The 144,179-nt window shown below is 42.1% G+C and overlaps 1 protein-coding gene across 1 annotated transcript; it reads right to left on the reverse strand.

Annotated features, from left to right (window-relative positions):
* Positions 1–4,597: 4,597 nt before the first annotated feature.
* Positions 4,598–118,347, reverse strand: LOC112264961 (zinc finger protein ZFPM2-like). The gene is made up of 8 exons (XM_024441897.1): positions 118,083–118,347; positions 96,900–97,037; positions 93,491–93,589; positions 78,709–78,833; positions 43,296–43,416; positions 16,724–16,930; positions 15,840–16,082; positions 4,598–7,771 (listed from the first exon to the last, which is right to left on the reverse strand). Exons 1-8 carry the CDS (start codon positions 118,120–118,122, stop codon positions 5,352–5,354), a joined length of 3,393 nt encoding a protein of 1,130 aa, XP_024297665.1. The 5' UTR covers positions 118,123–118,347; the 3' UTR covers positions 4,598–5,351.
* Between the last annotated feature and the right edge of the window lie 25,832 nt (positions 118,348–144,179).

Genomic DNA, 144,179 nt, shown 5'->3' on the forward strand with positions numbered 1-144,179 from the left:
CCTGTAGAGTTGTCCATGGTGTTAACTCACCTTGGCCTCTCTAACCCCGTAGAACTGTCCATGGTGTTGACTCCCCTTGGCCTCTCTATCCCTGTAGAGTTGTCCATGGTGTTGACTCACCTTGGCCTCTCTATCCCTGTAGAGCTGACCATGGTCCTGCTTCTTCCTTTGTAGCTCCGTGCTGGCCCCCGGGTTGCCACAACATGCATACGCACACGCACTCTACACACACATACATTGTAATATTGTTTTATGTTGGTATTAAACATTTTGTATTGTAGATATGTAGAGGTGTAATAATGTTATATGATGTACTGTTTTATATTTTGTTTATATATAATGTAAGTGCCTTATTGTGTTTGGACCCCAGGAAGAGTCAGCAGCTAACGTTAATGGGGATCCCTAACAAATACAAATCATGTGGTTATTCTGTAAGGGTAGAATAAAACCATTTTTTATTACCATTATTGTTCTTTATTTATTTATTCAGGGAAAACCCATTGAGACCATGTTGTCACTCCCAAGGATGCCCTGATCACAACAATACAACAACCAATAAATACAATGTAAAACAAAAATGTATTATGTTAAATGATGGAGAACGAACAGCCTGGTGTCTCCAGGAGCGCTATGACAAGATGGACATGTGTTTCCTTAGCAGCCTGTGCTGCCACAGCTTTTCTTAGTCGGCTAGTCTGTGTGATGAGAAATATATTACAGAGAACAGTTTTGTATAAAGTCTCTTTGTGATGAGAAAGTCTAGTCAAACAGAGATCTGTGTGGCAGACCAGAGCCATGTTAATCTGATACAAGACAACATTAAGAAAAATCTATCAGGGAGAGTAAATATGTTCAGCATTACAAAAAGTCTATGTACATCAAATTCACCACTCTGAAAGACCAAGCGCTATATATATGATAAACTGGATATGGTCAAAAACAAAGTCTCTCGTAACACACAGAGCAGAACCAAGACCACCTATAGACCACCAAAAACAAAATTATAGCTTGGCAAAATAGCTTGTAGTTTCAGGGCAGTGAAATACTGGAACTCCTTGCCAGAAAGTTCCAAAAAGTTTTTTAAAGAGATTAAATCACAAAATGTCTTCAATGAATATAGTGGGTCTAAGAGGTTGTTGTAATATGTTGTATTATTTATTAATATGTGCACATGAGGTATGTGGGTGGGAGTAGGCTGGGGGGGGTGTACCTCATATGTATAGGTAATAGGAATGTGGATCTTGTTTTGTGTTTTTGTGATGTTTTTTTAAAATTACATTTCTTAAGGACTATTGAAAGACTAGCCCTTGGGCTAGAAACAATCCTAATAAAATCTAAATCAAAGTACTGTTGATAATTAACTCCATCTGTGATATTAGTGCTTCAGGGACACTTAGTGGTCAAAGTGGGCACTGCCCCTGTGATCATCAGCAACAGGAGCCTACATTTGACATTTTAGTCATTTGGCAGATGCTCTAATCCAGAGCTATTTACAGTTAGTGTATTCACCCATGCGTCAAACTGAGTAACATAATAAAAAAAGTCCCCATCAATCTAATGCATTCACCTATGTTGGCCTTTTGCATCTGGAAGATGTCAGACCTTTAGACATCCCCAAAATCGGTCTTGTCACAAAAACGACTGTAGCGCCTGAACTATTATGACCACTCTATGGAAAGGGGAGACTCTCACAAACACGACGGTGTTCACCGTTTTGCTCTAGGTCCCCCACAAGTGTCACGGGACTCGTCTGAAGATAACCTATACAAGCAAATGAAAGTACGGAGGTAATTTTGTGCCCCCAAAAATGTGGGGTTAAATATGTGTAAAAATATATATATTTTTCTGAGCTTTCTTATATTTTATATTTCCTAGTACTGTAGGACAGACACTTCTAAACCTTATTCCTTATGATATATTTTTCGACTGTCTTTTTTTCAATATATTCAATGCGTTTCTATGGGCTATAGTTGTAAAGGCCAAAATTCTATATTTTATCGGACTCGGGGACAGAGAAGAGCTTGGACTGGGCTGAGCGGGAGCTCCCCTTCCGTAGGGGTGGGTGGGCCAAGAGACCAGAGGTGGCAGAACAGAATGCTTGGGTTGGGGTGAAGGGTTTGAATATAGCCTGAAGATGGGGAGGGAAGTTCCTCTTGCTGCTCCGTAGGCAAGAACCATGGTCTTGGAGTAGATGCGAGCTTCGACTGGAAGCCAGTGAATTGTGTGGAGGAACAGGGTGACATGGGAGAACTTGGGAAGGTTGAAAACCAGAGGGGCTGTCGTCCTGATGGGAGATGACAAGTGCCTGGATTAGTACCTGCACCGATTCCTGTGTGAGGTATGGTCGAACTCTATGGATGTTGTAGAGCATGAACCTGCAGGAGCGAGTCACTGCTTTGATATTTGTAGAGAACGACAAGGTGTTGTCCAGGGTCATGCCAAGGTTCTTTGCACTCTGGGAAGGTGACAATGTGGAGTTGTCAACCATGATGGAGAAGTCTTTGAGCGGGCAGGCCTTCCCAGGGAGGAAGTGCAGCTCCATCGAATTTGAGCGTGGTGGGCCAACATGCAAGATGAGATATCTGCCAGGAACGCAGAGATGCGTGTCGCCACCTGGGTGTCAGAAGGGGGGAAGGAGAAAAGTAGTTGACTGTCATTCGCATAGCAATGATATGAGGATATGTGAGGACATGATGGAGCAGAGTGTCTTGGTTTATAGAGAGAAGAGGAGAGGGCCAAGAAACGAGCCCTGGAAGACACCAGTAGTGAGAGTACGTGGTGCAGACACAGATCCTCTCCACGTCACCTGGTAGGAGCGGCCTGCCAGGTAGGATGCAATCCAAGAGTGTGCAGAGCCTGAGACGCCCGGGGCTGAGAGGGTGGAGTGGAGGATCTGATGGTTCAAGCTGTTGAAGGCAGCAGAGAGATCTAGGAGGATGAAAACAGAGGAGAGAGAGTCAGCTTTGGCAGAGAGGAGAGTCAAACCCCCTGCCCTGAGACAGTGGAGAGGAGAATCTGATGGTTCACAGTGTTGAAGGCAGCAGATAGATCTAGGAGGATGAGGACAGAGGAGAGAGAGTCAGCGTTGACAGTGCAGAGAGCCTCCGTGACACAGAGGAGAGCAGTCTGGGTTGAGTGACCCGTCTTGAAGCCTGATTGGTTAGGGTCAAGAAGATTGTTCTGAGAGAGATAAGTCCTCAGGTGATCAGAGAAAGTACTCTGAATTGTTTTGGAAAGAAAAGAAATAAGGGATAAAGGTCTATAGTTGTTGACGTCCAGATACAGTAAGTTGTGTTGGTTTCTTGAGGGGGGAGCAACTCGAGCCATTTTAAAGTCAGAGAGGATGCAGCCAGTGGTCAGGGATGAGTTGATGAGGGAAGTGAGGAATGGGAGAAGGCCTCCAGAGATGGTCTGGAGTAGGGAGGAGGAGATGGTGTTGAGTGGACAGGTTGTCGGGTCGCCAGACCTCACTAGTTGCAGGATTTCATCTGGAGAGAGGGGAGAAAGAGGTCCAGGCAAAGGTTAGTTCTGTGAGAGTGGGACCAGTGGACCTAATAGGCTGAGTGAATGAGGAGCGGATGTCGTCAACCGGGGACCAGTCATCGAGAGAGAGAAGATTGTGACAGCGCATGACCGTCTGGGAAGAGGCTGAGTGGCTAGGGTTGGAGGAAAGGTAGACAGAAAAGGAAACAAAGTAGTGATCAGAGGGGGGTTGAAGTAAAATTAGTAGGCAAACAACCTCAAGTAAAGATCAAGCATATTGCCTGCCTTGTGAATTGGAGGGGATTGGGAAAGGGTGAGGCCAAAAAAGGCAAGGAGAGGAAAGAAATTAGTTGAAGGCAAACGTTGGGCGGTTAAAGTTGCCTAGTATAAGAAGAGCAGTGAGCCATCGTCAGGAAATTAGCTTATCAAGATGTCCCGTTCATTGAGGGATTCTCCAAGGGCACCCGGTGGGTGATAGATGACAATGTAAAGCTTGAGTGGACAAGTGACAGTGACAGCATGGACTTCAAATGAGGAGATGTACAGGTGAAAGAAAGACTTTGTAATACATTTTGTATGACACTTTATAATGCTTCTGTAAATTACATGTTTGTAAAACTCCCATATCTTGTAATACATGACATGTTGCAAAAACAAACTTTTTGTTGCAAAAACTAAATTAGTGTTCTTGCTAGATATTTCAGGTCATATATATTGAATTCTGCACTGTAATGTAGTCTGAGGCTGTGAAGTATCAAATACCATGAGGACACTCAACCCTTACTAAGCCAAATGGAATGGTCAGACTGCAGAACATTGTTGAATTTATTTTTCCATTTCCTTCAACATAAAATTACTCAGCATTTTGAAATAGCCAAAAGCCCCCTGTAGATATTAGCAAGCATAGAAGTGATGTCCAAGTCAGTCATGAGTATCCTTGGTATGCAGATAGAACAAGCATTATAATTTTTAAAATATCTATTCCATATACACCCACTAGGTGGTGATGCAATATCATGTGTGTAGGATTGTGAGGATGCATATTTGAGGTAGGAGGTACTATAGACAGACATCACAAAGCAAATTGCGCCTGAGATTTTTATTAATATTTCCACAACACATAAAGTAAAAATATCAAACATTGAGGAATTTCATTCCGAACACAGGCATGCATAGCAACACATTTGAACAATGTACTGTATTTTTTGACATTGGAATGATCACATCACCCAGCCTTCATGGTCAATACTCAAACATGTTATCAACAATTCATCAAAGCAGACAAATTAAAAATGTGAATTCACTTTTTAATATATATAAAAGGAGAACAAAATCAGAGGTACATTTAAAAACAAGTTTTGCATCAGAGTAAAATCAGACATTTAAAATGAATATACAAGCACAATTGACAGATTAAGTACATTACAAAGTTCTACACTGAAATATAAGATTAACAAACATGTCCTATAATTTCAAAAACAGTATTTTTGTATCACTTAATGACGGTAAACATACTAAAATAATCTGTACAGATAGACCAGAGTTTGAGGCTTTTCAGCCCCAAATAGTTTTTGTTGTACCTCTCTTCATAATCAATATATAAATAGGCATTCAAAAGTCAAATTCTCTGTGCGTATGACACAAGGCTTTAAATATAACTTTTTTCAATTAAAATCTTAACAGTGGAAGTATTTTTCAAATTAAATAAATAAATCACATAGGAGGGAAAGGATGACATTTATTTTGTCCCACAAACATGTTTGCATTATTAAACTGAAGGAGCTGCTACTCTTGATTGTCCACCAGCAGTGCTGCATTTACCCTGTGTGAGGCAGGTTTAGGAGGAGAGACTGGGCACCGGACCAAACTCATTTGACATGCTCGGCGGTGTGTGACGAGCAGTAGAACTTCTTGTGCGTTATGAAGTTGGACAGGTTGTTGAACTGGATGTCACAGGGGTGGCAGTATTTGACGTTACCCTGTGTTGCCTGGATGGAGCCATTTAGGCTTCTCACACAGGAGGGTAGGACCTCCTCTGTCTTAGATACTGCTGGGGATGACGAGGATGAGGAAGGACTGTTCTTGGGGTTGACACTGACAGGACTGTCTGAATCTGACAAGGATGATACTTGGCTGTCTGGGAGATAGGAATTAACAAGCTTGTTGTCCTGGAGTGTGTTCTCTGTGCTCTCAGGCTCCTGGCAGCCATTTTGGGGCAAAACACCTGGTGTTTCCTGGTAGCCATCAGGCATAGGCTGTTCTTTTTCCACCTCACTCCCTTCATTGGGGCTCTGTCTCTGCTCGCTGAGCTCTCTCTGCATCACCACTGTACCTGTGGTGTAGTCGGCAGGCTTGATTCCATAAAAGGGTGAAATCTGTTCATCACGTCGAATTTTCTTAAATAATGGAGGGCAAAATTCTTGGGACAGACACTGGTCCCTGTTTTCCTCTTTGATGACAGCGAGCTGATCCCCCTTAGTGCTACCTGTTTGAAAAGACACCTTATTGGCTCCATTGGTGACACATTTCTCCAGGTTTGTATCGTTGTCATCTACTGGGTTGTTAAACCCTTCTCTTTTTACAACCGCAGATATTTTGTGATCTAGAGCAGTGATGGGGCAAGAGCTCAGTTTGTGCGCAAGGTAGTCTTCCACTTTGTTGAAGCTGATCTTGCACTCTGTGCACTCGTGATAGTCCGTGAGTCTTTTAGGAGCGGTAGATAATTTGCCAGGGCTTGATGATGAACACTTTTTACTAAGATCAATAGGGCTGTCCTGATCATCTTGAGCTATGGTGTTGCACTTAGATATCAGAGCTGATTTAGTGACAGGGAGATTAGCCTCTGGATGCTTAGGAACCATGCCAAGAAACAAGTTGTAACTGGGGTGAAACTGGTTACCATATATCTTCCCTGGGTCTTGGTACATGCCTCGTCCTTCAATGGATGCTATCCCAAAGTAATGTGGATGATGACTCATGGGAGGCCTCTGTTGTTCATGGTTGGGAACACTAATTTCTAAGTTCTTCCTCCGTTTCCGCGTACGAACCATTCTCTGGGTCGCGGGCAGTTTGTTTCCATGCACTCGTTTCATGGGTGGGTCATGACGCGTGGCGCAGTAATACTGCTTGTGAACCATGTAGGTCTCGGTACGACTAAAGGTAATCTTACAGGGCTCGCACGTTGTCTTGTTAGGGTCTGTCTCAGGCGTTTGGGATGTTTTGGGACTTGTCACATCTCCCTGTATAGAAGGGTTCTCATCTGAACTGGTGGGGGTGGAGGGGTTCTTCATGCTACCAGTGAGCTCAGCATGTACTTGTGCCTTCCCTTCCCCAACATCCAGTCCTGACAAGTTCAGGCGGGGGGACATGAGATGACTGTTGTGGTCAGATTGATGACCCTGACCCATGTTCATGCTGCCCAACCCACCCAAATCCCCACTTTTAGGGCTCCCTGTATCAGCCACTTTGTCCAGGACACCGGCGTAATCATGTGGCTTGGTCACATGCTGCCAACGGCTATTACAGTAGTCCTTTTTATGAACTAAGTAGTTGTCCAAGTTACCGAAAGTGATATTGCATTTGAAACACGTGGCCCCTTTGGGGACAAGGGTGCTGTACATGACATGAGGGAGGTAGTTGTTAGTACCTCCATGCCTCAGTCTACGGTGGACCAGCTCGGACATCTTAGCCAGGATCTCCGAGGCCTGGGGGGCAGCTGTTATGTCCTGTGAGAAGGGGAAATGGGGTAAGAATGGCCCCATTGGGAAAGCAGCGGGGCCCATGTAGTTCTGGATGGGTGAGGATGCCTGGCGAGGGCTGGAGGGTTCCGATTTGACACTGGTGTAGGAGAAACTAGACCTGCTTCCTGAGTTAGGGTCAGATTTCACTGGGAAAGTCTCCATCTTCTCCAGCTCCGCATTGGGACTAGTCCTGGTGTCAAGGATGCTACCCAGTACTGGGCTCTGAAGGATCTCCTTCCCCTGTTTCACCATGGCCCGCTGGGGGCTCCTCTCCACGCTGCTGCCCTCCCTGGGAGAGTACTCTGTCTCAACCTGCCTGGGACCGTGCTGTCTGAGTGGGCTGTGGCTGTGTCCGTGATTCTCCCGGTGCTTGTCCAGTTCCCTGAGGGAGGTGAAGCTGAAGTGGCAGTGGGAGCACCGGTAGCTTGTCTGAGACAGGTGGGAGAGAATGTGCTGTTCGAGGCTGGTGAGGGAGTCCGCTGTGTGGTCACAGACTGTGCATGTCATACTACTGCTGCCAGTGGATACCACCTCCTCCATCTTAACACCTGAGGAGAAGAAGACATTTTAGATTGTTAGTGCCTTCAGAAAGTTCCACTCATGTACTTTTTTCACATTTTGTTGTGCTACAAGGTGGGATTAAAATGTATTTCATTTTTTGTCAATAATCTACACAGAATTCTTGCACATTATTCTTTTAAAAAATCTTTGAGCTCTGTCATGTTCATTGTTCATCATTGCTAGACAGCGATTTTCAAATCTTGCCATAGATATTCAAGTCGGTTTGAGTCAAAACTGTATCTAGGCCACTCAGGAACATTCAATGTTGTCTTGGTAAGCAACTCCAGGGTATATTTGGCCTTGAGTTTTAGGTTACTGTACTGCTGAAAGGTGAATTTGTCTCCCAGTGTCTGTTGGAAAGTAGACTGCTCTATTCTGTTTCTTTTTATCCTAAAACAAAATCCCTAGTCCTTGCCGATGGCAAGCATACCCATAGCATGATGCAGCCACAACCATGCTTGAAAATATGAAGAGTGGTAATTGTGATGTATTGTCTTGGATTTACCCCTCACATAACACTTTGTATTCGGGCTCCCGAGTGGCGCACCGGTCTAAGGCACTGCATCTCAGTCCCCCAGGCTGTATCACATCCGGCCGTGATTGGGAGTCCCATAGGGCGGCGCACAATTTGCCCAGTGTCGTCCGGGTTTGGCTGCTGTAGGCCGTCATTGTAAATAATAATTTGTTCTCAACTGACTTGGCTAGATAAAAAAAAGGTTAAATATTTTAAACTAGAAGCGTGTCTATTACCAAGTAAATGCAATACGGACACAGGAGTATACCCAACAGCACATATTTGTTTGAGAGGGAATTGTTTATTGAAGAAAGTTACGGTTAAACAGGCTAGAGGCTATTTTGTTGAATTACATTTTTGATTTTTGGGTGTATTTACCGACGGCTGGTATACAGTTGAAGTCAAAAGTTTACATACACTTAGGTTGGAGTCATTAAAACTTGTTTTTCAACCACTCCACAAATTTTTTGTTAACAAACTATAGTTTTTGCAAGTCGGTTAGGACATCTAATTTGTGCATGACACAAGTAATTTTTCCAACAATTGTTTACAGACAGATTATTTCACTGCATCACAATTCCAGTGGGTCAGAAGTTTACATACACTAAGTTGACTGGGCCTTTAAACAGCTTGTAAAATTCCAGAAAATGATGTCATGGCTTTAGAAGCTTCTGATAGGCTAATTGACATAATTTGAGTCAATTGGAGGTGTACCTGTGGATGTATTTCAAGACCTACCTTTCAAACTCAGTGCCTCTTTGCTTCACATCATGGGAAAATCTAAAGAAATCAGCCAACACCTCAGAAAAAAAATTGAAGACCTCCACAAGTCTGGTTCATCCTTGGGAGCAATTTCCAAACACCTGAAGGTACCACGTTCATCTGTACAAACAAAAGTACTCAAGTATAAACACCATGAGACCACGCAGCCATCATACCGCTCAGGAAGGAGACGCATTCTGTCTCCTAGAGATTAACGTGCTTTGGTGCGAAAAGCAAATCAATCCCAGAACAACAGCAAAGGACCTTGTGAAGATGCTGGAGGAAACAGGTACAAAAGTATCTATATCCACAGAAAAACAAGTCCTATATCGACATACCCTGAAAGGCCACTCAGCAAGGAAGGAGCCACTGCTCCATAAAAAAGCCAGACTACGGTTTGCAAGTGCACATGGGGACAAAGACTGTACTTTTTGGAGAAATGTCCTCTGGTCTGATGAAACAAAAATAGAACTGGTTGGCCATAATGACCATTGTTATATTTGGAGGAAAAAGAGGGAGGCTTGCAAGCAGAAGAATAACATTCCAACTGTGAAGCATGGGGGTAACAGCATCATGCTGTGGGGATTCTTTGCTGCAGGAGGGACTGGTGCACTTCACAAAATAGATGGCAGCATGAGGAAGGAAAATTATGTGGATATATTGAAGCATCATCTCAAGACATCAGTCAGCAAGTTAAAGCTTGGTCGCAAATGGGTCTTCCAAATGGACAATGACCCCAAGCATAATTCCAAAGTTGTGGCAAACTGGCTTAAGGAAAACAAAGTCAAGGTATTGGAGTGGCCATCACAAAGCCCTGACCTCAATCCTATAGAAAATATGTGGGCGGAACTGAAAAAGCGTTTGCGAGCAAGGAGGCCTACAAACATGACTCAGTTACACCAGCTCTGTCTGGAGGAATGGGCCACAATTCACCCAGCTTATTGTGGGAAGTTTGTGGAAGGCTACCCAAAACGTTTGACCCAAGTTAAACCATTTAAAGGCAATGTTACCAAATACTATTTGTGTGTATGTAAACTTCTGACCCACTGGGAATGTGATGAAAGAAATAAAAGCTGAAATTCTGACATTTCACATTCTTAAAATTAAGTGGTGATCCTAACTGACCTAAGACAGGGCATTTTTATTAGGAATAAATGTCAGGAATTGTGAAAAACTGAGTTTAAATGGATTTGGCTAAGGTTTATGTAAACTTCCAACTTCAACTGTATGTCTATTTTACAAATGAGCCCTGCACAATACAAAAACAAACATATTTCACCTTTATTTAACCAGGTAGGCTAGTTGAGAACAAGTTCTCATTTGCAACTCCGACCTGGCCAAGATAAAGCATAGCAATTCGACACATACAACAACACAGAGTTACACATTGAATAAACAAAACAGTCAATAATACAATAGAACAAAAGAAAACAAAAAGTATATATATAGTGAGTGCAAATAAGGTAAGTTAAGGCAATAAATAGGCCATGATGGCGAAGTAATTACAATATAGCAATTAAACACTGGAATGGTAGATGTGCAGAAGATGAATGTGCAAGTAGAGATACTGGGGTGCAAAGGAGCAAGATAAATAAATAGATACTGTATGGGGATGAGGTAGGTAGATAGATGGGCTGTTTACAGATGGGCTATGTACAGGTGCAGTGATCTGTGAGCTGCTCTGACAGCTGGTGCTAAAAGCTAGTGAGGGAGATATGACTCTCCAGCTTCAGAGATTTTTACAGTTCGTTGCAGTCATTGGCAGCAGAGAACTGGACGGAAAGACGACCAAAGGAGGAATTGACTTTGGGGATGACCAGTGAAATATACCTGCTAGAGAACGTGCTATGGGCGCTGCTATGGTGACCAGTGAGCTGAGATAAGGCGGGGCTTTACCTAGCAGAGACTTATAGATGACCTGGAGCCAGTGGGTTTGGCGACGAGTATGAAGCGAGGGCCAACCAACGAGAGCGTACAGGTCACAATGGTGGGTAGTGTGGGGCTTTGGTGACAAAACGGATGGCACTGTGATAGACTGCATCCAGTTTGTTATAGGAAGCCAATTCTAGATTTAATGTTGAATTGGAGATGTGAGTCTGGAAGGAGAGTTTACAGTCTAACCAGACACATAGGTATTTGTAGTTGTCCACGTATTCTAAGTCAGAGCCGTCCAGAGTAGTGATGCTGGACGGGCGAGCAGGTGCGGGCAGTGATCGGTTGAATAGCATGCATTTAGTTTTACTTGTGTTTACGAGCAGTTGGAGGCCACGAAAGGAGAGTTGTATGGCATTGAACCTCGTCTGGAGGTTAGCTAACACAGTGTCCAAAGAGGGGCCAGAAGTATACAGAATGGTGTCATCTGCGTAGAGGTGGATCAGAGAATCACCAGCAGCAAGAGCAACATCATTGATGTATACAGAGAAGAGAGTCGGTCCGAGGATTGAACCCTGTGGCACCCCTATTGAGACTGCCAGAGGTCCGGACAACAGGCCCTCCAATTTGACACACTGAACTCAGAGAAGTAGTTGGTAAACCAGGCGAGGCAATAATTTGAGAAACCCAGGCTATCGAGTCTGCCAATAAGAATGTGGTGATTGGCAGAGTCGAAAGCCTTGGCCAGGTCGATGAATACGGCTGCACAGTAATGTCTCATATCAATGTCGTTTAGGACCTTGAGCGTGGCTGAGATGCACCCATGACCAGCTCTGAAACCAGATTGCATAGCGGAGAAGGAACGGTGGGATTCGAAATGGTCGGTAATCTGTCTGTTAACTTGGCTTTCGAAGACCTTTAGAAAGACAGGGTAGGATAGATATAGGTCTGTAGCAGTTTGGGTCTAGAGTGTCACCCCCTTTGAAGAGGGGGATGACCGCGGCAGCTTTCCAATCTTTGGCAATCTCAGACTATACGAAAGAAGAGGTTGAACAGGCTAGTAATAGGGGTTGCAACAATTTCGATCATTTTAGAAATAGAGGGTCTAGCCCAGCTGATTTGTAGGGGTCCAGATTTTGCAGCTCTTTCAGAACATCAGCTATCTGGATTTGGGTAAAGGAGAAATGGTGGGGACTTTGGCGAGTTGTTGTGGAGGGTGCCGGGAAGTTGAACGGGGAAGGGGCAGAAAGGTGGAAAGCATGGCCAGCCATAGAGAAATGCTTATTAAAATTCTCAATTATAGTGGATTTATCGGTGGTGACAGTGTTTCCTAGCCTCAGAGCAGTGGGCAGCTGGGAGGAGGTGCTCTTATTCTCCATGGACTTTACAGTGTCCCAGAACTTTTTTGAGTTTTTGAGTACTACAGGATGCAAATGTCTGTTTGAAAAAGCTAGCCTTAGCTTTCCTAACTGCCTGTGTATATTTGTTCCTAACTTCCCTGAAAAGTTGTATATCACGGGGCTATTCGATGCTAATGCAGAACGCCACAGGATGTTTTTGTGCTGGTCAAGGGCAGACAGGTCTGGAGTGAACCACGGACTTCATCTATTCCTAGTTCTACATTTTTTGAATGGGGCATGCTTATTTAATATGGTGAGGAAGGCACTTTTAAAGAATAGCCAGGCATCATCTACTGACGGGATGAGGTCAATGTCATTCCAGGATACCCCGGCCAGGTCAATTAGAAAGGCCTGCTCCCAGAAGTGTTTTAGGGAGCATTTGACAGTGATGAGGGGTGGTCGTTTGGTCGCAGACCCATTACGGATGCAGGCAATGAGTCAGTAATCGCTGAGATCTTGATTGAAAACAGCAGAGGTGTATTTGGAGGGCGAGTTAGTTAGGATGACATCTATGAGGGTGCCCGTGTTTACGGATTTGGAGTTGTACCTGGTAGGTTCATTGATAATTTGTGTGAGATTGAGGGCATCAAGCTTGGATTGTAGGATGGCCGGGGTGTTAAGCATGTCCCAGTTTAGTTCACCTAGTAGCACAAGCTCAGAAGATAGATGGGGGGCAATCAATTCACATATGGTATCGAGGGCACAGCTGGGGGCAGAGGGAGGTCTATAGCAAGTGGCAACAGCGAGAGACTTGTTTCTGGAAAGGTGCATTTTTAGAAGTAGAAGCTCGAATTGTTTGGGTACAGACTTGGATAATATGACAGAACTCTGCAGGCTATCTTTGCAGTAGATTACAACACCGCCCCCTTTGGCAGTTCTATTTTGGCGAAAATGTTGTAGTTAGCGATGGAGATGAAGGTTTTTGGTGGTTTTCCTAAACCAAGATTCAGACACGACTAAGACATCCGGGTTGGCAGAGTGTGCTAAAGCAGTGAGTAAAACAAACTTAGGGAGGCTTCTAATGTTAACAAGCATGAAACCAAGGCTTTTACGGTTACAAAAGTCAACAAATGAGAGCACCTGGGGAGTGAAGCTAGGCACTACAGGACCTGGATTAACCTCTACGTCACCAGAGGAACAGAGGAGAAGTAGGATAAGGGTACGGCTAAATGCTATACGAACTGGCCATCTAGCACGTTCGGAACAAAGTAGAAGGAGCAGGTTTCTGGGCACAATAGCATAGATTCAAGGCATAGTGTGCAGACAAAGGTAAGGTAGGATGTGAGTATATTGGAGGTAAACCTAGGCATTGAGTAATGAAGAGAGAGATATAGTCTCTAGAGACATTTAAACCAGGTGATGTCATCGCATATGTAGGAGGTGGAACAACATGGTTGTTAAGACATATTGAGCAGGGCTAGAGGCTCTACAGTGAAATAAGACAGTAATCACTAACCAGGACAGTAATGGACAAGGCATATTGATATTAGAGAGAGGCATGCGTAGCCAAGTGAACATATGGGTCCAGTGAGTGGTTGGGCTGACTGGGAACACGGCGATTCAGACAGTTAGCAGGCCGATGCTAACACACTAACAGTTAGTAGGCCGGGGCTAAACAAGCTAGCAGTTAGCAGATTGGGGGTAAACAAGCTAGCAGTTCGCAGACCGGGTTAGCAAGCAAGCAGTTAGCAGACCGGGGTTAGCAAGCAAGCAGTTAGCAGACCGGGGCTAGCAGTTAGCAGACCGGGGCAGGCAAGCTAGCAGTTAGTAGACCAGGGCTAACAAGTTAGCTTTTGGGGGACATCGCGATGGGGGTAAGTGTTTTTGCCTCTTCGTGCGGTGACGTCAATAGACCAGTCGTGGAGTTAGTAGGGTTCCAAGAAGCTCTATGTAGCTAGCAGGTTAGCAGAATGGGCATTCAGCGGGCGTTGCGCCTGAAGGGCCTTTTGGAATCCTCGAGCAGATTATGTCGGTATTCCAGTCGTAGAGGAACGGTGGGGTTTCGTGCCCCGTACCGGCAGTAGAAGGGGTCCAGATATTGTAGCCCAGGAGTGGACTTCGGTAGTAGCACAGGAGCCCTGGCCGGGCTAGCTTACAGGCTAATTGGTGCTTGCTCCGGGATGGAAATGCTAGTGGTCACCCGGGATTGCGGTTAGTTGCGAAGAGCCATATGAAAATGTTCAGAGTTTGTGGTAGGAATTTGGGGATATTGAGAGAAAAACAGTTCCGGTATGCTCTGATTTGAAACGCGTACGAGCTGGCGAGAGCTTTCTGAGCTAAAGGTTAGCTGATGACTGCTAGCAATGGTTTGCTAACTGATAGCTGGTAGGTAGTTAGCTGGCTAGCTTCAGTTGAGGTATTCCAGTTCGGAGTTAAATAGAAATACTTTAGAAAAAAGCAGATCCACGCCACATTGGGTGAGGCGGGTTGCAGGAGAGTATTTAGAAGTTGAGGTTTAGGAAAATATTTAAAAAGTATATGCGAAGAAAAAAAGGTAGAAAATATGTACAAGGGACACGATAGGACAAAAGACAAAGACGTCTGACTGCAACACCATCTTGGAAGAACAACATATGCAACAGGCAAGTATAGATTAACATAAATAGTTGGACTAGTAACCGAAAGGTTGCAAGTTCAAATCCCTGAGCTGACAAGGTACAAATCTGTCGTTTTGCCACTGAACAGGCAGTTAACCCACTGTTCCTAGGCCGTCATTGAAAATAAGAACTTGTTCTTAACTGACTTGCCTAGTTAAATAAAAGGTTAAAACATTTTTTTAAATAAAAATCCTCCGTCTGCTGTCTGAATTGCCCTAGGGACTTCCAATCAAAAAGTATTTGAGATTATTCCAAACATTGGGTGCAAAAGAAATTAAAAGCCGATTTACCTAGCTCTGTAGACACAAAAGGAGTCTCCAAACCAACTTGTAGTTTTAATCTTAACAGTGATGTTAGGTAAGTCGGAAGCTTTTGGAGCAAGACTTTGTTTAAAGGCCCAGTCAACTTAGTGTATGTAAACTTCTGACCCACTGGAATTGTGATACAGTGAATTCTAATTGAAATAATCTGTCTGTCAACAATTGTTGGAAAAATTACTTGTCATGCACAAAGTAGATGTCCTAACCGACTTTCCAAAATCTATAGTTTGTTAACAAGACATTTGTGGAGTGGTTGAAAAGCAAGTTTCATGACTCCAACCTAAGTGTATGTAAACTTCCCACTTCACCTGTATGTGATCTCTGTTGAAATAAAGGTCAATAATAATAAATAGGAGGAACAGACACAGTTCTTGCACTGCAACAGAGATTGATTGTTGATCCTAGAAATACAAGGATGTGACTCCACCTAATCGAAAGGTATAAATATATGATTCTGTGAATTGTATGAGTGCTTTTGCAGCTGCAATGCCCAATGTGTTGAATAAATCTAGTTTGACTTTTGGTATCCGACTAGATTTGTAGCAGAACTTAGAATCTAACAATGTCAACATATTCTCCTCTCAGCTTACCATTGTGGGTGTTCAAGTTTATCTCCAAGGCCTGCTGTACTGATCCAGTTAAATTGCAGTGTGGGTAGGGGCCGGGGCCTACGTTGGGCATGTGATGGGGACCAGTCTTCCTGTCTAACTGCTCTGCCATCATGTCTGAGACTGAGTCCCTCTGTCTCCCATTGCAATAGTACATCAGATGAGCCTGCAGGTTCCTCTCACTGCGGTACCATATCCCACACGCCTTACAAGGGAAGATGTCCTCTGCAGAAAGACAGAGATGAATACAGAGATGAGGTGAGGTTCACCCCATTAGGCCTACCATGTACAGTGCATTGAGCACTGGAAAAGCATTATAAATCTAACCAATCATGATGAATACACACACATAGACATTAGAATCACATCTCACTGTACTTAATCGACTCTCTAAAAAGCCTCAGTGCGGCCTCATGGGTGAGGAAAACGTTTTAGCTTAAGTTAACTTACATTTTTAACCAGGGCTGGAATAGACTGTCAAACAGTGATGACCCAATAGACCTCAATCAGCGTAAATGGGCTGTTATTTGATGGGGGTGCTGTCTATGTGGATGAAGAGTAAATACTTAATTTTAACACAAACTGAAGGTCAAGGAGAACCCGTAGGCTCTTATACCTGCCAAACAGACTAATCTAAGCTGAGATAGCTAATTGACAAACACACACATTCGCACGCACACACACAAAAATACTCAAACTTACGTACAGACAAACACACACAACTATGCATGGATGGACACATACCCACACGCACACACACACACATCAACACAGTCATGAAGAGGGCACAACAATGCCTTTTCCCCCTCAGGAGGCTGAAAAGATTTGGCATGGGCCCTAGTCTCCTAGGCTTAAGATGTACTTACTGTTGACAATAGCGTTGGGAAGTATGGATGCCATGTTGGCCTGTTGGGGCAATAGTTGGATGGAGTCCAGCAATCTGGCCGGGTACATTCCCTCAGAGAGAGCTGCCTGGTTGACCGCCTGAAGACGGGAGTAGAAGTCCACAGCAAACGCAGCTAGCTCCTCTCCTTCGATGATGGGTTTGGTTGTAGTGCACCAAAGTTGTCCACCTGAGAAAAAAAACGTGTTCTTCTTTGTAGTAATCAGGTAGAAACTGTGTACTTATAATGTTAAAAGATGTATTGTAGAAAAAAAGACTATGCCTGCAATAATACTCCAATGTTGTATCGTAAAGTATATGGTATGCTCTCTGCTTCAGTTCGCACACTGTACAATTTCTTAAGGCTACATGATTAATAGGTCATATTCAGATACACCAGCTTGAACATGATATAAAGGAATTCTCTCTGTGCAAGTCAAACATGAGTGAAACCCATGTAGTCCACCGCATTCAATATAAACTCAGCAAATAATGAACATGCACCTGTGGAACGGTCGTTAAGACACTAACAGCTTACAGACGGTAGGCAATTAAGGTCACAGTTATGAAAACTTAGGACACTAAAGAGGCCTTTCTACTGACCCTGGAAAACACCAAAAGAAAGATGCCCAGGGTCCCTGCTCATCTGCGTGAATGTGGGTTAGGCATGCTGCAAGGAGTCATGAGGACTGCAGATGTGGCCAGGGCAATAAATTGCAATGTCCGTACTGTGAGATGCCTAAGACAGTGCTATAGGGAGACAGGGTGGACAGCTGATCATCCTCACAGTGGCAGACCACGTGTAACAACACCTGCACAGGATCGGTACATCCGAACATCACACCTGCGGGACAGGTACAGGATGGCAACAACAACTACCCAAGTTACACCAGGAACGAACAATCCCTCCATCAGTGCTCAGACTGTCCGCAATAGGCTGAGAGAGGCTGGACTGAGGGCTTGTAGGCCTGGTGTAAGGCAGGTCCTCACCAGACATCACCGGCAACAGCATTGCTTATGGGGACAAACCCACTGTCGCTGGACCAAACAGGACTGGCCAAAAGTGCTCTTCACTGACGAGTCTCGGTTTTGTCTCACCAGGGGTGACGGTCAGATTTGTGTTTATCATCGAAGGAATGAGCGTTACACCGAGACCTGTACTCTGGAGCGGGATCGATTTGGAGGTAGAGGGTCCGTCATGGTCTGGGGCGGCATGTCACAGCATCATTGGACTGAGCTTGTTGTCAGTGTAGGCAATCTCAACGCTGTGCGTTACAGGGAAGACATCATCCCTCATGTGGTAGCCTTCCTGCAGGCTCATCCTGACATGACCCTCCAGCATGACAATGCCACCAGCCATACTGCTCATTCTGTGGTGATTTCCTACAAGACAGGAATGTCAGTGTACTGCCATGGCCAGCGAAGAGCCTGGATCTCAATCCCATTGAGCAAGTCTGGGACCTGTTGGATCGGAGGGTGAGGGCTAGGGCCATTCCCCTCAGAAATGTCTGGGAACTTGCAGGTGCCTTGGTGGAAGAGTGGGGTAATATCTCACAGCAAGAACTGGCAAATATGGTGCAGTCCATGAGGAGGAGATGCACTGCGGTACTTAATGCAGCTGGTGGCCACACCAGATACTGACTGTTACTTTTGATTTGGACCCCCCCCCCCTTTGTTCATGGACACATTATTCCATTTCTGTTAGTCACATGTCTATGGAACTTGTTCAGTTTATGGCTCAGTTGGTGAATCTTGTCATGTTCATACAAATATTTACACATGTTAAGTTTGCTGAAAATAAACACAGTTGACAATGAGAGGACGTTTCTTTTAATTCTGAGTTCACATCCTAGAACAAACACTTTTAACATGAAAGTCATGGAAAATCTAATTCTAGAAGCCTTGGCATGGAACATTCCACAGGAGGCCAGAGAACAAACTAATTAGGCAGAAGAACAAGAAAGGAGGGCTTTGGAGCCATGATAACATTTATCTCTCTCCCAATGACAGCCTCTCCATCTTTTAATATGACTATTTACAAAAGTCTGGCTGCCGAGATAACGAGCTAACCATGATATGTTGGAGCTAAACACTAGAAGAAAGACACAGGGTACTGACAGACCATCTGGACAATGCTCCTGCTCTCCATTTAAAGATGTGCACGGCAAACACACAAAACAATCATACGCATGTCAATGGAACTAGTATGATTGATTTCAGCTAAAGCCAGAGCGTTATGTTGAGAATATAAGGCTCTGACAATTGCTATTTCAACATTACATGTAATGTGATGGATTCACATAACCTTCAAATTATAATTGCAGGTGATTTCTTAGCAAGGTACTACATTTTAAAAATATACTGTTTATAGTAACAAGTAAGAATTCAAAGAAAATTCTGCCAATCACTTCTCAAAGTCAAGCAGCAACAGCAGCAACAAAGGTTTGTAAAGGATGAAATTGGCCTGTATCACAACCAGCCGTGATTGGGAGTCCCATATGGCGGTGCACAATTGGCCCCGAGTTGCCTGGGTTTAGCCGGTGTAGGCCGTCTTTGTTAATGAGAATTTGTTCTTAACTGACTTGCCTAGTTAAATAAATAACAAATTGCCATTCCTTTTTTTCCCTTGTAGCAGTTGATCAAGATGTGACACCTCTTCTCCACAAGGTGGCGATCTCTCCATGGATTACTGTTACCACACTGCACTTCGTCATAAACAAGTCATAAACAAGCAATGAGATGGGAATTAAGAGTATTTCTACATTTTATTATAATTTGATTTGTCTCTAATTAACATTTTTCTTGCTCATATACCAGAATCAATTGCATTCTCAGTCAGGGAATCCAGATTACACAGAGATTCACATGACATTAGACATACCATAGCATACAGAGGGGAGTAGCCTAACATACCATACCTTTGACAGTTACGCTTTAACAGTCACTTTTTACAAATCACATTTTATTGCTCACATACACATATTTAGCAGATGTTATTTTTTTATATTTTAACTAGGCAAGTCAGTGAAGAAAAAATATGTATTTACAATGACGGCCTACCCTGGCCAAACCCAGACGACGCTGGGCCAATTGTGCACCCACCCCTATGGCACTCCCAATCACAGCAGGAAGTGATACAGCCTGGATTCGAACCAGGGACTGTAGTGACACCTCTTGTACTGAGAATGCAGTACCTTAGACCGCTGCGCCACTCGGGAGTTATTGCAGGTGTAATGAAATGCTTGTTTTGGACTATTAAACAAGTGTTAAATGGACACTACAGTGGTAATAGGCTGCCCTTGCTACTTTGTTATGATTAGCTCCCCAGGAGGCCTAAACCTTTTATGTCCAAAGATCTATTCAATTGGAACTCAGAACACTAAAACTATGTTACGGAGTGCAGTTTCCCTTAGCTTGAACCACAAATCAAAAGCTTGCACTGAGAACAAAACAACAACAACCTCCATTAGTGAAGATGGGACTGCATGTTTCACAGGAGGGGGAGGGAAGGGGAGGGCCCCCGTCCCTGGTACCATTCTGTCATCCTGGCACGGTCTCTGAACCCCCCTCCACTCCCCCTCCATCCAACCCGCACCCCTCCTGGTATCAGCACGCTGCCATCTGCGCCCTGCACCTGTGTCCTCATTGATCGCAATGCCAGAGCACTAGATCAAACAGACAGCGGAGAGGACAGCAGCACGAAGCAACTGAACATCCGCTACAATCCCAGGGCCAGGATGCTTGTTTAGGGGTAATGCATATTTCATATTCATATTTATTTTCCTTCCTACATGTGGGTGGGGCCGGGGGGTGGGGGTGCAGTGAGTTTTGAGGGTCTTTACGCATATGTAAAAAAATTCTACCTGTGTCCAATTTTCTCATTTTGGAAGTGCGAGTTGAGTGAGTTTCTTGACGGACTGTTATTGGTGTAGGTAACCAGCTGCTGTCAGTCTACTTCTGCTTTACTGGCTGGATGAGCTAAGCTCCTGCAAAGTGCCAGTCAGATAGACAGTCCTCTCCTAGTCTCCATCTATCTCTTGTCTTCCTCGATTGCCTCACAGTACATGAGCCAACAAACTTCCCCTCCCTTTGGTCTTTGTTTCCTCTCTTCCAACAGACTCAAAGATCCAGAGCCAACAAATGTCCACCTCCATCTAAATGATGGTCTTTGTTTATCCAAGTCTTAAAGTTACGGCATTGTAATGGGTTTGTGGGATTAATGTAACAGGGAGGCTCCTCCAGGGAGGAAGAGGAGGACAGTTCTCCTCATGATTTTAAAGGAACGTTCTGGACATTTTGTACCCTAAAATAATTTCCCAGATCACATTACAAACATGTAGGACTGTGAAAACAGCTTCCAAAGGAGTTCTGTAGAGCAGAAGTTATGTATGGTTATGTTCCAGATTTGACCCTCAGTGACCCTGAGCTTCTCTCGTTACTACTGTCAGCGAACCATGAGTAGAAGTCATGAGTAGAATGGCTGCTGCAAGCAATGACCCCCTTGCAGAGTTGGACGAGTACAACTTTTATCAAGTTTTGTTGAATAATCAGAATCACCTTTATTTGCCAAGTACATTTACACATAACCGGAATTTGACTGAGTGAGAAGGTGCTGCCAGCAGTAGACAATATACATACAGAATACACAGAATACAATATCGGAACAGTAAACATAAAATATAAAACTCTGGAGTCTAGGCTGATTAGTTCATCAGTTTTGATGGTGAGTGAATGCACGTTGGAGAGGAACAAGCCAGGAAGCGAAGCACAGAGGCCACGTCTCTGGCTAGTAGACCGACTCATAGTCGTGGATGGTGTCCTTTCTCAATATGTCGTGCATGAGGATAGAATATCGGGGCACAAACCAGTTGGCAATGTGTCCCTAGTAGCTCATCCAGAGGTAAAGTAGTCCCTAAATCAACGAGTTAACAAACAAAAACAACAAAGATGCGAGCAGCTGCAAAGCTGTGGAAGCTCGTGAAACACTGACTATGTGGAATCCGGCCCGACTGTAATCGCTACAGAGACAGAGGGCAGAACACTTTTGTCAAGTCGGTGACCAATTGTCCGACTTGTGCCTACATGTTGACTGCATGAACTTTACAAAAATCATGTGATCAAAGGTCATAAAGTTTCTACTGCAGTCGACTGCAAGTTTCTTCAGTTGCTCTTCACCAACTTCATCCTGCATTGTGGGAGACTCTATTATCAACCACATTCCCCACACGTGAATGTGACCAAAGACTTGCCACAATTCATGTTTACGATGTACATACACATTTCCAGTTTGTGAGTGTGTGATATGGGGGTTGGAGACATGTTTATTTCCACATTATCAAGAACAACTTTTATAAACAATGGCAACACTACCATGTTGCAGTGAGCCCTGCTGTTGGAAAACCACATCAGTGTCTGACTTTCGGCTGTCGCAGATTAACCTCCGACGTCACTCCTCGACTTTTGTCTACAGTTGGTTGCTTTCGCCTCATCACACAAATGATCCCAGAGTAAGTGTTTTGCGACTGCTAGCTTATGCTTTTATATCGTCATCTTTTCATATAGTGTTGTGTGCATTGTGGTTGTGTATCGTTACTAGATCCACTTCGAGTTCTGCCTGTTTTAAAAAAAATGTATTATTCAGAGCTAGTGCCAATCTAACACCCATCTAGCTTAGACACTCCTCCATGTACCTACCTTCCAGACGCAAAGCATCATCGAAGCTGTAGTAATCTCATGATTCTAACAAATGACTTCCTGGTTGGATAAATACAATTTTATTGTTTATTTGCGCGATTGTTTGTTTTTTGGCCAATTTGGATAACTAGGGCCATTAACAACTAGCGGTGAAGTCTTGGAGACATGCTGTGGAATGTTCCTTTAAAACCAGATGTAACTAAATATAATCGAAAATGTCATCTACGTAATCACCAAAAGTAACAATTTATCATGAGAGGGCCATAAACAATAACTATACTGAACAAAAATATAAATGCAATATGTAAACTGTTGGTCCCATTTTTCATTAAATAAAATAAAAGATCCCAGAAATGTTCCATACACACAAAAAGCTTATTTCTCTAAAATGTCTGTTAACATCCCTGTTAGTGAGCATTTCTCATTTGCCAAGATAACCCATCCGCCTGACAGGTGTGGCATATCAAGAAGCTGATTAAACATGATTAAACATGATCATTACACAGGTGCACCTTTTGCTATGGACAAGAAAAGCCCAATCTAAAATGTGCAGTTTTGTCACACAACACAATGCCATAGATGTTTCAAGTTTTGAAGGAGCGTGCAATTGGCATGCTGACTGCAGGAATGTCCAACAGAGCTGTTGCCAAATAATTCAATGCTAATCTCTTTACCATAAGCATCCTCCATCTTCGTTTTAGAGAATTTGGCAGTACAACCAACTCGCCTCACAACCGCAGACCATGTGTAACTGCGTCCAGGACCTCCACATCCGGCTTCTTCACCTATGGGATCGTCTGAGGAGGGGTGCTGAGGAGTATTTATGTCTGTAATAAAGCCCTTTTGTGGGGAAAAACTGATTCTAATTGGCTGGGCCTGGCTCCCCAATGGGTGGACCTGGCTCCCAAATGGGGGGGCCTGTGCCCTCTCAGGCCCACCCGTGGCTGTGTCCCTGCCGAGTCATATGAAATCCATAGATTAGGGCCTAATGAATTCATTTCAATTGAATGATTTCCTTCTATACTATGAACTGTAGCTTTGAAATTGTTGCATGTTCTGTTTATATTAACTTTTCAGTATAGTAATGCCGCATACTCAAAGAAAGGTTCAAATCTCACCTTTCTGGTAAAATAGTTATAAATTACTCTGAGGTTTAGTCACTTTTGAAGACATAATCTCAAGTGCACAGTATAAATATGGTAGAAACATTCAAATATGATATTTTATATGATTTTATTTCCTATTCAACAAAACTATGAATTAGGCTTGAAATGACTTACAGTATATGCTTTCCGAATCACATTATAAAACTACTAACTAAAAGAATTCACTTTCCTTATAACTGTAAAATACATATTTGTATGTTTAGAGAAAATGTGTCTTTCTTGATCAAAAGGTCAGCCACCATCACTGTAAACGTTTTACAAAGCTCTAGCTTGGCTTCCTGAGCTTCCTGAGCTCGTTCATCTTATATTAAACTTCTCCGTCTATGAGAAAGTTTTTTGTTTAAAATCTATAGAAATTATTTTAGATTAATGGCTATAAATTGATCTCTGAATGTGCTACCATGCTGCGCTACAATGTAACAATTGCAGGCATGTGCTTTGTCTGTGGTCGGAACCGGTACCAGAACCACGAAGGTCCCTTACATCTAAGAGGATAAATTATTTAGGAAAACCTACAAATGTACAGAACAGAGAAACATATTCACCAGATCCACATATCAGTTCAATAGGGGTATAATTGATAATGGTAGAGAGTAACAAATAATGACAGAACATTTATTCTTGTAGACCTTTGGATGGTCTTTTAAAAGTTGGTCAGAACACTCCACTGAGAAGTTCTTCATTCCTGCTTTTATTTTCCAAACTAGCTAAATAAATGACAATACATAGCTTTCTTGTGTTCTTCTGCTTAATTTACTACTGACGTATGGAATCAGTATAAAACCCTCACGAACAGCTAAATAAATATGAGCAGATTATACACCCCATTATGCTCCTCCAGTCCTCCCACCCTGAATCCCACAAGCATTCTGTAATGGAAAGCAATGTCTTCCACTTAACACACAGATCCAGACGCTCCCTATGATAGAGACTGCTCTGTTTATTAATGATGGATTTTGGAATGTTGACGCAATGCAGAACGTTATCAGCCCGCAAACAATCCCCACTGCCAATGGTTCCAACCCTGACAGGCTAGCCCTGTGCCTCATTAGCCCAGGCATATTTCATCCAGAAGTTTATTATCAAATGTGACACCTGCATCTCTGAATGACACTTCCGCCTTCATTGGCATGTATTTGGGTGAGCGGCCTCCAAGGTGCTTTGTGGAGATTAAGAGGGAGAAAGACAGGGAGCGAGAGAATGAGCGCTTATTTTATCATTTAGCAGGTCTGGACTGAATCCAAAGGAGTTTTTGTCTTGTTGTTGTAATTGGAAAGGCTTTTAAGTGATAACACAGCTGTTGAGGAATATGAATATGGAGAGGGTGCGGCAGAGCTGCCTGAACCCTTCCAACCTCACTATGCACTCTCTCCATTTTTGGCAAATGCTTATTTTTCTGAACAACAGAGGCTGTTTCATGTTTCGGGACAAACCGGATCACTCAGAGTTCCAATGCGCCAATTGTTTGCTTGATTATAGGCTTGATCACGCAGGTCGCCAGCCTACGAAAGAAACTGTAGAAAACGAAGAGTGGAATGTTTACATTTTCAACGCCGGTGGCTGGGCGAAATTTGCGCTTGTTAGATGCATCTCCACCTTGTCGTTTGTCGTTATCCAACTGGCCGGTGTTGCCCAGAGCTCCCCATTAAATAGCGGAGTCGAAGGATCAATCAACGATGGTCACATGTCACGAGCCGTGGAAGACGAAGAAAGCGGCCTCCCGCAAAGCAGTCTACACTCCCAACGAGAAGCCCGGAGCTGATCCAAACAACGAATAGTTTGGACATCCTGGAGTCTGATCTTCCTGCACCTTCGTCGCTAGGGGTCTGCGGCCGCGTGCCTAATCCTACAATTTCGAAGTCGACGTCGGCAACCTTCCGTCACCCTGCTGCTCTAACATAAATAACATGATAATATCTACTTCTGCTAAGCTTCCCAGTAAAGCAAGTAAGCATCCCAGACGAAAAGGGCTCAAAATAGCCCACGTTAACATATGTAGCTTAAGAAACAAGGTTAATGAAATCAATAATTTGCCTGTAACAGATGACATTCATATTCTGACTATGTCTGAAACTGACTTAGATAATAACTTTGATGATACAGTGGTAGCAATAAAAATGGTGTGGGTGTTTCTGTTTATATTCAGAACCTCATTCCTGTAAAGCTTAGAGAGGATCTCATGTTAAATACTGTTAAAGTAATATGGCTGCAGGTTCATCTGCCTCACCTAAAGCCCATTCTTGTAGGAGGGTGCTATAGACCACCGGTTGCTAACAATCAGCATCTGGAATAAATAAGAGAAATGCTTGATAATGTATTAGATATAAACAGAGAGGTACATTCTCTGGGTGATTTGAATATTGACTGGCTTTCATCAAGCTGCCCACTTAAAAAGAAGCTTCAAACTGTAACCAGTGCCTGAAACCTGGTTCAGGTTATCAGTCAACCTACTGTACAGGGGTAGTTACAAACAGCACAGGAATGAAATCATCAACATGTATTGATCACATACAAGTTGAAGTCGTAAGTTTACATACACTTAGGTTGGAGTGATTAAAATTAGTTTTTCAACCATTCCACAAATTTCTTGTTAACAAACTACAGTTTTGGCAAGTCGGTTAGGACATCTACTTTGTGCATGACACAAGTACTTTTTCCAACAATTGTTTACAGACAAATTATTTAACTAATAATTCACTGTATCACAATTCCAAGGGGTCAGAAGTTAACATACACTAAGTTGACTGTGCCTTTAAACAGCTTGGAAAATTCCAGAAAATTATATCATGGCTGTAGAAGCTTCTGATAGGCTAATTGACACCATTTGAGTCAATTGGAGGTGTACCTGTGGATGTATTTCAAGGCCGACCTTCAAACTCAGTGCCTCTTTGCTTGACATAATTGAAAATCAAAAGAAATCAGCCAAGACCTCAGAAAATATTTGTAGACCTCCACAAGTCTGGTTCATCCTTGGGAGCAATTTCCAAACACCTGAAGGTACCACGTTCATCTGTACAAACAATAGTACGCAAGTATAAACACCAAGGGACCACACAGCCATCATACCGCTCAGAAAGGAGGCGCGTTCTGTCTCTAGAGATGAACGTACTTTGGTGTGAAAAGTGAAAATCAATCCCAGAACAACAGCAAAGGACCTTGTGAAGATGCTGGAGGAAACAGTTACATAAGTATCTATATCCACAGTAAAACAAATCCTATATCAACATAACCTGAAAGGGCGCTCAGCAAGGAAGAAGCCACTACTCCAAAACTGACATAAAAAAGCCAGCCTACAATTTCCATCTGCACATGGGGACAAAGATCATACTTGTTGGAGAAATGTCCTCTGGTCTGATGAAACAAAAATAGAACTGTTTGGCCATAATGACCATTTGGAGGAAAAAGGGGGAGGCTTGCAAGCCGAAGAACACCATCCCAACCATGAAGCACGGGGGTGGCAGCATCATGTTGTGGTGGTGATTTGCTGCAGGAGGGACTGGTGCACTTCACAAAATGGATGGCATCATGAGGCAGGAAAATTATGTGGATATATGGAAGCAACATCTCAAGACATCAGTCAGGAAGTTAAAGCTTAGTCGAAAATGGGTCTTCCAAATGGACAATGACCCCAAGCATACTTCCAAAGTTGTGGCAAAATGGCTTAACTTTCTTGAGTGTAGGGGGCAGGATTTTCGTACCCATTTGAAACGGCCTATTTCTCAGGCCCAGAAACTAGAATATGCATATAATTAATAGAAAGAAATTAATATAATTTCTGTCAGATTAGGACAGAAAACACTCTAAAGTTTCCAAAACTGTCAAAATATTGCATGTGAGTTTAACAGAACTGGTATTGCAGGAAAATCAAACCAGGAAGTGCTGTTTTTCCTGAAAGCTCTCTGTTCCATTGGATGCCTTTCCTGCATTTAAAGGGATATCAACCAGATTCCTTTTCATATGGCTTCCTCAAGGTGTCAACAGTTTTTAGACATAGTTTCAGGCTTTTATTTTGAAAAATTAGCGAGAAAGATAACATCGCGTCAGTGGATAGCTGGATGTTCGCAGAGTTTTGCTTGCGCAACAGAGTGGGGCAGCCATTGTCTCTCCCTCTCCTATTGAAAAAGCGACAGTCCCAGTTGATATATTATAGATTATATATTATAAAAACAACCTGAGGGTTGATTATAAAAAAATGCTTGACATGTTTCTGTGGACATTACGGATAATATTTGGAATTTTCATCTGCGATGTCGTGACCGCTCTGAACATAACGCGCCAAACAAATTGAGGTATTTTGGATATAAAAATTATCTTTATGGAACAAAAGGCACATTTATTGTGTAACTGGGAGTCTCGTGAGTGAAAACATCCGAAGATCATCAAAGGTAAGCGATTTAATCTATTGCTTTTCTGACTTTCGTGACCTATCTACTTGGCTGCTAGGTGTTTGTAATATTTTTTTCTACTGAGAGAGATGTTCTTACATAAACGCTTGTTATGCTTTCGCCAAATAGATGTATTGAAATCTGACATGCCAGGTGGATTAACAACAGGCTAAGCTGTGTTTTGATATATTGCACTTGTGATTTCATGAAAATTTAATATTTTTAGTAATTTAATTTGAATTTGGCGCGCTGCAATTCAGCGGGTGTTGATGAAACTGATCCCGCTAACGGGATGGGTGCGTTAAGAAGTTGAGGACAACAAAGTCAAGGTATTGGAGTGGCCATCACAAAGCCCTGACCTCAATCCTATAGAAAATGTGTGGGCAGAACTGAAAAAGTGTGTGCGAGCAAGGAGGCCTACAAACCTGACTCAGTTACCATTGCTCTGTCAGGAGGAATGGGCCAAAATTCACCCAACATATTGTGGGTAGCTTGTGGAAGGCTACCCGAAACATTTGACCCAAGTTAAACAATTTAAAGGCAATGCTACCAAATACTAATTGAGTGTATGTAAACTTCTTACCAACTAGGAATGTGATAAAATAATTACAAGCTGAAATAAATCACTCTACTATTATTCTGACATTTCACGTTCTTAATATAAAGTGGTAATCCTAACTGACCTAAAACAGGGAATTTCTACTAGGATTAAATGTCAGGATTTGTGAAAAACTGAGTTTAAATGTACAGTGCCTTGCGAAAGTATTCGGCCCCCTTGAACTTTGCGACCTTTTGCCACATTTCAGGCTTCAAACATAAAGATATAAAACTGTCTTTTTTTGTGAAGAATCAACAACAAGTGGGACACAATCATGAAGTGGAACGACATTTATTGGATATTTCAAACTTTTTTAACAAATCAAAAACTGAAAAATTGGGCGTGCAAAATTATTCAGCCCCCTTAAGTTAATACTTTGTAGCGACACCTTTTGCTGCGATTACAGCTGTCAGTCGCTTGGGGTATGTCTCTATCAGTTTTGCACATCGAGAGACTGAAATTTTTTCCCATTAGTCCTTGCAAAACAGCTCGAGCTCAGTGAGGTTGGATGGAGAGCATTTGTGAACAGCAGTTTTCAGTTCTTTCCACAGATTCTCGATTGGATTCAGGTCTGGACTTTGACTTGGCCATTCTAACATCTGGATATGTTTATTTTTGAACCATTCCATTGTAGATTTTGCTTTATGTTTTGGATCATTGTCTTGTTGGAAGACAAATCTCCGTCCCAGTCTCAGGTCTTTTGCAGACTCCATCAGGTTTTCTTCCAGAATGGTCCTGTATTTGGCTCCATCCATCTTCCCATCAATTTTAACCATCTTCCCTGTCCCTGCTGAAGAAAAGCAGGCCCAAACCATGATGCTGCCACCACCATGTTTGACAGTGGGGATGGTGTGTTCAGGGTGATGAGCTGTGTTGCTTTTACGCCAAACATAACATTTTGCATTGTTGCCAAAAAGTTCAATTTTGGTTTCATCTGACCAGAGCACCTTCTTCCACATGTTTGGTGTGTCTCCCAGGTGGCTTGTGGCAAACTTTAAACAACACTTTTTATGGATATCTTTAAGAAATGGCTTTCTTCTTGCCACTCTTCCATAAAGGCCAGATTTGTGCAATATATGACTGATTGTTGTCCTATGGACAGAGTCTCCCACCTCAGCTGTAGATCTCTGCAGTTCATCCAGAGTGATCATGGGCCTCTTGGCTGCATCTCTGATCAGTCTTCTCCTTCTATGAGCTGAAAGTTGAGGGATGGCCAGGTCTTGGTAGATTTGCAGTGGTCTGATACTCCTTCCATTTCAATATTATCGCTTGCACAGTGCTCCTTGGGATGTTTAAAGCTTGGGAAATCTTTTTGTATCCAAATCCGGCTTTAAACTTCCTCACAACAGTATCTCGGACCTGCCTGGTGTGTTCCTTGTTCTTCATGATGCTCTATGCGCTTTTAACGGACCTCTGAGACTATCACAGTGCAGGTGCATTTATACGGAGACTTGATTACACACAGGTGGATTGTATTTATCATCATTAGTCATTTAGGTCAACATTGGATCATTCAGAGATCCTCACTGAACTTCTGGAGAGAGTTTGCTGCACTGAAAGTAAAGGGGCTGAATAATTTTGCACGCCCAATTTTTCAGTTTTTGATTTGTTAAAAAGTTTGAAATATCCAATAAATGTTGCTCCACTTCATGATTGTGTCCCACTTGTTGTTGATTCTTCACAAAAAATACAGTTTTATATCTTTATGTTTGAAGCCTGAAATGTGGCAAAAGGTCGCAAAGTTCAAGGGGGCCGAATACTTTCGCAAGGCACTGTATGTGTTATGGCTAGGGCTGTTGCTGTTGATGGTCATTAGTAGCCTGCCAAACTTACTAACTGCCTGGTACTCAGCACTCTATTGCCCCTCTAATCAGTCTGACATCAATGAAAATGTATTCGAAAATCTAATAAAACACTTCACGAGTGCCCATGAGCTCATGTTGCGCAACATTTCTATAGGCTATGCAATTGAGGGAGAAAACAGAGTGATGGCCTCTAACAAAAAGATGTGGTGCCCATCGGCATTCTACAGGTTAGGCCTACTATATTTATTTCTCATCTCATTTATTTCTCCTAATATTAAGTACATTTCTTCTATTTACAACAGGAGTATAGCCTACCTGGCTGGCATGAAAATAAACCATGGGTGTCACACCCTGGCCATAGAGAGGCTTTTTATTCTCTATTTTGGTTAGGCCAGGGTGTGACTAGGGTGGGCATTCTATGTCCTTTTTTCTATGTTTTGTATTTCTATGTCTTGGCCTGGTATGGTTCTCAATCAGGGACAGCTGTCTATCGTTGTCCCTGATTGAGAACCATACTTAGGTACCCTTTTCCCCCACCTGTTTTGTGGGAAGTTAATTTTGACTTTGTTCAGGGCACATAGCCCAAAGCTTCACGGTTTTGTTCTTTGTTTTGTCGGCGTCATTTTTAAATAAAGAAAATGTACGCTTATCATGCTGCACCTTGGTCCAGGCCTTCAGCCAGCCGTGACAACAGGGAAAAGCGTCCTCCATTCACTATTTAAGTCCATAGATTACATCTATTTTTTCCTGCTGCCCCTGTTTCGATACAGGTGCATGATAATGGTCCATTCTAAATAAAATAACATTATTTAGTATATGTAAAGACGAGATTAAATCAAGAACAGTCTGATGGGTGATAATATTAGCCTTGTGACTGATGCCACTTGTGACTGATGCCCAGCATAAGAAACAATGCCTTTTTTTTGTGACTTGTTCGAATCAGTCGCACACCTCATGTAGCCTAGCCCATATGATTTAATATGATTTAATAATAATGATTTAATAATAATTTGATAATAATTTGATTTAATAATAATGATTTAATAATAATTTGTATCACAACTAAAGTAGCCAAATGAAGCACATTCATCTGCTTTACAAGGGGTGTAGAGCCTAACTATAAGCAGTGTTTGCGTTTCAAGTTTGGGGAGATAATTTTCACTATAAATATGCACCTTTATAATGAAACCATTACATGCATATAAAAATATAAACATATAGAGCAACGTTTGTAGAACAACTAAAGTTATATGAATAACTCTAAATTAAGCATAGAGAAGTACCTATTTATATATTAACCGCTCAACACAGAATAGCCGCATGTGCGCACTCCTTCAAATTGTTTATATTTATATTTTATTCAGCTTTGTTCAATTGTATTCTTCATACTATAAAATAATGCCACAGAATTATAAGCAAATATTGTCTGCTAAATTAAATTGTGTAGCCCACAGCCATTTGGCATAGCCACACCAGGACCTAACATAAGGACAACTCAGAGTATGCTATTTTTTTTATTCTAAAATAGACTACATTTTCTTTATATCAAGCTTCTTTAGACCTGTCTGAAATAAATAATGGATTTATTGTGAAGGTGTAGGCTTTATTACATGGATTTATTAGACTTTTTAAAATGGCTTGTGGAATCAAGGAGATGCTAAATGTGTTTATGTTAATTAACATTCAATTACCGTGAGACCGACAGTTATTTGCTTGACAATCACCAGCTTACAAAATTTTGGGACCACCACAGTCCTAGTTATGGCTTTACACCCCATACTATACTGTGGATAAATAGTTACCTGTCTAACAGAACACAGAGGGTGTTCTTTAATGGAAGCCTCTCCAACATAATAAAGGGAGATTCAGGAATTCCCCAGGGCAGCTGTCTAGGCCCCTTACTTTTATAAATCTTTACTAATGACATGCCACTGGCTTTGAGTTAATCTAATGTGTCTATGTATGCTGATGAATCAACACAATACACATCAGCTACTACAGCGACTGAAATGACTGCAACACTTAACAAAGAGCTCCAGTTAGTTTCAGAGTGAGTGGCAAGGAATAAGTTTGTCCTAAATATTTCTAAAACTAAAATCATTGTATTTGTGACAAATCTTTCACTAAACCCTAAACCTCAATTAAATCTTGTAATAAATCTATAAATCTCTCCTGGATCAAAGTGGAGGAGAGATTGACTTCATCACTACTTGTATTTATGAGATGTATTGACATGTTGAATGCACCGAGCTGTCTTTTTGAACTACTGGCGCACAGCTCGGACACCCATGCTTACCCCACAAGAAATGCCACAAGAGGTCTCTTCACAGTCACCAAGTCCAGAACAGACTATGGGAGCCGCACAGTACTACATAGAGGCATGACTACATGGAACTCTATTCCACATCAAGTCACTGATGCAAGCAGTAAAATTTGATTTAAAAAACAGATAAAAATAGACTTTACGGAACAGCGGGGACTGTGAAGCAACACAAACATAGGCACAGACACATGCATACACACACGATAACATACGCACTATACACACACGTACACATGGATTGTGTATTGTAGATAAGTGGTAGTGGTGGAGTAGGGGCCTGAGGGCACACAGTGTTGTGAAAACTGTGAATGTATTATAATGTTTTTAAAATTGTAACTGCCTTAATTTTGCTGGACCCCAGGAAGAGTAGCTGCTGCCTTGGCAACAGGTAATGGGGATCCATAATAAATACAAACACAAATTGAAATAACTTAATTAGGCCCTAATGTATGGATTTCATGACCGGTAATACAGATATGCATCTGTTGGTCACAGATACCTTTAAAAAAGGAAGTAGGGGCGTATCTGTATCTGTATCTGGTGAGATTTACCTCATGCAGCGCGACACATTTCCTTCGCATAGAGTTGATCAGGTTGTTGATTGTGGCCTGTAGAGTGTTGTCCCACTCTTCAATGGTTGTGCGACGTTGCTGGGTGTTGGCAGGAACTGGAACACGCTGTTGTACACACCGATCCAGAGCAACCCAAACATGCTCAATTTGTGACATGTCTGGTGAGTATGCAGGCCATGAAAGAACTGGGACATTTTCAGCTTCCAGGAATTATGTACAGATCATTGTGACATGGGGCTGGGCATTATCATGTTGAAATATGAGGTGATGGCGGTGGATGGCTGGCACGACAATGGTCCACGGGATCTTTGTCCGTAGCTTATGCCTGCCCTTACCATAACCCACCGCCACATTGGGGCACTCTGTACACAACCCACACGACACAATCAGCCCAGTACAGTTAAAACCGCAATTAATACATGAAGAGCACATTTTGTCAGTGTGCCAGAGGCCATCGAAGGTGAGCATTTTAAGTCGATTAATCAAATTTATGCAAATAAATTGAGAGAAATAAGCATTGGAAAATTCCTGGGATATTTTATTCATGAAACATGGGACCAACACTTTACATGTTGTGTTTATATTTTTGTTCAGTATAATTAAAACACATGACATGATGCTCAGCCAGCACTCCGCATGGTGCCTGACAGGTTTATGATGCTAGCTTAGACTTCGTAAATGGAGTCCTAGCATACATGGTTCCTTGTCACTGAAAAGCTATTATAAAAATGTACTGAGGATGTAAGGGAAATTCTTTAAAGCGGGCTGCTGATAGTTACTACCACAGCTCACATACTCAGTGGTGATAATCAGAGACTTTTCCTGGTTCATCCCCATGCCAGCCAAAGCTCAAATAATAAGGAGATGCAGAGCAGAGCAGACTGCAGGGATGATGATGCCACAGGATTGACATTTAATGCAAATGCTGTTATTATCTGACAGGCAGGCAGGAAGCTACACTATATATACACTGCTCAAAAAAAATAAAGGGAACACTTAAACAACACAATGTAACTCCAAGTCAATCACACTTCTGTGAAATCAAACTGTCCACTGAGGAAGCAACACTGATTGACAATACATTTCACATGCTGTTGTGCAAATGGAATAGACAACAGGTGGAAATTATAGGCAATTAGCAAGACACCCCCAATAAAGGAGTGGTTCTGCAGGTGGTGACCACAGACCACTTCTCAGTTCCTATGCTTCCTGGCTGATGTTTTGGTCACTTTTGAATGCTGGTGGTGCTTTTACTCTAGTGATAGCATGAGACGGAGTCTACAACCCACACAAGTGGCTCAGGTAGTGCAGCTCATCCAGGATGGCACATCAATGCGAGCTGTGGCAAGAAGGTTTGCTGTGTCTGTCAGCGTAGTGTCCAGAGCATGGGGACGCTACCAGGAGACAAGCCAGTACATCAGGAGACGTGGAGGAGGCCGTAGGAGGGCAACAACCCAGCAGCAGGACCGCTACCTCCGCCTTTGGGCAAGGAGGAGCAGGCGGAGCACTGCCAGAGCCCTGAATCCAATTGAGCACATCTGGGACATCATGGCTCGCTCCATCCACCAACGCCACGTTGCACCACACTGTCCAGGAGTTGGCGGATGCTTTAGTCCAGGTCTGGGAGGAGATCCTTCAGGAGACCATCCGCCACCTCATCAGGAGCATGCCCAGGCGTTGTAGGGAGGTCATACAGGCACGTGGAGGCCACACACACTACTGAGCCTCATTTTGACTTGTTTTAAGGACATTACATCAAAGTTGGATCAGCCTGTAGTGTGGTTTTCCTCTTTAATTTTGAGTGTGACTCTGAATCGCCGCGTCCCCAGCCAGCCCAACCACTCACTGGACCCATATTTACTTTCAATCTCTTTTCGATTTGTAATTCGATTATACCTTCCGGTAACCTGCCTCACCCAATGTGATACGGAATCGCTATTATTTTTTATTTTTTGAACACATTCAAGAACCTCCAGAAGCTAACCAGCTAACTAGCTACAAGCTATTTAGTCATTGTTAGCCACTGCTAGCGGCTTTTACCTTCTGCACAGCCAGCCAGTTTTTTTTACCTGGATAATACTCGCCAGTCTAGCTTCCCTGTCCCATCCACCGCTGCCCCCTGGACACTAATCTCTTGGCTACATAGCTGATGCATGCTGGACTGTCCATTAATCACGGTACTCCATTCTGCTTGTTTTTGTTTTATCTGTCGGCCCCAGCCGCACTCAGGCTCTGTGTGTAGTTAATGTGTGTGTAGTTAGTCCGACCCTCTCTGCCTAGTCAACACCATTTTACCTGCTGTTGTTGTGCTAGCTGATTAGCTGTTGTTGTCTCACCTACTCTTTTAGCTAGCTCTCCCAATCAACACCTGTGATTACTGTATGCCTCGCTGTATGTCTCTCTCAAATGTCAATATGCCTTGTATACTGTTGTTCAGGTTAGATATCACTGTTTTAGTTTACAATGGAGCCCCTAGTTCCACTCTTCATACCCCTGATACCTCCTTTGTCCCACCTCCCACACATGCAGTGACCTCACCCATTACAACCAGCATGTCCAGAGATACAACCTCTCTTATCATCACCCAGTGTCTGGGCTTACCTCCGCTGTACCCGCACCCCACCATACCCCTGTCTGCGCATTATGCCCTGAATATATTCTACCATGCCCAGAAATCTGCTCCTTTTATTCTTTGTCCCCAACGCTCTAGGCGACCAGTTTTGATAGCCTTTAGCCGCACCCTCATACTACTCCTCCTCTGTTCCGCATGGGTGATGTGGAGGTAAACCCAGGCCCTGCATGTCCCCAGGCACCCTCATTTGTTGACTTCTGTGATCAAAAAAGCCTTGGTTTCATGCATGTCAACATCAGAAGCCTCCTCCCTAAATTTGTTTTACTCACTGCTTTAGCACACTCTGCTAACCCTGATGTCCTTGCCGTGTCTGAATCCTGGCTCAGGAAGGCCACCAAAAATTCTGAGATTTCCATACCCAACTATAACATTTTCCGTCAAGATAGAACTGCCAAAGGGGGAGGAGTTAGCCTGCAAAGTAATGTCATACTTTCCAGGTCCATACCCAAACAGTTCGAACTACTCATTTAAAAAATTACTCTCTCCAGAAATAAGTCTCTCACTGTTGCTGCCTGCTACCGACCCCCCTCAGCTCCCAGCTGTGCCCTGGACACCATTTGTGAATTGATCACCCCCCATCTAGCTTCAGAGTTTGTTCTGTTAGGTGACCTAAACTGGGATATGCTTAACACCCCGGCAGTCCTACAATCTAAGCTAGATGCCCTCAATCTCACACAAATCATCAAGGAACCCACCAGGTACAACCCTAAATCTGTAAACGAGGGCACCCTCATAGACGTCATCCTGACCAACTGGCCCTCCAAATACACCTCTGCTGTCTTCAACCAGGATCTCAGCGATCACTGCCTCATTGCCTGTATCCTCTACGGATCCGCAGTCGAACAACCACCCCTCATCACTGTCAAACGCTCCCTAAAACACTTCTGTGAGCAGGCCTTTCTAATCGACATGGCCCGGGTATCCTGGAAGGACATTGACCTCATCCCATCAATTGAGGATGCCTGGTCATTCTTTAAAAGTAACTTCCTCACCATTTTAGATAAGCATGCTCCGTTCAAAAAATGCAGAACTAAGAACAGATATAGCCCTTGGTTCACTCCAGACCTGACTGCCCTCGACCAGCACAAAAACATCCTGTGGCGGACTGCAATAGCATCGAATAGTCCCCGCGATATGCAACTGTTCAGGGAAGTCAGGAACCAATACACGCAGTCAGTCAGGAAAGCTAAGGCCAGCTTCTTCAGGCAGAAATTTGCATTCTGTAGCTCCAACTCCAAAAAGTTCTGGGACACTGTGAAGTCCATGGAGAACAAGAGCACCTCCTCCCAGCTGTCCAGTCACCACCGATAAATCCATGATTATCGAAAACTTCAACAAGCATTTCTCAAAGGCTGGCCATGCCTTCCGCCTGGCTACTCCAACCTCGGCCAACAGCTCCGCCCCCCCCGCAGCTACTCGCCCAAGCCTCTCCAGGTTCTCCTTTACCCAAATCCAGATAGCAGATGTTCTGAAAGAGCTGCAAAACCTGGACCCGTACAAATCAGCTGGGCTTGACAATCTGGACCCTCTATTTCTGAAACTATCCGCCGCCATTGTCGCAACCCCTATTACCAGCCTGTTCAACCTCTCTTTCATATCGTCTGAGATCCCCAAGGATTGAAAGCTGCCGCAGTCAGCCCCCTCTTCAAAGGGGGAGACACCCTGGACCCAAACTGTTACAGACCTATATCCATCCTGCCCTGCCTATCTAAGGTCTTCGAAAGCCAAGTCAACAAGCAGGTCACTGACCATCTCGAATCCCACCGTACCTTCTCCGCTGTGCAATCTGGTTTCCGAGCCGATCACGGGTGCACCTCAGCCACGCTCAAGGTACTAAACGATATCATAACCGCCATCGATAAAAGACAGTACTGTGCAGCCGTCTTCATCGACCTTGCCAAGGCTTTCGACTCTGTCAATCACCATATTCTTATCGGCAGACTCAGTAGCCTCGGTTTTTCTGATGACTGCCTTGCCTGGTTCACCAACTACTTTGCAGGCAGAGATCAGTGTGTCAAATCGGAGGGCATGCTGTCCGGTCCTCTGGCAGTCTCTATGGGGGTGCCACAGGGTTCAATTCTCGGGCCGACTCTTTTCTCTGTATATATCAATGATGTTGCTCTTGCTGCGGGCGATTCCCTGATCCACCTCTACGCAGACGACACCATTCTGTATACTTCCGGCCCGTCCTTGGACACTGTGCTATCTAACCTCCAAACGAGCTTCAATGCCATACAACACTCCTTCCGTGGCCTCCAACTGCTCTTAAACGCTAGTAAAACCAAATGCATGCTTTTCAACCGTTCGCTGCCTGCACCCGCACGCCCGACTAGCATCACCACCCTGGATGGTTCCGACCTTGAATATATGGACATCTATAAGTACCTAGGTGTCTGGCTAGACTGTAAACTCTCCTTCCAGACTCATATCAAACATCTCCAATCGAAAATCAAATCTAGAGTCGGCTTTCTATTCCGCAACAAAGCCTCCTTCACTCACGCTGCCAAACTTACCCTAGTAAAACTGACTATCCTACCGATCCTCGACTTCGGCGATGTCATCTACAAAATAGCTTCCAACACTCTACTCAGCAAACTGGATGCAGTTTATCACAGTGCCATCCGTTTTGTCACTAAAGCACCTTATACCACCCACCACTGCGACCTGTATGCTCTAGTTGGCTGGCCCTCGCTACATATTCGTCGCCAGACCCACTGGCTCCAGGTAATCTACAAGTCCAAGCTAGGTAAAGCTCCGCCTTATCTCAGTTCACTGGTCATGATGGCAACACCCACCCGTAGCACGCTCTCCAGCAGGTGTATCTCACTGATCACTGTATCTCACTGATCATCCCTAAAGCCAACACCCACCTTTCCTTCCAGTTCTCTGCTGCCTGTGACTGGAACGAATTGCAAAAATCTCTGAAGTTGGAGACTTATCTCCCTCACCAACTTCAAACATCTGCTATCTGAGCAGCTAACCGATCGCTGCAGCTGTACATAGTCTATCGGTAAATAGCCCACCCAATTTTACCTACCTCATCCCCATACTGTTTTTATTTATTTACTTTTCTGCTCTTTTGCACACCAATATCTCTACCTGTACATGACCATCTGATCATTTATGACTCCAGTGTTAATCTGCAAAATTGTAATTATTCACCTACCTCCTCATGCCTTTTGCACACAATGTATATAGACTCTCTTTTTTTTCTACTGTGTTATTGACTTGTTAATTGTTTACTCCATGTGTAACTCTGTGTTGTCTGTTCACACCGCTATGCTTTATCTTGGCCAGGTCGCAGTTGCAAATGAGAACTTGTTCTCAACTAGCCTACCTGGTTAAATAAAGGTGAAATAAATAAAACATATTTAAAAAATCCAGACCTCCATGGGTTGATACATTTGATTTCCTTTGATAATTTTTGTGTGATTTTGTTGTCAGCACATTCCACTATGTAAAGAAAAAAATATTTAATAAGAATATTTCATTCATTCAGATCTAGGATGTGTTATTTTAGTGTTCCCTTTATTTTTTTTACCCCTTCAACTTAGTGGATTTGGCTATTTCAGCCACACCTGCTGCTAACAGGTGTACAGAATCGAGAACACCGCCATGCAATCTCCATAGACAAACATTGCCAGTAGAATTAATGGCCTTACTGAAGAGCTCAGTGACTTTTAACGTGGCACCATCATAGGATGCCACCTTTCCAACAAGTCATTGCCCCGGTCAAATGTAAGTGCTATTATTGTGAAGTGGAAACGTCTAGGAGCGACAACGGCTCAGCCGCGAAGTGGTAGGCCACCCGAGCTCACAGAACGGGACCGCCTGTCCTCGGTTGCAACACTCACTACCAAGTTTCAAAATGCCTCTGGAAGCAAAGGCAGCACAATAACTGTTCGTCGGGAGCTTCATGAAATGGAGCTCCCGACGAACAGCTGCAACCCCAACGAACACCTTTGGGATGAATTGGAACGCCGACTGCGAGCCAGGCCTAATCACCCAACATCAGTGCCCAACCTCACTAATGCTCTTGTGGCTGAATGGAAGCAAGTCCCTGCACCAATGTTCCAACATCTAGTAAAAAGCCTTCCCAGAAGAATGGAGGCTGTTATAGCAGCAAAGGGGGGGACCAACTCCACTTTTGGTCATGTTGTGTATCTCTGCTCTGATCAGTCAAACAGAGACTGGCCAGGTTTACTCTCAGGGTGTCGGTATACTACACTATACTTTTCTGTGGCCACGGTTGGTGCAGGAGGTTGTAAAGTTGGTTGTGGGTAGAGGATACATCATTTGATCTATGGCATCTAGTTACTGTGTAAGCCCTGGCTCTTGCTTGATTACAGCAAGGACGTAGCCCTAGTTAGTTGGTCCTTGGTTAGTGTAACCAGTAACACTATGATCAAATTTAGGCACATTTAACACATCATTATGTTCCTGGAAATGTAATCCTAATGTTTTTCATTTTCATAATTTAAACTGAAGAGGTGGTACTGTAGCATATTCATGCATACAGATATTTTAATTGCATTTAAAAATGAGCTATTTTGAGGTAAGTAGGAATGCTCTGGAACACTTAAGAGGGATATGCATGATGTATAATAAAAGACAAAGCACATCATAATCTTTGTGTGGTTAAAAAAAGGAAAGAGGGAAATACAAAGAGAGGCATCCTCTGTTCCTGAAAAGCTTAAGGGATCACTCCTCCTGTCCTGTCAGATACTTTCCTCCTTCTCTCTCTCTCTCCCTCCCTCTATCCAGGATGGTTGCCCATCTCTGTGCCAGGATTATTCCTGTTGGGCCTGTTACTTTTCACTCCCTCTGCCAGGATCTCTGGGGCTGTTACGTTTTACTCCCTGTGCCAGGATCTCTGGTGCTGTTACTTCTCACTTCCTCATCAAAGTGTGGGAGTGTGAAAGCAAAACATTGATATCAAACTTCTACAACATCCAAGATCCAATAAGACATTTGACTGCAAACCACAGCTGCGCCATAATGTATTACCTATATCTGTACGTAATATAGACCCACTACTGTAACTACTATTTCGACCCAGTTTTACAACATCTGAAAAATACATAGCTGCAGCATATTACTGTATACCTGCACCACTGTAAAGCACAGCCTCCATACGTAATACAGCTAGATGCTACAACAGCCTGCCATCGCCCAAAACAGGAACTGTACTGATAAGCCACTACCAATTTCTATCTCCCTGTTGCAACGCCAGACATTTTTCTGACATTGGCCTCAGTTTCACCCTGCTGCGTCCCGACCCCGCACTTCCATTATGTTTCCTCAGAGCAAGCAACTTCCATAAGGCTGTCACATATCAGTCAGGGAGAAGGGGGATGAAGGGAGGAGGAGCGAGACGGGGGAGCGATGATACATCTAAGTGCAGCGACTAGAGCCTAGCTCCCATCTAATGAACAGTCTAAACCCCCTGCCTAGTCCTAACAACCGTCTACGAGCATCAGGGACTAGGGCACGATAAGGACTTAAGTCTTGTCACCTCGTCCAGCATTGATCAAACCAGGCTTTGTGACGTGTCATCAGACCTTCCCGACAACATCCAGCAAGCTTAATAATCTCATATATTTCCTTCCTTTCCTCTGACATCCCATGCAGGCCCTGACAGTCATTCAAGATAAGCCAAAAGCCTTCTGACAGTATAGAGAGCATATATAAAACACATAAATAATATGTGCTGCCATTTTGGCACCGGGAGTCAATGGAGCAAGAGATTCTGTTTCTCCATTTCTGTTTAAGTGAATTCTCACAATCAAATCTGGTAACAAATCCTGACACGATTAAAAGAAAAACTATTTTAAAGCAATGCACCTCATCGTAAAAGGCATTGAAAACCTCTATAGAATGTCACATTGAAGTCACCAGCAAAGATGAAATTATGTGAGGCACCCTGCTTTATAAATGTGTTTTGAAACAAACACCAAGAACAGTTGGCATATACAGTATTAATCTCAGAAACCCAAAACTAAAATCTTGAGTAAATGCATCAGAGCCAAACCATGGGCCAAATGTCCCCTCCAATTCCAAGATTTGAAAATATGCAAACACCTGCTAAATTGTAATTTGTCCAAATGATCAGTGAGAAATTCCTCATTAATCGTTACATACCACAGTCTGTTGACATACCATCCTATGTCACGTGTATCTGTCCACTAAATATGAATACAGTATTAGCATGTTACAGTAGCTACAATAAATCAGATGAGTAAACTATCAATATTTAAAAACATCTTCTAAAATCACCCATCCACAGCCAATCTACTGTACAGTGGCATTATCTCAGTGACAGAATTACCCACTGCCCAGCTATAGATTATAGACCTCTGTTTTCTGTCTGATCCTCTGCCACCCTATCCAGTCTCTATCCAGCCTGACTATAACGACAGAACCTGTGGCTAAACCCAATCAATTACCGCTGTGTACAATTCATGACTAACTTCCCTCTGAGAACCATGATTCAGTTCATCTCTGTTGTGTTTTAATTAAACACAATCGCAGCACACTGACTGGCTGCTGCTGTCGATGCTGTGTCTGTGGAGTCTCCCTCAGGATGCAATTCTCTTTCAACAGACTGATAATAGAATATGACATTGGTGGAGATGTTCTGTTATTCTTCACTCTCAGTATTGCTCTGTGTCCTAAGATAACTGATAGTGACCTGAAAAGCTTCTCATTGCCTGAAGTCTTCATATTTTAAAAAGCATTTAGAGATTTGATTTCGTCAAACAATGATAACTGAAGTGAATTATTAACATTATGCCTACACATTTTAGGGGTGTTAATTTCATGGAAATGTCATGTTTATGTTTGTTGTTAATATGGAATGATTGTATAGATTCAATGATGTTGCTTAATATACAGACAGCTTACAGTTGAAAATCAAGGACAACACTCTTCTTTATGACAACGAATTGCAACTGTAAGCGGTATATTAAGCAACAACATTAAATATACAGAATCATTGAAAACTGTAAAGGAAGTAATATGTTGAATAAATGCACCACTTCTTACAATAAACGATAGTTGGTGTCTTGAAAACTTGCTGCTCTTGAATTTAAAAAATGGTCAACTGAGAACAAATAGACTCAAATGCAAAACTGAGTTTAAATGTATTTGGCTAAGGTGTATGTAAACTTCCAACTTCAACTATATATAAAGACCCCCAAAGACACATCCCTGCTCTCACAGTCTCCAGGGAAGTTGATTACTACAGTTTGTGTTAAAGACAAGATTTTCTACTCTAGCTTTTACTAAACCTGGAAGTCCCGTCAGGTCGATAGACACCATTACGAAGGAGACCTGTTCCCAATAGTACAGTGTTAGTGAAAGAACAAATAGGGTACGTACCTATGCTGTACACTACACAGTTGTTCTTGCCATCTTCTGCTGCCAGCCAGGTGATGTCCTGAAGCCACCTGGGACCACCAGTCAGAACCATTGGGACAGGCCGCTTTGGGGACAGGGCACTCTGAAGGACAGGAAAGACGTTGGCGGTAAGTTAGCATTTTGCTGTCTAAAAACCTGTGATCACTCATTCATCAATCAGGCCTGTGGCTCTTATGGAAAGTTTTCATAGTCTTTTTCACAGTTGACCTAACAGTGAGATTGAAGGATGGCATGTGTGGTGTGTGTGGTGGGGAGTGTCTTATGGGGTACAGCCCAGGCCTAGACCGTCACTCGAATTTGTCCTCAGTGACAATGGGGTTACGGGGCTCTTTTGAATTTTCTTGTCCTTCAGGGTGCTTTAGAATCCTGAAGAGAGTTCGGATGGAGAAGAAGGAGAAGGGAGGAGAGCTGCTTTAGAAGTGATCTTTAGACACATTGTACCTCCCTATCTGTACCATCGACGCTGCCTCCTGAAGACTGGCAGGGAAGGGAAGGGAAAGAATCTAAAGAATTGGTGTGCGTTTCAAAAGAGTGACCCAGGTCTACAGATCACAATGCAGGGATAAATGATTGTGTCAATATCTTGGACTATATTTCACTTACTGCCTAGTTCAGATATGGTATGTAATTTCTCATAAAGAGTGGTTTAATGTGCTTTCAAAGAGACATAGACATAATACCACTGCTTGACACATTACTCTCTGTCTAAATGTAAGTGTTCCTAATCTGTAACAAGTTGACCCTCTCCTCTGAGCTAAACAGCAATGCTGGGCATCCTTGAAGTGAAGTGAACTTATCTATATCCAACTGTGTGTACTGTAGAGACTCTGAGTGCATCCGAAATGGCACTCTATTCCCTATATAGTGCACTTCTTTTGACAATGGCATATTGAATGTGCATAAGTGCATGTAGTGCATGTAATTAAAAATAACACATTTAATGTATTTCTATGGAAGAGGGTGCCATTTCAGACACAGCCTCTGCCATGGTTTTAGGAACCTTGTCGTTAAATGAAAATCAATATAACAACAAGTTGACTCCCATTACAAGATAACCATCATTGATTTTTAGTTTTTCTAGACTTTGGCCGACTGTTCAATCTAACGTGAACTTTCAACCGCTAGATTAGGATCACAGTGAGTGGATCAGGTCAGGACATAAGTTCCAATGTATCTCTGTGAGCTGATCTCTACCTCATGTTCAGCAACAGGCTGGTATACCATCAATGACTGCTTCTAGAAGAAGGAAGAAGGGGTCTGTTCCCATACAACCCAGATCACACTGGTTTTAAAGCTACATTCTGGGATTCAAAAAAGAACAAAATGGTAGTGACAGAGTATACTATATCAAGAATTGAAATGATCATTAAACGCATTCCCAGATTCCAGGCTGTAGCTTTAAGTATCTAAGTATTCTGCATACATACAAGGTAAAGGGGGATACCTAGTCAGTTGTACAATTGAATGCATTTAACTCATCCTGAGCCATTGTGACTGAATGTATCACACCCAGCTGATGCATAGATTTGTATGTCATTAGATGATGACATGGATCTGCAGGCAGCTGTCCACTTTAGACAATAAGATGAGCAAGATATATCATATCGATAACAGCTATACGTAAAATCATGTGAATTATAGTGTCCCTAAGGAACATTTTTAGCCAGTATTTTAACAAAAGATTTGGCTATATTCAACCATGGAAGAAAGAGCTCTCTAAATTTGTTCTCAGACATTTTATTTAATTATAGCATTAATCTTTCATTAGCCTAATAGGCCAGAAATCTGCATTTCTGCTGAATGCTGCCATTTTTCTTCTCCCTCATCTCTTCAGTCACCTGGTTGGCTAATTTGACAGGGTTTTGTCGTAGGGCCCTGGCACTGCACCGTGCGTGGGAGATGAGAGGCAGGGGTGAGGGACACTTATCAGGCCTCAGCAGCAGTAGGGGCTTGCCATCTCATGGTCAGACTGGGCTGTTTTTTTGCAGGGAGGTTGTCCTCAACATAGCTAGAATGTTGACTTCAATATGTCATTCTAGCTTCTCACTACTTATCCAGGGAAAGGTCATGGTTCCGTTTTTTTAACAGCAACTGGATATAGGTCTTCCATGTTTCTTCTTCTATTCACTGAGAGGCAACGCGGAACGAGGGAGAGCACAGTTTGTTGTTTTGAAAGTCACTGAAAAAGTGTTCTATTGAAAAAGTTTGATCAATCTGCCGTCCTTAACACAATGGAAAAATCGAATCATTTTTTATTGATATAGCATGGGAGACCAAGAAAAACAAATTGATACAATTTAAGGCCATGTGGCAAACAATAATGCAGGCACTAGGGATGAGGTTGTGAGCATGCAGGTCTGGGCAGAGGAGATTGTTGTTGTTTGTGTACGTCTGTAAGTTGTTGTTCGTATATATGTATGTTTGTATTTGGTGTAAAGAATAAAAAATAAAAAATAAAATATATATATATATATATATATACACACACACACACAGTGGGGCAAAAAAGTATTTAGTCAGCCACCAATTGTGCAAGTACTCCCACTTAAAAAGATGAGAGGCCTGTAATTTTCATCATAGGTACACTTCAACTATGACAGACAAAGATGAGAAAAAAATCCAGAAAATCACATTGTAGGATATTTAATGAATTTATTTGCCAATTATGGTGGAAAATAAGCATTTGGTCAATAACAAAAGTTTATCTCAATACTTTATATACCCTTTGTTGGCAATGGCAGAGGTCAAATGTTTTCTGTAAGTCTTCACAAGGTTTTCACACACTGTTGCTGGTATTTTGGCCCATTCCTCCATGCAGATCTCCTATAGAGCAGTGATGTTTTGGGGCTGTTGCGGGGCAACACGGACTTTCAACTCCCGCCAAAGATTTTCTATGGGGTTGAGATCTGGAGACTGGCTAGGCCACTCCAGTACCTTGAAATGCTTCTTACGAAGCCACTCCTTCGTTGCCCGGGCTGTGTGTTTGGAATCATTGTCATGCTGAAAGACCCAGCCATGTTTCATCATCAATGCCCTTGCTGATGGAAGGAGGTTTTCACTCAAAATCTCACGATACATGGCCCCATTCATTCTTTCCTTTACACGGATCAGTCGTCCTGGTCCCTTTGCAGAAAAACAGCCCCAAAGCATGATGCTTCCACCCCCATGCTTCACAGTAGGTATGGTGTTCTTTGGATGCAATTCAGCATTCTTTGTCCTCCAAACACGACGAGTTGAGTTTTTACCAAAAAGTTCTATTTTGGTTTCATCTGACCATATGACATTCTCCTAATCTTCTTCTGGATCATCCAAATGCTCCCTAGCAAACTTCAGACGGGCCTGGACATGTACTGGCTTAAGCAGGGGGACAAGTCTGGCACTGCAGGATTTGAGTCCCTAGCGGCGTAGTGTGTTACTGATGGTAGGCTTTGTTAATTTGGTCCCAGCTCTCTGCAGGTCATTCACTAGGTCCCCCCGTGTGGTTCTGGGATTTTTGCTCACCGTTCTTGTGATCATTTTGACCCCACGGGGTGAGATCTTGCGTGGAGCCCCAGACCGAGGGAGATTATCAGTGGTCTTGTATGTCTTCCATTTCCTAATAATTGCTCCCACAGTTGATTTCTCCAAACCAAGCTGCTTACCTATTGCAGATTCAGTCTTCCCAGCCTGGTTTAGGTCTACAATTTTGTTTCTGGTGTCCTTTGACAGCTCTTTGGTCTTGGCCATAGTGGAGTTTGGAGTGTGACTGTTTGAGGTTGTGGACAGGTGTCTTTTATACTGATAACAAGTTCAATCAAACAGGTGCCATTAATACAGGTAACGAGTGGAGGACAGAGGAGCCTCTTAAAGAAGAAGTTACAGGTCTGTGAGAGCCAGAAATCTTGCTTATTTGTAGGTGACCAAATAGTTATTTTCCACCATAATTTGCAAATAAATTCATAAAAAATCCTACAATGTGATTTTCTGGATTATTTTCCCTCATTTGGTCTGTCAGAGTTGAAGTGTGCCTATGATGAAAATTACAGGCCTCTCATCTTTTTAAATGGGAGAACTTGCACAATTGGTGGCTGACTAAATACTTTTTTGCCCCACTGTATATATATATACAGTGGGGCAAAAAAGTATTTAGTCAGCCACCAATTTAATCAGCCACCCACTGGGGAGCCAGGCCCATCCAATCAGAATGAGTTTTTCCCCACAAAAAGGTTTTATTACAGACATAAATACTCCTCAGCATCACACAGCCTGCGACACGGTTATCCCTTGTGGCTGGGGCCACAGATTGTCCCAGGCTTGTGGCTGTCAAATCCCTTCTGTGTCTTGCTGTTTCCATCTGCCCTGCAACCTGCCCTGTCTGGAACTGCATGGAGTACCAGTGTTGACCTACGTTGCTACCATGACATCCAAAACCAAAGCCTGTTGGAGTAACGGAAAAGACAGTGTTTCTCTATCACAGGTGATGGATCTTTTAAACAAGCAGTTCTTACAACAACAGGAAAATAACTTGAAGAGCTTTGTCCAAATACTGATGAACTCAACTAATAAAATAATGGATGATCTGACCAGAGAGGTCCAGGACATTAAGAACAATTTGCAGTTCTCCCAAGGAGAGGTGGATGTCCTGAAAGAGACTTGCAGCAATATGACACCTAACTGTAAGTCCATGCGAGATGACATCAGCACTGTCTGTGAATCATTATTAACAATACCTGGGAAAACAGACTATCTACAGGGACAATCCAGGAGTCATAACATCATTGTGGATGGCATACCAGAGTCTTCACATGAGAACTAAGCCGAGTCTGAGGAGAAAGTATGAAAATTGATCACTGAAAAGCTCCAGATGGACCATAGGAAGATTGAGGTGGAAACCCTGTAACCAGCCCAGGTGAAAGACCCAGGCCGATACTGATCAAGTTCCTAGGGTTTAAGGACAAAATGTCTGTCCTGTAAAAAGCCAAGAACTTGAGAGGAACCAACATCATCCTCAACGAGGACTACTCAGAAACTGTGCACCAGAGGCGGAAATAACTTATCCCAGCCATGAAAGCTGCCAGAGAGCAGTGGGACATTGCTAACATCCACTACGACAGACTAATTATCCACCCGACCTCCCAAAAGACTGGGAGAAGAGAGAGAGCCTAGCTTCCGGGTCAGTAGCTTTAGCCCCACATCACAAACATACACCAACTGACACTCACATATGCCTGTTTGACTGATTCTATTAGTCAAACAATGTTCTTTCTAGGGAGTTTTTCCCAGCCACCATGCTTCTAGATCAGCATTGCTTGCTGTTTGGGGTTTTAGGCTGGGGCTCATTCATTATCTGGATAATTTGTGTGCAATGCTTGATAATGTGTGTGACGAACATCTTCAGGCTAAGGTCTATTTTTCTCCACTTCCTGTCTGACTGACTTGCCCAAAGTACTCAAGTACCTGTTACTCAGGCCCAGAAGCCAGGATATGCATAGAATTGGTGCCATTGGATAGAAAACACTTTGAAGTTTGTAGAAATGTTAAAATAATGTATGAGACTATAACACAGTTGATACAGTAGGAGAAAAGCAAAGAAAAACCAACCTGAAAACCTTTTTTTTGAGATCCCATGCTCTTACACTGAAAAGCTGTGGGGCATATGCAATTCCAGCTCCCAGATTTCAATTCCTCTTGCTTCCACTAGATGTCAACAATCTTTGTTCAAGGTTCCAGACATGTTTCTTCCCAAACGAGGAAGAATTTTGAGTTTTAGTACTGGGAGTCAGAGTTGGAAATCAGTCTGTGGGTGAGCGCGACGAAGCGCACCTGCTAAATTTGCTTTCCTATTGAACATACTTCTTTCCGTATTAAATATTATTGTTTAATTACATTTTAGGGTACCCGATGATTAACTAGAAATGCATTTTGACTTGTCTTAACAAAGTTGAGGGGTAGCTTTTAAGATTCCTTTCTCTGCATGTTGAACGAGTGGATTACTCAAATCGATGGCGATAAACTGACTGTTTGGGATATAAAGAAGGATTTTATCTAACAAGACAACCATGCATGTTGTAGCTGGGTCCCTTTGGATTGTAAATCAGAGGAAGAATTTCAAAAAACAACTGAATATTTAATCGCTATTTCTAATTTAATGAAGCCTGTGCTGGTTGAAAAATATTTTGATATGGGGCTCCATCTGTTGAGTGTAGGGGGCAGTATTTTGATGTTTGGATGAAAAACATACCCAAATGAAATAGCCTATTTCTCAGGGCCAGAAGCTAGAATATGCATATAATTGTCAGATTAGGATAGAAAACACTCTAAAGTTTCCAAAACTGTAAAAATATTGTCTGTGAGTATAACAGAACTGATATTGCAGGCGAAAACCTGAGGAAAATCCAACAAGGAAGTGCCTAAGAGAAACAAATCTCCCTGTTCCATTGCATGCCGTCCCTCCATTTAAAGGGATATCAACCAGATTCCTTTCCCTATGGCTTCCACGTGGTGTGAACAGTCTTTAGACATAGTTTCAGGCTTTTATTCTGAAAAATGAGTGAGAAGGATCACATCGTGTCAGTGGATGGCTGGGTGCCAGCAGAGTTTTGCATGTGCAACAGCTTGGAGCAGACATTTTCTCTCTCTCTCCTATTGAAAAAGCTACTGTCCGGTTGAAACATTTATTGTGAAAACAACCTGAGTATTGATTATAAAAAACATTTGACATGTTTCTACGAACTTTACGGATACTATTTTCTACTACTATTTTCGTCTGCCCCGTCGTGACCGCTCGAGCCTGTGGATTTCTGAACAAAACGCGCCAACCAAATGGAGGTATTTTGAATATAAAAAGATATAAAAATAATCTTTATTGAACAAAAGGAACAGTTATTTATTGTGTAACTGGGTCTCATGAGTGCAAACATCCGAAGATCATCAAATGTAAGCGATTCATTTTATTGCTTTCTGACTTTCGTGACCAATCTACTTTGCTGCTAGCTGTTTGTAATGTTTTGTCTGCTGAGAGAGATGTTCTAACATAAACGCTTGGATAGCTTTTGCTGTAAAGCTTTTTTGAAATCTGACACACAAGGTGGATTAACAACAAGCTAAGCTGTGTTTTGTTATATTGCACTTGTGATTTCTACTCAGAACCCTGATGGTCATAGGGTTCGTGTGACAAAGGACGGAACCCCAGCAAGTCACATGGGGCCTGAGGCACTGGGCAAAGAACCAGCGGATCACAGGTGAGCCACTCCCTCGCCCATCAATACTCCCCTTAGACAGTCAGGTGACACGCCTGTGCGGGAACCCGCAGTCCTCGCAGACAAGCCCCTTGTCTTTTCACGCTGCAGGCGTCTGTCCAAGCCACCAAAAATACTTAATCTGTAGGTTTCCAATTCGGGATTGTTGACAGACAGAGATATTTTTTTTTAAATAGGAAAAGTGAAGAGACTATCAAAATGTGTTGATACCTGAAAAAAGCTAAACTGTTCATGTTGGAAATTATTACTAAGTTTGTTTTGTTCGTGAATTGGCAGCTCCTGTTCTATTTTATAAAAGGGAAGACGTAATGGGTGTAAGATGATAGTGATGCCATCTGGTGGTAAATGTTAATTACTGCAACTCCAGTGTTTTACCGGTGTGCTTGAGATACCCGGATTTATTGCAATGTACTGAACTTCTTTCAGGTGTTTTCTGATCAGCTTCTCACTTCTTTTGTTTCTCCAGTTGTCAGCTCTACCACACACTGTTTACATACTCATTTGTGGCCCCCAAATAAAAAATGACAGTTGGAACTCCACAGCAGAAAATACATGATTCTAGTTGCTAGGCTGCCAGTTACAGTGCCTTTAGCTTGAGGTTTGCCTGCGCCTTTATCCACAGGGAATACAACAATTATAGCTAATATCTGAAAGAATTATATGGATTTAATATTTGTCAAATTATTGAGCATGTCCTTAAAACTAAAATAAGTATCAGAAAATGCATATCATTAGAAAATGCTATATTCTGATATGGACCTCATTCAAGAGCATTGTACGTGGTGAGAAAATGTACAATACCGTCAGTATTTGTCATCAAATAAAGTACATGAGATGTCCAAAAAGGCCTATCTCAGAATATCTAATGAGTCAGTATCCGGTCTGATATCTGGAGGAAATCCCAAAATTATGTGCATGAAAGAAAAATATGAATCTCATATTTGTGAAATGATTGAGCATGTGATGAAAACACAGAAATGCATTAGGAATTGTCCTTATCTTCAGCATATCGAAAATATTTGGATATGGACCGCAGCCAAAAGAAGCTTATCTGGAATCAATATACACTATATATACAAAAGTATGTGGACACCCCTTCATATTAGTGGATTTGGCTATTTCAGCCACACATGTTGCTGACAGGTGTATAAAATCGAGCACACAGCCATGCAATCTCCATAGTCAAATATTGGCAGTAGAATGGCCTTATTGAAGAGCTCAGTGGCTTTCAAAGTGGCATCGTCATAGCATGCCACCTTTCCAACAAGTCAGTTCCTTAAATTTCTGCCCTGCTAGAGCTGCCCAGGTCAACTGTAAGTGCTGTTTTTGTGAAGTGGAAACGTCTAGGAGCAACAACGGCTCAGCCGCAAAGTGGTAGGCCACGCAAGCTCACAGAATGGGACAGCTCACAGAAGTGCGTAGCATGTAAAAATAGTCTGTCTTCGGTTGCAACATTCACTACTGAGTTCCAAACTGCCTCTGGAAGCAACGGCAGCACAAGAACTGTTCGTCAGGAGTTTCATGAAAATTTCATGAAGCTCCCGACGAATGGGTTTGCATGGCCGAATGGGTTTCCATGGCCGAGTAGCCGCAAACAAGCCTAAAATCACTATGTGCAATGCCAGCCGTCGGCTGAATGGGTGTGTCATGACGTTGGCCTGGGGGTTGGTTTATGACAGTCATAAATACCTCTTACCCCCCTTTTCCGCTCTCTACCCCTACTATGGTTACATTTGCAAAACCCCTTGGTTAACATAGAGATTCTGGGAATGTCAGAATGTGGGGGGAAATGAAATATATTCTGGTAATCCGAACAATTGAACATATGCAGTGGTACTTAATGAATATGATGTCAGTTCGGTTGTCATCTGAGCCACTCTCATCAATGATAAGATGACAAACTCCACAGTGGAAAGTCTATACATCAGTTATCAGATTCACATGGAATTGTCTTTCAATTTAAATGTTTGAATATGAAATTATTTGTGATGGGATGAAATGGGATTTTAGCTTCTAAAATGTGAGATGTGGGTTTTCATAAATTAGAGCTGCTCACTCAGTGGCCCGCCCACGTGAAGAGACAGAGGTTGTAAACTATGACACACACCCCTTTTCTCCCTTCCTATATAAGCTCTTGACGACAACATAACTTCCTGTTCCGCTGATGTGAGATGACGATCCCATGTCAGAATGGTTCAGATAATAACTACAGAACGAAGCCAACATCAGCGTGAGCTTTGGTTGCGAATGGTATGAACCTTGAACTCTTATTCACGACAGAAGTGATACCTCCTAGCCGTTGAGTTAGCGACCGCAGCTGCAAACACAGGTTAGGAAGGAACCGACAGAGTATCCCATCTACCACACAATGACTTTACTACAACTTATCCAAGTGACCACCAGAAACATTCTTCAAAGGACAGAGGACTCGGTTTGGCAACACGGTCTCCCATCTACCACCAACCTACTGAAGCGCAGCTCAGAGTAAATATTTATTGCATTTTCCTTTTCCAAATAAGATACTGTATTTACGATAGCACAGCTTCGCCTCCGTTCCAGTGTCCCGCTCTTTCACTCAAACCCAGCCCCTTTTCCTTTGTGTAACAACCTGTCATATCTGTTCCGCCCGCTAGGGACGTTTCCCATGATGTAAAGAATTATCCAGGTATAATAAATTCTTTGTATATGTTATTCTGTGTGATTAGTTAGGTATTTAGTAAATAAATAATTAAACCCAATTTTGTATTGCTGATTCAACTTGTTGGCCAGGATTCTTGCAGATAACCAAGAATTTACAACTTTCAGATGAGACTGAAGTAAGATGACGATTAATGTTGACTGCTATTGATGTAAAATATTGCTAAATCTTTAAGAGTTTATTCGGAAGATAACAGCTCTATAAATATTATTTTGTGGTGCCCGACTCTCTAGTTAATTACATTTACCTGATTAGCTCAATCAGGTGATATTAATTACGGAGAAAGTATTTTATAGAATAGCATGTCATAGCAATTAATCTGGCATAGCCAAAGACACGACAGGTGTATAGCTCGCTGTCATTGGACTCTGGAGAAGTGAAGAATCACGCTTCACCATATGGCAGTCCGACGGACGAATCTAAGTTTGGCGGATGCAAGAGGAACGCTACCAGCACCAATGCATAGTACCACTGTAGAGTTTGATGGAGGAGGAATATGATGGTCTGGGGCTGTTTTTCATGGTTTCGCTATGCCCCTTAGTTCCAGTGAAGGGAAATCTTAATGCGACAGCATACAATGACATTATAGACGATTCTGTGCTTCCAACTTTGTGGCAACAGTTTGGGGAAGGCCCTTTCCTGTTTCAGCATGACAATGCCCCCGTGCACAAAGCGAGGTCCATACAGAAATGGTTTGTCGAGATCGGTGTCGAAGAACATGACTGGCCTGCACAGAGCCTTGACATCAACCCAATCGAAGACCTTTGGGATGAATTGGAATGCCGACATTGAGCCAGGCCTAATCGCCCAACATCAGTGCCCGACCTCACTAATGCTTGTGGCTGAATGGAAGTCCCCACAGCAATGTTCCCACAAATAGTGGAAACCCTTCCCAGAAGAGTCTAGACTGTTATAGCACCCATGATTTTGGAATTAGATGTTCAACGAGCAGGTGTCCACATACTTTTGGTCATGTAGTGTAGCTTCATATCTTCACAAAACACAGATGTTTGATGTATACAGTCAGTATGTGTCAACGTTAAGAGAGAAAATAGGATGTCACATCTCTTATGATATTGAATGTCCATGTGTGATATTCAGACGAATCCTAATATCATCCTAATATATATCCTATATCCTAATATCATATTTGTCTAAAAGGCACATCTGGATTCAGAATTTGTCAGAATATGGTGCATATCCACAAAACTGAAAACATGCATTGGAAATGGTCTGTATTCTCTAGAACATTAAAACACTTGTCATGTAAAGATATCCCCTGATATGGACCCTTTTCGCCCTGAGCAGTACCTGTAATCTGGTTCAGGTTATTAATAAACCTACCAGGGTGTTTATAAACAGTACAGGAACTATATCATATACATGTATTGATTACATTTTTACCAGTGCTACAGAACTCTGCTCAAAGCTATATCCATACCCATTGGATGTACTGACCATAGTGTAATGGCCCAGTGGTGATTTTAGCATGTGAGTCTTGGTGGAGCAAAAAAATATATATGTAAAAAGTGGGATGCAATACAAGCAAAGCCACAACCTAACACAACACTAAACAATACAATAATTGGAGTATAATATTGACAAACGGGGCCTACATAAAGCTGTCCCAACAGCAGTCCCACCATCTTACCACTGCTACACCTGGCTATCAGCAGAGTTTTGTCTGGCAGCCAAACAGTTCATTTGGCTCATTTACTGCGTTTTAGAAAAACATAACCGATTTGGCTGACTTGCTAAAACAAATGTGGTTTTGTAATGACATTTGATATGTACAAACTATGGCATAATGGGACAACAAGCGGATGAGAGGCAATCCATAATTTCGATTAAGACATTAATGAGTGAACTAGGACGGACGTAGTCAATATAACTATTTGTTTAGCACTTTTGAAATGTACAGCGACAGAATTCAGAACATGGTCCGTTCTTACAGTGTTCTCCCTGTACACCAAGTCAGAACTGTAGGATAAATAAAGGGGGGCCTATAAGTAGACAATGAAAGCTCTTACAAAATTTGATGATTACAATTCTATAAAACAGGTTATAGGCTACATGTGCACCATCAAGTCAGAACAGTTGGCAAAATTAAGAGGGGTAAATAGACCAAATTATTAGGGTGTGGCACATGGGCTACTAGCAGCTTACTACACAACATACACTTAGTATTACTTTCTTAGCTACAGTATATATATATCTCCCTGTCATACTACGTCATTTATGCAGCAGCATAGAAGACATTTTTGGACTCACCTTGTTGTGCTGTGCTCACTTGAACAGGAAGGTGGCATGGCGGTCCATCATGGGCAAATTTTGTCATCAAAGTCTTGAATTCTCTGGATTTATGGTACTTTCAAGACAACTGGGAACTCAGAAAAAAACAAAGTCGAATCATAATGACGTCATTGGTCTTCAGGTTGTAGCTCTAGAAAGAGGCCCGAGTTCCCGATTTACAATTCAGAGTTGGATGACTGTTCAAAACCTGTTTCCTAGTCGGAGCTCGTTTTTCCCAGAATTCCCAGTCTCTTGAACTCACTGAAGTCAAGTTTTCACAGTTCTGAGTTAACAGTTGTTTTGAGCACGGCACAAATCATTTTATATTTGGAAAAGGGACACTTAATCCCAGATTTGGGACCACACAGCCACTCCACTGAATAGCATGCTAGTGATTGCTTTGCAATGCTTGCAGTTAGCCACTGTCACTGATTCCTTCCAATTGTCAACCACTCATTGTTGAATTCATAATCGAACCCACAAATGCTGATGCTCCAGATACTCAACTAGTCTAAAGAAGCACAGTTTTATTGCTTCTTTAATCAGGACAACAGTTTTCAGCTGTGCTAACATAATTGCAAAAGGGTTTTCTAATGATCAATTAGCCTTTTAAAATTATAAACTTGGATTAGCTAACACAACGTGCCATTGGAACACAGGAGTGATGGTTGCTGATAATGGGCCTCTGTATGCCTATGGAGATATTCCATTAAAAATCTGCCGTGTCCAGCTACAATAGTCATTAACAACATTAACAATGTCTACACTGTATTTGATCAATTTGATGTTATTTCAATGAACAAAAAAAAGTGTTTTTCTTTCAAAAACAAGGACATTTCTAAGTGACCCCAAACTTTAGAAAGGTAGTGTGTGTGTTCTGGCTTTTCAACCTCTCCCATATCATGGATTCAGAGCTATCTAATAGAACACAGAGGGTTTTCTTCTCTAATGTTCAACATGTAAAGTGTGGTGTACCACAGGACTACTCTCTTGTGCCTCTACTCTTTTCTATTTTCACTAATGACCTGCCACTAGCATTAAACAAAGCCTGTGTGTCTATGTACGTTGATGATTCAACCATATACATGTCAGCAACCACAGCTAGTGAAATCATCGCAACCCCAAACAAAGAGTTGCAATCCGTTTTAGAATGGTTGGCCACTATTAAACTATTCCTGAATATCTCTAAAACTAGGTGTCACGATCGTCGTAAGGAGCAGACCAAAATGCAGCGTGGTATGTGTTCATGATGATTTTTTAATTAAAGAAAGCACTGAACACTGAATACAAACTATACAAAACAATAAACGACCGTGAAGCTATAACGAGAACTGTGCTGACACAAGCAACTAACATAGACAATCACCCACGACCCAAAATGACAAAACAGGCTACCTAAATATGGCTCCCAATCAGAGACAACGACTAACACCTGCCTCTGATTGAGGCCAAACACAGAAACAGACAAACTAGACATCCAACATAGAATGCCCACTCAGATCACACCCTGACCAAACAAAACATAGAAACATACGAAGCAAACTATGGTCAGGGTGTGACACTAGGAGCATTGTATTTGGTGCAAATCTTTCCCCAAGTTCTAGACCTCAGCTGAATCGGTTAATGAATAATGTGGCAGTTCAGCAAGTTAAGATGACTAAATTACTTGGTGTTTGTTGTAAATTGTAAACTGTCATGGTCAAAGCATATTGATTCAATGGTTGTAAAGATGGTCTGTCCGTGATAAAGAGATGCTTTGCTTTTTATACACCACACTCCACAAAATAAGTATTACAGGTTTTAGTTTGATTATATCTTGATTAGAAGGACCTAGAAAAACGTATTCACTGTAATCAGAGGGACAATACCAATATTATGCATGCCAGACTCTCTTGGCTAAAAGTAAAGGAGACTGACTGCATCAATTTTTTTTTTTTATACAAAACAATATGTTGAAAACTCCAAATTGTTTGCATAGTCAACGTACACACAGATCTGATACACACACTTATCCCACTAGACATGCCACGAAGGGGTCTTTTCACAGTCCCCAAATCCAGAACAAATTCAAGAAAATGTACAGTATTAAAGAGCCATGATAGATGCCATGTTTGCATAGAACTCCCTTCCATCTCAGCTCAAGTGGAAAGCAAACCTGGTTTGAAAAAAACAGATAAAGCCTGACGGCACACCTCTCCCCTATTTGATATAGATATTGTATGTGAATGCACAGTATGTACTGATATGTAGGTTATGTGTAAAATATGTGTTAAATGTATGAATGTATGAACACTGAACAAAACTATGAACACATGGAAACTGTTGAGCTGAAATAAAAGATCACAAAAATGTTCCATACACACAATAACTGTATTTCTCTCAAATGTGATGCACAAATTTCTTTACTTCCTCGTTAGTGAGCATTTCTCCTTTGTCAAGATCAAATCAAATCAAATTTTATTTGTCACATACACATGGTTAGCAGATGTTAATGCGAGTGTAGCGAAATGCTTGTGCTTCTGGTTCCGACAATGCAGTAATAACCAACGAGTAATCTAACCTAACAATTCCACAACTACTACCTTATACACACAAGTGTAAAGGGATAAAGAATATGTACATAAAGATGTATGATATATATGAATGAGTGATGGTACAGAACGGCATAGGCAAGATGCAGTAGATGGTATCGAGTACAGTATATACATATGAGATGGGTAATGTAGGGTATGTAAACAAAATGGCATAGTTTAAAGTGGCTAGTGATACATGTATTACATAAAGATGCAGTAGATGATATAGAGTACAGTATATACATATGAGATGAGTAATGTAGGGTATGTAAACATTATATTAAGTGGCATTGTTTAAAGTGACTAGTGATACATTCTTTTCCATCAATTTCCATTATTAAAGTGGCTGGAGTTGAGTCAGTATCTTGGCAGCAGCCACTCAATGTTAGTGGTGGCTGTTTAACAGTCTGATAGCCTTGAGATAGAAGCTGTTTTTCAGTCTCTCGGTCCCTGCTTTGATGCACCTGTACTGACCTTGCCTTCTGGATGATAGCGGGGTGAACAGGCAGTGGCTCGGGTGGTTGTTGTCCTTGATGATCTTTATGGCCTTCCTGTGACATCGGGTGGTGTAGGTGTCCTGGAGGGCAGGTAGTTTGCCCCCGGTGATGTGTTGTGCAGACCTCACTACCCTCTGGAGAGCCTTACGGTTGTGTGGGGAGCAGTTGCCGTACCAGGCGGTGATACAGCCCGACAGGATGCTCTCGATTGTGCATCTGTAGAAGTTTGTGAGTGCTTTAAGTGACAAGCCAAATTTCTTCAGCCTCCTGAGGTTGAAGAGGCTGCTGCGCCTTCTTCACAATGCTGTATGTGTGGGTGGACCAATTCAGTTTGTTTGTGATGTGTACGCCGAGGAACTTAAAACTTACTACCCTCTCTACTACTGTCACATCGATGTGGATAGGGGGGGTGCTCCCTCTGCTGTTTCCTGAAGTCCACAATCATCTCCTTTGTTTTGTTGACACCACACTCCGAAGGCCCTCACCTCCTCCCTGTCTGCCGTCTCGCCGTTGTTGGTAATCAAGCCTACCACTGTAGTGTTGTCCGCAAACTTGATGATTGAGTTGGAGGCGTGCATGGCCACGCAGTCGTGGGTGAACAGGGAGTACAGGAGAGGGCTCAGAACGCACCCTTGTGGGGCCCCAGTGTTGAGGATCAGCGGGGTGGACCCTCACCACCTGGGGGGCGGCCCGTCAGGATGTCCAGTACCCAGTTGCACAGGGCCGGGTCGAGACCCAGGGTCTCGAGCTTGATGACAAGTTTGGAGGGTACTATGGTGTTAAATGCTGAGCTGTAGTCGATGAACAAGCATTCTCACATACAGTAGGGAGAACAAGTATTTGATGCACTGCCAATTTTGCAGGTTTTCCTACTTACAGGGCATGTAGAGGTCTGTAATTTTGATCATAGGTACACTTCAACTGTGAGAGACGGAATCTAAAACAAAAATCCAGAAAATCACATTGTATGATTTTTAAGTAATTCATTTGCATTTTATTGCATAACATAAGTATTTGACCACCTACCAACCAGTAAGAATTCCAGATCTCACAGACCTGTTAGTTTTTCTTTAAGAAGTCCTCCTGTTTTCCACTCATTACCTGTATTAACTGCACCTGTTTGAACTTGTTACCTGTATAAAAGACACCTGTCCACACACTCAATCAAACAGACTCCAACCTCTCCACAATGGCCAAGACCAGAGAGCTGTGTAAGGACATCAGGGATAAAATTGTAGACCTGCACAAGGCTGGGATGGGCTACAGGACAATAGGCAAGCAGCTTGGTGAGAAGGCAACAACTGTTGGCGCAATTATTAGAAAATGGAAGAAGTTCAAGATGACGGTCAATCACACTCGGTCTGGGGCTCCATGCAAGATCTCACCTCGTGGGGCATCAATGATCATGAGGAAGGTGAGGGATCAGTCCATAACTACACGTCAGGACCTGGTCAATGACCTGAAGAGAGATGGGACCACAGTCTCAAAGAAAACCATTAGTAACACACTATGCCGTCATGGATTAAAATCCTGCAGCGCACGCAAGGTCCCCCTGCTCAAGCCAGCGCATGTCCAGGCCCATCTGAAGTTTGCCAATGACCACCTGGATGATCCAGAGGAGGAATGGGAGAAGGTCATGTGGTCTGATGAGACAAAAATAGAGCTTTTTGGTCTAAACTCCACTCGCTGTGTTTGGAGGAAGAAGAAGGATGAGTACAACCCCAAGAACACCATCCCAACCGTGAAGCATGGAGGTGGAAACACTCTTTGGGGATGCTTTTCTGCAAAGGGGACAGGACGACTGCACCGTATTGAGGGGAGGATGGATGGGGCCATGTATCGCGAGATCTTGGCCAACAACCTCCTTCCCTCAGTAAGAGCATTGAAGATGTGTCGAGGCTGGGTCTTCCAGCATGACAACGACCCGAAACACACAGCCAGGGTAACTAAGGAGTGGCTCCGTAAGAAGCATCTCAAGGTCCTGGAGTGGCCTAGCCAGTCTCCAGACCTGAACCCAATAGAAAATCTTTGGAGGGAGCTGAAAGTCCGTATTGCCCAGCGACAGCCCCAAAACCTGAAGGATCTGGAGAAAGTCTCTATGGAGGAGTGGGCCAAAATCCCTGCTGCAGTGTGTGCAAACCTGGTCAAGAACTACAGCAAACGTATGATCTCTGTATTTGCAAACAAAGGTTTCTGTACCAAATATTAAGTTCTGCTTTTCTGATGTATCAAATACTTACAGTGCCATGCGAAAGTATTCGGCCCCCTTGAACTTTGCGACCTTCAGGCTTCAAACATAAAGATATAAAACTGTATTCTTTTGTGAAGAATCAACAACAAGTGGGACACAATCATGAAGTGGAACGACATTTATTGGATATTTCAAACTTTTTTAACAAATCAAAAACTGAAAAATTGGGCGATTCATGATTGTGTCCCACTTGTTGTTGATTCTTCACAAAAAAATACAGTTTTATATCTTTATGTTTGAAGCCTGAAATGTGGCAAAAGGTCGCAAAGTTCAAGGGGGCCGAATACTTTCGCAAGGCACTGTATGTCATGCAATAAAATGCAAATGAATTACTTAAAAATCATACAATGTGATTTTCTGGATTTTTGTTTTAGATTCCGTCTCTCACAGTTGAAGTGTACCTATGATAAAAATGACATGCTTTGTAAGTAGGAAAACCTGCAAAATCGGCAGTGTATCAAATACTTGTTCTCCCCACTGTAGGTATTCCTCTTGTCCAGATGGGATAGGGCAGTGTGCAGTGTGGTTGCATTTGCGTCGTCTGTGGACCTATTGGGGCGGTAAGCAAATTGGAGTGGGTCTAGGGTGTCTGGTAGGGTGGAAGTGATATGGTCCTTGACTAGTCACTCAAAGCACTTCATGATGACGGAAGTGAGTGCTATGGGAGGTAGTCGTTTAGCTCAGTTACCTTAGCTTTCTTGGGAACAGGAACAATGGTGGCCCTCTTGAAGCATTTGGGAACAGCAGACTGGGATAAGGATTGATTGAATTGTCAGTAAACACACCAGCCAACTGGTCTGCGCATGCTCTGAGGACGCGGCCGGGGATGCCGTCTGGGTCTGCAGCCTTGCGAGGGTTAACACGTTTAAATGTTTTACTCACGTTGGCTGCAGTGAAGGAGAGTCCACAGGTTTTGGTAGCAGGCCGTGTCAGTGGCACTGTATTGTCCTCAAAGCGAGGAAAAAAGTTATTTAGTCTGTCTGGGAGCAAGACATTCTGGTCCGTGACGTGGCTGGTTTTCTTTTTGTAATCCGTGATTGATTGTAGACCCTGCCTATTACCTCTTGTGTCTGAGCCGTTGAATTGCGACTCTACTTTGTCTCTATACTGACGCTTAGCTTTTTTGATTGCCTTGCGGAGGGAATAGCTACACTGTTTGTATTCGGTCATGTTTCCGGTCACCTTGCCCTGGTTAAAAGCAGTGGTTCGCGCTTTCAGTTTTGCGCGAATGCTGCCATCAATCCACGGGTTCTGGTTTGGGAATGTTTTAATCGTTGCTGTGGGTATAACATGCACTTTTTGGACGCAATGCGGAACATATCCCAATCCATGTGATCGAAGTAGTCTTGAAGTGTGGAATCAGATTGGTCGGACCAGTGTTGAACAGACCTGAGCGCGGGAGCTTCTTGTTTTAGTCTCTGTCTGTAGGCTGGAGGCAACAAAATGGAGTCGTGGTCAGCTTTTCTGAAAGGAGGGCGGGGGAGGGCCTTATATGCGTCACAGAAGTTAGAATAACAATGATCCAGGGTTTTACCAGCCCTGCTTGCGCAATCGATAGAGATAATACATCCACCTGACAAGTGTGGCATATCAAGAAGCTGATTAAACAGCATGATCATTACACAGGTGCACCTTGTGCTGGGGACAGTACAAGTAAAAGACCACTCTAAAATGTGCCGTTTTGTCACACAACACAATGCCACAGATGTTTCGCATTTTAAGGGAGTGTGCAATTGGCATGATGACTGCCAGAGTATTCAATGTTCATATCTCTACCGTAAGCCGCCTTCAACATCGTTTTAGAGAATTTTTGCTGTCAAAGTTGTGAACAGAATGCCCAATGGTGGCAGTGGGTTTATGGTATGGGCAGGCATAAGCTACGGACAATGAAAACAATTGCATTTTATCGATGGCAATTTGAAGGCATAGAGATACCGGGACGAGATCCTGAGGCCCATTGTCATGCCATTCATTCGCCGCCATCACTTCATGTTTCAGCATGATAATGCACAGCCCCATGTCTTAAGGATCTGTACACAATCCTGGAAGCTGAAAATGTCCCAGTTCTTCCATGATCTGCAGACTCACCAGACATGTCACCGATTGAGCGTGTTCCAGCCAATATCCAGCCACTTCACACAGCCATTGAAGAGGTGTGGGACAACATTCCACAAGCCACAATCAACAGCCTGATCAACTCTATGCAAAGGAGATGTGTCATGCTGCATGAAGAAAATGGTGGTCAAATGAGATACTGATCCACGCCCCTACCTTTTTTAAGGTATCTGTGACCAGCAGATGCATATCTGTTTTCCCAGTGAAATCCATAGATTAGGCCCTAATGCATTTATTTTAATTGACTGTTTGCCTTATATGAACTGTAAATCAGTCAAATCTTTGAAATTGTTGCATGTTGCGTTTATATTTTTGTTCAGTAATAGTTCTGTCCTTGAGCTGTTATTTTCTATTAATGTTCTGTGTTATGTCATGTTTTATGTCTTGTGTGGACACCAGGAAGCGTAGCTGGTGCTTTCACAACCGCTAATGGGGATTAATAAAATACCAAATACCTCACCGGGCATATCGTCAGCCTGTACCATGCTGCCTGCCTTTCTGGTGGAGGTGAGAGAAGCAAGGGAGTTGAGAGAGGAGAAGAAAAGCATCTATGACCAATGGAGACTGTTCAGGCGTTCATGATCTCTATCACAGAGGAGTCTAAAGAACTTTGCTTTAAGCTATGGGATACCGCAGCATCATCGTTACAGGATAGACCTTCAAAGCTGCTGGACTGCTGCTGTTCACATTTGTATTGATTATCCCTCAGTATCTATGGAACTTGATGCCTAATGCAGTATTGCACGATGTCACTGGTCAAATGATGTTGAATTAGGATAGTATAAACTTGAGAGTTGTATGATGTGTATTCAAAATGCAAACATTCCAATGGATTTCGAAGAATAAGATGGACTTTAAACAGGAGGTGCATTCCAATGTTGTCATCAAAGGAATCTTTCAAAGACATCTTGGACAGGACATGTAAGTCCAACGTTCCAGATTTGTGTCTACGTGAATATGACTGAGTGGGAATATGAGAGAGAGAGAGAGAGAGAGAGAGAGAGGGAGAGTGAGTGAGAACTCCAGTGTAGTCCACTCTCCTCAAGTCCCACTGATTCTGCTCTTCCCAGCCTGGCTGAATCCTCTTTTCCTTATCAGGCCAGCACAGGCTGCATCGGCCTCTCCCTGCTCTGACAGCAGCGACAACAATGGGCCAGCGATACCACCGTGCTTCAGAGAGGGGAACCTGCCACAGGCGCAGATTACACACACACATGCTCACGTGGGTACACATACATGCACGCACGCACACACACACACAAACACACAAACACACACACATTCCAAACAAATACAAGCGAACATATTGTAACTTTGCAGAAACCCAAAAAATGTAAGTAAGTTGGTGGAATGATAGAGGTCACAACGATTGTCTCCTACACTGAACAAAAATATAAACGCAACATACAACAATTTCACAGATTTGACTGAGTTACAGTTCATATAAAGACATCAGTCAATTGAAATAGATTCATGAGGCCCTCATCTATGGATTTCACATGACTGAGAATACAGATATGCATCTATTGGTCACAGATACCTTAAAATAAAAAGTAGGGGCGTGGATCAGAAAAGCAGTCAGTATCTGGTGAGACCACGGCCCACTGTTGATCTCGTCACAGTGTCTCTGTGCATTCAAATTGCCATTGATAAAATGCAATTGTGTTCATTGTCCGTAGTTTATGTTTGCCCATACCATAACCCCACCGCCACCATGGGGCACTGTTCACAACGTTGACATCAGCAAACCGCTCGCCCACACAACGCCATACACACCATATGTCTGACATCTGTTTGGTACAGTTGAAACGGTACAATTGAAATCTGGATTAATCCGTGAAGAGCACACTTCTCCAGCGTGCCGGTGGCCATCGAAGGTGAGCATTTGCCCATTGAAATCAGTTACAACGCAAAACTGCAGTCAGGTCAAGAACCTAGTGAGGACGATGAGCAGGCAGATGAGCTTCCCTGAAACAGTTCTGACGTTTGTGCAGAAATTATTTAGTTGTGCAAACCCACAGTTTCATCAGCTGTCCGGGTGGCTGGTCTCAGACGATCCCGCAGGTGAAAAAGCTGGATGTGGAGGTCCTTGGCTGGCGTGGTTACACATGGTCTGCGGTTGTGAAGCCGGTTGGATGTACTGCCAAGCTATCTAATACGACGTTGGAGGCAGCTTATGATAGAGAAATTAACATTACATTCTCTGGCAACAGCTTTGGTGGACATTCTTGCAGTCAGCGTGCCAATTGCAGTTATACATGTTATATACATTTTACAGACAGAGAATATTTTACTATAGTTATCTTTTGTTTGTTTTTAGTCCCATCCTTAAGCTACCCTCAAGCCCTCCCATCTCCTGAGACCATCCAGTTTTGATTTCTGTTTGCCATATATTTTTCAACTGTACTGTTACACAAAAGTTCCAAACCTTCTGTATATACATTTTACAGACACAGTATATTTTACATTAGTTATCTTGTTATTTTTAGTCCCACCCTTCATCTCCACTCAACCCCTCCCATCTATTTCTGAACAGCATCCAGTTTTGATTTCTATTTGCCATATTTTTAAACTGTGCTGTGCTGTTTTAGAAAAACTCTGAACATTTCTGTTCTTATAGTTTCTACAGATTTTAAATTAAAGATAACATTTTTTGCTAAGAGTGTTATTATATTATTGATCGATTGACTATGAATTTTTAAATCACCCAGCAGAGTTATTTGCAGAGTTAGCTCCAAGTAAATGGTGCAACTCTTCAGCCATTCGCAGCAAAATCTGCAGAGCTGGGATGGTTGTATCCCTCATATATATATATATATATATATATATATATATATATATATATATATATATATATATATATATATATATATATATTATTATATTATATATATATATATATATATATATATATATTATATTATATTATTATTATTATATTATTATATTATAACATTATATTGGTTGCAAAAATGTTGAATAATCATTTAAATTGAAAAAGTCAAAGTTTTGAATCCAGCGTTGTTTTGTTTATCTGTTCATTAACTATGTGCCATGGAATCAGTAAATCAAAAATCTCTTCCCAACTATTTAGCATTCTATATGGCACAGCTATCCATTTTTTGGTCTTGAAATTAAACTGGTATACTTTCTTGTTTATCACAATTTTCTTTAACCAATGTTGGTCTTTAATGCAGGGCCGACAGACATGTTCCTTAGTTTCTCCCGCTTACTCTTGCCTCTTCCCATTTTATGCTGCAATTAGTTGGTTGAAATGTTGAGTATAGAGCAGACATTTCCATATCTTTTTGTTAGCTGCATGTGTGACATAAGTCCACCAGTCCTATTTATAAAATAATTTACAAAGATGATAGTTTTAAAAAACTAAAACATTATAATGTTTTTTAAAATCAATTAGTATATTTGAGTTTAACCGTAATATTTGTTCTGTCTTTTCTGGTGGATTAAACTGAAATTGCAACCAATTGTTTATGGCTTGTTTAAAAATAGCAACATTTTGGAGAGGATTTAATTTTAAAATAATTGAAAGTTAGAGGTTGTAATGTGAATAAAGAGAAAAAGGCCATTCTTTAACATGGGGTGTGACATTCTTAATAATCTGCTGGAGAAGCAGTTTGGATTGAAGTACAGTATATGTTTTGTATGACTGAAGCCTTTAGTGTGAGGTCTAAGGGTTTAATATGTATAATTTCTGCCCTCTGAAATAATATTCATTATATACAGTTGTCGGAAGTTTACATACACTTAGGTTGGAGTCATTAAAACTAATTTTTTTGTTTTGTATGACTGAAGCCTTCAGTGTGATGTCTAAGGGTTTAATATGTATAATTTCTGCCCTCTGAAATAATATTCATTATATACAGTTGTCGGAAGTTTACATACACTTAGGTTGGAGTCATTAAAACTCATTTTTCATCCACTCCACAAATTTCTTGTTAATAACATACTATAGTTTTGGCAAGTCAGTTAGGACATCTACTTTGTGCATGACACAAGTAATTTTTCCAACAATTGTTTACAGACATTATTTCACTGTATCACAATTCCAGTGGGTCAGAAGTTTACATACACTAAATTGACTGTGCCTTTAAACATCTTGGAAAATTCCAGCAAATTATGTCATGGCTTTAGAAGCTTCTGATAGGCTAATTAACATAATTTGAGTCAATTGGAGGTGTACATGTGGATGTATTTCAAGGCCTACCTTCAAACTCGGTGCCTCTTTGCTTGACATCATGGGAAAATCTAAAGATTTCAGCCAAGATCTCAGGAAAAAATTGTTTTTTGATAACTTTGTAATAAAATGTGAGAATTTCTTTCTTTCAGGATATGAATACTTTACCATCAGACCATTTTATTGGTAAACTGCACCGCCCCCAAAAGATTGTGATCCAATACGTAATATAGTAGATTTTTCATAATTTGGTTATAATCCAGATTGGAAAAGGTACCTAGATCTAAATTATGGAGGGATCTAAATTGTGGATTTAAAAGAAGACATGAATCATCATCGTACAATGACACCTTTTTTTAAGCCCTAGATTTCTAGCCCTTTGATATTATTGTTGGATCTGATTTTAATAGCTAACATTTTGATGGCCATAGTAAATAGATATGCCGATAGTGGATAACCTTGGTTTGTTCCTTCTGACAGTTTAATACTTAATGATAAGTAACCATTATTTACTATTTTACACCTAGGGTTATTATACATAACTATAAGAGATTCTCCAAAATTGAAATATTCCAGTCGTACTTCCCAGATTTTTCATAGTGTTCTATTGTTTCCAGTACTTATCCTATATTATCTCCAATGTATCATCCATGTAAAAAAAAACTCTCTGATTAGTATGGATAATATCTGACAATCCCTTTTTAATTCTATGCACTATGCATTTTGCTCATTTTTTTGCATCACAACACTGAATTATAAGGGGCCTCCAACTGTTAAAATGGACTGGATCTTTATAATTACCACTTGGGTCCTGTTTCAGTAATAATGAAATCAGACCTTATTATTGAGTATCTGATTATCTACCATTTTTATAGGAGTGGTTAAAACATGCTAATTAAGGGTAGTCTGAGTACATAACAAATGTTTGGTATATCAAAACTGGTATGTCATACAGCCCTTTCCCAGACTTAAAGGCTTTAATTGTATCTAGAAGTTCCTCCTCTGTATGTTGGCTTTCACATGAGTCTTTCTGTACAGCTGTTCATTTTACATTATTAATAGAAAAACATTCCATACAATTAACTTCGATTAATGGAGATGGAGGAGACTTAAATGAAAACATATGCTTAAAGTACTTTGCTTCCTCTTCCAAAATCTATTTTGGTGAATCATGGGTGACTCCATCATTTGTAACAAGTTTCAGTAAATTATTTTTGGTAGCATTTTAAAGATGAAAAAAGATTTTGGTGCATTTCTCCCCATATTTCATCCAGTTTGCTTTATTTTTTATAATATATTACACTCAATCTTTCTTAAGTAAGTTACTCCATTTCTTTTTGTTTTTCCTCTAACGCATTCTGTGCCTCTAAAACTGCATTGTTCGGTTAACGGCTTGTAATTAAGCATTTCACGGTGACAAATACAATTTGTTTTGATATTGGTACAGCTTTTATTGGTATCTATCTGTACTGCTTTTCCATCTATTTTTTGTTAATATGCCAAGAAGGCCAGTATCCAGGAGTCACCTCTTCACTGTTGATGTTGAGACTGGTGTTTGCTGGTACTATTTAATCAAGCTGCCAGTTGAGGACTTGTGAGGCATCTGTGTCTCAAACTAGACCCTCTAATGTACTTGTCCTCTTGCACAGTTGTGCACCGGGGCCTCCCACTCCTCTTTCTATTCTGGTTAGAGATAGTTTGTGCTGTTCTGTGAAGGGAGTAGTACACAGCAATGTACCAGATCTTCAGTTTCTTGGAAATTTCTCAAATGGGATAGCCTTCATTTCTCAGAACAAGATTAGACTGACGCATTTCAGAAGAAAGTTATTTATTTCTGGCCATTTTGAGCCTGTAATCGAACACACAAATGCTGACGCTCCAGATATTCAACTAGTGTAAAGAAGGCCAGTTGTATTACTTTTTTAGTCAGGACAACAGTTTTCAGCTGTGCTAACATAATTGTAAAAGGGTTTTCTAATGATCAATTAGCCTTTTAAAATTATAAACTTGGATTAGCTAACACAACATGCCATTGGAACACAGGAGTGATGGTTGCTGATAATGGGCCTCTGTATGACTATGTAGATATTCTGTAAAAAATCTGCCGCTTCCAGCTACAATAGTCATTTACAACATTAACAATGTCTACACTATATTTCTTAGCAATTTGATGTTATTTAATGAACAAAAAAATGTGCTTTTCTTTCAAAAACAAGGAAATTTCTAAGTCACCCCAAACTTTTGCGTATATTTTGTCATAAAACGTCTGTTATAAATGATTCTGTCCTGGTTAAAAAATATGTTGTCATCCAATGGGCTTTGATTCAATTTGCAATATCCTCACCCACATGGAAATTCTGTAAGAGTAATGTAGATGACAATTATTTGATGGTCTGACCGCATTCTGTCTCCTATCAACACTTTTTAAACTTTTGGTGCCAGTGAGAATGACATGTTTATCTCACTAGGTCAGGATATTTAACCCTCCATATACCAGTAGTTCCAATATATCCATGATATTCATTCAGAATGACATGTTTATCTCACTCGGTCAGGATATTTAAGCCTCCGTATACCAGCAGTTCCAATATATCCATGATATTCATTCAGAATTACATGTTTATCTCACTCGGTCGGGATATTTAAGCCTCCATATTTCCAGTAGTTCCAATATATCCATGATATTCATTCAGAATGACATGTTTATCTCACTCGGTCAGGATATTTAAGCCTCCATATACCAGTAGTTCCAATATATCCATGATATTCGGGGTTTCCTTAAGTGCATAAGGGTGATGGTTTGTAGTGTGATTTCCTTCAAGTTCCATTGAGGTATTTAAAACCATATTATAATCTCCCACCATAATAGTTTTGTATTACTTGTTGTAGGCTTGATAAGTTACAGTATTATATATATTTTCAAAGAATAGTGGATCATCATTATTTGGACCGTATAGATTAATGAGAGAAATCTGTTTATGGTCCAATAACATATTTTAAAGAATCATCTACCTTGCAGATCTGTTTGAACAACTTGCACATTCGGATCAAAATTATTGCTACTTAATATCATCACCCTTTTTGGGCTTCTTTTCTCTTTTCCCATGGGAGAAGTATATTTAGACCCCCCCCAGGCCTTGTTCCACACAACTTCATCTAAAATAGTGGAATGAGTGTCCTGTCAACAATAGGTACTATATTCCTTCTCTTTTAGCCAGGGAAATACGGATCGTCTTTTCTTATCTTCTAAGCCAGTGGTTCCCAAACTTTTTATAGTCCCGTACCCCTTCAAACATTCAACCTTCAGCTGCGTACCTCTTCTAGAACCAGGGTCAGCGCACTCTCAAATGTTGTTTGTTGACATCATTGTAAGCCTGCCACACACAAATTATACCCGGTTCACGGGAAGTGACAAAGAGCTCTTATAGGACCAGGGCACAAATAAAAATATTATAATAATAATCAATCATTTGGCTCTTTATTTAACCATCTTACATATAAAACCTTATTTGTTCATTGAAAACTGTGAATAACTCACGACAGGTTAATGAGAAGGGTGTGCTTGAAAGGATGCACATAACTCTGCAATGTTGGGTTGTATTAGAAAGAGTCTCAGTCTTAAATCATTTCCCACACACAATCTGTGCCTGTATTTAGTTTTCATGCTAGTGAGGGCCGGGAATCCACTCTCACATAGGTATGTGGTTGCAAAGGGCATCAGTGTCTTAATAGTGCAATTTGCCAAGGCAGGATACTCTGAGCGCAGCCCAATCCAGAAATCTTGCACTGGCTTCTGATTAAATTCAATTTTCACAGACCCGCTTGTTGCAGTTTAGATGAGGCTCTCTTGTTCAGATATCGGTAAGTGGACTGGAGGCAGGGCATGATATCGGTAAGTGGACTGGAGGCAGGGCATGAAAGGGATAATGAATCCAGTTGTTTGTGTCATCCGTTTCGGGAAAGTACTTGCGTAATTGACTACCCAACTCACTCAGGTGGTTGCTATTTCACATTTGACATTGTCCGTAAGCTTGAGTTTATTTGCACACAAAAAATCATACAATGATGGAAAGACCTGTGTGTTGTCCTTGTTAATGCAGACAGAGAAGAGCTTCTCTTAACCATTTGCAAATAAATTCATTAAAAATCCTACAATGTGATTTTCTGGATTTTTTTCTCATTTTGTCTGTCACAGTTGAAGTGTACCTATCAGGAAAATTACAGGCCTCTCTCATCTTTTTAAGTGGGAGAACTTGCACAATTGGTGGCTGACTAAATACTTTTTTGCCCCACTGTACATCTTTTACAGTTAGGAGAGATGTCCGTTTTCATTCTATGGAGTCTCAAAGGAGTGTATAAAATTTTATTTTTACATTAGTAGAGGAGGAGTATACCCTGTTGCAAACCTCCATCCATAACTCATCACTGATAGTCAGACCAAGGTCCTTTTCCCAGATTATTTTCAAAGGAGTAAAGGAGGAGCCTCCTTTCTCAGAAAGGAGTCTATAGATATAAGATATTTTGCCATTAATTGATTGTGCTGTGACAAGAAGGGTTTCAACTTCATTCAACGGAGTTCTACACCTCCTCTTGGAAGTAAATGAGGAAATGACATGTCTAATTTGAATTTAAATGGGATCTTGGCACATTGAATTCACTGCAGAGCTCTTGAAAGGATTTCAGTGTAGTGTTTTTCTGATGAAATAGGTCTGAAAAGGTCCTGATTCCTAGAGTATGCCAAAGATGAAAGTTGGCATCCTTCAGGACTTTTGGCAAGTCTGGGTTGCCTAATATGGGCGAGTGGGAACATATTTGGGAGGAAATTACCAGGTATTTCTTAAAGTCCCTCCATGCTAGTAAGGTGCTGTAAATCACAAAGGTTTTGGCTATGTTGCCCACTTCACTAAAGTTATTAATGAATATAATTGAGCTTAGTGGCAATGAACCACAGGATTGGGCTTCTATCTGAATCCACGTTGACTCTTGTCTGTTTGTGATCCATGTTAGCATGTTGCGGATTTGGGCAGACCAGTAGTACAATTGAAGGGGGGGAAGGGCAAGACCACCCTTAGATTCAGGTTTCGATAGAGTGGAGAACCTGATCCTAGGTTTTTTATTGCCCCATATAAATTTGGTGAAGCTTTGGTTAGTTGTTTTGAAAAAGGAAACTGGGAGATAGCATGGGAGCATCTGAAATAAATAGTTCAGTCTAGGGAGGATGTTCATATGGATGACATTAATTCTTCCTACTGAGCTAATCGGGAGGGAGATCCAGGTTTGGAGATCGTTCTTGATTCGATCCAGGAGTGGAAGATAGTTTTCCTTGAAAAGGCTATTCAGATCTAGTGTTATGAAGATCCCAAGGTAGTGAAACTCCTGTCTCTTCAATTGGAATGGACATAGTGTCTTCATAGAGCTGGTGAGTGTAAGATTGAGAGGGCAGACAGTGGATTTGTTAAAATATATCTTATAACCTGAAAACTTGCCATACTGAGCAATTGTGTCTAAAATGGGAGGGATTTCTCAGGGTTGGATATGTAGAGCAAGACATCATCCGTGTAAAGCGAAATCTTGTGCTGCAGGCTGCCTGCAGAAACACCCGTAATACTTGGATTGCTCCTTATCAACTCTGCCAGCGGCTCCACCCCCAACAAGTAGAGCAGGGGGGACAGTGAGCACCCTTGTCTTGTACCCCGTCCCAAAGGGAATCTGTCAGAATTCAGTCCGTTAGTAGTCACCATGGCATTTGGATGAGATTATAGTGATTTGATCCATTTAATACATTTTGGGCCCATATTGAACTTTTCTAAGACTGAGAACAGAAAGCTCCACTCCATTCTGTCAAACGCCTTCTCAGCATCCAGTGAAGCCAGCAGGACAGGGGTCTTCTGTGCGTTTTCTTGATCAATAATATTAAAAAGACGGCGAATGTTATCAGAAGAGTATCTGTCTCTAATAAATCCAGTTTGGTCTGCTTTTATTATTTTGAGAAGAAGAGTGTTTAGTCTTTTGGTGAGCAATTTGGCAATTATTTTGTAGTCGAAATCCAACAAGCTTATGGGCCGGAAGGACGAGCAGGATAGAAGGTCCTTGTCTTTTTTGAGCAACATTGAGAGCTGTGTGCATTGAGTCTGGGAGAACTCTGTTTTTGCAAAAATCATCCCGCATTGGCATGAAAATAGGGCTAAGCTGGGGCCAAAAAGCTTTGTAGAACTCTCTGGGGAATCCATCTGGGCCTGGGGACTTACTAGTTGGCATGGAGGTAATTGCCTCCAGGATCTCCTCAGAAGTGAAGGGGGAGTTGAGATCTTCTAGGTCGGTCTCTGATAGTTTAGGTAGTGAGAGTCCCTCTAGGAAGGAGTGGAGTTCTGCCTCCGTGTGTTTTCTCTCAGAGGTATATAGTTTGCAGTAAAAATCATTAAAAGTTAAATGGATCTTTTTTGGGTCATATGTGACCTCGTCCTCTGCTGTTCGGATAGCCATGATTGTACGCTCTGACTGCTCTTTTTTAAATTGGTAAGCAAGCAATCTACTCGGCCTATTGCTATACTCATGGTATTTCTGTTTAGTAAAGAGAACATTTTTTTTTATCTCCCGAGTATAGTCCAAATTCAGTTTGGCTTTGGCTGCTTTAAGTTGACTCCAGGAGGTGCTGTCTGGGGATTGTTTATGTACTCTTTCACAGCATTCTAGCTCCCTCTCAAGATCTAGCCTGTGTGCTTCCATTGCTTTTTCTTAGAGGAAGCATATGCAATTAGATGACCTCTTAGTGTGGCTTTGGCAGCGTCCCACATTGTGGCTGGAGAAACAGGAGAATCTTTGTTGTCTTGTGTGTATACATGTAGTTACCAATGTATGGAACGCTTCATTTGATAAGATGGAGGTGTTGAATTTCCAGCTCTTTGACCTCAGGATGTTTTTGCCAGAGGTCAAAGCAGAGGTGGACAAAGGCGTGATCTGAAAGTGCTATGGGTCCGATTGTACACGTGGCTGAATTTATGAAACTCTTTGGGATAAAAATGTAATCTATACGGGAGTAGGTGTTATGGACATTAGAGTAGTATGTATAGTCCATAGATGAGCCATTAGTCTCTCTCCAGATATCTATCAGTCCCATCTCTTTAGTAAGAGTGTTCAACATCTTTGCAGATCTAGGATTTGTGGTGGGGACTTGAGACGATTTGTCTAGGGTTGGGTTAAGGGTACAATTAAAATCTCCGGCCACCACTCCAAAGGAAGCACAATGCTCATTGAACAGGGTTATCATTTTTTACATGAAAGCAGGATTATCTGTGTTAGGGGCGAATATGTTTAAGATAGTAATTGGTTGTCCATACAGTGACCCAGTTATCAAAATAAATCTCCCCTCCGGATCAGATATGTTTTTGTCAATTATGAATGGAACATTCTTATGGATAAGTATGGGTGTACCTCTACTGTTTGATGTGAAAGATGAGAAATACACCTGTCCCACCCAAGCTCTGTGGAGTTTGGCATGGTCGGCATCACAGAGGTGTGTCTCTTGTAATAGCGCAACGTCTGCTTTTTCCTTTTTTAGAGCACATAGTATCTTTTTCTGTTTTATTGCATGACCTAGACCATGGCAGTTCCATATCAATAGATTTAAGGTGCTAGTCATCGTCATCGAACAGTAATCGAACTTTAGTGCAAGTCATCTCTGGGTAAAGGTGGATAATAGTTACAGCTGCGTTCACATAAAAGGACAATAAATTATGTACATAAAATAATCATCTCTGAACACCCCAGCCGAGTTCCCAAACAACTCAACATATCCCGTTGGATCTATTATCCCCCCGCTCAGTCTCAATTCGATGTTCCCCCCCAAAAAACGGGGGAAAAAACGGGAACAGCTAGCAACGCACAACGTCTCCCCCTCCCCACCGAAGAAATGCCTCATCCTCTCCGCCCCGCATTGAGTAAGTGACAACGTAGTCCCCGTCCAGACCACATTAAAAGAGGGAGAAAATAAAATCAATAGCCCAGCCTACATATACCTCCGCCAAGGGACATAGGGAACCACAAGTAATAATAGCAACACAAAAAAAAGGGAAATAAAAGTATGCTGAAACGTTAGTAGGCCGAGGTTAGGCTATAGAGCCTATCCCTCTCAGCTAAAGGAAAACAAATATAGATTAGACGGGCGGGTGGGTCTTTGGATATCGGCTATATGTTGTCTTACCCCCTTAGTAATAGGATTAATCGCATTTAGTCATTTGTCCGTTTCTCATTGACCAGGATTGTCTTTCAAAAAACGTTTTGCCTCTTCGGGAGTTTTGAAGTGTCACAGGGCTCCTTGGTGAAGAATCCTGAGCTAGTTTGGGTATTTGAATCCCCTAAAGATGCCTCGGTCAATGGAGTATTTCTTCACCTCGTCAAACTCTCTGCGCTTTCGGCGTATTCCAGCTGACAGGTCCTGGTGTAAAGTGAGTTTGACGTTTCCCACTGTAATGGTGATGATTTTCGCTGCCTGTAGGACTCGTTCCTTGTCGGTGAATCTCAGGAAACGTATGGTGATTGGGCGCGGTGGTTGTCTGGCTGCTGGTGGGGGCCTCAGTGCTCGGTGAGCTCTCTCGAGTTCTATGGGCCTGTCGGTGGACAGGTGGAGCCACTCGGGCAGTTTGTCTTGCAGGTATCAGTGGCATGTTTCCCTCTTATTTTTCGCTGGGACATCCTTTTAAAAAATCACACAGTCCAACCACAGAACCGAAGCAGATTAACTGCCAAAAGCATTTCCAACGCCCTCACCTCAATTGCGTTGTATACAGTAATTAAAATAATTAAAATAAAGTAATTAAAATAAATATATATATATATATATATATATAAAGAAAATTGGATATCTTAATTTATTTCCCACAATTAACAAATGATATGCGTAATAATGTAGGCACTTCCTACAAAGGATTATTACCCATAACCAGGATTGTTACCTCTAACCTGGATTGTTACCTCTAACCATGATTGATACCCATAAACAGGGTTGTTACCCATAACCAGGATTGTTACCTATAACCAGGATTGTTACCCGTAACCAGGATTGTTACCTATAACCAGGATTGATACCCATAACCAGGATTGTTACCCATAACCAGGATTGTTACCTATAACCAGGATTGTTACCTATAACCAGGATTGTTACCCGTAACCAGGATTGTTACCTATAACCAGGATTGATACCCATAACCAGGATTGTTACCTATAACCAGGATTGTTACCCGTAACCAGGATTGTTACCTCTAACCAGGATTGTTACCTCTAACCAGGATTGTTACCTCTAGCCAGGATTGTTACCTCTAACCAGGATTGTTACCCATAACCAGGATTGTTACCTATAACCAGGATTGTTACCTCTAACCAGGACTGTTATCTATAACCACAATTGTTACCCATAACCAGGATTGTTACCTATAACCAGGATTGTTACCTCTAACCAGGATTGTTACCTATAACCAGGATTGTTACCTATAACCAGGATTGTTACCTATAACCAGGATTGGCATTACAAAAATTAAATTTTCGGCAAGCAAACAATTATTGTGATCCATCCTGTATTGTCCCTAACATCATCACCCCATAGCAACAGATGTGGGATATATACTGTACACACACACACACAAACACACAAACTCCCCACCCTTTCCCCATAAACAACCACAAGCTCAGTTGTTCCATCTCCGAGCCCAACTCAAGAGAAGACTTGAGGTGTGAAAGCATATGCAGTTGTAGCTGTTTGAGCAGGCATGCAAAATTGAGAAAGAATGGGGAGATTTGATTAACCAATTTCAAATCCTAGCTGATGGAGTTCAAATACACCCCCCTACCCTGAAACACACACACGCTGGTCCCCAGTTGTGACCATTTTCCCAAACATCTCTGTGCAGTCAGACCTTTTGATTATTTTGTGCCACCAGGGTCACAATAAGTTTCCCCATCTCTGATTGTCGTAGTGTGACCCACCTCTCCATGGGTTACAGCAGCTAGTGTTGCCAGCACTTCCATTACCTGGGTGGGGGCACCCCACCGGAAGTTCATCAAGGTTCTCATTAGCAGCTTTGAGAAATTCCTTATACGTTATGCTCACCCATCTAGGGGCTTTGGCTTCGTTGGACCAACCCTGTCAGGCAGGCTCAGACTCTTGAGGGGGCAGTGCTGCTTTAGTGGGTTTCTGGTCTTTCTGTCTTGGCTAACACACACCCCACCTTCCATCACATATACACTCGTACATACCCATATACTGTGCCTTCTATGCCCTCTGTTTGCTGTGTTTTTATCCCTACCATGTTGATTCCTACCTAATTTCTGGCTTTTAGTACTTTTGTGTTTCAGTTCCTTATATATGAAGACGTATTATTTAATAACTATCCTTTCTTAGTCTTTTGCCCAGGCTTTTAACCATTTTATGTTTAAAGAATGCAAATTGGGCAACGATTAGGCACTCATATCGCTGTCCAAAACGGGGTACTTGTTCGAGTTTGATTTTGTCGACAGTATCGCCTGGGATCTGTAGGGCTTTAAAAGGGAATTATTTCAACACACTTTCAGGATCTTCACCCAATACCAGATATTCTTGCATGGATCGAGTCTGTATTCCAAGTAAGGCTTCTCTCAGAAACATGCTCTCCTCTTGATGTTCTTTAATGTCTGTTTCAATAGCATTGACCTTTAAGCTTGTTGGTTTCTTTCTACATTGTCACAGCTTTTTCATCACTCATTTCGAGGCTCGCCTTCATCGCTTTACTGACAAGTTCAAGTACGCCCAACTTATCATTTATTGATTTTAGCAGGTTGGTTTCAACTCTTACCGTACCGGGTGGTGAAAAGCATAAATCATAGGTGTCTGTCGAGGAATCTCTAAGTTTTCTCTTGGAGTTTGATTCTCTGTTTCCTCTCCAACATGCTTTGGCCTCGACTGTGTTCGTAATATGTATCAATAAACTTCTCTAGCCTTTTTGGGGAGTTATTATCCAGCTTGAATGCTATTGCCCACGAGTACATAGATCAGTATAGTACTACTATTTAGTCAGTTTTAGATATTGAAAATTGCAATTTCTCATGAGGCATTTTGCACCGCCATCTTCAGTCCGCCATCTCTGTCCCTCTAGTGTCACAGTATTACTTTAGTCGCCTGTGTAATGATCATGCTGTTTAATCAGCTTATTGATATGCCATCCCTGTCAGGTGGATGGATTATCTTGGCAAAGGAGAAATGCTCACTAACAGGGATGTAAACAAACATTTTTGAGAAATAAGCTTTTCGTGCATATGGAACATTTCTGGGATATTTTATTTCAGCTCCTGAAACATGGGACCAACACTTTAGATTTTGCATTTATATTTCTGTTCAGTGTAGTTTGTGAAAATATGGAAATGCTTCATGTCATTGGGAAGATCTTTACAATATGCATTGTATTTTTGGACCCATCCAAATATAGCTATCATATCGTTCATATCACATCTCCAGAACATAAACGGTGTTCATTATTGAGTAGCCTACCATGTAACTTCCTGCTGTGGTCATTTCGATCTTCCCCTCGAAAGGACCCCATGTGATGCCCACAGGAAGTGCCTGGCGAGAACGTGTCTGCCACTCTGTACCGTCATAGAGAATCTCCAGCTCTCCTATAAAACAGAGCACAATCTATATTTAGATTATGTATTAACATTCAATCATGGCTCAGCTTGAGTTCAAAATTATTTAATAAAAACTGTTTTTTTTACTCCATATTACCTTAATGAGGCACACCACTGCAGTAGCATTTTCAGTCAGAGAGTACTAGTGTATGATAGTCTTCGGTACACTCTTAGAACAAAAGGTACTATCTAGAACCTTAAAGGGTTCTTCAGCTGTCCCCATGAGAGAACCTTTTGAAGAACCCTTTTTGGTTCTAGGTAGTACCTTTTGGTTTCAATGTAGAAGCCTTTCTACAGTTATTCTACCGGGAACACAGGTAGAGAACATTTAGCTAGAGAACATTTATCACAAGGTCCCTTCAGTGTATTTCAGAATTACTTCCTTCCTCATCATGCTGAACACCACCACCACTATCAACATCATCACTGAGCCCCTCTTCCCTCTGCAGTCAATTAACAGATCATAAACTTCACTAAAGCGACTCTCCCTAGCTTCGATCCTTGATGACCTAGTTGTCTCTTTGATTAGGCTTTAGCCCCAGCAGTGTGACAGCCAACAGATAGAGTGGATTAAGCCTCTTTGTCCATCCCGTTTTGATGTGAATAGTGGAGGAGAGTGTTGGGAGTTGAGACGGAATTTCAAATACCTGAGGGCTAATGGCTACCGGCAAGCGGATTATCTTTTCTAGTCCTATTCCTAACCATGATCTTGGAGTTGATAGTTTCTCCCGTCTTTTTTCGTTGGACTCTTTGATAAAGTCTAAACTCTGACCCGAAAGAGTGTTGGATATTATTGACAATTTCAATTTATTTTGGGAACATCCTCAGCTCTTAAAAAGGGACAGGTTGCACCCAAACAGGAGAGGAACTAGGATGCTGACTGCTAATATCGAAGAGGTACTACAAAAATTACGGGATATCAGTCCTTGCCCGCAACAGGTAACCCTCATTGACTCTTGTTTTAATCCACGTCCTAATTCTAAGGCATAGACCTAATGGTTCAGTTCTAGGCAATCTTGTACTGTATCTATTCCAATTCAAGCTTACCACATGAGATGTTCTAATATTTTCTAAATGTACTTGCTAAACATGGCATGTACGTATTTGAAACTCCCTCTGATCTGAAATCCCACACCTGCGGCATTGGACTAATTCACGTAAATGCCAGAAATTGTATTTAGAAAATCTATTTTATTGTAACTCTGGCAACAGTTTTCAGCTGTGCTAACATAATTGCAAAAGGGTTTTCTAATGATCAATTAGGCTTTTAAAATTATAAACTTGGATTAGCTAACACAACGTGCCATTGGAACACAGGAGTGATGGTTGCTGTTAATGGGCCTCTGTACGCCTATGTAGATATTCCATTAAAAATCTGCCATTTCCAGCTACAATAGTCATTTGCAACATTAACAATGTCTACCCTGTATTTCTGATCAATTTGGTGTTATTTTAATGGACGAAAAAATATGCTTTCTTTCAAAAACAAGGACATTTCTAAGTGACCCCAAACTTTTGAACGGTAGTGTAATTATTCAGACCCAGGTGCATCCTGTTTCTATTGATCATCAGATGTTTCTAAGACTTGACTGGAGTCCACCTGTGGTAAATTCAATTGATTTGACATGATTTGGAAAGGCACACATATCTGTCTATAAAAGGTTCCACAGTGCATGTCAGAGCAAAAACCAAGCAATGAGGTCGAAGGAATTGTCCATAGAGCTCAGCGACAGGATTGTGTCGAGGCACATATCTGGGGAAGGGTATCAAAACATTTCTGCAGCATTGCTGGTCCCCAAGAATACAGTGGCCTCCATCATTCTGAAATGGAAGAAGTTTGGAACCACCAAGACCCTTCTTAGAGTTGGCCGCCTGGCCAAACTGAGAAAGCGGGAGAAAAGGGTCTTGGTCAGGGAGGTGACCAAGACCCAATGGTCAAGGCCAATGGTCACTCTGACAGAGATCCAGAGTTCCTCTGTGAAGATGGGAGAACCTAGCGGAAGGACAACCATCTCTGCAGCACTCCACCAATCAGGCCTTTATGGTAGAGTGGCCAGACGGAAGCCACTCCTCAGTAAAACGCACATGAAAGTCCGCTTGAAGTTTGCCAAAAGGCACCTAAAGGACTCTCAGAATATGAGAACCAAGATTGAACTCTTTGGCCTGAATGCCAAGGGTCACGTCTGAAGGAAACCTGGCACCATCCCTACGGTGAAGCATGATGGTGGCAGTATCATGCTGTGGGGATGTTGTTCAGCGGCAGGGACTGGAAGACTAGTCGGTATAGAGGGAAAGATAAATGTAGCAACGTACAGAGAGATCTCTGCTCCAGGGCGCACAAGACCTCAGACTGGGGCCATGGTTCAACTTCCAACTGGGCAATGGCCCTAAGCACACAACCAAGACAATGCAGGAGTGGCTTTGGGACAAGTCTCTGAATGTCCTTGAGTGGCCCAGCCAGAGCCCAGACTTGAACCCGATCGAACATCTCCGGAGAGACCTGAAAATAGCTGTGCAGCGACACTCTCCATCCAACCTGACAGAGCTTGAGAGAATCTGCAGAGAAGAATGGGAGAAGCTCTGCAAGAACAGGTGTGCCAAGCTTGTAGCCTCATACCCAAGAAGATTCGAGGCTGTAATCGCTGCCAAAGGTGCTTCAATAAAGTACTCAGTGAAGGATCTGAATAATTATTTAAAATGTGATATTCAGTATTTAATACATTTGCAACTGTTTCTATAAACCTGTTTGTGCTTTGTCATTATGGGGTATTGTGTGTAGATTGATGAGAAAAAGAAAAAAATTAGAATGAGGCTGTAACATAACAATGTGTAAAAAGTCAATGGGTCTGAATACTTTGAATGCAGTGTACTTTATTTTCATTTCAACCATTTGCATGTACAGTACCAGTGTAACGGTTTTCTTTAGGTGAAGTAGAGTCGGACCAAAATGCAGCGTTGTGATGATTCATGTTTGTTTAATGAAGGAAAAACTATACATGAATAAACTACAAAATAATGAAAGGTGAAAACCTAAACAGTCCTATCTGGTGCAAACACAGAGACAGGAACAATCACCCACAAAACACTCAAAGAATATGGCTGCCTAAATATGGTTCCCAATCAGAGACAACGAGAAACACCTGCCTCTGATTGAGAACCACTCCAGACAGCCATAGACTTACCTAGAAAACCCCACTAAGCCACAATCCCAATACGTACGAAAAAACCCCAAGACAAAACACACCACATACAAAACCCATGTCACACCCTGGCCTGACCAAATTAATAAAGAAAACACAAAATACTAAGACCAGGGCGTGACAACCAGTCAAAAGTTTGGACACATCTAGTCATTCAAAGGTTTTTTATTTATTTTTACTATTTTCTACATTGTAGAAAAATTGTGAAGAAATCAAAACTAACACATATGGAATCATGTGGTAACCAAAAAAGTGTTGAAACAAATCAAAATATTTTAGATTCTCAATGTCGCCACTCTTTGCCTTGGTGACAGCTTTTGCACACTCTTGGCATTCTCTCAACCAGCCACACCTGGAATGCTTTTCCAAAAGCCTTGAAGGAGTCCCCACATATGTGACCCATTTCAGGAAACTAGGCTTTTGTCGCGGGTCACTACCTCTCAGGAGAGCTGTTTGAAAGTAAACCTTTTTTTAAATCAAAATGCATTTTTGGGTAGAAATGCCTTTTAGAACATGTGAACTTTCATATGCCTTAATAACAAATGTGTATGCCATCTGTAAAATATGAATAAAAGTGTTCAATTCTGAGCTTAGTTGGTGTAGCCAGAGAAAAAGTCAGCAACCTTCCCACTAGCCATGATTGGCTGAGATAACGTGTGGGCTGGATATGCCGAGAGATGAGTTTGGATTGGTCTGCCATATAGCACACTTCTGTCAATTTGAGCTGGTCAGTATGTCCAGGTAATCCTGTCTAACACTGCTTTTTTAAAATGTATCGTGTATTAAAACGGCATAAGTATTGCTCTCAACTTTCTGGAGGACTGGGTTTTGATAACAGTGGAATTTTTGTATGATAGCTAAGGGCGGCAGGGTAGCCTAGTGGTTAGAACATGGGACTAGCAACCGGAAGGTTGTAAGTTCAAACCCCCGAGCTGACAAGGTACAAATCTGTCGTTCTGCCACTGAACAGGCTGTTAACCCACTGTTCCTAGGCCGTCATTGAAAATAAGAATTTGTTCTTAACTGACTTGCCTAGTTAAATGAAGGTAAAAAAAAATATTTAAAATTAAAGGAGATGGACAAAACAACTGTCTCCAGATTACATCTCAAACGAACCATGCAACCATGGCATCCGACAGGAGACGTGTCCAATCATGAATGTGGGTAAGAGAGTCAAGCTAGCTACATTTTCAGATATTACACATTTCTAATTATGACAGAAAGAGCCATTTGCTTGGCTAGCTATTGCTTAATGTTAGCTAGCTAACATTGAACCTGCTTGGTTAGCTACCTGCAGATTCATGCAGGATAGTAAAGTCATGAGTTGTGATTATGGTTCATCGTTTACTTACCTAGCTAGCTAGCTAACATTAACTGGCTGGCTCACTAGATAACGTCACGTGTTTACCTTATTATTCGTATCTCAGAGCCATTTGCTTTGCTAACTATAGCCTAATGTTAGCTAGCTAACATTGAACCTGGTTGGTCAATAAACATCAGTAAACATCGGCCAGAGGGTCTGGTGTGCGCTCTGAATTTATGAACTGACAATCTGACAGCACAGTTGCAGTCACCAACACTCTGGATAACATTACAGCCTAACCAGCTCTGCCAGGGTGTGTAATGTTCAGTGAGCTGTTGTCTCTCACTTAGATGTCTAGAAGTAGCTAGCAAGTTAGCTTGGGTACTTCACTGCTGTTAGTACATTCGGATCAACCCTTAAAGAGATGGGTGGGGCTAAAGCATAAAAGGGTGTGAACGATGCTGAATGGGTGTCGACAAAGGGCTCTCCAATAGTACTACCAAAACAATCAAAGGCCATTTTCTCACAAGTGAGTTTACAAGTTTATCAACTTTCAAAGCAAAATTATTTTCCCATTGTTCCTAAACTGTACTGTATGGTATAACATTTTGTAGCTCTGAGTCTCTACTTTTATCCAATGTAAAAAACACAATTTCAAGTGTTGCTACATTTGAGCCGGTCAGTCACATATGCTGAGCACTTGTTGGCTGTTTTTCCTTCACTCTGCGGTCTAACTCGTCCCAAACCATCTCAGTTGGGTTGAGATCAGGTGATTGTGGAGGCCAGGTCATCTGATGCAGCACTCCATCACTAGCACTTACACAGCCTGGAGGTGTGTTGGGTCATTGTCCTGTTGAAAAACAAATGATAGTCCCACTAAGAGCAAACCAGATGGAATGGGGTATCACTGCACAATGCTGTGGTAACCATACTGGTTAAGTGTGCCTTGAATTATAAATAAATCAACAACAGTGTCACCAGCACACCATTTACATTTTTTAAATTTAACTAGGCAAGTCAGTTAAGAACAAATTCTTATTTACAATGACGGCCTACCCCAGCCAAACCCTACCCCAGACAACACTGGGCAAATTGTGTGCCGCCCTATGGGTTTCCCGATCATGGCCGGTTGTGATACAGCCTGGGATCCAGTGGCATGCCGTGGGCCTGGGGCCTTCAGTGAAGTCCTACACAGTCCCACCCGAATTAATCCACCTCTTATTACCAGCATTATGGTGCCATGGCTCTAGACACTATACATTTAGACAGAAACGCAGTATAACCAGGCGTTGCGTCACCTTGAAATTGACATTTTTATTCAGAGAATTGCAGGGGAAGAGTACAATACCTTTTCATTGTGCAGCTTCGTTGCCCTGCGCGCTTGTTTGTTGAGCTGTAGATCCACTCGGGTGTCCCCAAACGTTTTCAAAAGCACCATTGCTTGTAAGTGCCCAGCCGTACTTTGGTGTCTCGTTGCTGCCTTGGTTAGACAACTCAAGTTTGCAAAGCCAGTGTGGCTCCAAACACCAAATTGATCACTTGCAAATAATAGGCATTCCCAGCAGTACAGTTTGTAGTGCTTCTCGGAGCCTGTGAGCCATTGATAGCACTCATAGCTGGAACTTTGAAAGTGGCGAACGAACCCCTTTCCCGCCTGTGACAGGCTTTGTAGCGTCGGCGTCTTGAGAATGGCGTTATAATTATATCCTCGACCAAATCGATATCTTCTCTTTCCGCCATTGTGGGTTGAAAAAACAGCTTAGTAGTACGCAAATTAATTTGTTTATCAAATTCAGTTTCCTAGTTCTGAGATTCTGCATAGACCTGCCCATATAGGACCTGCCTCTCAATATTGGTAATCCAATCAAAAGACGTGCACGCACCACACCTGCTAGCTGGCTCCTGTGTAACACTGGAGCCACACAGGAGCCAGCCAGCAGGCGTACAATAGCCAACTCTAAAGCTGATTGGTTGACACTAAATTGTCATTTCCATTCACTTTAAGCTACAAGCACCCGTACTGTTGATTCTGAAGGCCTGAGGGCAGATTTTAGACCCCTGACAACACATGATGGCTGAATATGATTGGATAAAAGATCTAACATAAAGACCAGCCCTCCAAATCTCAACCTGGGGCTGGAAGCAGTACAACCAAGAGGAAAGCTATGAAATGAAGAGTATAACTCTTACTCTGGGGAATAATTTAATACATATTTGTGGGAAAATATATATTTTTTAGAAGTATATTCTGATGATGTTTAGGCCAGCAGAGAAGGCCTTGCTGGCCCTGACGGCCCACCACTGCTGGGATCTAAACAGGATCTGTAGTGACGCCTCTAGCACTAAGATGCAGTGCCTTAGGCCACTGTGCCACTCGGGAGCCCTAACCATCACACCTTCTCCTCCATGCTCACGGTGGAAACCACACATGCGGAAATCATCTGTTCACCTACTCTGCTTCTCAGAAAGACAGAGCGGTTGTGAGCAAAAATCTCAAATTTGGACTCATCAGACCAAAGGAAAGATTTGCACCGGTCTAATGCTTATTGCTTTCTTGACCCAAGTAAGTCTTGTCTTCTTATTGGTGTCCTTTAGTAGTAGTTCCTTTGCAGCAATTCAACCATGAAGGCCTGATTCACGTGGTCTCCTCTGAACAGTTGATGTTGAGATGTGTCTATTACTTGAACTCTGTGAAGCATTTTTTTGGGCTGCAATTTCTGAGGCTGGTAACTCTAATGAACTTACCCTCTGCAGCAGAGGTAACTCTGGGTCATCCTTTCCTGTGGCAGTCCTCATGAGAGCCAGTTTCATAATAACGCTCAATGGTTTTTGTGACTGCACTTGAAGAAACGTTCAAAGTTCTTGACATTTTCTAGATTGACTGACCTTCATGTCAGTAATGGACTGCCGCTTCTCTTTGATTATCTGAGCTGTTAATATGGACTTGTTTTTTTACTAAATAGGGCTATCTTCTGTATACCACCCCTACCTTGTCACAACACAACTGATTGGCTCAAACGCATTAAAAGGAAAGAAATTCCACAAATTAACAAGGCACACCTGTTAATTGAAGTGCATTCCAAGTGACTACCTCATGAAGCTGGTTGGGAGAATGCCAAGAGTGTGCAAAGCTGTCATCAAGGCAAAGGGTGGCTACTTTGAAGAATCTCACATATAGAATATATTTTGATTTGTTCAACAAATGGGCCTGGATAAGGAGTCTTGCAAATGTTTTTTTATTTCACCTTTATTTAACTAGGCAAGTCAGTTAAGAACAGATTCTTATTTTCAATGACAGCCTAGGAACAGTGGGTTAACTGCCTGTTCAAGGGGCAGAATGACAGATTTGTACCTTGTCAGCTCGGGGATATGAACTTTAACTTTCGGTTACTACTAGTCCAACGCTCTAACCACTAGGCTAACCTGCCGCCCCAAATGGTTTACCATGGTTTGCAAATGGTTTAAGACCTACACTGTATTTGACAAACAGGACACAATGCGTGCTTTCTGATGGTGTCAAGTCTAGTTTCCTTGATATTAGGAAAGGTGCACCGCATGGGGTAGATTTTGGTCCTCTTCTCTTTACTATTCATAGAAATAATATTGGTCTATGTATTAAATCCCTTCATATTAATCCGTATGCAGATGATATGGTTATGTATGCCGTTGCACTGACTGTTGACCATGCTAATTTTGTTACATTACATGAAGGCAATGTTGATTTAAAACTTGTACTTAATGCAGGCCAAACAAAAAATAGGTCAGATGGGCTACATATTCACTCATTGATTGTTTCTCAAATCGAGCGGGTTACCGCCAATAAAGATCTGGACGTTTAGATTCATTAAGATCTAACATCTAAAAAACATACTGATGAGCTAGTTAAAAAGCAAAGATTTAAAGGTGCACTATGGAGAAAAATTCTAATTCGCCTAATTTCAGTTTGTGACGAAACAAGCAAGTATAGTGGAGAGAATGATTGTACCATCTAAACAGCTCCATATCCAAAAATATAGTCGTTTCAGCTGTTTTGAAACTGATGTAAAAGACGCTAAAACAAAAATTAAGAATGTGAAGTATAGAAATAGTGCACAAAGAACAGCTCTACCGTTTTACACTTGCTTTTAACGAGAATGACAGATCTATAACTCTATAACCAAAAAGTTACATATTGCAGCTTTAATTAAAGTTTAATTTTTTGGAAATAGCTCTTGCCTCTCCATGAACAGCAGGAAGCAGATTGTACTGTACATGTTTCTGCCAGTTCTTGACTATGGTGATAGTTAAACCTTTGGATGCTGTCTACCATAGCGCCCTTGGCTTTATTACAGGTGACAGTTTTAATACTCATCACCGCATCCTGTATAAGAAGGTCAGCTGGACCTCACAAAAATCCTGCATACCCACTTCATTACTCCCTTCTTGTTTACAAAGCTTGGCTCCACAAGCTTCTAACATACCTCATTTCTCTGTTGAAATATAACAACATTTTGATACCAAACCCGTTCGCAGGGTGGATTAACTCTTAAGGTCCCGCTTGTCTCCTCAAAGTTTAGTGAATCCATCTTTAGATTTAACGCACCACAGTTATGGAATACCTTACAAAGCAAATGACACCTGGATTCCCTGGTGCCGATAGGGTAGTTTAAAACTCTAGTTAGTTTAAAACTGCTATTAAATGAGTTCACTGAATTGTGCATTTGTTTCAATTGATTATTATAACTTGTTGTAATAACCGGATGTAATGTATTTTTAGCTGTCTTGTTGTTTTTATATCTTTGTGTTGTATTGATGGACTTTTTCGGAGCACCCTTGTAAATGAGACATTGGTCTCAATTGGGTTCCCCTGATCAAATAAAAGTTCATACAAAATAAAATACAAATCACCCAGTTTCAGGAGTATTTTTTGAAAATGCTCTAGGAGATCAACCAAATAGAAAGGCTGACGAACCTAAGTCTCTGGCTCAGTGTGATCAGGAGTAGTTTTTTTCTTCGTGACTAAGAACTTGGATTACAGAGAGGCAGGGAGTTCCTGGTTGAGCGGCCCACTGGTCTTGTTAAATTCAATGAGCACTGAGCATACCCGTAAAAACATCACGGAATACATAAATCCAATACTCCAATATCCATTAAAAATATCTTCAAGTCTGTCACGCAACGCACATTTCCCCCTCTCTCTATCTGTCTCTCTCTTTCTCTCTCTCCCTCTCTCTCAAGTCAAATTTCTCTCTCTCACTCTCAAGTCAAATTTCTCTCTCTCACTCTCAAGTCAAATTTCTCTCTCTCTGATGACTTTCTCTGTTAAAAAAAATACAATTAATTTAAGTTTGGTTTTGGGGGGAACATTGGGGGCTCGGGAGATTTAAAGAACATTTTAAACTCTGTTTTCATTTTTCTGTCTCCCTCTCGTCTTACTGCACCGCTCCCCCACATCAGTAATCCAATACACAGGCTCCTATTGTGCTGAGATGAGAGGCTGGCCTCCTCCACTGCTGGGGACCTGATGCACCTCGCTCCCTCTCGCTCTCTCACACTCCCCTCACTCCCTCTCTTGCTCTCTCTCTACAGCGTAATCTGTGAGGGACTTAAAGGGACCTTATCTCCAGGCTCTACTGCTTCATTTCATGCTTGATTTACTTTAATTTGTCTGATAGGGCACAAGGATTTGGAGAAAGCCCATCCTTTGGCTTAGGAGAGGAAGTGAGAGGAAAAAAACACATTTCTCAGGCACATTGTCACAGGTTTTTTACTTCTCTCTCTCTCTCTCCCTCTCTCTCTCTCTGTCTAGATTTCACGGAGAAGGGAATGATCTTGCTGCTGTGGTGCAGTAGTCTGTTTGAGTGTGTTGGGGGTTTCAAGCTGTTGGAGAATAAAGAGGTTGTAGGGTGTGGAGTGATTTTATGATGTGCTGCAGCACAGTGATGGATGTGTTAAGTCCTCTCACAGTCGTACTGTGAGACCGTGTACAGCCCCTGCTGATGGTTCAGGGCTGACCAACCACAAGCTCAAGACTCAGATATACAGTATAGCACTGATATAATCACCCCAACATTAAATAAAAGGTTGTGTTCTGTAGACTGAAATCCCAATCCCACAACCGGTCTAGAACCATCTAAATAGCCAATTCCACAAAACACTAATGCAATAATTAAAACATGCATCTTCATATTAAATAATTCTGTATATAATTGGGAGAATGTGAGATGGAGTTGATAAAAATAAATAAAAACAGGCCTATAAATGAGCTCAAATAAATAAATAACAATATTAATGATACAATTTATTCCTTGATTGACTTCCATACTTCCTCAGCAACCTGCGTATGTTTCCTCTGGCCCAACAGGCTTTCTTTTCCTTCCACACACTTCCCATTTTATTTTACCATTATCAGAAAGCTTACATTTCACTCCCCTAGCCTTTCTGTCAAACCCCTGTGGGGTAGGGAGCATGGCTGCTCGGGTCAAGCCTTTCTAGTTCTATTCTTCCTTTAGATCTGCCACTCTCCCCCCATTTACAAACACTTAAGGCACTTTCCATTCCATTGACAGACTTGAATTCAAACATCCAAACTTAAGCAGTTGTCCTCTCCCTCAATCATGGACTACTTCTACTAATCTTTTTAAGAAACATTTGTGTGTTGAAAATGCCTAACCACTTGTATAATCTATTTGCATACACTTAAAACAGACATACCCCACCAGACACGCCACTATGGGTCTCTTCACGGTAACCAAACCAAAAACAGATTTAATGCGTCGCTCAGTTATAAGTATAGAGCCATGTCACCGTGGAATGCTCTGCCACCAGAGGTAACTCTCGCAAAAAGCAAGTTTAGCTTTAAAAAAAAAAAAGAAATAACATCTTGTATCACTGAGCATCTCGAATTTAACTGTACTGTTTATATGAATATGTATATATGAATACTGTGTAAATCGTATTTTTGTTGCCTCTTGGTGTCTATATAACTCTTATTTTTAATTTAACGTAATATCTTATGTTGTTCTTCTCTGTTAGTGTTCTGTACTTTATCATGTATTTGTTTGTTTGATCCAAATAAACAAAAAACATAAAAAATATAGGCTGCGATAATTGAAATTCCCCTCAAGACACGAAATGTACTTAACAACGGCTGTGTGAGCGTTGATAAACAGACGGATGATCCAGCAACAAGTCTTTATCCAGGCTGAGGCTTTAATTACTGCCGAGTTGTTTGTTGAGGAGATGATTAATATGCTGGAGAAAACCTCCTAATTGAATACCGCAACACTCCAACAATCAGGGAGGAACATGGCGTTTTGTTTCTGTGAAGATTAGAGGCCTTTATCATTATCGATATGAATATTATTATTAACAGCATTATTTGGTATCTTAGTTAATTCGGCTGACAACCAGGTCCCTCCTCCTCCTCCCTCCCTCGTTCATCCACATAGTGAGAGATCCATCATTTAGACACTGCCTTTATAAACGAGACAAAGTGAGGGTCAGGTGGACAAGTGTGTTGATAATATTCACCAAGGAGGAATTGGAAGTATAGCGAGATATATAATACTCGATTGGCTTATGTTATACGAATGACACTTTCCACACCTTTCAGATGTATACCGAAGCCTATTTACATTCTGCATGTCAAAAGTCAATCTTCCTGTTCTTACACAGTAAATCAAGGACAGTTGAAATCACAGCCTTTAAAAAAATGTGGGTTAAATTGAAGAGAGTGATACAATTCCTGGAGTTAGTGTTGATATCTGGAGTTGATTGAGACAGAGTACTTTTAACTCCATTAAGAGTAACCAGAGCCAGGAAGTTACATCTATGGAGTGATCCACAGATTTGGAAGGGGCTTCATTGTCATATTTCCAAGCATGTCCTGTTACAGATAGATTTTGAAAATTATTTTTAATCTGTGTTTTGATTGTTTGCATTTGATTGTTAATTATCTTATGCCACCCAAAGATAAGAAACATACAGATTGGGTTAGTTTTGCAAAAATGTAAGTGGTTGGATTTAAAGCAACCGTTAGTGAGATAGTTATTCCAGTTTACGTAGTGTAGGTCGTCTTCATGGACTGGGATTTCTTCCCTACTCTGACAAGCATTCTAAACACAAGTTGTGAGTGATGTAACAGTGCTGGATATCTTCCTGCAAGTTGGCTTCCAACAGACATTGGATGTCACATTGCAAACCAACATAATGTGACACATTAAGACATTTTCAAATAAGGCTTCACACACTTAGAACTCAAAGGAAGTTGATTGTTAATTCAAAACAACACAGAAAAGTGTAAAATGGCAAGGGAGTTGATTAAAAACAACACTGACAATAGTAAAATGGCAATTGGAGTTAAATTTAAGTAACTCTCTGAGGGTTGGATATTCACTTAATTTAGTGTTGCTTTAACTCCAAAAATATCAACACGATGACAAGAGTAGTTTTAACACAACCCGTGGGTGGGACCATATAAACCCCAAATAGTGTTACATTTGGAGTTGATTTAACTATTGCTATTTAACTGAGTTCATTTCCAATATGGCACTTTCAAAAATACCTTTCAGATGTACACGTATAATATACAGTAGATGTATCCTGTATCCCTGACTTCATCACTTCACATAACTATCTCCTTTCAATAACACCTTTCAGTTGTAGGACTATATACATATACTATATATATATATATATATATATATATATATATATATATATATATATATATATATATATATAGTATTTACATACATCCCTGGCTTCACCACATCACATACTGTAATATATCAGAAGTGAAGAGACTGTCTCCCGATGTATCTCCCTGCTCTTACATTTCCAATCCACTCTAGCTCAATGTGGCCGGCCTGGTCTCGCCACTGGTTTACACCCGCTTTGCTCTCCGCCAGTCCCCCTGTGAAAAGGCTTTAGGGACTCAATCATGGGGACTTTGATGTCGTCTGGAGCTGTAATGATTTAACATTGTTCCAGGGATTTCTCTAATCCAACACTGCCATTAAAATCCATTTTCCATCCCCATCCCTAGTCCGATCCTCCCAGGCCCTCGTAACTTGCTGCTGTATCCGTGTCGCCCCTCCGTCTCACTTTGTCTCCCTCTCTCTCTCTCTCTCTCTCTCTCTCTCTCTCTCTCTCTCTCTCTCTCTCTCTCTCTCTCTCTCTCTCTCGCTCTCGCTCTCTCGCTCTCTCGCTCTCTCTCGCTCTACTCTCCCCCGAAACGTATTATTGGACAGGATCAAATGTACATTTCTTGGCCGTTGGAAAAAGTTATATCCAAGTCAGAGTGGTTGGCGGTGATAATGAATGTTGGAAGTCAATTGAAACTGTATGCCTACAGGCTTATTATTATAGATTGATTATAGAATAGGTTTGTGATTATATAACACATTTATATTTCACTGTTAGGAAGATGTAATGTTGACAGGACACCACAATTGACCTAAAAGTAAAAAATCTCCATTAAAAAAATCATATTTGTTTAAATTTCAAGGTTCATATATAAAATATGTTTGTATCCCATCAGAGGAAAGTGTGTATAACCACCCTTCCATATACTGTAATTATTCCCTAAGCCAGTGATTCTCAAACCTCTCCTTGGGGACAATAAGACATTTAACAATTTTGTTATTGCCCAGAACTAACTCACCTGATTCACCTAGTCAAGTGTTTCATGATTAGTTGACCATTTGAATCAGGTCTGCCACAGGAGAGGTTTGGAAAAGCCTTCCCTAAGCAACCTCACCAAAGAGCAGCAAAATCTTGAAAAAAAATACATATTTCTAAACGATCAGATAAAAGGCAGTGTAGCTCATTACTGACATGGACATGATTCTTTATCTCCTTTTAATCATGTTCTGCCCTGAAGGAGAGCAGAGAGAGAGACGATACCACACTGACTGTAGTAATCTGGGACAAAGACTGAATGTCTGTCTGTGCTAGTAATATCACACTAGACAATGGCTACAAAACCATGAAAAGATATGAACTAGATATGCCAGATCCTTTACGTGTATGATTTGTGTTTGTTCCGGTTAATTAACCAACTCATAAGTCCACCACACCTCCAGCAAATTTTTATGAAGTTGTGGTGGATTTATGAGTTGGTTAAGTAATCGGGAATGGTGTAGTGTGTGTTGTCTTACTTGGTCCGTCCCACTCTTCCTTGTTCTGTGGCCTTACTCCCGACTTCCCACTGTGTCCATCATCAACCTGTGATTTTGATTGTCCACACTCTTCTTCACCTGAGGAAGGATAATTCAGAGGTCAGCCTCACTCGGCAGCAAAGGGGCCATCTTAATGGTAACATCGACTTGGTTATTCTACAGTCAACCTGCTATTCATTTAGACATGACATTTATTTTTAAAAACTGTTGAAATATGACTGCAAACTAAAGCATTAGCTGAGTCTATGCTATATAACTGACGCCGTTCATACTGGGAATGAATGCAGCAAAAGAGAGAATGTGATATAGACTTCACGAGTAGGCAGCCTCAGGACAGTGACATTAAGCTGTGCTCCTTGAGCAACCTAAACTGGAGTAAATGTCTGATGTGTGTTTATTACAATGCAGTAATGTAACAGTGATGTTCTGCGAAACTAACAGGAAAAGTTCAACATCAGTTGAATGAAGGACATGAGGAAGAATACAGAGAGATTTGCAAAACTACTGTACACAGCTGCTAGCCTGGCATTAATCTATTATTGGTTTTAACTGTACTGATGTCTGCTAGAAGGAGTTTGTATTGTAAGGGAGGACGAAATGGAGTTAGCTTGGCTGGGCCTAGAAAAAAAGAACGTTCTGTTTTAGAATGGATGATAACCCTGATATTACAGCCGTAACTGTATGTGCCTGACTGCTCGACGTCTACATAAAGTACAAGACTGACTCCTCTGCTGATGTTAGGTATGTCAGAAGCTTATGAAGCAGGGCTTTGTAAACAAAAAAAAGAGCGTAATGATGTGATCTACATGACTTTAAAGACGGCCAGCCAATGTTTTGGTAAAGAATGCAGTGATGAGTAATAAAAACCTGTGATAAAACAAAGGGTGCTATGACAAACAGCATCCAGGGGTATAAGAGTTGAGGCAGCTGCACTTTCAGAAATAGTATCACCATAATCAAGAACAGATAGAAAGGTTGACCGCACAATCTGCTTCCTGCTGACTAGAGAGGGGCAACATCTGTTTCTATTTAAAAAAAGACCACTTTAAATCTTAGCTTCTTAACGAGCTCATTCGTATGCTTTTTTAAACATTAAATCATTGTCAATTCAAATGCCAAGGTTCGATTATAGAACCATCTGAGGAGTGAAGCTGCAAAACCGGACTGTGGCAATGAGGGTGTATATTCAAAAGTATGCTATTTCAGCCACACCCTATGCTGCCTGGTGTATAAAAGCAAGCACACAGCCACACAATCTCCATAGACAAACATTGGCAGTAGCATTGCCTTACTGAAGAGCTCAGTGACTTTCAACGTGGCACCGTCATAGGAGGCCACCTTTCCAACAAGTCAGTTTGTCAAATTTCTGCCCTGCTCCAGCTGCCCCGGTCAATTGTAAGTGCTGTTATTGTGAAGTGGAAATGTCTACGAGCAATAATGGCTGCCACAAAGTGGTAGGCCACACAAGCTCACAGAACGGGACCACTGAGTGCTGAAGCACGTAGTGCATAAAATCATCTGTCCTCCGTTGCAACACTCACTACCGCTTTCCAAACTGCCTCTGGAAGCAATGTCAGCACTGTTCGTTGGGAGCTTCATGAAATTGTTTTTTATAGCCGAGCAGCCGCACGCACACAAGCCTAAGATCACCACGCACAATGCCAAGCGTCGGCGAGTGGTGTAAAGCTCGCCGACATTGGACTCTGGAGTAGTGGAAACGCGTTCTCTGGAGTGATGAATCACGCTTCACCACCTGGCAGTCCGACAGAGAAATCTAGGTTTGGCGGTTGTCAGGAGAATGCAACCTACCCCAATGCATAGTACCAACTGTAAAGTTTGGTGGAGGAGGAATAATGGTCTGGGGCTGTTTTTCATAGTTCGGGCTATGCCCCTTAGTTTCAGTGAGGGGAAATCTTAAGGCTACAGCATACAGTGCTGTAGATGATTCTATGCTTCCAACTTTGTGGGAACAGTTTGGGTGAGGCCCTTTCCTGTTTAAGCATGACAATTCCCTATGCACAAAGCTAGGTCCATACAGAAACGGTTTGTCGAGATCATGTGGAAGAACTCGATTGACCTGCAAAGAGACCTGACCTTAACCCCATCAAACACCATTGGGATGAATTGACACGCCAACTGCGAGCCAGGCCTAATCGCCCAACACAAGTCCCTGCAGTAATGTTCCAACATCTAGTGGAAAGCATTCCCAGCAGAGTGGAGTTTGGTATAGCAGGAAAGGGGGGACCAACTCCATATTGATGCCGATGATTTTGGAATGAGATGTTCGACGAGCAAGTGTCCACATACTTTTGGTCATTTAGCGTACATGTAAATTATTTAAAATATATCAAACATGTCTTCACCTGTCGACAAATATAATTTCGACGAGCACACACAATTACAAAAAAGCAGGTGGCAACAAAAAATTTTAAATTTCATTTGTAGAAATAAATACACTGAAACATTGTCCCTTTCGTTCCTTAACAGAAAGAACAAAAGGATACTAATTAACTGAAACACCAATTAGAAAGATTTCCCTTCTGAAGATTTCCTCCTTGCAGGTAGTTCATAAAGTTTGCTGTCTCCAAACTTTCTTAAACGCAGGAAATATTGAAATACATTTCAAGGGAAGATTCATAATTTTTAAATAACATATGTACCATTTAAACAGAAAGTGAATTTAAAAAAGGCCTGGGGTTGTTGAATTCCAGTACGGGAGACGACAGATATAATATCCTCCCCTCAATGACTCTGGAGCAGTGCTCAAATTAGCCTGGTGTGATCGTAAGGTGTGGCCAGGAGAAATTTGTGTCATTTAATTTCAGTTCAGAGAGCTAGTGATAGTATACTGTAGCCCGGGATGTTGAAACCCTGCAGCGATCATGTTGTTATTGACCTTCTATGACCAATACATTTGTTAGTAAAGAAGAGGTTTTTCTCACTCAATGTTGCACTTCTTGTTGGAATTGTATCCTAGAATGAAAAGGCAACGAATGATCCTCCAGCAACAGAGAATGATGGGGGTGGAGTGGAGAGAAAGAAAGGGAAGGAGTGACAGATGCACTGTAGGTGGGTGTTACTGGAGATGTTGAAGAGGGGAATGGAAGATGATTGTGTTTCAGGTTGTTTGTTGTTCCTTCTTTGGGTACTAAAGCCAACTAACTGCCAGTCCCATCAGTTAGATCTAGACAGTATAAAACTTCTGTGCATTTTTCTAGACATTTAGCAGGATAATAAAACAAAAAACTTTGACGACGATTTATTTTCCTTATTGGTTAGACTTTTTCAAAAGAGGTGGGGGATCTCAACGGTTATCAAGTGTTACAGTATATAAATAAAGAAACCAACATATATACTATGGCTAGCATATAAAAAGTAGAAGCATCACCTTTGCTGCTGGAGTCATCTGTATCTTTCACACTTTTGCGGCCGGCATCATCAGAGAGGTTCTCATCCATAGAGTCTTCATAAGACAGCGCCACGTTCTCCTCTAATTCACACAATGTCTGGCCCCCTTCCACACCGACTTCCAAAAAGGGGGAGAGAGAACAAAATAGAGAGAGATTGAGAGAATGAGAAAATTCAACATACCAATTAGGATCTGATGAAAAATACTTGAATCAGTTATAGGACCCATTGCGAGGTCTGGGGTCCGCTCACCAACCAATAATTCACAAAACGGTACAAACACCCAATTGAGACTCTGCATGGAGGATTCTGCATAAATATCCTTAGTGTACAACGTAAAACACTATATTGTCACGGATCCCTCTGGAACTGTGTCATTGCGCACACTAATTGTATAAATGTGCCCTTTGGTTTCCATTGGGCTGTCGATTATTGTTCCAATGTCCGTTGGTCATGTGAGTACCTGTGCTGTGTTTTGGCTTTTGTGCCACTTGTGTTGTGAAGATGATTACGGGTCTCGCCCCGGTGTATTTATTCAAGGTACTCCTCGCTCTTTTTTTGTGGTTTCAATCCTGTGTTTTGCATACGCGTTTGTTTGGTCTTCGTCCCCGTGCCTTTACATGGCACGCTGTAATTTGGGTGAAATGTACAATTTAAAAAAAGATGACGCATTCCTGCGACTGTCTCCCGATCCCTTTAGACCTAACCAAATCATGAGAAAACAAAAAGATAATTACTTGACACATTGGGAAGAATGAACAAAAAAACAGCAAACGAGAATGATATTTGGCCCTAAACAGAGAGTACACAGTGGCAGAATACCTGACCACTGTGACTGACCCAAACTTAAGGAAAGCTTTGACATGTACAGACTCATTGAAAAAAGCCGCCGTCAGCAGACCTGGCTCTGAAGAGAAGACAGGCTATGTGCACACTGCCCACAAAATGAGGTGGAAACTGAGCTGCACTTCCAAACCTCCTGCCAAATGTATGACCATATTAGAGACACATATTTCCCTGAGATTACACAGATCCACAAAGAATTTGAAAACAAATCCAATTTTGATTAACTCCCATATCTATTGGGAGAAATACCCCAGTGTGTCATCACAGCAGCAAGATTTGTAACTTGTTGCCACAAGAAAAGGGCAACCAGTGAAGAACAAACACCATTGTAAATACAACCCATATTTATGTTTATTGATTTTCCTCTTGTGCTTTAACTATTTGCACATAATATGACATTTGAAATGTCTTTATTCTTTTGGAACTTTTGTGTGTTCACTGTTTTTTATTGTTTATTACACTTTTGTTTATTATCTATTTCACATATTTTGGCAATGTAAACATATGTTTCCCATGCCATTAAAGCCCCTTAAATTGAATTGAGAGAGTGTGTGTGTGTGAGAGAGAGAGAGATGACAGTCAGTTCAAGCATTCCCAAAATAAGATGTCCACATCAATGATCAATACAATCTGCCTTCACAGAGGTCTTTCCTCTTCTCAGGCAGAGATTAGACTAGAATAATAGAAAACATTTCTATCAAGAGAGAAATAGGTTGATACAATCAATGGGTTCTACTCCACTCTGCTTTTAAATTCTGAATAAAAGCATATTCTACACAACAAAGTGGTTATTCCACAGTGAGCAAAACGGGAACTGATCCAAAAGCCTAAGGTTGCACTGCAGGGCTAAATATTCACAAAAGTAAAAGCAAGCCACTGAAGGTAGTCAGAACATAACACACTTTTTTATCTGCCAGTACAATGTTGATTTTTTTTTTCATTTACTCCTGATGCCTTTGGGAAGTTCATGTTTGATTAATTTTCCTCCCCTCCACACAATTGTACTCATTTAAATCCCAATGATTCATTGCTGCTCCGAGCTACGCAAATTCTTTGATATTTGTATATTCCTGTTTTTGCTTTAATCAGGGGCGGTGAAGGAATTGCGGCTACCTAACTGCCTGAAGGAATTAGTTCAGGACATTTTCACCTTTGAAATACTGTATGACATTTTTTCAAGTAATTTGAAACTTTGCATATTTACATTAGAATTTATGCTTGGAGTCTGACTGAGGATACATGAGGTGTAAAGAGAATATTGGTTTTGCACCACAAACTTATTGTTTGTGGTGTGTGTGTGTGTGTGTGTGTGTGTGCGTGTGGGTGGGTGTGTTCTTCTAGTTTTGTCGCACCTGGACTACTTTTCAGTCGTGTAGAGCCATGACATAGAGCCATGACTACATGGACATCTATTCCACATCTATTCCAAGCAGTAGAATCAGATTTTTAAAAATACACCTTATGGAACAACGGGGACTGTGAAGAGACACACAAAGCCACAGACACACACACACACATGATAAGACACGAACTCTACACACACGTACACATGGATGTTTTTATTGTAAATACTGTATGTGATCGTGGAGTAGTGGCCTGAGGGAACACACTAAATGTGTTGTGTAAAGTGTTATGGAATGTAATGTCATGTCAAATTTTAAACTGTATATAACTGTTAATGTTGCTGGACCACAGGATGGGGATCATTAATAAATAAATACAAATACAAATATCCTTGTGGGGATCTTCAATCCCCAAAGGTCGCCACATGGATAGTAACACAAGGAAAAGTATCCCTCGTGTGGACATTTCCCACGTCCGCATAAGGGCAAAGGCTATTTTAAGCTAAGGGGTTAGGGTTCAAATTAGAGTCATGTAAGAGGTTAATTAATGGTTAGGTTTAGGGTTACGGGTTACGGTAAGGGTTAAGCTTAGGGTTAGGGGTTAGGGAAAATAGGATTTTGTCCCCACACGGAGAGAAGAATATAACGTGTGTATGTGTGTCTGTGTGTCTGTGTGTGCACTTACACATGTGAGTATGTTTGTGCATGCATGTACGCATGCACGTGTGTGCTCTTAAGCCTTGTTCACACTGCAGGCCTTAATGCTCAAATCAGTTTTGAGCAGTAAGGCCTTTGTGTGTGTACAGACAGAAGTCATTTGCTGACATGGCTACGCTAGTTGTCAAAGTAACGATGGGTGTGTGCACGGTGGTGTAGGTTGATTGGTGGTGGTGCTCATGCTTCCTATCACTCAGAAGTTATGCAGCAAGCTAAGGTGACAACAATGCCTGCCACGGATGTTTCCCAGTTGCTCAGAATGTTCAAAGTGATAGTGTAAGAACACTTTTAAAGCCTTAAAGGATAAGATGATCCAACTTTCAAAACGAGTCCTTTCTGGCTAGCCACAGCAGTACAGTATATAGTATAATACAGTATATACAGTAGCTAGGTAGCTGCTTAGCTTTCTAGCACATTCACTCATTTGTTTTTAATCAATTCACAAGCTAGTTAGCTACCACATGTTCTTGTCAAACTGTCAACAAGCAACAGTCTAAAAAACACTTGAGGGCAAATAAATCAGATTTGACCATTCATACACAGGTCGCATGGCCAGAAATCAGGAATCAGATTTGTATCTGACTTCAAACTACCTACGAAGGTGTTTGAAATGTGGCTTGAAATATCCGACTCAATGTGCTTTTTGGCTGTTCGATTTGAGTCCCTTAAAACTGACAATGTCAACAGACTTTACTCTCTCTTATTCATACACACAGCATGAGAGCACCATTGAGAGCATCTTGACTGGCTGCATCACCGCTTGGTATGGCAACTGCTCTGCATCTGACTGTAAGGTGCTACAGAGGGTAGTGCGTACGACCGAGTACTTCACTGGGGCCGAGCTCCCTGCCATCCTGGACCTCTATACCAGGCGGTGTCAGAGGAAGGCCCTAAAAATGTTCAAAGACTTCATCCTCCCAAGTCAGACTGTTATCTCGGCTACCGCATGGCAAGCGGTACCGATGCACCAAGTCTGGAACCAATAGGACCCTGAATAGCTTCTACCCCCAAGCCATAAGACTGCCAAATACTTAGTTAAATAGCAAACCAATATCTACACGGACTCTCTGTATTACAGTGTGTTGTGAAATCGGTGAATGTATTGTAATGATTTTAAAATTGTATAACTGCCTTAATTTTGCTGGACACCAGGAAGAGTAGCTGCTGCCTTGTCAGCAGCTAATAAATAAATACAAAATACAAATGGACCCTTTTTGCACTAACTCTTTTGACTCATCACACACTGCTGCTACTGTTTATCCATCCTATTTGCCTAGTCACTTTATCCCTACCTACAGTGCCTTCAGAAAGTATTCACACCCCTTGATTTTTCCACATTTTGTTGTGTTACAGCCTGAAATTAAAATGGATTACATTTACTTTTCATTGTCACTGGCCTACACACAGTACCTCATAATGTGGAATTGTTTAACATTTTTACAAATTAATTCAAAATGAAAAGCTGAAATGTGTTGAGTCAATAAGTATTCAATGCATTTGTTATGACAAGCCTAAATAAGATTAGGAATAAAAATGTGCTTAACAAGTCACATAAGTTGCATGGACTCCCTCTGTGTGCAATAAGTGTTCAACCTGATTTGAATGACTCCCTCATCTCTGTACCCAACACATAAAATGATCTGTAAGGTCCCTCAGTCAAGCAATGAATTTCAAAAACAGATTCAACCACAAAGACCAAGGAGGTTTTCCAGTGTCTCACAAAGAAGGTCACCTATTGGTAGACGGGGGGGAAAGCAGACAGTGAATATCCCTTTGAATATGGTGAAGTTATTAATGACACTTTGGATGGTGTATCAATACACCCAGTAACTAAAGACACAGGCATGCTTACTAACTCAGTTGCCAGAGAGGAAGGAAACCGCTCAGGGGTTTCACCATGGGGCCAATGGTTACTTTAAAACAATTACATAGTTTATTAATGGCTGTGATAAGAGAAAACTGAGGATGGATCAACAACATTGTAGCTACTCCACTAACGCAATTGACAGAGTGAAAAGGAAGACCGTACAGAATAAAAATATTCCAAAACATGCATCCTGTTTGCAACAAGGCACTAAAGTAATACTGAAAAAAATGTGGCAAAGCAATTCACTGTTTGTCCTGAATACAAAGTGTTACGTTTGGGGCAAATCCAATACAACACATTCCTGTGTACCAGTCTCCATATTTTCAACCATAATGGTGGCTGCATCATGTTATTGGTCTGCTTGTATTTATTATGGATCCCCATTATTTGCTGCCAAGGGAGCAGCTACTCTTCCTGGGGTCCAGCAACATTAAGGCAGTTACATATATTTCATTTCATAATACTTTTCACAACACATTAAGTGTGTGCCCTCGTGCCACTACCCTACTAAGCACATACGTATATACACACAATACAAAATCAGTTAACTGATGTGGAATAGAGTTCCATGTAGCCATGGCTGTTGTAATCATTAAGGAGTTATTCAGGATAAGAAGAAACAGAATGGAGTTAAGCATAGACATAGAGGAAAACCTGGTTCAGTCTGCTTTACACCAGACAGAGTACATGTGTACGTGTGTGTAGAGTGCGTGTGTTATCATGTGTATGCGTGTGTCTGTCTCTTCACAGTCCCCACTGTTCCATAAGTTATATTTATATCTGTAACGATGACGCCGTGAGTCGAGAAGCAGGTGCAGGTGAAACGTTTAATGAAAACAACAAACATTAAACAAGACAGAGTAACAGAAGCGAGGTAACATGAACGCAGGTGCAATACCAACTGAGGATTGAACAAAAGGAAGGGACCTAAAAAGAGGAGGTTATGAGGTCCAGGTGTGAGTCATAACAATGAGTGCCAGGTGTGTGTAATGATGAGTGCCAGGTGTTAGCAATGATGATTCCCAGGACCGATGGATAGTATTCCGGAGCAGGAGTAGACGTGACAGTATCTGTTTTTTAAATCGGATTCTACTGCTAGCATCAGTTAACTGATGTGGAATAAAAATCAACAGAATGGTGCTAAACACAGACAAGAGGAAAACCTGGTTCAGTCTGAGCAATTGGGGGAGAAGGGCCTTGATGGTCATTTTGACAAAACCCCTAGAGTTCCTCTGTGGAGATGAGAGAACCTTCCGGGAAAAAATCTATAGAATTTGTTTCTCCAATCAAGTTGTAGAAATATCTTAAGGATGATCAATAGAAACAGGATGCACCTGAACTAAATTTCATGTCTCATAGCATAGGGTCTGAATACTTATGTAAATAAAGTATTTCTGTTTAAATTTTTAATAAATGTGCAAACATAAAAAATAAAACTGTTTTGCTTTGTCATTATGGGGTATTGTGTGTAGATTTATGGGGAAATGAATTTAATCCAGTTTAGAATAAGGCTGTAACGTAATAAAATGATGAAATTGGGAAGGGCTCTGAATACTTTCTGAATGCACTGTACTGTACATATCTACCTCAATTACCTCGTACCCTGCACATCAACTCGGTACTGGTACCGTGTATATAGCCAAGTTATCATTACTCATTGTGTATTTATTCCTTCTTTTATTGTTTTTCTATTATTTAGCTTTTTTTCTGTCTTCATTGTTGGGAAGGGCCTGTATGAATTTCAATGTTATAGTCTACACCTGTTGTTTATGAAGCATGTGACAAATACAATTTGATTGATTGATTGAGTGGATTGTGTTGTAATTCACTTGTGGATAAAGCTCACTAAAAAACATTTTTATAAGCTCTGGTAGTCTGACTGTGATACGAACAATACAAATGTACAGAAATGGATGAGGGAGAAGCCTTCCTTCTCTCAAACACTGACTGAATCAGAAGAGCTAGAGAAACCACAACACATAGAGACACACACACACACACACACTAACCTACAAAATAAAATATGCAGGTATGATCTGAGTGACTGTAAATTACATGGTTATGTTTGTCTCCCTCCTGCGATGTAATAGGAGTGTGTTTGCAAGGTGATAGCGCCAGTGCACACTATCAGCTGGCTCCACAGTACAGTATGGGGCCTGTATCACAGAGCTGGGGCCCTCCACAGGTCCCCTAATTAGAGGTGAGGTAATTGAATGTGGAAATCATTCCTGAGCCTCAGCCACTACACTGCCTCTATACCATGCACACTCACGGTCAGACGCACGCACGCACGCAAGCACACACACACATACGCACACATACACACAAACACACACATACACACAATGCTGGCTGATGCCTGGCTCCTGGTTTTCGAACCTGGTCACCGTAGCTTGCTTGGCCCAGGGACACATCACTGCAGCAGCACCTGAGACTTCAATAGAAGTCAATGTGATCTGAAGTGTTTCTCAACCTACGGTCCCTGGACCTGAACTCGTCCTCGGCCTTAGTGCAATGGGTAGCATCTCCATAGATATGCATCTTACCAGTGTTCATAATAACACTAAGGCGTGAAACCTAAGAAGCATTTTCAAATCAATCAGCCCATTGTCACTTCATTAGGAACAGATGTCTCATGTTTTGAGGAAGCATGCAACTGGCATGCTGACTGCAGGAATGTCCACCAGAGCTGTTGCCGGAGAACTAAATGTTAATTTCTCTACCATAGGACTGTCATTTTAGAGAATTTGGCAGTTCGTCCAACCAGCCTCACAATCGCAGACCACGTGTAACTACGCCAGCCCAGGACCTCCACATCAATTTTCTTCACCTGTGGTATCGTCTAAGACCAGCCACCTGTACAACTGATGAAACTGTGGGTTTGTACAACTTAAGAATGTCTGCACAAACGGTCAAAAACGGTCTCAGGGAAGCTCATCTGCGGGCTCCTCGTCCTCACCAGGGTCTTGACCTGACTTCAGTTTGGCGTCGTAACCGCTTTCAGAAGGTAAATGCTCACCTTTGATGGCCACTGGCATGCTGGAGAAGTGTACTCTTCATGGATGAATCATGGTTTCAACTGTACCGGGCAGATGGCAGACAGCATGTATGGAGTCGTGTGGGCGAGCGGTCTGCTCATGTCAATGTTGTGAACAGAGTGCCCCATGGAGGCGGTGGGGTTATGGTATAGGCAGACAACAAAAACAATTGCATTTTATCGATTGCAATTTGTATGTACAGAGATACCGTGACGAGATTCTGAGGCCCGTTGTCGAACCATTCATCCGCCGCCATCAACTCGTGTTTCTGCATGATAATGCACTGCTCCATGTCACAAGGATCTGTACACAATTCCTGGAAGCTGAAAATGTCCCAGTTCTTCCTGCATATTCACCAGACATGTCACCCCATTGAGCATGTTTGGGATGCTCTGGGTCGATATCAGGAGAGTGCATGTTCCACAGGCCACAATCAACAGCCTGATCAACTCTTTAGCAAATGGTGGTCACACCGCTACCTTTTTGTTTTGTTTTTTGTTTTTTTAATTATACCCCTTTTTCGCCCCAATTTCGTGGTATCCAATTGTTAGTAGCTACTATCTTGTCTCATCTCTACAAATCCCGTACGGGCTCGGGAGAGACAAAGGTTGAAAGTCATGCGTCCTCCGATACACAACCCAACAACCCAACAACCCAACAACCCAACAACCCAACAACCCAACAACCCAACAACCCAACAACCCAACCAGCTTCTTAACACAGCACGCATCCAACCCGGAAGCCAGCCGCACCAATGTGTCGGAGGAAACACTGTGCACCTGGCAACCTTGGTTAGCGCGCACTGTGCCCGCCACAGGAGTCGCTGGTGCGCGATGAGACAAGGATATCCCTACCAGACAAACCCTCCCTAACCCGGACAGCGCTAGGCCAATTGTGCATCGCCCCACGGACCTCCTGGTCATGGCCGGTTACGACAGAGCCTGGGTGCGAACCCAGAGTCTCTGGTGGCACAGCTGGCGCTGCAGTACAGCGCCCTTAACCACTGCGCCACCCGGGAGGCTCGCTACCCTTTTTTAAAGGATCTGTGACCAACAGATGCATATCTGCATTCCCAGTCATGTGAAATCCATGGATTAGAACCTAATTAATTAATTTCAATTGAGTGATTTCCTTATATGAGCCGTAACTCAGATTGTTGCATGTTGCATTTATATTTTAGTTGGGTTTTAGTTATTGAATTATCCAGGGCTTGTACTCCTCTACTTTAGGTCTTAAGACCACAAACTCTAAAAGTCCTTCGGGCTATAGGGAAATTCTACTTCAATCATTAAAACATAAAAACATAAAACAGGGCAGGGACTTGGGAGGATTGATCATATGATATAAACGGGACCCTTCACTGAGAAAAATAAAAAGGGTAACACCCAGATTTGGTTAAACTCAGAAAAGGGCACAATCCTTAGTGACAATGATTTATACATAGGTGTGGCTTATGCTTCTCCCTCAGATTCATCTTACTGATCATCTCCAAAGAGAGACCAACTCGTTTCAAGATGAGGGGAATGTCAGTTTGTGTAGGGATTTTAATGCTAGAACAGCTTCTGAACCGCAAAGCCTGAGGGTAATAGACATACAGTACATTTGGACGTCCCTCCATATACCCCACTAGTAATAGAAATAGCCCTGACCAGGTAGTAAACTAAAATGGAAAGGAGAGTGCATCTCTTCTTTGGGAAGATTCATCTACTGCTCAGCTCTTGTGACCAATGTTTTTGACTATGCAATCTCAGACTTGAACCCCTCCACCATTAGTGCATTCACTGTCAGACCACAGACACCATTACGGGCGGGAGTTTGTGTACACTGATTAATCTAAATAAAATATACAGATGGGCCCCTGACATCGCAGCACACTATAAACACAGCAGTGCATTGCCCAGAAATTACAATCTGTATCACTGATTTCCTTTCAAATACATTCAGCCCAAACCTCCTTGACATAAATTTGGCTGTGAATAAATGAAATGAGATATATCATAAAGTAGCCACAAAAGTACATTTATGCAAACGGGGGGAAAAAATTACAATTGGAAACCTCAAAAAGGGAAATTGTTTGATGCTGAACGTAATCTCATTAGAAAATGTTTTAGAGCTTAATCAAGTAGAAAACATCACCAACCACAGGATAGAGACGTTCGGCAACAATATTGTGACAGATTGAAAGAATACAAACAAAATCTAAGATGGAAGAAATGGAAGCATTTTGGAAATACTCTGAAAGAGATTGAAGATTGTTCTGGGAGAAATGGAATGGTTTAAATGGAAAACAAAGGAATGACCTAGCCAATCAAAATGGTAACATTTTGATTTTTTTTTTTTGTTGAAAATCTCTATGAAATAATACCATCAGAAGACCTTACTTTAAATCCCCAAAATATGCAAGAAAAACGCAGCTCCTTACAACACACAATTAAAAACAACCAGAGACTACCAACTTACACAGGCTGAACTTTCAAAGAAATTACAACGCCTTAAACCTGGAAAGGCATGTGGCCCTGGCAGAATCAAGAATAAAATGCTTAAACAAAGTACTCCTGAGCTGCAGAGCTATCAGAGATACAAAACATAGACAGATCCTGACCAAATACAGGCTCAGTGATCACTAATTGGCTATCGAAAAAGGGAGACACAAAAAAGACATGGCTATCCAAAGAGGAGTGTCTATGTGGTCACTGCACGACAGGGGAGGTAGAGACAGAGATGCACTTTTTCCTCTACTGTGAGAAATACTCCCAAATATTTTTCAAGAAAATATCTCAATCAATTCCCAACTTCTATGCATTTACTAATGACATAAAGCTGTGAATTTGGATGAGGGAGAAACCTAAAATATTACTGCCAGATACAGTATGTTCGTATATGATTGCCATAGTCTTAGGGACATCCCATGGCCATTAACTACTTGAACTATTTACATTGTATATAACTTACAAGTAATAGTGTGACCATCATCCATGTACATTTTGTTTTTTATTTATTTGCCAATATATACATTTTTATAATCTTATTTTTATTTTTTATAAAATGAATCAACTGAAGATTACACAATACAACAGCAGTATTGTTGTACCTGTATACATGATTATATGTACTATTATTATTACTACTACTGAAATTAACTGTATTTCATTATCCTCATTGCATTGTACTGTATTTACTGCAATGCTATACCACTATACTGCTTTGGAAAAATCTACAAATTGTATTTCATGCCAATAATGCGATCAGAATTTTTATTTCAGAGAGAGAGAGAGCATAGCACTCTCCACATGCCCCTCCTGCCCGGCTGCCACACATCAAACACGCAGCTGTGGCACCTTGGCTGGGGACAAGGGAATCCGATCCACCACGTTACGCTGTGCGGTGCCATGCTGCATTGTGTGTCCAATCTCCTCAGTGCCGTGACTAACGGCTCTCTCTATCTCTGGCCTCTCTCTATATCACTCACTCTTTCTCACTCTTACTCTCTCTCCCTCTCTCTATTTCTCCCTAGGTCTGTGCTGCTATCACCTCAGGGCTGTTTTCAGTGGGCCAGGAATCGAGAGAGAGAGAGAGAGAGAGAGAGAGAGAGAGAGAGAGAGAGAGAGAGAAAGCACAACCTGATGCAATGTTGAGGGAGACATTTTTTGTCACCTGCTCTCTGAACTGGTTTATATTGGTTGTGTCGCATCATTTGAAACAGGTTAAATCAATTTTGAGTGGTTGTGTTCAATCAATGACATGGGTTCTCTATTTGTATTGTATATGTAACCTGAGACCTAAATTAACTGTTGTTTACCTCCAGGACTTGAGGGAAGATAAAAAATGTCTCCCTCAACATTGCATCAGTTTAGCCTTTTAGATCATAATGAATAAGGTCATATGGACATGGAAGACCTGATCCTAGCTCAGAAATCCTACCCTGAGATTTTTTGTGGCCTTTTTCTGACTTGTTCTCTGAACATTTACCATCTGTAACAAATAGTCCCAGATTAATGTTGAAAAATCTGCATGCAAATTTTAGTTTTCAGTTCAAAGAAACAATGTGATTGAGATTCGTCTTCCCCCATTTTTGTTGGAACCATCTTCTTCTCGCATGCATAAAGAGTTATTAGTGCAGTGTATTAAAGACGCTTGTTTCATTCCCACATTACCATAATCCTACCCACGTGCATCTCTGGGCTTTCTTCCTCACCATGAAGACTGATTGTTTATTTCCATCTTTAAATGAGATTAGGAAGACTGATTGCACAGCCCTTAACCACCAAAGGTTCAAATCCCCCAGAATAATGAATGTCGCCCCCCCACCACCTTTTAACTGGGAGAGAGGAGAGGAGCACCAATACTTCCTTAAGTGTTGCCTCTTGTATTTAGTGTCAACAAAATAAAGCCTAAACTTCACAATAGAGGGACACTGGTAGTGTTAACACTCAGAAAGGAAAGGAGACGGAAGGACAGTTGACCTGGGTTTGTCCTTGACTTGCTTACTGTTCCCCCTGTTTGAAGAGATCTAGAGATTTTGATCTAGTTGCAACAGTCAAACTGTTGATTCCTTGGTGGCTGGTCTGGCTGCCTCACATCAACCAATCTGTGTTTATCAGACCTGTCTGTCTTCCCTTCCAATTTATCACCTTCACTCTCCTCTTCAGACCCAGACCCTCTCCCTCTCCCTCTCTCTCTCTCTCCCTCTCTCTGTCTCTCTCTCTCTCTCTCTCACTCACTCACTCACTCAGTCACTCACTCACAGTTCAATTTCAATTACAGTTTTTCTCAATTGCTAAAACACAATTTCTGAAACCTTGCTCCATTTCCTGAAAACATTAAACACAAAACCTCATCTTCAAGCACTATTTACATAACCTCTGACTCCTCTTGCAAAATGAAACATTCGCCTCAAAACAGTTTTACCTGTGCTCAAAATCAAACACGGCTCTCAAATCATAAACAAAGTGATCAAAATTATATATACTCTCAAGCAGTCAGTAAACAATACACCGAAAAATAGAAAACACATTATTCAAAACATACAATTCTCAGGGAGAAGTACATTTTTAATCTAAAAAAAGATTCATATTTTTACGTCATTGTCTTTTGATCAGAAATACTACTCTGCTTTGCACTTTGCAATTTTGATTTTTGTTCTTCCTCCTCCTTGTACCCCTATTTTTACAGTACTGTACCCTGCATCTCACAAACTTGTCCTTTGTCTCTGTGATACTGTAATTCTTGTTCTTTGTTGATATGAACCTGCAACCAGTCAAAATCTATTGAGCAGTCAGTACTGTTCATAAATGTAAAGCACAATGTTCAGGGCCATACAATTTGTCTATTGTACAGTATACAGCCAACAATGCACTGTACTACAGTATCCATTCTCAGACGTTCTCCTTCCCACCTTCAACAACCTGTTTGCTCTCTGAACTGGTTTATATTGGTTGTGTCGCATCATTTGAAACAGGTTAAATCAATTTTGAGTGGTTGTGTTCAATCAATGACATGGGTTCTCTATTTGTATTTGATTGTTGCCACTTGTGTTTACCAGTATGGATGACATGTGCATTAGAGTGCAGAATGTGTTTTGAGTATGAGAATGTGTTTAGAGTTTTGCTGAAAAGTCTAAGTGAGATCTGCATGGGTCTGTGTAATCTGAGGGAAATATGTGTCTCTAATATGGTCAAACATTTGGCAGAACGTTAGGAAGTGCAGCTCAGTTTCCACCTCATTTTGTGGGCAGTGTGCACATAGCCTGTCTTATCTTGAGAGCCAGGTCTGCCGACGGCGGCCTCTCTCCATAGCACGGCTATGCTCACTGAGTCTGTAAATAGTCAAAGCTTTCCTTAAATCAAATCAAATGTATTTATATAGCTCTTCTTACATCAGCTGATTTATCAAAGTACTGTACAGAAACCCAGCCTAAAACCCCAAACAGCAAACAATGCAGGTGTAGAAGCACGGTGGCTAGGAAAAACTCCCTAGAAAGGCTAAAATCTAGGAAGAAACCTAGAGAGAAACCAGGCTATGAGAGGTGGCCAGTCCTCTTCTGGATGTGCCGGGTGGAGATTATAACAGAACATGGCCAAGATGTTCAAATGTTCATAAATTACCAGCAGGGTCAAATAATAATAATCACAGTAGTTGTTGAGGGTGCAACAAGTCAGCACCTCAGGAGTAAATGTCAGTTGGCTTTTCATAGCCGATCATTTAGAGTATCTCTACCGCTCCTGCTGTCTCTAGATAGCTGAAAACAGCAGGTCTGGGACAGGTAGCACGTCCGGTGAACAGGTCAGGGTTCCATAGCCGCAGGCAGAACAGTTGAAACTGGAGCAGCAGCTTTGGTCAGTCATACATACTGGTCAGGTATTCTGTCACTGTGCACTCTCTGTATAGGGCCAAACAGCGGTCTAGTTTTCTCATTTTTTTTGTTAACTTTTTCCAATGTGTCAAGCAATTGTCTCTTTGTTTTCTCATGATTTGGTTGTGTCTAACTGAGTTGCTGTCCTAGGGATCTCTGGGGTCTGTTTGTGAACAGAGCCCCAGGACCAATTTGCTTAGGTTCATCTCTCTGTAGGTGATGGCTTTGTTATCGAAGGTTTGGGAATCGCTTCCTTTTAGGTGGGTGTAGAATTTAACGTCTCTTTTCTGGATTTTGATCATTAGCGGGTATCGGCCTAATTCTGCCCTGCCTGCATTATTTGCTGTTTTATGTTGTACTCTGGGGATATTTTTGCAGAATTCTGCATGCAGAGTATTAATTTGGTGATTGTCCCATTTTGTGAATTCTTGGTTGGTGAGCGGATCCCAGACATCACATCCATCCCATCCAACGGTGTCCAGATGGAATTTGTAACTGGACCTTCTTTGGAACACCATCATTTTGGTCTTACTGAGATTTACTGTCAGGGCCCCTTGTCTGACAGAATCTGTGCAGAAGATCTAGGTGTTGCTGTAGACCCTCCTTGGTTAGGGACAGGAGCACCAGATCATCAGAAAACAGGAGACATTGGACTTCAGACTCTAGTAGGGTTAGGCCTTCTCTCTCTCTCTCTCTCTCTCTCTCTCTCTACAGTCAAATCCTTTCTGAACTTCTCTGATTATTCAAACTACAACAAGGAATTAAATTAAGCGAATTACAGAACAAAATCAACTTCCTTCCTCTCTGAATCAAACCCTTTACATTTACAATACATTAGAACACACTGATTATCCTGCCATACTTTGAGGAAAATCCACCTCCCTCTGTGCAGAAAAACTAATCAATGAAAGAATTCAATCTTGCAATGGTTTTTTTCTTCACAACTCGCATTCTGTGTTCTACCATGAGCAGACTAGATATTGGTATCGATGTTATTCAACAACAACAAACAGAAGGGAGATTGTGTAACTGACAATGGTGGTTGACTAACACAAGCATTGATCCCTGCAAGCTAACTGAAGGTTAACCTGAAAATAAAAGGGATTTTGTTGCCGCAGGCTTGCTGGACATCACTAATAGCAAATCTACAAACACTGGAACATAAGTGATAGATTAAATAAAGATTTGTCAAATAAACATCTTGCTTGTCTTGCTTTTTTACATTGATTATATCAGAAAAGAACAAGGCCAATTTCAATGGATTGCGATGATTGTGTCAATTCTGGAATTAAGCAGTTCACACCAGTTTGTACCTCATTCTTCCATCACAATCAAACTTTAAAAGTTTTTCCAGTGTGGTTAATTGAAGACAGATTCTATTCTTTAATGCACATTTTCTCTGCATATTGGGGCACAACAGAAAGTTGCCCAAACAGTCCATACAATTCATTCATTCACTCTCATCAACTCCAACACTTTCTAACCAGCCTCTCAACACAATAGCCCCAAATGTACACCACAGTAAATCTACCCCAAAAGGGAAACACTGTAACAAATCAACACCTTTCATTCATCCTAGGAAGTAGTTATCAACCCCCCTCATTTAACAAAGAAAGCAGTCATCAACACCTTTCATAACCTCCCACAGGGTCTGACTTGGCCAGACCGCTCAGTGCTCCGCTTGCTAACAGAGAGGATCACCTGACAACACTCCTTTCATCCCTGTGCCATCTTGGTTGCAGTGATATCCATCATCAACGTGAAACGGTGCAGAGTATTGTTTTATAATATTGTAGAGGGGGAGAGAAAGGAACATGAACTCCTCTTAGTCAGGTCCCAACTACTGTACATGTGTCAATCGCTCTTACCCAATTAGAGTGTAGTGCCTTGCTCAAAGGCACATTGTCAGATTTTCACCTAGTACAATCTGGAATTCAAAACGGAAAACTTTTGGATACTGGCCGAAAGCTCTTAACCGTTAGGCTACCTGCCGCCTCTTTGTAGACCAATGGACCACAACACAGTCTACCTAATTAGCAGAGTGCACAGATGCTGGGGATGGAGAGAGAGACGCTGGCATGCAGTCACCCCTCTTCATGTCGCATTGATCTGGGAATTATTAATTCTTCACTGACTGAGAGCCACACTATCAAATTGGCATATAATAACAATAGAAGTGAGACTTTTATAATTAATAAGGGGAATTTAGAATATTTAGAACATACATTTCATATTGTTTATTCAAATTCTGATCACCTGGAACTACTATACACTGTAAAGGGGTTGCCGTTGTCACGTTCTGACCTTAGTTCCTTTATTATGTCTTTGTGTTAGTTTGGTCAGGGTGTGAGTTGGGGTGGGTAGTCTATGTTCTTTTTTCTATGTTGTATTTCTGTGTTTGGCCTGGTATGGTTCTCAATCAGAGGCAGCTGTCGATCATTGTCTCTGATTGAGAATCATACTTAGGTAGCCTGTTTTCCCCATTTTGGTTGTGGGTGATTATTTTCCGTGTCACCGTTTGTTCCATACGGGACTGTGTCGGTTTCCATTTATTCTCTTATTCTTTTGTTTTCTGTGTTCAGTTATATTTCATTAAATATTTCATTTCATATTATATATTTCATTTCATTATGGACACTTACCACGCTGCGCATTGGTCCGATCCTTCCTACTCCTCCCCAGAAGAGGAGGACGAAAACCATTACAGCCGTGAATTTGACAGTAACTTACAGGCAACTCAGTGGCTAGCAGAATTCTGTATTTCATTTTACAGTACACCTACTGTAAAGTAGCTTAGTGATGAGCTTTGAGGGCACTCTGGTAATGAACGATGAGCTGTAGTCAATGAATAGCATTCTCACATAGGTGTACCTTGTGTTGAGTGCAATAGAGATTGCATCATCTGTGGATCTTTAAATTTTATTTAACCTTTATTTAACTAGGCAAGTCAGTTAAGAACAAATTCCTATTTACAACGACGGCCTACCAAAAGGCAAAAGGCTTCCTACGGGGACGGGGGCTGGGGACGGGGGCTGGGATAAAAAACAAAATATACAAATATACAAAGGACAAAACACACATCACGACAAGAATGTCTGTTGTGGCGGTATGCAAATTGGAGTGGGTCTAGGGTTTCTGGGATAATGGTGTTGATGTGAGCCATGACCAGCTTTTCAAAGCACTTCATGGCTACAGACATGTGTGCTACGGGTCGGTAGTCATTGAGGCATGTTACCTTCTTGGGCACAGGGACTATGGCGGTCTGCTTGAAACATGTTGGAATTACAGACTCCGTCAGGGACAGGTTGAACATGTCAGTGAAGACACTTGCCAGTTGGTCAGCGCATGCTCTGAGTACACATCCCGGCAACCCTTCTGGCCCTGCGGCCTTGTGAATGTTGACCTGTTTAGAGGTCTTACTCACATCGGCTACGGAGAGCGTGATAACACAGTCGTCTGGAACAGCTGATGCTCTCGTGCATGTTTCAGTGTTACTTGCTTCGAAGCGAGCATAGAAGTTATTTAGCTCGTCCGGTAGGCTTGTGTCACTGGGCAGCTCTCGGCTGTCCTTCCCTTTGTAGTCTGTAATAGTTTGCAGGCCCTGCCACATCCGACGAGCGTCGGAGCTGGTGTAGTACGATTCAAGTTTAGTCTTGTATTGATGCTTTGCCTGTCTAATGGTTCGTCGGAGGGCATAGAGGGATTTCTCATAAGCTTCGGGGTTAGAGTCCCGCTCCTTGAAAGCAGCAGCTCAGTGCAGATGTTGCCTGTAATCTATGGCTTCTGGTTGGGGTATGTACGTACGGTCACTATGGGGATGACATCATCAATGCACTTATTGATGAAGCCAGTGACTGATGTGGTGTACTCCTCAATGCCATCGGAAGAATCCCGGAACATAATCCAGTTTGTACTAGCAAAGCATTCCTGTAGTTTAGTATTTGCTTCATGATCACTTTCCTATTGACCAATAAAATAAGAAAGTGACCTGCCTTACTCAAGAAAACAAAAAAGAGACCATGTTTTTATGCGGCTTTATTAACTCACTGATATATATTATTTTTTACATTGTTTGCAAACTGATATATGACACGTTTTAATGCCAAAATAACATGCAAAACAGGCAAAAAAATGTGGGTCTCAAAACAAGTGGGTCACTATAACCACATAGGAGTTAAATTGGTACAGCATTCTTACTCACAGGTGCAACAAATATAGCCTCTTACAAGGCAAACCACAAAATACGTTAATGAGCCTGAAACAACAACACCGTGCACCCATTAGTGGTCAAAAGGTTTTTAGCGCTCCAAAGATACGTTATGGTACTGTATTCTGTGGGATGGAATTACAGTATCATTCGAAATACAGCAATTCTTTCACTGCCCACAAAATGTTTTGATAATGCACCATCATTTACAGTATGTTGCAGTATAAAATGCTTCACAGTATTTTACTGTTGATTAATGTAAAAATGGACCGTATAAATCACTGTTTTTATTACAGTGTAATGTTTGGTGTAATTCGTTTAGGTAAATCCTATGCAGTAAACGTTTTACACACCATGTTTGGTTCACTTCAGACCTTGATGTCTCTCAGTCCTATCAATCCTAATTATTCGAAAAGGTTGCAAGTTGCCAATCCCAGAGTGCTGTACAGTAACAGTAATGTACTGTTAAATCAAGATTTCTTTGGAATTTACGGTATAATTCACTGTTTACGCTTCAAATCACCCAGAGTGCATTGCCATGCAATTTTATGTAAATAATTAATACGGTACTTCTTAAAGTTGGAACAGTGTGTGTAGAAGAGACATGGTGGTGTGTGGACACTGTGAAGGTTTCAAAGCACAACCACATATCACACATACCCAGCCTAGCCCAATCTGCAATGCACTGGACATTATTTTAATCCCCCTGTCATAACTTTGGCCAGCCCAATCTGAACAATATTTATTGGCATATTGGCTTGGAGGTGATAAGGCAAAGAACAACAGCTGCTACCAACTTGGGCTGGTTAGATTTGGCTGATACCATTGATATATGTTTTCCCATACAACATCACCTTTTCATCTATCTGGTTTTGGGATCTAACTCTTATTACAATAAAAGCTCTGTATTTTTGGGGGGGAGGAAGGCAAGATGAAAGAAGGTGGAAAAACCAACGTGAAAGATTCCCAGAAAGAAATGCCTTTGTTATATCTCTGTGTGATGGAAAAAATAGAGAAATAATTATACTAATATGGGCACAAAAGTTGAGGCGGGGGAAAAAAGAAATAATATATATATATATATATATCACCATATTATCAGAATATCCTGGAGGTGGGATAACAAAGGGCCTTGGGAGTGTGGACAGAGTGACTATTTTTTGTGTTATCGTCCAGTGGTGGTGGGGGATTATCAGGAAACTGCAGACTGCCAGGCTGGAATTCTAATGGTAATAATGGGGTGTCTGATGGTATATCTTCTACAGCTTATCTTCTCCATTATCTCCCCTTATCACCTCAGTCATCGGGGCAAATTAATGGAGCTCTTTCAGACCTCCTCTTTTTTATCTGCTCTGCAGAGGGCACCCCAGAGAATGGAATAAGCTAAATATTAAAATACTCTGCTCACTGTGAATCGCATGGCCAGATAACAGGCAGGGGCAATGCGTTCCATTGAAGGGGGAGCAGAAAAATCCTCCTCACCCTCTAACAACCTTTTTGTCCTCTGCTATAACTGTCTGTGCTGATGGGCTGGCTCTCAGGCTCACCACATTCCCCCAACTATACTTGAGTTTTTACTTTGACGTATAACCCAATGATAGGGGGTGAGACGTACACACTGCATTACAGTACACACTGTATTAAAGTACATACAGGTGCGTTGACCTAATGTAAGTTAGTAGGGTTGAAATAGTTCAATGATTTAAACACACTAGAGTTTTTACTCTGATAACACCAAGGCAGTCCAATGACATAAGGTGAGCAGAACAGACTGCATTATATACAAGGTAAACACTTCACTTGAACTCTCGGTAATAAGTTATAACACTGTCATAACAATAACATAACCTATATCATAAACAGCCACGGGCATAGTCATGATGAAATATATATATATATATTTAGAAACATGTAATGTGTAAACAAATGCCATATGAGGGCAGTGGTTTGTATGAGGTTATAGGTTTAGGACAGGTCATCAGAATGTGTTGGGTGATTTTACCCCGAATCAATGATAAATGACAATACAAATCTTCCCACAAGCAAACAGAAAAATGATATTTAATGCAGTGACTTTTAGTAGTTAAAAATACACTGAACAAAAATATAAATGCAACAAGAATTTACTGAGTTACAGTTCATATAAGGAAATCAGTCATTTTAAATACATTCAGTTGGCCCTAATCTAAGGATTTCACATGGCTGCTGATGGAACACATGGATACATTGTATTAAATCATACACTTCTAAGAAATAGTATGAAAAGAGCAACAACAACAAAAAGTAGACTGCACTAGCTCAAGAACAACAGTTGCAAAAATGACCACATTTCACAAAACTCCAGAACATTTTGTATACAACTATTTACAAATGATTGTGACCATTCATTATATAGTATATAGGCCTACTGCTATAATGATGATGATTTCTTCCAAATACGCTTGCATATTTCCACACATGCTGTATTTTTTCAACATGTAGAATGTATTTCACAATAGACAGTGAGAGACATCATTACAATCAACTTTTAATTCGTAAATATTTCAGTAACCCGTGTTTTCTGTGTTTTAATAAAGCAACACAGAAGTCATTTACGTTTAAATTGCCTTGGATTGCTTTGCTTCCTTCGGGACATGCCTAAACTGCTGAAATATTTACGAATCAAAAGTTGATCGTAATGATGTCTCTCACTTTCTATTGTGAAATACATTCTATATGTTGAAGATAATACAGCATGTGTTTAAATGTGTTTTTTAATAAAGCAACACAAAAGGTAGAGAAATTGAAACTTACATTTAAATTGCCTTGGATTGCTCTGCTTCCTTCGGGACATGCCTGCTCAGTGCTCAGAGCTGAGAGCTGCTCACTTGATTCCTTCTGTTATTTTCTCAAGTATGCCTTTTGATTCATCCAAACGCCAAACACTATATAGGTATTGAACAGTAGGCTACATGTAACTGACATAAAACGACTCAAGCACCCGTGGTGTATTTAGCTTCTCTTTTCTCTCGCGCTCGTACCTAGTCCTTTGAGAGGGCTGTAGTTCTCTGATGTGCGCGTGAACTGAAGCGAGACGTTGACAGAGGATCGCGTTTTTGTTTCAGAAGAGGTGTGTGCCTCCCGGTGTTCCATTGCTGGCAGGACCAGCGGCGCAATACTAGCAGGACCAGCGGGGCCCCTTCATTCACGGCAGGTGAGCCCCACCTGTTTTGAGCCCCACATTATTAGCAAAAAACGGAAAAAAAAATAATATATTTATCATTGAGTTAATAAAGCTGGGCTTTTTTTGGGCTTGACTGTTTTGCATGTTATTTTTGCATTATTATGTGTCACATATCAGTTGGCAAACAATACAAAAATATATATATAATTGAGTTAATATAGCCGCATACAAACATCGTCTGTCACGTTCTGACCTTAGTTCCTTTGTTATGTCTTTGTCTTAGTTTGGTCAGGGCGTGAGTTGGCGTGGGTAGTCTATGTTCTTTTTTCTATGTTGTGTTTATGTGTTTGGCCTGGTATGGTTCTCAATTAGAGGCAGGTGTCGTTTGTTGTCTCTGATTGAGAATCATACTTAGGTAGCCTGTTTTCCCCCATTTTAGTTGTGGGTAATTATTTTCTGTCTAGTGTTTTCTGCACCTTTCAGGACTGTTTTGGTTTTGGTTTATTTCACGTTGTTATTTTGTATTTTCAGTGTTCAGTCAATAAACATCATGAACACATACCACGCTGCACATTGGTCCGACATTTCTTACTCCTTGTCAGAGGAGGACGAAGAATATCGATACATCGTCTCTTTTTCTGTTTTCTTGAGTAAGGCAGCACCTGGGAATGAACCAGCCGGAAACGTACCGACCTAACAATAAACAATCACGCACAAAGTAAAGGTCGACTGATTATGATTTTTTCAACGCCGATACCGATTAATCGCCCGTTTTTTGTTGTTGTTGTAATAATGACAATTACAACAATACTGAATGAACACTTATTTTAACTTATAATAAGTATATAATACAATACAATATAATACAATATAATACATCAATAAAATCAATTTAGCCTCAAGTAAATAATGATACATGTTCAATTTGGTTTAAATAATGCAAAAACAAAGTGTTGGAGAAGAAAGTAAAAGTGCAATATGTGCTATGTAAGAAAGCTAACGTTTCAGTTCCTTGCTCAGAACATGAGAACATATGAAAGCTGGTGGTTCCTTTTAACATGAGTCTTCAATATTCCCAGGTAAGACGTTTTAGATTGAGGTTATTATAGGAATTATAGGACTATTTCCCTCTATACCATTTGTATTTCATTAACCTTTGACTATTGGATGTTCTTAGAGGCACTTTAGTATTGCCAGTGTAACAGTATAGCTTCCGTCCCTCTCCTCGCTCCTCCCTGGGCTCGAACCAGCAACACAACGACAACAGCCAACATCGAAGCAGCGTTACCCATGCAGAGCAAGGGGAACAACTACTAGAAGGCTCAGCGCGAGTGATGTTTGAAACGCTATTAGCGCACGCTAACTAGCTAGCCATTTCACCTCGGTTACATCAGCCTCATCTCGGGAGTTGATAGGCTTGAAGTCATAAACAGCGCAATGCTTGACGCACAACGAAGAGCTGCTGGCAAAACGCACGAAAGTGCTGTTTGAATGAATGTTTACGCGCTTGCTTCTGCCTACCAGCACTCAGTCAGGTACTTAGATACTTGTATGCTTGTATGCTCAGTCAGATTATATGCAACGCAGGACACGCTAGATAATATCTAGAAATATCATCAACCATGTGTAGTTAACTAGTGATTATGATTGATTGTTTTTTATAAGATAAGTTCAATGCTAGCTAGCAACTTACCTTGGCTTACTGCATTCGCATAACAGGCAGTCTCCTTGTGGAGTGCAACGAGAGAGAGGCAGGTCGTTATTGCGTTGGACTAGTTAACTGTAAAGTTGCAAGATTGGATCCCCCAAGCTGACAAGGTGAAAATCTGTCGTTCTGCACCTGAACAAGGCAGTTAACCCACCGTTCCTAGGCCGTCATTGAAAATAAGAATGTGTTCATAACTGACTTGCCTAGTTAAATAAACGTATAAAAATCGGCAAATTGGCCCCCCAAAATACCGATTTCCGTTTGTTATGAAAACTTGAAATCGGCCCCAATTAATCGGCCATTCCGATTAATCGGTCGACCTCTAGCACGAAGACATGGGGAAACAGATGGCTAAATACACAACACATAATGAGGGAAATGAAACCAGGTGTATTGGAAAACAAGACAACACAAATGGAAAATGAAAAATAGATCAGCGATGGCTAGAAGATTGGCGACGTCGACCTCCGAACACCGCCCGAACAAGGTGAGGCAGCGACTTCGGCAGAAGTTGTGACAGTACCTCCCCCCCTTCCCCCTGACACTGACACCGGCCTCGGGGGATGACCAGGAGGGCGAGGCGCAGGGCGATCCGGACGGAAACGGTGGAACTCGTGCAGCATTGAAGGGTCCAACACATCCTCCACCGGAACCCAGCATCTCTCCTCCGAACCATACCCCTCCCAGTCCACGAGGTACTGAAGGCCCCTCGCCCGACGTCTCGAATCCAGTATGGAACGAACGGAGTGCGCTGGGGCCCCCTCAATGTCCAGAGGGGCCGGAGGAACCTCCCGCACCTCAGACTCCTGGAGCGGGCCAGCCACCACCAGCCTGAGGAGAGACACGTGGAACGAGGGGTTAATGTGGTATTCGGGGGGAAGCTGTAACCTATAACATACCTCGTTCACTCTCCTCAGGACTTTAAATGGCCCCACAAACTGCGGACCTAGCTTCCGGCAGGGCAGGTGGAGGGGCAGGTTTAGGGTCGAGAGCCAGACCCGGTCTCCCAGTGCAAACACCGGGGCCTCACTGTGGTGGCGGTCTGCACCAACTTTCTGGCGAAGCATGGCTCGCTGAAGGTGAACATACGCGCCCTCCCATGTTTCCTCCGCGCGCCTGAACCAGTCATCCACCGCATGAGCCTCGTTTTGACTCTGATGCCAAGGAGCCAGGCTGATACGCCAATACACACTGGAAGGGGGAGAGGTTAGTGGAGGAGTGGCAGAGCGAGTTCTGGGTCATCTCTGCCCAGGGTATGAACGCCGCCCACTCCCCCGGCCGGTCCTGGCAATAAGACCTCAGAAACCTACCCACATCCTGGTTCACTGTCTCCACCTGCCCGTTACTCTCAGGTTGAAAACCCAAGGAAAGGCTGACCTAGACCCCCAGATGTTCCATGAACTCCTTCCAGACCCTTGATGTGAACTGGGGACCCCGATCAGACACTATATCCTCAGGCACCCCGTAGTGCCGGAAGAAGTGCGTAAACGAGGCCTCTGCAGTTTGTAGGGCCGTAGGGAGACCGAGCAAAGGCAGGAGACGACAGAACTTAGAAAAAGTATCCACAATGACCAGGATCGTGGTGTTACCCTGTGAAGGTGGAAGATCGGTTAGGAAATCCATGACAGGTGCAACCACGGCCGTTGTGGAACGGGTAAGGGTTGTAACTTACCTCTGGGCAGGTGTCTAGGAGCCTTGCAGTGAGCACACACCGAGCAGGAGGAAACATAAACCCTCACGCCCTTAGCTAAATTGGGCCACCAGTACTTCCCACTAAGACAGCGCACCGTCCGACCGATCCCAGGATAACCAGAGGAGGGTGACGTGTGGGCCCAATAGATCAGCCCGTAACGTACAGACGCCCAGCTGGACAATGAGGGGGAGCGGGCTCTGAACGTGACACCCGCTCAATGTCCGTGTCCAGCTCCCACACTACCGGCGCCACCAAACAAGAGGCGGGGAGTATGGGAGTGGGATCCATGGGCATAGTTAACAGTGACTACATCACCATCCCTTACCTCTATATGAACTGTTCTCAGGAGGTGCACATAACTGTCTCCTACCCTTTGATAGGATATGATGTCGGTATACACAAACTATGTCGGTATACACAAAATATGCATGTATATCCACAGGGAATGGAAATAATTTAGCTCTCACATATGTCCATTTATTGGAACTCATCCCCAACATGTAGGCTAAATTACCACTGGTCTTCATACCCCCATCAGCAGCCCCTGAGATTTGTACACGGTTATGAATAGGGTTGTAGTTCAAGAGTATTTCCATATTGTTCAGGGTTAGGAGTTCGTTCAACTCCTGTCGACAGTTCTATAGAACCCTTTTTTATTCTTTATAAGTTTTGGGGGTTCCGATATCATTTTGCAATAAAAATCACGGTCCTTATCCTTGATATTATACCAACTATGGGGGTATGTAATCTCGCTGAGACCTACTTCCCAGGCCTCTGAAAACTCTATAGGCTTTGGAAAATTGGTTCTTTAATTAATTCAATCTTTGGTTATTTATATATATATTTATATATATATATATATATATATATATATATGTGTGCAGACGCATTACTGGGGAGAGTCAGGTAGAATCCATTGTGTTCCATGATGCCCTCCAATGTGTAGACTCAAATTATGTCGTTTTTATCATACATGAGGGTTTAAGTTAACCCCCGATGCCTCCACCACATCGTGCTCTAATACCCAACTGTTGAACTTTTGGGGCCAGTTTTTCCAGCGGACCAACAACTATTTTTTTTTACCCTTTTCTCTCTTTTGATCTAGAATCTCTTACACGTGAAAGACTTTGTCTTTACCCAACTGTACCTTCTGTAATTCCTTCTCATAAAAAGATCCCTCTATAAACTCCCCGTCTTAATCTTTTAACTTGTAGACAGGGGGTATACGTGGTAGACATTCGGTAACTGTGAACAACTCATCGCTGTAACCTTGCTCATATGTTTTGTCGTAAACACCCCTCAACTTGGATATACGTACCAAGTCTCCCACTATGAATTTAAAATCTTTTTTTTTCTTACGGTGAAGGGGGAGCAAACCATACAGATTTTTAAAGACTTGAAAAGAGTTTTCAGAAGAGACCTCGGAGGCCTTCATCCATACACTCTTATGGTAGCTGTAGTTGTAACCCTTTACTCAATCTTGAACTATATCGACATTTCTATGTGTGTGTGTTGTGAGCTGTAACATATTTCCACATCCTCTCCTTCAAAGTTAACTGTTAACTTCTAAGTGATCACTTCACGCGCCAATCCCATTAACGGGATTGATTTGACAACACCCAGTGAAATAGCAGCATGACAAATTCAAAAACAGAAATACTCATAATAATAATTAATAAATCATACAAGTGTTATACATCGATTTAAAGATGAACTTCTTGTTAATCCAGCCAGTGTCAGATTTCAAAAAGGCTTTATGGTGAAAGCAAACCATGCTATTATCTGAGGACAGCACCCCATCAAACAAACACATGAAAATCACATTTCAACCCGCCAGGAGCGACACAAAACTCAGAAATAACGATATAATTCATGCCTTACCTTTGAAGATCTTCTTCTGTTGGCACTCCAACATGTCCATTAAACATCAAAAATGGTCGTTTTGTTTGATAAATTCCGTCATTATATCCCTAAAATGTAAATTTATTTGGCACGTTTGATTCAGAAAATACACCGGTTCCAACTCGCACAACATGACTAAAAAGTATCTAATAAGTTACCTGTAAACTTAATCCAAACATTTCAAACAACTTTCCTAATCCAACTTTAGGTATTTTTAAACGTAAATAATCGATCAAATTTAAGACGGAATAAACTGTGTTCAATACCGGACAAAAACAAAGTGGAGCGAGCTTTCAGTTCGGAAAGGAAATGGCTACTTCAGAAAAGAAATGCCTACTTCTTCATTTCTCAAAGGAAAAACATCAACCAATTTCTAAAGACTGTTGACATCTAGTGGAAGCGATAGGAACTACAAGCAAGTGCCTTAGAAATCTAGATCCACATAGGAAACCCATTGAAAAGAGAGTGACCTCAAAAAAAAGAAATTCTGGATGGTTTGTCTTTGGGGTTTTGCCTGCCAAATAAGTTATGTTATACTCACATACATACTTTTAACAGTTTTAGAAACTTTAGAGTGATTTCTATCCAAATCTACTAATACTATGCATATCCTAGCTTCTGGGCCTGAGTAGCAGGCAGTTTACTTTGGGCACGCTTTTCATCTGGACATGAAAATAGTGCCCCCTGGCCTTAAGAAGTTTAAAGCGTTCAACAAATGAAGCTTTCAAATCCGAACCTGTATTAAAATGTACGATATTGTGCTTCTTCATGAGTTTCTGAAAATGATTATTAAAAAAAAGATTCCGTCGTCAATCTGCCCTTTCTTGGGTGCTCCTCCTTCCTTCAAGATAGAGTCAAAGGCCCGGGTCATCTCTGCCCCGCTCTTTTTTTTAAGACCCGTACAATGCTATTTTAGAGAAAATATCTATAACCGTTAGCATGTAGCGATTTCCATCATTTTTATCTGCAAGGGCCTGCATGTCACATAGATACGCCTGAAACTGGAACAAGGGTTGGGTAGAAAAAACTCTATTTCATGGAAATTGTTTTCACACAGGTTTATGCAAAGTGTAAACATCCTGCTCTGCTAGCCATTTATTCACTTGAGCAGCGCCTAACCTGCTACCTGTTTCTTCGGCTATAGCTCTCTGGAACCGCTCCTTCCCCCATAAGACCCTGGGTTAGAGGGGGTATAATAAATGTTTTTCAACATCTGCTCCACCATCCTTCGTGTCTCTCTGATGTACAATATCATTAACGAGAACATTTCATTTTAATTTAGAACTTTTATTTTTGCAAACATTAAGTATTAAGTATACAGACAATTCAGGATACGTAGCAGGATATTAATCCCCGTTTTCTCAACGATCCATGCATGCAACACCTTGTATATTTGGTTTACAGTGAGGGAAAAAAGTATTTGATCCCCTGGTGATTTTGCACGTTTGCCCACTGACAAAGAAATGATCCGTCTATAGTTTTAATGGTAGGTTTATTTGAACAGTGAGAGACAGAATAACAACAAAAAATGTCAAAAATTTTATAAATTGATTTGCATTTTAATGAGGGAAATAAGTATTTGACCCCTCTGCAAAACATGACTTAGTACTTGGTGGCAAAACCCTTGTTGGCAATCACAGAGGTCAGACTTTTCTTGTAGTTGGCCACCAGGTTTGCACACATCTCAGGAGGGATTTTCTCCCACTCCTCTTTGCAGATCTTCTCCAAGACATTTGGCAACTCAAACCTTCAGCTCCCTCTTCAGCCACTCCAGGATCTGAATGTGCTTCTTCTTGAGCCACTCCTTTGTTGCCTTGGCCGTGTGTTTTGGGTAATTGTCATGCTGGAATACCCATCCACGACCCATTTTCAATGCCCTGGCTGAGGGAAGGAGGTTCTCAGCCAAGATTTGACGGTACATGGACCCGTCCATCGTCCCTTTGATGCAGTGAAGTTGTCCTGTCCCCTTGGCAGAAAAATACCCCAAAGCATAATGTTTCCACCTCCATGTTTGACGGTGGGGATGGTGTTCTTGGGGTCATAGGCAGCATTCCTCCTCCTCCAAACACGGTGAGTTGATGCCACAGAGCTCCATTTTGGTCTCATCTGACCACAACACTTTCACCCAGTTGTCCTCTGAATCATTCAGATGTTCATTGGCAAACTTCAGACGGGCATGTATATGTGCTTTCTTGAGCAGGGGGACCTTGCGGGCGCTGCAGGATTTCAGTCCTTCATGGCGTAGTGTGTTACCAATTGTTTTCTTGGTGACTATGATCCCAGCTGCCTTGAGGTCATTGACAAGATCCTCCCGTGTAGCTCTGGGCTGATTTCTCACCGTTCTCATGATCATTGCAACTCCACGAGGTGAGATCTTGCATGGAGCCCCAGGCCGATTGAGATTGACAGTTCTTTTGTGTTTCTTCCATTTGCGAATAATCGCACCAACTGTTGTCACCTTCTCACCAAGCTGCTTGGCAATGGTCTTGTAGCCCATTCGAGCCTTGTGTAGGTCTACAATCTTGTCCCTGACATCCTTGGAGAGCTCTTTGATCTTGCCCATGGTGGAGAGTTTGGAATCTGATTGATTGATTGATTGATTACTTCTGTGGACAGGTGTCTGTTATACAGGTAACAAACTGAGATTAGGAGCACTCCCTTTAAGAGTGTGCTCCTAATCTCAGCTCGTTACCTGTATAAAAGACACCTGGGAGTCAGAAATCTTTCTGATTGAGAGCGTGTCAAATACTTATTTCCCTCATTAAAATGCAAATCAATTTATAACATTTTTGACATGCGTTTTTATGAATTTTTGTTGTTGTTATTCTGTCTCTCACTGTTCAAATAAACCTACCATTAAAATGATAGAATGATCATTTCTTTGTCAGTGGGCAAACGTACAAAATCAGAAGGGGATCAAATAGTTTTTTCCCTCACTGTACATTTACAGGCTTGTATCGCTGAATTTTTAAAACACACACATCCGTTATATAAGTATATAAACAACAAATATGATACATGTTACAATTAAATGGTGTTTCAAACAAATAAAGTAAAATCTTAGACAAGGATGTTTCTAGTTCTTCAGAATCATCCACAAGACGGGATACCAGTTGTGTCCATTGTAGACTCTCGCCCGTATGTCTTACATGATTCATGATTTGCTCCATTTTTAGCACATGCTCTGCATTAGCCCATGTATTGTGGGTTGTGTAGAATGATACATTGTTCACTTTATTTTCAATAATTTGTTGCATCACATTTGTAAGTTCGCTCAAAATATTTTATTTATTTATTCTCTCTAACATCGTTGCTTTACATCTAAATTAAATTAAAAATATGTATTCTTACTCGCTCTCTTGGGTTTTATTGAGCCAGGAAGTCACCATATCAGCCACCAAAGCTTCCTTGTATTTGTTGTCATCCACCAGTGTGTGCCGGATTTCTTTGAGTTTCTCGTGGATGTAGATCACCTCCTTCAGTTCATGTAGGAAAGCCTCGGTTACCCCATAAACTCTGGGAATAGACGGCACAAGACCCATAGACTCCAGGGCTCTGACCATCAAAGGTATGAAGCGGCTGGACCACAGTCTGTTCACCAGCTCCTCAAAATGGTTGAAGAAGTAATACCGTGGGGGATCGTATAAACGCGGATGTCGTCGTTGGCTGGGGTGATTGATCTCACAACCGATGCATTGTTCTCTTATATACTCTCCAATCACCACTTATAAAAGTGTGGCTACAGAGGCCTTGATGGTGTCCACAAAAATAGAATAGTACTGACCACCCCATCAAACACATCCTCAGGCGGTGTACATGTAGGATGTGTCGGGGGGCTTGCCTGGGAGGAGTAGAGTGGAAGGCTGTGAGGCATAGAGTCCTTAGGGTCTGGTACCCATGACGTGTCGGAGTCCTGGTATGGTATATTAATATCCATGGTATATGCTGAAATGAAGAACCAGAGGCTTTAAGGGCACTTCTTTTATTGTTGAACCAGTCTTTTGGTATCGGGGTGTGGTTAACGTAGCAGCAACTTAGTTTTCTTCGGGGGCTGACCCTTCTGAGGATGACCATTCTTGGGGTTCCTTTGAATCATAATCCTTAGGATCCGTATATACAGTATCATGCACTTTCTTAGCCGAACAATGTTCTGCCATTGTTGGCTCTGTACAAAAAGAGCATCCACTAACTCTAACATTTTCAATTCCATTATATCCCAACTTTTAAAAGGAATAAGCATACGCAACCTAAAATCCCCAGTCAGGCCACCATCACGATTGTTGCCGTTGCGCATTTTCTCGTTGCTGATATAGAACTCCACGCACACACATGGAAGTCCATTCTTTCTTGTACTTTCACCCTATGAAATATTCTTCCTGAGGAGTCAGGGGCACCTTCCCAACGGTCTCGTAGCCTGTGAACAAGCTATACCCCTTTGTAATAACTCTCAGTTCGGGACACACCACCTTGCGAAACACCTGCCAGTCTTCAAGCCTGTAGTCCTCTCCTAAAGTCTGGTCTGTATATTCTTCTCCTTCGGCTACGGTATAGTTTCACTCTACAGGCCGGGTAATCAAACAGATAACCCCATTGCTGTCCATTAGACATCATCATTTGATCTTTCATCGCAGTTGCATGCGGTATTTGGGTTCTATACATATTTAGAGACCGTATCGTATATTGATGCTTTATACTCTGACCTTTCTCTATGTTTCAACCGAGGCCCTGCTTCCGTTATTACGGTCATCACGGGTGTGTTACTGATCACAAAATCCATGTTTAATTTCTTTAGTGGTTTATCGTGGTCGCTCGTGGTGTTCTGGGGTATATTTATAATGCGTCTGCCCCCCAATACCCCCGGACATTCCTGTTTCATAGACAACAGCCCTAAGGTCACTACAACAGGGTGGGGGCCATACTCTTTGAAATGTTCAAACACATCCCCCAGTTCAACGAGGTCCCTAAACATCCATCATCATGACAGCTTCAAAGGAAAAGATGCACTATATGCATAAATTAACACCCACTCTAAAGTGTGAGAAACAAATGACAATATGGGCACTCCCTTGAGCACGTGAGAACTTCCTGTCAGGATGTCCTATATGGGCATACACACGTGACCCATGACATAGGGTCATAAATCACACGTTTGACGTGTGCCATCTACTGTATTCTCTCTGCTAGCACACACACTCTACACACACATACATTGTAATACTGTTGTATGTTGGTATTAACATTTTGTATTGTAGATATGTAGAGGTGTAATAATGTTATATGATGTACTGTTTATTCTTTTGTTTTATGTGTAATTGTCACGCCCTGGTCAAAGTATTTTGTGTTTATCTTTATGTATTTGGTCAGGCCAGGGTGTGGCATGGGGTTTTTGTAATTGTGGTATGTATGTCTTGGGGTTTTGGTGGTGGAATTGGGATTGTAGCTTAGTTGGTTATCTAGCAAAGTCTATGGCTGTCTGGAGTGGTTCTCAATCAGAGGCAGGTGCTTATCGTTGTCTCTGATTGGGAACCATATTTAGGCAGCCATATTCTTTGAGTTTGTCGTGGGTGATTGTCCTTAGTGTCCTATGTGTACTCTCGGTTAGTTTGCACTAGATAGGCTGTTTCGGTTTCGATTACGTTTATTGTTTTGTGTAGTGTTCATGTTTCTTTGTTTGATTAAACATGAATCTCAATCGACACGCTGCAGTTTGGTCCGACTCTCCTTCATCACCACTAGAAAACCGTTACAGTAATGTAGGTGCCTTAATGTGTTTGGACCCCATGAAGAATCGGGATCCCTAATAAATACAAAATACAAATACAGTTGGCCAATCAATTCCTGCAAATTAACTGGCTACAGTGACTTATGTAAAATATTTGTTATGTGATCCCCAAAAATTCTACTTTGGTGTCAAAATTATGGACGTTTATTCTAACAAATTCTAAAATCCTCTAATGTCTATTGCAATCTTCTAACAGACGTACAGTTGTGCTTTAGAAACAATTAGGCTGCTGTCATCACCAATGTTCACTGAAAATAATATTTGGCACTGAGCAAATTTCAGGTCTGCTGAGTGCAAACTTGAATGTTGTGAAAATTCTGGGCAACTTCCAGTGCATGTTTACTGTGAACACTGAGGGTGTACCCGTTTAAGTTACAGTCTTAACAGTGACCAAGTAGGCAACTGTGGCTATTTGATCATAATTTGATCAAAAACAATGGAGAAAATGCATCCCTCTTAACATGGAAATAGCTGTTCTATCATTCAGCCAATGACTGGTGTTCAATGTAGGCCTACATTCCGTGAGACATTTCAAAAAATCATGCAGGGCTTGACATTAACCTGTTTATGCACTTGTCCTTCAGACAATGAGGTGACTGAAAATGTTGTGTTTGATGCAAGAAACCACTTTACAAAATAAAATACATTATTATTCCCACACCATTATTGCAGAGAATCAGACAAATTATGCTACCATTTGCCTATTGGCTACTTAGCTTATTCAAGCCTGTCTCAAAATACAACACTGCCCATTTAAGACAAAAAAAGCTATTTACCTGACTTGCTTTTCAAAGATGTCTAGAAATGCAACGTTTCGTGCTCTTGTAAGAAACAATCACTCCCCTATTGCTGACTGCAAATGATCTATAATTGGGCTAATAACTTACTAACTATCAAAGGATATGAATAAAATGTGCACACGTGGCTACATGCAGGTCTTGCTTTGATCTTAAAAAAAGCACATCTACTCACTACCGCTCACACTGTAAAAACAGCCCAGTTCAAAGTAAATGGCACAGATCCATATATGGCAATGGTCAATTTGAATATAGGCCTACTGCAGCTCTGATTGATTATGCACACCGGTCTGTGCAGAGCAGACCTGAGCAATTATTTTCCATGGAGGGCCACATTAGAATATATTTTTGCCATCGCAGGCCAGAATCATATTACAGGATTATACATCATGTGTATGACTGTGTTGACAGATACAGTGGGGCAAAAAAGTATTTAGTCAGCCACCAATTGTGCAAGTTCTCCCACTTACAAAGATGAGAGAAGCCTGTCATTTTCATCATAGGTACACTTCAACTATGACAGACAAAATGAGAAAAGAAATCCAGAAAATCACATTGTAGGATTTTTTATGAATTTATTTGCAAATTATGGTGGAAAATAAGTATTTGGTCAATAACAAAAGTTTATCTCAACACTTTGTTATATACCCTTTGTTGGCAATGACAGAGGTCAAACGTTTTCTGTAAGTCTTCACAAGGTTTTCACACACTGTTGCTGGTGTTTTGGCCCATTCCTCCATGCAGATCTCCTCTAGAGCAGTGATGTTTTGGGGCTGTTGCTGGGCAACACGGACTTTCAACTCCCTCCAAAGATTTTCTATGGGGTTGAGATCTGGAGACTGGCTAGGCCACTCCAGGACCTTGAAATGCTTCTTACGAAGCCACTCCTTTGTTGCCCGGGCGGTGTGTTTGGGATCATTGTCATGCTGAAAGACCCAGCCACGTTTGATCTTCAATGCCCTTGCTGATGGAAGGAGGTTTTCACTCAAAATCTCACGATACATGGCCCCATTCATTCTTTCCTTTACACGGATCAGTCGTCCTGGTCCCTTTGCAGAAAAACAGCCCCAAAGCATGATGTTTCCACCCCCATGCTTCACAGTAGGTATGGTGTTCTTTGGATGCAACTCAGCATTCTTTGTCCTCCAAACACGACGAGTTGAGTTTTTACCAAAAAGTTATATTTTGGTTTCATCTGACCATATGACATTCTCCCAATCTTCTTCTGGATCATCCAAATGCTCTCTATCATACTTCAGACGGGCCTGGACATGTACTGGATTAAGCAGGGGGACACGTCTGGCACTGCAGGATTTGAGTCCCTGGCGGCGTAGTGTGTTACTGATGGTAGGCTTTGTTACTTTGGTCCCAGCTCTCTGCAGGTAATTCACTAGGTCCCCCGTGTCACGCCCTGGTCAAAGTATTTTGTGTTTATCTTTATGTATTTGGTCAGGCCAGGGTGTGGCATGGGGTTTTTGTAATTGTGGTGTGTTTGTCTTGGGGTTTTGGTGGTGGTATTGGGATTGTAGCTTAGTGGGTTGTCTAGCAAGGTCTATGGCTGTCTGGAGTGGTTCTCAATCAGAGGCAGGTGCTTATCGTTGTCCTGATTGGGAACCATATTTAGGCAGCCATATTCTTTGAGTTTGTCGTGGGTGATTGTCCTTAGTGTCTTACTTGTACTCTCTGTTAGTTTGCACTAGATAGGCTGTTTTCGGTTTTCATTACGTTTATTGTTTTGTCGTGTTTAGTGTTTAGTCGTGTTTAGTGTTTAGTCGTGTTTACGTTTTGTTTAATAAATATGGATCGCAATCGACACGCTGCAGTTTGGTCCGACTCTCCTTCATCACCACTAGAAAACCGTTACAGAATCACCCACCACCAACGGACCAAGCAGCGTGTTAACAGGCAGGAACCACAGGAGAGGCAACAGAGGCAGCAGCAGCAGGAGCAGCAGCAGCTGCAGTGGGAGAGGCTGCACCACCTGGAGAAATGGACATGGGAGGAAGAACTGGACGGTAAAGGACCCTGGGCTCAGCCTGGAGAATATCGCCGCCCCAAGGAAGAACTGGAGGCGGCGAAAGCTGAGAGGCGCAGATATGAGGAGGCAGCACGGCGTAGCGGATGGAAGCCTGAGAATCAGCCCCAAAAATTTCTTGGGGGGCTCAGGGAGAGTGTGGCAGAGTCAGGAGTCAGACCTGAGCCAACTCTCCCTGTTTATCGTGAGGAGCCAAGGAGGAGACCAGAACCAGAGACTGTGAAGGAGTTAATGGGGAAATTGGAGGAGAGAGAAATGAGGGAGTTGCTGTGTTGGTGCTTTTGCATGGAATTCGCCCGACGGAACGTGTTGGGGATTTGATGGCACCTGGGTTAGCGCTCCATACTCGTCCTGAGGTGCGTGTTAGTCGGCTGGTGAAGTTGGTGCCAGCCTCACGCACCAGGCCTCCTGTGCACATCCCTAGCCTTGCACATCCTGTGCCAACACTGCTCTCAAGATCTCCAGTACGCCTTCACGGTCTAGCCCATCCTGTGCCACCTCCACACTCCAGTCCTCCGGTAGCAGCTCCCCGCTCCAGGCTTCCTGTGCGTGTCCTCGGTCCAGTACCACCAGTACCAGCACCACGCATCAGGCCTACAGTGCGCCTCGCCTCTCTAGCGCTGTTAGAGCTTTCCTCATCTCCAGCGCTGCCGGAGCCTCCCGCCTGTTCAGCGCAGCCAGAGCCTTCCTCCTCTACAGCGCTGCCGGAGCCTCCCGCCTGTTTAGCGCAGCCAGAGCCTTTCTCCTCTCCTGCGCTGCCGGAGTCTCCCGCCTATCTAGCGCTGTTAGAGCCTTCCTCATCTCCAGCGCTGCCAGAGTCTCCCGCCTGTTTAGCGCAGCCAGAGCCTTCCTCCTCTACAGCGCTGCCGGAGCCTCCCGCCTGTTTAGCGCAGCCAGAGCCTTTCTCCTCTCCTACGCTGCCGGAGTCTCCCGCCTGTTCAGCGCAGCCAGAGCCTTTCTCCTCTCCTACGCTGCCGGAGTCTCCCGCCTGTTCAGCGCAGCCAGAGCTGCCAGTCTACATGGAGCAGCCAGAGCTTCCAGTCTGCATGAAGCAGCCAGAGCTGTCAGTCTGCATGGAACAGTCAGAGCTGTCAGTCTGCATGGAGCAGCCAGAGCTGTCAGTCTACATGAAGCAGCCCGAGCTGCCAGTCTGCATGAAGCAGTCAGTCTACATGGAGCAGCCAGAGCTGTCAGTCCGCATGGAGCAGCCAGAGCTGTCAGTCTACATGAAGCAGCCCGAGCTGCCAGTCTGCATGAAGCAGCCAGTCTACATGGAGCAGCCAGAGCTGTCAGTCTGCATGGAGCAGCCAGAGCTGCCAGTCTGCATGAAGCAGCCAGTCTGCATGGAGCAGCCAGAGCTGTCAGTCTGCATGGAGCAGCCAGAGCTGTCAGTCTGCATGGAGCAGCCAGAGCTGCCAGTCTGCATGAAGCAGCCAGAGCTGTCAGTCTGCATGGAGCAGCCAGAGCGGCCAGTCTGCATGGAGCTGCCAGTCTGCAAGGAGCAGCCAGAGCTGTCAGTCTACATGAAGCAGCCCGAGCTGCCAGTCTGCATGAAGCAGCCAGTCTACATGGAGCAGCCAGAGCTGCCAGTCTGCATGAAGCAGCCAGAGCTGTCAGTCTGCATGGAACAGTCAGAGCTGTCAGTCTGCATGGAGCAGCCAGAGCTGTCAGTCTACATGAAGCAGCCCGAGCTGCCAGTCTGCATGAAGCAGTCAGTCTACATGGAGCAGCCAGAGCTGTCAGTCCGCATGGAGCAGCCAGAGCTGTCAGTCTACATGAAGCAGCCCGAGCTGCCAGTCTGCATGAAGCAGCCAGTCTACATGGAGCAGCCAGAGATGTCAGTCTGCATGAAGCAGCCAGAGCTGTCAGTCTGCATAGAGCAGCCAGTCTGCATGGAGCTGCCAGTCTGCATGGAGCTGCCAGTCTGCATGGAGCTGCCAGTCTGCAAGGAGCTGTCAGTCTGCACGGAGCTGTCAGTCTGCACGGAGCTGCCAGTCTGTAAGGAGCTGCCAGTCTGCAAGGAGCTGCCAGTCACCCCGGAGCCGCCAGAGCGGTCAGTCTGTAAGAAGCCGCCAGAGCTGTCAGCCTATATGGAGCAGCTAGTGCCGCCTGTCTGCCCAGCATCACCAGTCTGCCCAGCGTCGTCAGTCTGCCCAGCGTCGTCAGTCTGCCCAGCGTCGCCAGTCTGCCCAGCACCGCCAGTCTGCCCAGCACCGCCAGTATGCCCAGCGCCGCCAGTCTGCCCAGCGCCGCCAGTCTGCCCAGCAACGCCAGTCTGCCCAGCGCCGCCAGTCTGCCCAGCGCCGCCAGTCTGCCCAGCGCCGCCAGTCTGCCCAGCGCCGCCAGATCTACCAGTCAGCCAGACTCTTCCAGATCTGCCAGTCAACCAGACTCTTCCAGATCTGCCAGTCAACCAGACTCTTCCAGATCTGCCAGTCAACCAGACTCTTCCAGATCTGCCAGTCAACCAGACTCTTCCAGATCTGCCAGTCAACCAGACTCTTCCAGATCTGCCAGTCAACCAGACTCTTCCAGATCTGCCAGTCAGCCAGGATCTGCCAGCCAGCCAGGAGCTGGTAGATCTATCTACCTGCCTGAGCTTCCTCTCACTCCTGAGCTTCCTCTCACTCCTGAGCTTCCTCTCACTCCTGAGCTTCCTCTCACTCCTGAGCTTCCTCTCACTCCTGAGCTTCCTCTCACTCCTGAGCTTCCTCTCACTCCTGAGCTTCCTCTCACTCCTGAGCTTTCTCTCACTCCCGAGCTTCCCTCAGTCCCGAGCTGCCTCGGTCCCGAGCTGTCCTTCAGTCCCGATCTGCTCCTCAGTCCAGTGGGATTCTGGGTGGGGACTACTAGGCCATGGTCGGCGGCGAGGGTGGACTATCCAGGGACGAAGGGAGAGGGGACTAAGACATTAAAGGAGTGGGGTCCACGCCCCGCGCCGGAGCCGCCACCATGGACAGACGCCCACCCGGACCCTCCCTATTGTTTTGAGGTGCGTTCGGGAGTCCGCACCTTAGGGGGTTCTGTCACGCCCTGGTCAAAGTATTTTGTGTTTATCTTTATGTATTTGGTCAGGCCAGGGTGTGGCATGGGGTTTTTGTAATTGTGGTGTGTTTGTCTTGGGGTTTTGGTGGTGGTATTGGGATTGTAGCTTAGTGGGTTGTCTAGCAAGGTCTATGGCTGTCTGGAGTGGTTCTCAATCAGAGGCAGGTGTTATCGTTGTCTCTGATTGGGAACCATATTTAGGCAGCCATATTCTTTGAGTTTGTCGTGGGTGATTGTCCTTAGTGTCTTACTTGTACTCTCTGTTAGTTTGCACTAGATAGGCTGTTTTCGGTTTTCATTACGTTTATTGTTTTGTCGTGTTTAGTGTTTAGTCGTGTTTAGTGTTTAGTCGTGTTTACGTTTTGTTTAATAAATATGGATCGCAATCGACACGCTGCAGTTTGGTCCGACTCTCCTTCATCACCACTAGAAAACCGTTACACCCCGTGTGGTTCTGGGATTTTCGCTCACCGTTCTTGTGATAATTTTGACCCCATGGGGTGAGATCTTGCATGGAGCCCCAGATCGAGGGAGATTATCAGTGGTCTTGTATGTCTTCCATTTCCTAATAATTGCTCCCACAGTTGATTTCTTCAAACCAAGCTGCTTACCTATGCAGATTCAATCTTCCCAGCCTGGTGCAGGTCTACAATTTTGTTTCTGGTGTCCTTTGACAGCTCTTTGGTCTTGGCCATAGTGGAGTTTGGAGTGTGATTGTTTGAGGTTGTGGACAGGTGTCTTTTATACTGATAACAAGTTCAAACAGGTGTCATTAATACAGGTAACGAGTGGAGGACAGAGGAGCCTCTTAAAGAAGAAGTCACAGGTCTGTGAGAGCCAGAAATCTTGCTTGTTTGTAGGTGACCAAATACTTATTTTCCACCATAATTTGGAAATAAATTCATAAAAAATCCTACAATGTGATTTTCTGGATTTTTTTTCTTCTCATTTTGTCTGTCATAGTTGAAGTGTACCTATGATGAAAATTACAGGCTTCTCTCTTCTTTTTAAGTGGGAGAACTTACACAATTGGTGGCTGACTAAATACTTTTTTGCCCCACTGTATATCTACTGTAAATCATGTCCAAATATGATACTTATTTTACTTTTTTTAACATGGACTGAAACAAACCACATCCATGTTCTCCTTTTGGTAGGTATTTTCATTATTAAACACGCAATGAACTACACAGAGGGAAAAGTACACTGTGCATTCAGCACCACAGACAGAACTCTTGTTAACGGGTATGCACAAAAACACAAGAAAGAGAGAGAGCACAACATTACATTTAAACTACTCAATCAGTGTGAGGAGTGAAGTCTGATGGGCATTGACTAGAGCAGTGAAGTCAGGTATAGTTTCTGATGTCGCTATGTGCAGGATTGCTGAGAGGTGAGAGTCAGTAAGAGATGATCTGTGCCTTGACTTGTTATATTTCAACACTGAAAATGTTTGTTCACATACCTAGGTTGACCCAAACATTACAAACATCTTCTGAGCATGACTCCTAATATTTGGAAAGTTTTGTTCATCGAGAGATACATAGAACCTCGTCAGTGACATTGTTTTGAATAGTTCTCCAATCACTGCATCAGAATAAAGATCGATAAGCTCAAGTTGCAGGTCAGTGGGAGCATGATCCACATTGAAGGTGAAAGGAGTGGAAACTAACAGCATGTCATTTTACAGCACTTTGAAATCCTCAAAATGAAGAGAACTCCCCATTCAAAGCACGCAGCAGCATGGGAAGGGGAAGGAACGGGATATACCTCACTCCTTTGGTTCCTTCCCTAGGTGTCATTGTTTCTGTTTCAGGTTCCTGTCTGTGCATTGTTCGTTTTTCTTGTTTTGTTCATTTGTTTATAAAATTATGCTCTCCCTGAACTTGCTTCCCGACTCCCAGAACACACGTTACAGAATGACACCCCACCAAAGGGAAGCATCAGGGGGTATTTTTTTAATTTTTATTGTGTTGGGGGTGACGTCAGGTCCGGGTGTCTAAATCGAAGCTACCTGGGAGGCCTCAGCAGGTTTGTCGGGTTCTGCTGCCTCAGCTGGCTTGACAGGTTTCCATACCTCAGCGGGTTCGACAGGATCCAATGCCTCAGTTAGCTCGATAGGCTCCCATGCCTCAGCTGGCTCGATAGGCTCCCATGCCTCACCTGGCTCGATAGTCTCCCATGCCTCAGCTGGCTCGATAGTCTCCCATGCCTCAGCTGGCTCGATAGTCTCCCATGCCTCAGCTGGTGAACAGGTTCCCGTGCTTCGACCAAGGAAACCGGGGAGGTCTCAGCCGGCTCATCAGGCTCTCACGCCTCAGCCGGATCGTCAGGTTTTTGCACCACAGTGGAGGCGACCGGTCCGCTCCGGGATCCCCGGGATCGTCCCCTTGGTTGGCGTCCTGCAGCTGGAGCCAAAAGCGCTTGGGAGGGTGTACCTTCACATATGCTCTCTCTCCGGCGCTCTTGGTCGCCATGTTCCCACATCTCAGCCGGACTGACAGGTTTCCCGCGCCTCAGCAGAGGTGACCGGTCCACTCCTGATCCACGGGATCGTAATTTTGGTCAGCGTCCTGCAGCTGGAGCCACTTGTCGGGGAAGGGGTACTGTCACTTGTGCTCCCTCTCCAGCCTCTAGGTCACCAGGCTGCTCGTTATGGCGCACACCTATCTGGAATTCAGTTCATTCACGATGGCCATGATGTCCCCCAAAAGAGGAATCATTTTGCTTTTGGAAAAATGACAGAGTGAGGAGAACACACAAAATAAACACTTTTTTACCCAGAATTCAGAAGGATAATCACAAATATTTGCATTCACTTCCATATCTGGGTTTTCACATCTGTTATCAGTCCTCTAGTCAAGCATTCCTTGATAGGGAGAGGAGCAAACACAGCAGCAGCACACCATATGTGACTAATTTCAGGAAACTAGGCGTATGTCGCAAGTCAATACTTCACAGGAGCGGCATTTGAACGCAAACATAATTTGTTTTTAACAAAATGCGTTTTTTGGCAGAAATGTCTTCTGGAACGTATTAACTTTCATGTTCCTTGATAACAAACATGTATTCCGTCCATAAATATGAAAACATTTGTTAAATTACGAACCTAGTTGGTTTAGCCACAGAGAAAGTCAGGAACCTTCCTGCTAACCATGATCGGCTGGGATAATGGATGGGCTGGACATTCCTGGAGATGAGTTTGGATTGGTCTGCCTTGTAGCATGAGAGTCTAGCAACATTTTCAGATATAAGTTTCAAATTTAGCCAGAAAGTTGCTTTTATTGCAAGCGTGCTGTTAGCTAGCAAAAGTTAGCATGCTGGCTCACTATTTGCATTGCTAGTTATAGCCTAATGTTAGCTAGCTAACATTGAACCTAGTTTGTTAGCTATAGCTACCTGCAGATTCATATTACAGCTATGACAATGTTTGTATCAGTATTAGTATGAGTTGGAATTATGCCAACTCATGCTACTACCAATAGCTACATGTCGGTCTTTTATGTAGCAAACATTTAAGTAGTGTTTTTTACATTGGATAAAATTAGAGTCTCATGGCTAGAAAAATACGCTACAGCTGAGGAACAATGGGAAAGTAATTCTGCTTTGAAAATTTATACTTTTGAGAAAATAGCCCTTGAATGTTTTGGTACACCTACTGGAGAGCTGTTATTTGTCTTCACCCATTCAGCATCGTTCACATCCTCTTAAGTCTTAGCCCCACCCATCTATTTAAGGTTTGACATGTGAGGCCATGTGTTAAACAGAGTGAGTACGGTAGTGTACTAAATAAGTAAAGATTTAAAGACTAAAGGCTGGTTTATACTACGTCTATCGACATGTCTGTAGACAGTTGACGCAGTGACATGAACATTCTATTGTCGTCCGACATCAAACTTGTTGTTGTCATTATGAAAAAGTATGAACACAAAAACTACAGGCTGCATGACATCAGCAGCCTGGTGGTCCAAAATAGCATAACTGGTGTATTTTAACACCAATAAACCTATCCGTTTAAAAATGAATTTAGTTTAGGTCAATCTAGCAAACAAGGCAACTAAAAGCAACTTTCTAAACAATGTTTTGGTTAGTTTTTAGCTTGTTAGCTAGCTATCTAACGTTAAGTTAGCTGGCTAGCCAGTTCAAACAATGACCATATCATATAGCTGACAATGTCTTAACTTTGGCTAATTTGTATTCATTATTACAGGAAAATAAACCCACAATATAATTATTTACAAGTTAGTGAGCTAATTACAGAAAATAGCTTACGATTGTGAGTGTGATGGAAAAAAGGCAGGGCATTCTACTGGAGAATTTTAGAACTTGGACATTGGCCTAATGTTATATTCTAATTTTACTTTGGTTCAGGTCATGTTGTTCTTCACAATACCGTCTTTGGTAAACGCACACAATATCAACTAAAATCTATGTTTATTTGTCACATTTGTCACATGTAAATGGTACAGTGAAATTGTTACTTGCATAATGTATTTTGTTTAGACATGTAGCTAGCTAGCTAAACAATGAACCATCATCCCAACTCATAGCATTACTACCCTGCATGAATCTGCAGCTAGCTAAAGCTAACCAACTAGCTAGGTTCATTGGTAGCTAGCTAGCTAACATTAGGATATAACTAGCAATGCAAATGGCACTGAGATACAATTAATATTACTACGCAGATCATACACATAACGTTAGCTAGTTAGCTAACAGTACACTTTAACTTGAAATGAAAACGACTTTCTGAAACTGTAGCTAGCTAGAGTCTTTTACCCGTATAAATGGATGAACTCTTCCCAATCTCTGTCACAGTTGCCATGTTTGCCCTTAGTTTGAAGATGTAATCCGGAGACAGGTGTTTTATACAACAGCCTTCTTCTGTGTGTTCTCTTTTTGACTCCCTCCGCATTATTTACAATCAAACTGAAATTTTTTCTCAATCTCCTTAGCTATCATACGCTACTTCCACCAGGTATTCCACTTATTTCAAAACTCAGTCCTCCAGAAAGTGGAGAGTATTAGCAACACTTATGCAGTTGTTCATGATCTCTTTCAAAAAGCTGCGTTAGTAAGGATTACTTATACATGCAGCTCATGTTATAGACAGAAGCGTGCTACATGGCAGATCAATCCAAACTCATCTTTCGGCATGTCCTGAATCGAGTCAGTTATTCAAATCCATCATTTCTGGAGGAATCATGTTGTCTGAATCAATAGCCATATTGGTATGCCCAAACTGGTATGCCTCTCATCTGAATTGCTATACAAGATGCAGTGGCAGAGATTGGCAGAGTACAGTAGTAGTCTTAAAGTGAAAATAATACTGCTACTATATCATTTTCACAAGAAACTTTACGACAACCAAAAATAAAAGAACACTGTATTTAAAATACTGTATGATTATGCTGATAAGCATCAATGAAATGCATGGTAATATTGATTCATTATATAATCATGCACAGCAATTTAACATTACACTGATTGGTTTGCTCTTTAGATAACTCAAAGTATACCTATTTCTGCCCCCCTCCTATCCCACCATCTCTCTCTCTGTGCCTCCCGCCCCAGTCTGAGGTTGGGTTGCTGCTCCATCTCCAGCAACTAATGATAATTGCCCCACACACACAAACTAAACCAGTCTCAGTAAGGGAGTGGGGGAACACAGTCATACAGTTATGACATAGGGCTGTGTGCAGTTGGGATAGAGTCTTTATGCTAAAACGTTTCCTTCCTGGGAGCAGGTCATCAGCTAGGCAGCTGGAATAATCCGAGGCCCCCTTATCTCTATTCTTGAGCTCATTTGAAACCTTCCCCTCTGCTCTCTCTTCATCACACGCTGTCCACTGGGGCCCCTCGTCTGGCACCCAGTTTCATTACGCCACATATGCTCCTATCTAACACAGCCATCCTCGCTGTCACCTCACTGTATGGCAGGGATTGGGAGATTAGCTGCATCCAGTATACTCCTTAAGCCTTTATCATAATGAAGGCTCCCCACACAGATGGAGGGATGGGTGAAGGCCAGACTAGTTATAGGGAACTGAATATACATAACTAGTTGGTTGGAGCAAAGTATGAGAATATACCTATGAGGATTACACTAAGGGAACATCTGGTGCGTAAGGGGATGTTTTGATTAAATGCATTGTGGAGTGTGGTTTGTGCTATATGAAGCGAATTGTTAGTACAATTTAAACATTTCAAAAGAAGTACTTTGGATGGTATACGACCTGTTTTTCTAGACAGGGCAAGACGAGTTGAACTCATTTACACTCTGACAGACACACAAAAACACACGGCCACTATGGCAATGAGAGTACAGCCAGAGATGAGGTATGACCCTACGTTTCCAATCAAATCAAACGTTATTTGTCATATGCGCAGAATACAACAAGTGTAGACTTTACCATGAAATGCTTACTTACAATCCCTTAACCAACAGCACAGTTCAAGAAAAGTTAAGAGTTAAGTTACCAATAGCTTGGTTCAAACAATTACTACATCTTTCCAATTCCCTGGCTGACACATTTTCTTACCTGTGACATTTTAATGCACAGAACCATTTTGATGGGCAGGTCTGACATGTGAGATCTGTCTGCCCGAAGCAGTGAAATTAATTCCTGCAATACCTATGGGTGAAAAATCCTTATATGGGTGAAAAATCCATCTCCTTGGTGGTTCTCAAGTACCCATGTTGAAGAGTCTCTGGTCGCCTAGTAATTTTCCAATGCCCATACTATTATTAGGTGGTGTAGGATAAAATAAGCTAAACAAGGACCAGACTGTTTGGAGCCACATAGAATATAATTAGGGCTAAGTGGTGTAATGTAAACAGGTCATAAGGATAATGGTGGCGCAAAGCCAAGGGGAGATATTCATATAAATGGGAGGGAATGACTATATGTGTGATGTAAAGAAGGAAAACTATGAAGACAGAGCTCTGTGATAAGAAAGTCAGTGGTTCCATGGAATTTCTCAGCTCTGTTGCTTTGTAATAAAGTCTAACTGAATCTACAAGTTCTGGTATCGGTGCAAATATTTGACTCAATATTTCCACAACATAAATGGCGAGCTTGCCAGGAGTTGAGAAAAGGGACCAGAAGAAGGTGACACTTCTATAGCTGACGACGGATCTTCTGGGCGAATCTCACAAACGGGTGGCCGCACAACTATTATCAGGTAGGCTTTGTTCTTACATATAGTTGAATGTTTGTGTGATTTGCTTCAGAAATCCTGTCTCAGCAGTAGAGGCACCAAGTAGGTCTCTCCAAATTCTAAATGAACTGAATGATACTAGGAACTTTTAAATTCAGTAACTGCACGCTTGCATGCTGAGTAAAAAGCTTTGTGGGGTTAAAATAGTTATTTATACAGTGGGGAGAACAAGTATTTGATACACTGCCGATTTTGCAGGTTTTCCTACTTACAAAGCATGTAGAGGTCTGTAATTTTTATCATAGGTACACTTCAACTGTGAGAGACAGAATCTAAAACAAAAATCCAGAAAATCACATTGTATGATTTTTAAGTAATTAATTTGCATTTTATTGCATGACATAAGTATTTGATCATCTACCAACCAGTAAAAATTCCGGCTCTCACAGACCTGTAAGTTTTTCTTTAACCTTTCTGGCACAGGCGTTCCGCTAGCGACCCACCTCGACAACATCCGGTGAAATTGCAGAGCGCGAAATTCAAATGACAGAAATATAAATTTTTAACATTCATGAAAATAGTGTCATGCATTAAAATAAAGCTTAACTTCTTGTTAATCCAGTCATTGTGTCAGATTTCAAAAGGCTTTACGGTGAAAGCACACCATGCGATTATCTGAGGACAGCGCCCCGCATACAATAGCATTACATACATCTTCCAACCAAGCAGAGGCGTCACGACATTCAGTAATAACCCCAAAAACTCAGTTTAGCTGACATGCTTCATTCAATAATCCACCGGTTTCCCTCCTTCAAAATGCATACAAAATGAATCCCAAATGTTACCAATAAACGTCTCCAAACAAGTCAAACAACGTTTATAATCAAACCTCAGGTACCCTAATACATAAATAAACGATGCAATTTAAGACGGAGAATCGTTAATGTCTTTACCGGAGATAAACAACAAAGAAAGTGTTCTCATCCACGCACATGAAAACGCTACAGCCAAAATGGGAGCCACTTAGAAAAATGACAAATTCTCTCATTTTTCCCAAAACAAGCCTGAAACTCTTTCTAAAGACTGTTGACATCTAGTGGAAGCCCTGGGAACTGCAATCTGGGAGGATTTTGTCTCAAAATAAACATGACAGCCATTGGAAACAGTAGTAGGCTGATTTTTTTTGTTTTGGGATGGTTTGTCCTCGTGTTTTTGCCTGCCATATCAGTTCTGTTATACTCACAGACATAATTGTAACAGTTTTAGAAACTTTAGAGTGGTGTCTTTGAGCTAGGGCGCAGAATTTTCAATTTTGGATAAATAGCGTGCCCAATTTCAACTTCCGGCTACTCATGCCAAGAATATAGGATATGCATATTATTCATAGATTAGGATAGAAAACACTCTGATGTTTCTAAAACTGTTTGAATCATGTCTGTGAGTATAACAGAACTTATGTAGCAGGCAAAACCCAGAGGACTAACTGTTCAGATTTCCCCCCCCCTCTCTGTTCACTATATTGTCTTTGCCATTGGATATTTAATAGGAACCTATTTTCAGTTCCTACCGCTTCCACATGATGTCTCCAGTCTTTGGAATATGGT

Source organism: Oncorhynchus tshawytscha, linkage group LG13, assembly GCF_018296145.1.
Source record: "Oncorhynchus tshawytscha isolate Ot180627B linkage group LG13, Otsh_v2.0, whole genome shotgun sequence".
Classification (NCBI taxonomy): Eukaryota; Metazoa; Chordata; class Actinopteri; order Salmoniformes; family Salmonidae; genus Oncorhynchus; species Oncorhynchus tshawytscha.

Excerpts from the sequence above, each read along its gene's own strand:
- LOC112264961 (XM_024441897.1), bottom strand. The coding sequence starts at position 118,122 with ATGTCCCGAAGGAAGCAGAGCAATCCAAGGCAATTTAAAT. Across the intron at positions 16,931-43,295 it reads CTGTGTAGTGTACAGCATAG|GTGGACAACTTTGGTGCACT; the intron begins GTACGTACCCTA and ends TTTTTTTCTCAG. Across the intron at positions 7,772-15,839 it reads AAACTTGAACACCCACAATG|GTGTTAAGATGGAGGAGGTG; the intron begins GTAAGCTGAGAG and ends TCTTCTCCTCAG.